Source organism: Gallinula chloropus (assembly GCF_964237585.1).
Source record: "Gallinula chloropus genome assembly, chromosome: 12".
Taxonomy (NCBI): domain Eukaryota; kingdom Metazoa; phylum Chordata; class Aves; order Gruiformes; family Rallidae; genus Gallinula; species Gallinula chloropus.
In genome coordinates this window covers 7877259-8021437 of record NC_140097.1, presented here as the reverse complement: position 1 = coordinate 8021437, position 144179 = coordinate 7877259, and the positions used below count along the sequence as shown (strand labels likewise).

Here is a 144179-nt window from a genome sequence, read left to right as displayed (position 1 = left end):
AAACCATTTTTATTCCTATATGCATGCATTGTCTGCAAATCAAAGTATCATGACAGGCTGGAGCTCTTTGTTTTATGATCAGGATTAAGGAGTAAAGGTTGTACCAGATAATCTTTTGAGGTGCTGCTCAATCTTGGCTGTTCTGTGGTTCTTTGAAAAGAACTTACAAAGCCACTGTAAAACTAGAAATCAGTAAGATAGATTTCTAGTTCATCTATTCCTATTAGCCTGAAAGGTATGTGCAACGAAAGTTTGTTTTTATACAATATAATTTTAAACCAAATTGTCATTTTAAGATGCAGTAATTAAGAACATAATCACTACTGATTGGTGCAGCAGCAGCCTGGGTTAGGTACCATGAGGATGAAGAGAACATTAGGGAATGCCACAACAAACTGGCCCAGAATGACATGAAGCTGCTAAAAATATAAAGCTTTAATTATTAGCTCATCAGGCCAAGTGAGAAAAGAAAATGCTGCCATAGTGACAAGGTGTAACACCAGCACATCTGCACTTTGTAATCATATTTGTTAATTGTGCTGGCACCAGATGATGAGGGGTAATTGGCTGGAGACTACTGGTCCTGCATCCAGAAGGGCACTCACAGGCAGGGAGCTGCAGTGAGGCAAACAGGAGGCCCCAGCAGAGGCAGGGAGAAGGTAACCTTCCCTCCCAGGGCTGGTGCACAGGCAGGACAGGGGTGTGCAGCCCCCCCAGTCACAGCCAGTGTGTGGGGGGTGCTTCACTCCCTCCTGTCCAGCTTTGGGGTGTACAGGTGTGACCTGGTTTTGCTCCAGTCCTCACCCAGTCTTATCTATGTGCAAGCTGGTCTGTCCTCAGTGATCAGAGGAGGCTGCAGTACCCAACAGAGGAACACGCCCAAGTGTGTCCCTGCTCCTCACCCCCAGAAGAAGCAGGAGAAGCCTGCTGCATATCACATCCTGGGTGCCTTCTGAGGAGCATTCTGCAAGTATTCGGGATGGGTATTAGGCAGGATGGTGCCTAATATATACCTGGCGTCTTCCACATTTGCATTTCACACTCCTCCATACACTCAGATGGACGTTTTCCCAATTAGCTTCACTTCTGTTAGAGCTGGCAGAACCAAGGCAGCAGGAAATATTATCTTGAATGTCAGGGACTTAAAATATAACCTTTTCAGAGCACGGTCAGGCTCTGACCACAGCTGAGGCCTCTAAATGATACTTTAAAGGAGATAAATAATATAATAATAGATAATAACAAATGTCAAGTTTGTCATAACTTGAAAATGCAATTTACCTTCTCAGCCAGAGGGAATATAAGCTTGTATGTTGTTCTTTGCCATTAATGTTCTGGCAGTTAATGTACTAGGTTCCTATAATTATCAACCCTCCTTTCATTATATTGGTGGTTGATTGAATGTTTGGAGATAGGAGCTTGCACCTCAGCCCACATCTTGGCCCCTGATTTATCAAATCTCAGCAGCCAAGGCTCTGCCTGTTTAATAAAGATGGAATGACTCAAGGGAGCTCTGGAGATTGTTGCTGTTTGCAACAGAAAAAACAAATTGCTACAGCTTTGATCTGAGCTGTTACCTCTGTCCACAGCACACTCGTTAATTACATCTAATGATGGGAGGCTGCAGATGGATTTTAAGAAACTTCTTAATAAAGTTTGGGAGACAAGCACTTGCCATCGTGTTAGCTGTGCACAGGGCCCAGCAAGTCAGGGAAACACTTTGCACGCTCCTTGGCACTGCTGAAATATCCAGCAGGTCCTGGCTCAGCTGTGTGCTGGGATGGGAGAGGAGGGAGGTGTGAGCTGTGCTGCAGGCAGGGCTATGCGCTGCCTGCCCACACACCTCATCCCACCGGCTGCACTGTGGAGCTGCCTGGCTTTTCCTGTGAGCATCTGCTGATGCTTAACAGGGCAGGAGCCTCATCCCTGATGGACTCATTGAATGTGGATGTGCAGGTCAGGGCAGTTTGATCTGCTGGGGCAAAAATAGGAACAAAGACCCTTTAACTGAAGTCTCCAACATACCCCCTTTTCACAGTATGTTTTGTGCATGGGTTACAGAAATGAAGACCTGAAGCTAGTCATTTAGAGAAGTATAGTGTCTAAGTGCAAATATTTGGTGTCTTGCACATTTTCCCATGTTTTCTTGATGTTTTTTTCTGATGTATATGTTTTTTGGGGATGGAAATCATGCTCTTTCCAAAATAGATGCCACTCCTCCTCAAATATATTTTAAAACTAGAGATCACCTTAAAATAACCTCTAATTTCTGAAGCAGGTTATCATTGGCCATGTTAACATCTTCTGCTATCGTGGCTCTTTTTTTTTTTTCCTCTTTAACCTCCCTACCCTGAAGACCTTTGGTATTCCCAAGCCCAAGAAAATGTTGTGAAGCATGTTTAGATATGGCTGCTTGATTCTGCTTTGAGTAGATCAGCAAATCCACCTGCATGTACCAGCTCCTGCAGAGCCAAAGCCAGATCTGGCAGCTGCTTTGGGGCCACCAGTACAGCAGTGACAGGGATGGCACGATGGGCTTTATTCACAGAGCATCACGTGTGCTTGCATTCTTATCTTCAGCATTGCCAAGAAATACTGTTGGAATGGGGACCTCAATTATCAGAAGAGCTCCTAAGATAATTAACTGCACAGATAAAACCTGCAAACAGATTGATACAAAGTGAAAAAAATAAAAAGAGGGGAGATGTCAACTGTCAATTAGGAAAATATCCTGTTATCTGCAGGCTTGCAGCAGTGCAGCCGCTGCTGTTTTGGAGGCAGGGCAAAGAGAGACAGGAAGCCACAGGAGCAACATTAAGGTAGTTCAGGTGTTAACGGCAGCATTAATAGCTGTGGGAGTAGCAGAATTTAGATCAGATGCTTTAAGTGCTGTAATCCGTGAAGTGAAATGTAAAGGCACTTCTGAAAGCTGGGAGAAGTGATGGTTCCGGAAAAAGAAGTTCCTAACAAAAAAGACCCAACAAAGGGGCTGCATGTTTGGAGGGCAGAGCTCTGCTTCACAGTTTTTACAAGTGATTTGAAAGCATCTCTGCTGATAGCTACTGATAAAATAGTTTTCAAAACTGTACATCTAAACAGAAATTAAGGCCAAGCATTTCACAAAGCTGAGCGTGACAACAAAGAGGTTTTCATTTGAATCCAGCGTGCTGCCAGAGCATCTCTTGTTCACAAGTGCTGTCTAGAAGATTAAAGGGAATGAAGTTTGCATGTTAGAAGGCGCAGATAACCTTACATTTCTCCTGAAATTCAGATGATGCGAGATTTCCCCATCTGCTTGTATTTGCCCTGCTGTGAGACTTGCTGTAGTGCCTTGAATAGACAGAGGCACGTGGTCCATCAGATGGGCAGCTTTGTCTGGGAGACAGGCTGCCTGCTGGGCTCAGGGCATGGACACAGAGCAGGGTCCCACAGTCTGGCCCTCATGCCATGCTACCTGCTCTCACACACCCTCCTTGCTTGCTTTTCTCCTTCAGATAAATAAAAGATGAATCAGATCAGAGAGGGTCTGAATCACATGCAAAATGTGGTTCTAGAATGAAAATCTGCATTTTTCACTAATTATTGTACTCGAAGACCCATCCAAAGGCTACTGCCAGTAAAGGCAGTGTCTGCATGGACTTCAGCAGCCAGCAGCCTGGGTGTTTGCTGCTGGAAAGCATCTGCTGCATCTCCCTGGTTCTCTTGTGTCTCTGAGATAATACCCAGTGCAGCCAGTTGGTCTGAGCAAGTGGCTTCGATGGGAAGCTGGGGTTGGCGCTGGGAACTGTCTGTGTGCATGGATATTAATAATGCCTCTAATGTCACAGGGTGATTAAGGCAGAGATGATAAGCAGCCAGAATCACTGCTTTTGGGGATGTGGCAGCCACTGGTAGGGAGATGCAGACTACACAAACCTGAAAGCATCACCAGAGTAGCAGCCTCATACCTGCCCCCTTCAGGGACCCAAATTCTGTCATCTCAGAAGATGCAAACTTGGGCTGAGCTGAGCAGCAAAAATCAGCCTCTGGAAAACATTTAATCTTCTCCTGCAGATTATGAGGCATCTGCTGTATTCTGGTTTTCTGAAACGCTGCTAATAGTGGCTATCTCAGCTTGCAAAATGAGGGTGAGCCTTCCATTAGCCTGGGCCTTATCCAGGGCCGAGGTCGTGCCCAGGCTCTCAGATGAAATCATCTCACTTTCACCTGCAGACTTGCGAAGGGACTGCATGGTCCTTCTACAGGCATCACATCTTGGCTCTTTTTTTATAGGCTGTGGGAAAACAGAGCACAGAGCAAGTCTAAGGAGAGGCCCATGTGTTTTTAAACACCTGATGTAAATGCTGAGTTCTTAAAATGCCACGAACTAAATGGTGATTTTTTAAAACCTAATTTGGCGCACTGGTCATTCATAAAACAGCAGCTACCTCCCCCCCCCCCATTGTAATTTCTAGGAATGTGAAGTGTGAAAAAATGCACTTAGAGGGAAAAAATCAGAGAGATGCAAGAAAAAAACCAAAACAAAGTAGAGTGTTCTTTATGGTACAGTGCAGCTGAGTTGATCATGTACATCTGACGATGGCTGCTCACCAAGCTGACAAGCAGTCACTAGCACAACCTCCTGTGTAGCCTCTGGGGTGATGCAGAAGATGACTGTGCAGCGTGTCTCTGTGCACAATGCTTCTTGTGGGTATCCTCACACAGCCACAGTGCCCCAGCAACCTACAGCATCATCACGTCCCCCTTTGGTTCTCAGACTTTAGAAACAGCTGGTGTGAGGAAACAACCCCCTCAGCCCGTCTCTGTGTGCTGATGGGTGAGACCAGGGGAGCAGAGTGCTTGGAGTCTGGGCCATGTCTGAGCTGATGCTCGTGGGGATTTTGCATAAAGCATCCCCACAGAACCCACATCTCTCAACTGACTTGAGATGCCAGAAAGGCCTCAAGCACAGCTCTGCTGTCTAACGCTGGCTGAGACAAACTTTCTCCACCCTGGGAAGGTAAGAAGGATTCAGCTTTATATGCAAAAATGTTACCTGGAATCAAACAGGAGACTCATGACTGCAGTGAATCTTCCTCTGCTGTGGGGATGCACCCAGCACCTCGGGGGTGCTGGGCTTCCTCACCCCACCACCACGGCCATTCCCCCTCAACTCAGCACCCAGTACCCACCATGCAAAGGTGATTAAAGCCAGCATCCTTTTACAAGAAGCCTTTGCTTGCCCAGAGCATCTGCTGCCTGCTCTTGCTGTGCTCCCACTCCTGCCAGTGCTTTTGGTTTCTCAGATTTCAGCAGCACACTACACCTCCCAGCAGCAGCAGGACTGGTGGCTGTGTCCCACAGCTCCTGCCACCCAGATCCTGTCTGTTGGCCATGGAAAGCATATCACTAGGACTGGGTCTGCACCTAGCCAGCTGCATGCAAATACAGGAGAGAGATGTGCAATTCATTATAGCTTTTCACTATTCCCCCCACCCTTCTGTTTCTATGACAAAGACCACCCATTCCTACCCTGATTCCCTATTAATTTTGCAGGGCTGGGCTGCCTCCTCCCAAAGACCCTGCAAGAGCGAGGAGGGGAAGCAGGAGCAAATTGCACATCTGTGCTGGCAGCGGCTGTGTGTGTGCAGGGATGGGAGGGCACAGCCTAATCACAGCCTGCTCCCAGCATCACTCACATCTCTCCAGAACTGCTTTCTGGTCAAACTCGCAATTTTCATGAGCTAAATCCCTCCCCTGCACCTCTTAACACATCCTGGGCTCTAAGAGGCTTCCTACACCGCTAAAGCATTGCTAGAACAGGAACTCCTCCCCTGTTGTCATATTTGATTCGTCCTAAGGCATTTCTAGAGATGAACTGCAAACGTGTAAAAGCAGAAACCCTCTATGTTTGCGAAGTGTAAGACACCAAGGTGACTTAATAACACAATTATCTTTTCTCCTTTTCTGCTCAGACACGATCTAAGCTGCACCCATTGTATCAGCCTTCCAGATTCAGCTAAGCTGGTGCTATTGCACATGTGAAGCTGTCACATCCACATCACGTCAAACACAATCATCCAGTTAAAGGGGAACGTTTCTCCTAGACGCCGATGACAAGCGCCCAAGTCCCCTTAGGTTTGAAAATTGAGGCTGTGTGTTCCTGTATTACATAAACTTCTGCCCTGATCTGCCCTTAGTCGTCAGTTTGTGAAAGTGCCCAAGCGTCACAGGAGCCTGGGAACACAAGTCTCGGTCTTCTCACGTGGTGTAGCAGTGCCAGCAGTGGTGGGTAAACTGCTCCTCTTGTCCATCTTTTATTATCATATATTTTTCCTTTATTTTTTTTTCCTTTCTAAGAGACTCACTCTCTCAGACATCCCAGTCACTTTTCAGAGTATTTTTAATGCAACTACCCAATTTTCTCTTCAGTTGTCTTTCACGTGTCAAAGCTCATACGGCTGGGACTCACTGTAATGCCACGTGTCCCTGCCCATTTGTCTTCCTAAATCCCCACAGGTCTTAGGGGTGGTATTTCAGCATTTCTGAGTTGTCTTCTCTTTGTACTGTAACAGTCCATGAGAAAACTTGCTGGTGTTGAGATCCTTCGAGTGAGAGAGAGACAGCAATGAGTTAAACAGCTTCATGTACTTGGGAGAGCGATGACAGCATATGAAGAACCAAGTGTTCAGAGAGCCTTGGGATATGAAAAGCCACAGAGGCATAGAAATCACAGGTCAAAAGTGGAGTCCCTCCTCCCCTTGCCATGTGGGCTTTTGTAACATTATATATCGCTCTGCAGCATTGCAGAGCCTGATTGTGCCTGAACACAGGATATTGGGTAACAGCTATTTCCCGGTGAAATTCCCCACTGATGCTTGTCAACCATCTGTAAACATCAATAAATACATGAAAAGTAAAATAAATGAAAGTTCCACAAAGAAGTTGGGCGCTGAGAGGAGTAAATGGTGTTCTTGGGTAAGCAAAGCCCAAAGCATATTCTGTTTTTTGCCTCAAAGTTTGCAAGCATTGTCTGAGCAGGACTCCTTCCAGATGAAGACATCTTCCTGATCAGGCCTTGGCAGTTCTTCTATTCCCTCTCCTCTCCAGCTGCTCTCCTGCAAATAAAACACAAGGATTTCTCTGATGGCCCCTCACTAATACATCATGGCTTGGATTAGTCTCTTTGCCAATATTAATGGCAGCAGCAGTTGCTCTCAGGCTGAGCAAGGTAGTCAAGTGATACCTCTTGCATAATGCTGATCTAATGAAGGATCATCACTTACTAGATGGAAGGAAGAGAGCGGAAGAGAGCCAGAAAAGTCTCCTAAGCAAAAAGGGTTTTAATTAGCTTTCCAAGCCTCTAAGCCAAAGGAGAGCTTTCAAATCAGATGCTGCATGCTGTTCCTCTGAAGTATGCTGGACCCTGTTTCAGGCCCGTAGCAGCAGAGGGCATAATTGAACCAATTCTGAATTTTCTGATTCTTTCTACTGCATTTTCTTTCTGTCTATTAAAAAAAAAAAAAAGAATAATAATTTTTTTAAAATTAGTTTGCAGATGTAAGACACAGAGAGATCCTATCACTTCCCAACTTCAGACTCTTTCTACTTCCCATTAACAAATCAGTGTATTTAAAATCAATGCAGTCTCCTGTGGCCAAAGACTTTCCCCTTCGTTTCAATCTTTACTCCCCTTCAGAGAGAGAAATCACATCAACCCTTCAGAAGTCCCATGCTCCTCATTTCTCTGTAGCAGCTAGAGAGAGCTGTTAAAATGCCTTTTTAAAGGGAGTTTGTGCAAAGGGAATCCCTTTTTAGAGGGATTTTAGCCTGTTTGTGAAGTGGGCATGAGAAGCTGGTTGGCAGCAACATTCTCCATGAAGGCAGCAAGCCCCTACAAGAAGCTCAGAAGAAGTGGAGAACCAGCTTTGCCAAGTACTTGGCCAGGGCAGACCTCTGCGGTGCTCTGACATGGAGCCATTCCTGCATCCCTGTTTTGGGCAGCATCCCTGACTAGAAGCACAGGAGCATGCACTCCTTCAACGAGGACAAATTAAACACGCTGTCTTGAAACCAAGCTGCTTTCTCTGAACAGAGACATGAGCCTGCCCCAGATAAGAGTTTTCTAGGAAATTTTGGCAGGTTTCCAGGCGAAAAGGGCTTGGTTTTTTTTGCAGGTAGGATCTCACTGCATCATACTATATAAACACAGAGAGCAAGAAGGGACCGAATCTGAAGAGCTGGCAAGTATCAAGAGATGGTTCCTGACAGATGAGGGAGCAAGAGGAAATGCAAACCAAAAAGGAGTGGGGAAATAAATCATGCTGTTGCTATTTTTGTAAACCTGCTATTGATTAACTCAAGCAAAGCTTAAACTAGGCATGTGCTCATGTTCCCTTCACTTTTGAGTGATGCTTAAGTTAAAAAAATTACATTCCTGTGTGAAACTCCCAAAGCCCTGAAAGCACAGCCATGCTGAAGGAAAGTTTGTGCAAACTGCCCATGCACTAGTGCACAAGCCTCTCATTTTCTTAATCTAAGCACATTACTACTCACAGTTGGACAATGTGCAGGTATTTGAATGGCATTTGTACAGAAAGTTCTAATAGTATCCCCCTGTTCTTTCATGTTCAGCCGCTGTTGAATTCAAGGGGGTGTTACTGTAGGTAACAGGGGACTTGACAACTATCCAGCCGTTATGTTACGGTGAGCGTGCTTCCAAATACATGCTACAGTGTTCAAACACTCAGCACGGGCACATCAAGAGAGGAGCCCCTCCTCAAGCTGACAACAACCCCCCGACTGGCATCAGCCACACAGGGCTGCTCTGTGGTGGTTGGCACAACGCCTCACCCATAGCTTGGCACAGGCAAGTGGCACTGCCCATAATTAATATCTCCTTGAGCGTGGCACCAAGTCTTCCAAAGCCAGGTTGGATGCCATGCCAGGCACTTGGGAGCATGCTCTCTTGTGCTGGCATTTTCTGTCCTTACAGGCCACACGACAAAATGATACATCCTTCTCCTGGGCAAGAAAGGTATTCTCCAGCTCTGTGTTAGCTTGCTGTGAGCAGGACAGGCTGCCCTGAGAGCTGTAACCTACCAAGACCCTCGGAGAAACAGCCAACCTTGGTGCTCTTTTCTTTTGCTTTCCTGTCCTGTTTTTGAGTGCTTCTCTCTGACATTTCTTGACCTTTCTGAAACATAGCACCCAATGGACATTTTAGGAACATATTAAAGGAAGATATGTAGTTGCAGGCAACTAAGGGAGCCCACCAGCACTGGCAGAGTAGATGACAGGGGTGCAGGGAGGCTCACAGAAGCTTCCATGAAGATGACATATGGTTTTGAGGTTTTTATATATATATTTAATTAAGATAGAGATGATACTACAGCCTTTTATTTATCATTACGCACTCTGGAAGCCCTATATGTTCCCTTGATGGAAGGTGCTTAAGATTTTCTCCCATTCAAGCCTCCCCCTGCCCTTTCCCTCACCCTCCCTGGTAGCCCATCAGTCCGGGTGTGCTGCCCCATAAGCCATGACCAGGCATCCAGCAGCCCTTCCCTGGAATAATGAGGCAGACTCAGAAATGGTACCAAGCAGATCACTGTATCTATAAAATATCTGAGAAAATTCTTTGTTTCTGGAGCAATTTTGAAAGAGGACATGGAAAAAAAATAGGATTAAGTCTTTCTTTCAAAGGGGAATCCTCTGCTAGGTCTCTCAAACCCAAAGAAAATCAAAATGACTGGGTATGAAATGAATATGGATGGCTGGGTGCTGTGTTGCACTGATAAGAGCTTCTCCAGTTCTGCTGGCAACACCATCCATCCTTGCTCTTGGGCTCCCTGCATCCCTCTGCTCCTGGAGGCAGCGCCCAGCCAATGAGAGCTGCTTGTGCAGAGAGGAGGAGGACTGTGAGGAGGACGGAACAGAGCCAGCAGCACCATTACAGGGATTTGCTTTCCTAGCCCCCCCCACGCTGCTCTTGTAGCTGGATGCAAACAGACAGTATCACCACAGCAGTGCTCACCCTTCTGTGGAGGCTTTCCTCTCTCAGACCCACTCTTTGAAGGGAGGGGAGGCTTGGGGGGACCAGCAAAGCAAAGCAACGGGCTCAGCTGCAAACACAATAGTTGTCTGCAGGCCCAACAGCGTCCCCATCACTTGGGAGTGGAGATGAGGGGTCTGGAAGAGGCACTCACTTGGCCCCTTCAGCTGCAGCAATCTCGCTGTCCCAGAAAGTTAATCAACCAAATGCTGTTCTTTTGTACTTAATCTACAATTGCCCTCTTTTTTTTTTTTTTTCCAATTTTATTAATTTCCCACTCTTCCCTGTACCCCAGTGCTGGAAAACTGCCAGGAGCCTCCCTGCTGGACATGCAGCCCTGTGGCCTTCAGGTCTCCGCATCACTCAGAGGTGTGCTCGGTGGGGCAAAGAGAAGGGACATGCCACTGCTGTTCAGTGCTGTGACACACTGCCTGTCATCACCTACATCACCTCCTGAGGTAAGAACCCCTGCTCTGAGCTGAGCAGATCCCACAGACACCGTTGCTGCTTCTGGATGGGGCTGCTGGGTGAGGTACGTTGCTCAAGCAGCACAACAGCCTTGGCTTTGCTTATGTAAAGAGCCCAGCTCTCACAGACTCCTCTCTTACCCCCCCAGTACACTAATACTCCCACCCAGCACCTCTTTGTTCAAGAGGAGGGCTCACCGGTGCCCAGTTAGATCCATGTTCGCATTAGAAGCAGCTTTCTGCTGCTACATCCTTCAATCCCATTTCCTGGATCCATACTTCACATCTCTCTCTGTTAGCAACAGATACATGGAGAGCAATCATTTCCAAATAATAAGCCCTCGACTTACAGCAGAAGTGCTCATTAAGAGCATTACCTGGTGCTTTGATTCTACTAAATTACATCCCATATTTATTCCCCAGTGGTCAGATCTCTGTGGTGAAAATGCCTCCAGCTTTCTTTCCTTGCTAAACTTCATTAGCACACACTGTTTGCAAAGGCTGTTACTACATGAAACAGGCTCAAGCCTGGGCTACTCTTTGAGGAACAAACCCCTTTACAATCTCTTTAGCCTGATGTTCTGCTAAAAAGATGGTGGTATCTCACTTTTATCCAACTTTTTAAAATCATCACCTGGTTTTCAGCCCCTTTACTGTCATAACCAAGTATCTCCCCTGGGGATACCATCAGCAAGCAATTGGTGTTTGTCCAAGCCTGTTAAACCTGCCACACTTCTCACTTGGTTTACCAATCAGCCATTGGATTTGACTGAGAGAGATGACAACCTCTTTAATGCCTCTTTTCCCCAGATCCTTGGAGACTTCAGTGCAATTCACTGTTGAGTATTTTGAGGAACTAAACTTCAGTGGAAGCAATTAGAAACACTTGGCTGCAAGTAGCTGTGATCATGTAAGGGAGGAAGAGGCCCATGTTTAGCCCATCCCTAGGAATTCGTGGTCCGTGGGCCCAGCCTCATTCCTCCCCTGGGCTGGTAATGAGCTCCATTCTCCGTGTTCATCACACGAAGACAGTTATGGTGTTATAAAAAGAGTTCTATGTTTAAGCTCATATTCAGAGTTGATGCAATTTAGCACCACTCCTTTGCCTGCCAGCATACAGCATGTTTGCACAATATAAGGGAGTTTCTTTACAGACAGGGAAACTATTAAGATAGCAACGTTGGCCCAGTTGGGTGGTTGTCTCCAAAAGCGATGCCAAGTAATCAGGGAGAAGTTTGAAGCCCTCAGCCTCAACCAGAGCATGGATGCTGGACAGCACGGTAGCTCAGGAGCATGGAAATGCTGAAATAGCACCCAAAATCAGTCCTTCTCCCAAGTCTGTACCCCCAACTTGTGTGCAGACACTAGTCAAATTTCTCTTTTCCTTCAAGTCCTCAGATGATTATTCTTCATTCACATAATTTATGACTTTTATATACTTGCCAGTTAAGCCAAGGAGACACTAGGTTGAAATACTGGCTTTTTATTGAGTATGCCTGAGCTTCAGTCATGGCCACCAGCTCAGACAGAGGTACTTCCAAGTGCCAGTGTACCTTTTCTGCACCTTGTTCATCTCCTGCAGCAGAAAATCAAGGACTGAAAGATCTTCTGATACTTGCAGGTTGGTTCTGAAATGGCAGGAAAACAGCCCAGAGGGGGTCATCTCAAATCTCAACTCAAGGTGGGAAAACTGTGGCTCTGCTGTGAATAACAAGAGCAGAAGTGAAGCCACATTCCCTGAGTATGTGGCTTTCCTGGGCGACCCAAGTACAGCTGTACAAGGCCTGGGGTTGGATGCTCTCCTCCTCCTTCACCCGTGGCACTCAGAGATGTGCTTACATTGGTTCTAGCAAGCAGAAGGCCATAAAAACGGATGGCTTGTGGTCAGCCCAGCTGATGTTTTGTGACTCCACAGCTGTTTGATCCATCAAGAAGGAAACAGAGTACAATAGCTCCTTTCAGGAACAGCCCTGAGGCATATGTTTACAAGCTATGATGTTGTGATACTGTGCCCCTCACCACGTGCCCTAGTCCCCAGCCATCTGAGCAGCTTCCCACAAATGCCTCTCCTTTTTCCCTACATCCCTTTTCAACTGGAGGACCCAAAACTGGATGGTTTACTGCAGGTACATTGAGGGGAGTGGGAAAATAACTTCCTTTGATCTGCTGGGCGGCTTTCATGAAGCTTTAAGAGATAGTTAGCCACACCTTATGTAGCAAACAAAGTTAGGAAAACGAATTCCCTGGCTCCTCTGGGGAAGTCAGCTCCATGCACCTACATTTTGTGATGCCACCTGACCTGTCCAAAAGAGCCAGATGCTCCATGCCAGCCCTTTGTCTTCACGATGGGTACCACTGTCTTTTCCCTTGGGGTTTGGAGAGCAATTTCGTGTGCGACCATGAATTAGTGCAGGGAGAGGCAAAGCAAGCACAGGGAGATTTGGCAAGGAATGACCCATTCGGGGCAAAAGAATAAGAGGTGGGTGAGCTCTTACCCCTGCCCCACCCCCGGCGAAGGGCTCCATCTGCTCCCCCATCCCTGCACCCGCCCTGGGAAAGCCAAGCTGCTCTGGCAAAAGGAGACATTCGGCCCCATCCAGTGGCAACTCAGCAAACTGCAGGAAAACGCGACTGAATTGCTTGCACTTGAGGAGTCAATATTTACATCTTTCATCTTCCTATTGCCCTGACACAATCAGAGTTACCGGCGTTATCCTCTTTGGCGAATAACGAGGGGGATGGCCATTTTTAGCAGCACCGATTTAAATGGGTTACACTTGCTAATGGGGAAGCTTAGGAACGGTCTCCTTCTTCGCAACAATAAGCTCAGTTAATTTAAGAAGTACTAATTGGTGTTTTTCCAAGTACCACTATTTATAGTAGCTGTTCTGCGCTGAAAGTGTTATCAGGTCTGTAAGGTTCTAGGATAATGTATGTGCAATTATTTAGTGTAACGCTCAGAAATGTAACTGAGATTGCTGTGCCTGTGCCTCATGCACAGGGGTGTACAACTGCCCTGTGTGCTGCATGAGAGTGCACATATAGGGGTGTACAACTGCCCTGTGTGCTGCGTAGGAGTGCACATACAGGGGTGTACAACTGCCCTGTGTGCTGCATGGGACCATACACATAGGGGTGTACAACTGCCCTGTGTGCTGCATGGGAGCATACATATAGGTGTGTACAGCTGCCCCATGTGCTGCATAGGAGTGCACACATAGGGGTGTGCAACTGCCCCGTGTGCTGCATGAGCGGGTTATTATTAACTGTATCATTACTGAATGATACAGCAGCGGGGTTGGTTTTAGCTCCAGCTGAGGCTGCAAACCACCCCATTCCTTGACCCTTACCCCCACATGGGACAGGCAGGAGTACAAGTGACTCTTCTAAATAGTTTCCCACCGTTGGAAGCTTAGTACAAAAAGAACTGGGAATTCTTAGATGCTGCCCATGGCATGAACTACAGGCTTAGAGACCGCAAGCGCGTATTTCAGCACTTGAACGTTGTCACAGCAGTAAATGGATATGAAACGATGCTGTTACTGGCATTGAAGTGTTGTCCAGGGTTACGGATCTCAGGGCTTGTAATGAATGAACAAATAGTTGAGGTCTTTCATGTCCTGATCTCTAATGCTGCCTGTGTGGGTAGGGAAGAGCAGAGAACAGGTTCTGCTGTTAGCAAGCCTCTGCATCCCAGCTCTGCTCCATTTCAAGTACACTCAAGAAATGTTCAGAGGACAGAAAGTCTATGAGACTCTTGCACAGGAGAAAAGTTTCCAGCAACCCTTGCTGTGGTCACAAGCTCTGCTCCCTCCTCCACGCGCTGATCTGTCAGCAATCGAATGGCTCCATGGCATCACTAGAAGGGGCCTGTCCAGCTGGGAAAGCAGGTTCATTTCCACCTAGAGATCCCCAGTTTAAACCTCACCAACCTGAGACCATATGTGATTAGTATCAGCGTACTCAAAATCTGCCCATCAGTTAGGTACTTTCCTTCTGAAATACCTGTGAAGAGCTTTGAAAACAAATTTATGATTGATTATTTTCTCTCCTCCTCACCTTCTGTTATGTTCATTTAGGGAAATACCAATCTAAAACCTACTACTCCTGTGCAAATGAATGTAGACACCTAAAGAAAAGACCGGCTGATTTGCCTCTACCTCAGCACGAAATATCTCACAAGTTAAAAAGCCTGCACCTCTACTACCAAAAAATCAATAATCCCACTTTTGTTGAATATTGATCACCAAGAGCTGTGCTGCTTTTGGATTCAGAGCACAGCTTTTCTGATGGATCATACACATGGAAAGCTACCACGCCAGCCACCCAGCTAGAAGGACTCATCCTATTGCCTTGGCTCCAGCAGCTCAGTGATTTAACTGAGGGCAGGGAGAGCCCTGATGTGATGCAGGCTCCAACCACCCCCACTGAAATTCAATATAATTCCAATAATCTGCTAAAAGGTCACTGAATAGTGAGTAATTCAGCACGCAGCCGATAGCGAGATGATAGCATTACTGGCACACAACAGACACGCTCTCACAGATAACTTGCTAAGTGAGGCCATTTTCCCTGAAAGACAAAGCTTGGGCTAGAAGCACAGCCCTCTCACTGAGAGCTGGGATTTTTGGTATAATTTCGTGTTAGAGGATTTCTAACACCCCCAAGGCACCCAGCTGGATCCTGGAAAGAGAAAACAAGCGGATGCACACGCCTAACCGCTGCGCCAGTAAGTTGCCACGTGTCTGCAACAGCAGCCAAAAAGCAGTAGCATCGCTGGGGAATGTGCTTGCCTGGAGGGAGAAAGCAGGGCCACCTATTTTTGGGTGCATTTGGGTAAATAGGGAAGGTGCCCTGAGGGTGCTGTGGCAGGGTGCCTCCCCTCTGCACTGCCACATTCCCTGAAAAGTGCCTGCTGGCTGCTCCAGCACCAGATCGTGGCTCTAGCAGGTGCCTGATGTTCACGGCATAACCTGTCCATCCAGGGGGTCTCCAGGCAACCCATGATGTTCCCCACTGTCCTCACTGCTGGAGAGCCTGGTGCTGGCATCAGATACTGCCTCTTCCGGCACCTGGGGTGATGCATCCTCCAGCACAGAGTGCTGGAGTGGATGGTCTCCAGCCCAGCCCCAGCTGACTGGTGTGTGTGTGTGTGTGTGTGTGTGTGTGTGTGTGTGTGTGTGTGTGTGTGTGTGTAAGGGTTTTGGGGTCAAATTCTCAGCTAGTGTCAGGGACCTTCAATCCTGAGGTCAGTTTTTGAACAAGGACCCAGCTCAGTCTGAGAAAACAGCAGAGTTTTGTGTTGAGGCAGGAGAAAATATGCAACCGCTGCACTGCTCTAACAAACTCACTGTTCTTTACATTCCCAAGGATCTCAGACAAAACCTCTGATCTACTGTAATAAATAGAGCGTGAAAATCAGGTTTGGGCTTCAATTTTATCCATGACGTTAGCTCTGCCTTACTTTTTTTTCCTCCTGCGGGGTGAAGTCCTAATGAAAAAGGCAAAAGTCAATGTTAATAATCTGGGTATTATTTTTCCCTTCCTTTCTCTCAGAGCTGAGCAAGGTGGATTTCAGGAAGAATGGATGTATGGTTCAGAACTCTCCCACAAGCACTTACCATGCTGCTGCCTAAGTCTCTGCAACATTGGCATCTCCTGATGGCAGGGTCTTCCCAGTCCCCAGCAATAGCAAGGATCTGCCTAACCCCCAACTTCTCACCTCTTTCTGCAGAGAAAGGGTTGATAAAAAAGTAGAATAAATAACAAGCCCATTGATCTATTTCTTTTCCACCCAACCGCCCCATTTTTTTAAAATGTGTGGGAATTATCCACTCCCTCTAGTTTTTACAATGTTTGTGGAGCCTGTGAGAGCACTAACATTAAAGGCTCCAGGTTTGCATCACTTACCCATCATGCAGGACACATCTCCTGCCCCTTTCCTATCATCACCAGGCAACGATTTTATAGTCTTTTACATCCAGGCTGATAACCGCCCTGGGCGCCCAAGGTGAGAGGCAGTTTGCCAGAGAACTCCTGGCTTTGGGACACATTGGGAACATCCCTAAACATTCTCAGCTGCTCAGAAGCGAAGTTGGGATAAAGTCATCATCAGGCTTGTCCAAAGCTGTAAAAAGCCTGATGGACTCTCGCTGCATGTTTTGCTGTACTCGCTCATCAAAAGCAAAGCACGGCATAGAGGCGTCTCGCTCTTGAAAGGGACTGGCAGCGAGCGTGGGTGGAAACGCAGTCGTGGCTCTGATCGGGTTATCAATCATCCCTTCGTGACGTGGCCGTTGGTGCCACTCAAGTCGCAGCTTGACTGAGCATCCCGCAGTTGCCAGCAAACCACATGGCCCAAGCAGCTGCTGAGCAGTCAGCAAAGCAAATGCCGTGGACAGCAAGGGGAGAAGCAAAGCCTTCAGCCACTTTTCCTGATTAACAACCAATTTTAAATTCGATGATAGCCGTGGTTATTACCCTCAGTTTGAGGGTTTCATCTGAGTCAGATGGTTGCTGAATTCAACCCCAGCGGGAAGCTGTGCTGAACTCTGCTGAGGCAGAGGAGATGGTTTCCTGTGCAAACCCAGGCAAGGTCCTGGCTTTGCAAAGTGATTTGTTGTAGACATCAGGCTCATCTTCTAATTCAGGAGCTGAGAATCAGTAGCATTAAATAATATTGCATGGTGAGGAATTAATAGTGCCTGGGTAGTGAAACACTCTCTGGCTTGGCAAAAGTCTCCCTTTTAATGCTCATCTGGAGAAAGAAAGATTACCTTCCAGAAATTCATAAGCAGCAGTTCCTTTGCATCACAAAAGTCTCCTATTGCTCCGATAACATTTTCCAGAGGATTATTTTGGAACAACTTGCAGGATCAAGGCCTCTGTGTGACTGCACGGTCCATTTGTTAGCTACAGTCCTATTAGCGCTCTTTTCAGCTCTGCTTTCTGTGGGAAACCTTGCCTGTTGCTAATGCTGCTGACCTCCTGAAAGGCTTTGAGGTCCGGCGATGGCAAACAGTGTATAAGAGCAAGATGTTATTGCAATTAGCTGGAGTCATTAAGCGCATCCCGGCAGGTAATGAGTGCACGACATATGCCTGTACAATAATTCAGCTGCTCAAGAGTGTTGAAAAAGAGTTTGTGTTGTCTAAATGCCTTGGGTTTTGAAGAAGGGAATGAGGCCGCAGCTGCTTTTCACAGAGGAGCCACGTGAGGGTGAGACTGAGAGACACTGAGGCTGTGGGAAAGGACAGACCCAGCCCAGCATCCCTCTTCATCCCCATCGTTTAATGCCCTTTATGCTCAGAACACCCAAGTGAAGGCCGCAGGGTGTGAGCTTGTGCCCTGGAGGGAGCCTTTAGGCGGTGAAGCCAGCCACCCTGGGCAAGGTAGGAAGCCTCCACTGCAGGGTGGCAGCAGCCCCATGTCCTGAGCATGCCCCCGGGGCTGTTCCCAGCCACCTCCACAAACCAAGTCTCCATGTGTCTCCTAAGAGTTCCGGGTCTGAACCGTGAGGTGAAGCATCCTCAGCTGCCACTGCCAGCGCAGAGGTCCCTGCTGGCTTCTCCCGCGCGGCACGGTGCTTCTCGCGTCAGCGGCAGGAAACCCTCCTCTCTTTAGCTTTTCTGTCCGGGTTGATCCAAGCAGTAAACGTACAGCTTGAGTGTGAATCAACATCATGATTCATCCTTCCTGCAATGTATCCTTTCACTGTGATTAAACAGCTATTCTGTAAGACATGAACTTCACTTAAGACTACATGGTTTATTTGGGTTTGGGAATACAGATGCGGCCCTGTTCAAACTGCCATGCCCGGGAGCCAATGACAGGATATAAAAATAGCTTATGCTGTCAGCATGGCTTTTTCTTATTTGTATTCCGAGTATCATCACTTTGGCAGGCACAGGAAGCTCTTCTTGTTTGCATTTTATTTTGCCTGAAGAAAATTTACAGTTCAAATGACTTCTCTATGCTTCATCAGACTAATCGGATGACAAATTGCTTGAGCTACAGAGAAGAGACCTCAGACAACAGAAAATTGTAATGGGGAAAAAAATTAAATGCCTGCTTTTGGTAGGAGCAAAGATTTTGCTTCGTACCAAGCTCAGTTTTCATTTTTTCCTTCTATGCTAGTGCCGAGCTTTGTGAAATGGAAATCAGATTATTTAATCTGATTACAAGGATCTACAGGCTTGACATCATCATTTTCTCCCGCGACACAAAGCCTCAGAAATGCCTCCCCTCCTTAAGTGAAAGAAACAGCTATGTGCTGAATTTATGCTGCACTCCCTGCTTCCACCGAAGCCTCATAAAGCATCCAGAGAGAGGCTTATTTAGCCCTCATCTTATTTATTGGTTTTGATGGCTTGCTCCTACCCAGAAAGAGCATTTTAACAAATACCCAAGGATTTCTCCCTTTTTCAGAGGGGAACAGGGAGATGGGATGGGTTTTTCTCTTCCTTGTTGTGCTGGCTGACCTTGCCTGGAGTGACAGAGCAAAAGCAATAAAGATACATTGCCCTAGTTTTCAATAAGAGCCTTAACACAAACTAAATGTCAGGGTTTGAGCTCTGAACTGCCCTTGAAAATAAGTTTGCTCTTAAATTTCTATGAAGTATTATTTTCCATGCAAGGACTCTCTTCTGGGCTGGCATTTTACAGGCAGAACTGTGGCACCATCTTCTGGATGACTCTTTAGACAATAAAAAATAACCCACCTAAAGAGAAGATGTTACTTTATCATCCCTAACAATGAGAACAGCTTGAATATTCATCAACTGTGCACTTCTGATTACAGCAGGCTTTAAATCATTTAATTATGCCATCCGTTTTGGAAACGCTAAGAGCTAGTCAGACTCTTGATTGCTGAGCATCGTTGCGAGGGAATACAGATTTGGCTTCTGAAGGGATATTTCTACTCACGGAGTGGCAACAAGAAATGACACCAGGATTAAACACAGGGGCCTAACTCTCCCTGTCTCCCTGTCGTGACTTTATGAGCTTGGGCTATTCTGTAATGAAATGAGGGTGAGTTATTCTGCCTCAGAGTTAGTCGTGAAAAGTTGGCATTTTGTGAGAGGACAGTTGAAGAGGTACAAAAGGGGCCTTGAAAAGCAGCCTGGGAATGAGCAGCCCAAGCTACCTGCTACCACCTAAGGAATTAGGAAAGTTTCCAGACTTCCTATAATCACAGCTTTCCTGAACTCAGCTTTTAGACCAGTAATTACAGTTAAACCCCATAAGGCATACAACTTTCTAAGGATAGCAAGGAGCTTTTTGGCAGCAGGGATTTTTAGGAGGAAGATGCTGATGCACAGTGGCTCTGCTGCCCCTCAGCTGCCAGGCTGCCAGTTCTGTGCACCCTCCCAGCACAAGTGATTTTCAAAAACCATTTTTTACTCATATACTTGTGTTTCGGGTGTTTTACTAGATGGTGACCACTGAAGACTCTGTAACCTGCTGGATTCCAACATTGTTCCAATTATTTACTGTGGGTGATCCATCAAGTTAATTTTTCTTCACATCTTATGTCACTCTGACACACTTTTTTGATTCTTTGTGACTAAACTTGGAAGCCCTTTGGATTGTGTTTTGGCTGAAGACATGGGACTGAAGGCTGCAGAGGCTTCTCGCCTGCCAGTTACATACTGAGAAAGATGAAGTAGGTGGGCTGCAGCTTTCTGCCCTTTGGCCTCCCCCAGGCACCACATCCCTGAGCCCTCACTGCACCCCCTGGGATCCAGGTAGCTTATAAATCTGGTGTGAAAGGCAAACCCAATACCCAAACCACACTTGGGGCTGACAGTGAATTCTCCTCAGCCTCCAGCAACATGAGGTGGCAGGCAGAGCTCTTCCCTCCTGCCTCAGGTGAGCGTCAATGCTGCTTTCACTTGCAAACCAAGTGTTTCAGGGTATATTCACTTGTGCTATCAGTCCTCATTCTAAATCCAGAGAATAAAAGCATCATCCCATCTAAAGGATCCTTTTTCCTTGAAGCCACACTTTGTACAGTTGGAAACACAAACAACATAGGTAGCTCCCAGTCCAAATGAAGTTGGAGAGCCTTAACTGTGTGCGCCGTATTGCACTCTGCCTTTTGATAGCTCTCATATGTTATATGTGATCACTATAATCATGCCATTAGTCTTGGATGAGTGATAACTGGGTTGCTTTTCATAGTTCTATATCATGATGTACAAAATCATTCCCAAGGAGAGCCACGCCTGCCATCGCCTGACATTTATGCTGTGCGACTGAGCTGCTCATTTACGTATGGAGACCTGCTGCGGTTCCCAGAGCCAACAGCATATTATCACATCAGATGAGATTTCTGGGGGCCATACAGCTGTATCTGTAAGCACAAGAGACAACTTAGGTTGTCTTCTTCAGTGGCAGCTTGAAGAGGCAATGTTTTACTTGAAATACTGCAGGGGATCAGAGCCCTGACCTTGTTCCCAGGAAATTCGTGGGACTTGTATTAGCACCAGCACTTCTGGGCTTGCTCTTGCCCATCCTAGATGCAACATGTGGGCACACAGCTGCTACTGAAGCGTGCAATGCTCCATCCCTGCTGAAAATCAGCACCTGCAACTGCCCAGGTCACCTTGGTAGGATGAGCAGGATACCTGCCACCCACTGCACATCCTGATCCTGCTGTGGAAATCAGGTCCTGGAATCATCCCGAGGTCCCCACGGGTCACTGTGTGCCACTTACCTTGCACCACTCTTAATCCCATCAGCAGCAGTTTCTTCACTCAGGTGTCCAGTAATTGAAAGCACTGGGAATTTGGGTTTGCATGCTGGGTTATAGCAAAATATTATGGCTGGGCATTACACTCCCACTGTGATATGCAGCACATGCCAGAGGAGAATATCTGATATTTCTGTGCCTTTCCCTTTGAGGTTATACATGGTCAAGGTACAGCAGGGTTTGGAAGAACATGGCAAAAGTGGCCTCTCAGCTGGCATGATAGGCACGATCTTCCAGGGGGAAAAAAGCATGGCTTAGACCTCTGTTCTCTCTCCCTGAAATTAAACTCTAGCTATATATTGAAGCACAGACCTCTGCCCTTTTTCTGTCTCCTCAAAATTAAACTCAGGCTACGTAATGGAGCGCAGATGTCTGATCCACTTCTCTCTCCCCCACAATATAGTTCCAAAGAGAGCTTTTCACACCACAGCTATAATATGCATTACAGAAAGCATATGCATTGTGTCATTAGGACATCTATACAATGAAAAACAACGTATACGTCAGCCACTTATTATCTCTGGTGTTACTTTGATGTCTTTCTATGTCTGAAACTGAAGCAAAAGGGAAATTCATTTGACATACAAGTGTTTTGCTCTTCAAAGCCTCCAAAGAACACAGGTTCAGAAACTACACTGATTATTAGAGTGGAACCAAGAGTGTGCAAATGGCATGCAAATATACTAGCAGTCTCTAAGTCTTGATGATGTCTAGCCTTGTTTGGATCACCTTCTCTCTTTCGCTTTCCTCATGCAAACGTGTGTGGCAGTGTCTGACTGCACAGATGTTTAGGGAGAATCTTTTATCTGTGCAAATTCAAGGGCTCCTTCAGGAGCCAGTGTATCTGTGCCAGAAGCTCTTCTGGAACCATCTTTGCTCCCTCAGCAAGCACACAGTTGCCGATGGCAAATGCAACTGAAGAAAATCAAATATCAAAGCTGCTAAACATCCAGTATGTACTCTTCTTTCTTGGCAAAGCTTTCAAACAAGGCATTTTTGTTCTCCATTCCTACAGCTCCTAGCACATGACCAAGACTGTAAATTACTCCCCAATACAAGCAATAAATCCCATCTCTGTTTTGCTCAGAGTTAAACACAGCCAGCTTTGAAACTCATATGCTCACATAGAGCCAGGCAAGGTTCTTCTTTACTCAAGAAGAAAAGACAAATCGTCCATATAGTGACTTTGGGCAGTACGAGGAGTCCTTAGCTCATGTCCTCTGGGAGAGGCAGAACGATGCTCCTGTAAGGAAGCTGGGACCCCAAGGTGCTCTACTGCTGTTGCAGGGTCTGTTCAACAGGAGATAATATTTTTTTGTGTGGCTGGGCTTTGGACAGCACCAAATGCAATGATCCTTCCTAGCCCAGAGACCAAAAGGGGCTGTTCTGCACACTCTGGTGGTGGTAGATTAAATCTCATGATTTAATCACAAGCCTTAGGGATTTTCCTCGCGTTGTGGTGGCTTGAGGAAAAAATTCAGGCTTTTGTTGGATGTTTGAAGTATTCAGCACTCGAGATTGTAAAAAAATGGTGATCCCTGTGAATCCTAAAACTGCCTGTAAAGAATCCTAACTTTATTTTAGCAAAACACATTTTAAGGGGCCAGGTCTGTAGTTAAGAACAATGAAAGCGAAAAAAGGTGGATCAAGAAGAAATGACAGCATGTTCTCCTGGATCCTCATGCTGAAGCCCAGGTAAGGGCGAGAGACACATAAAAGCTGAGAAAGGTGCAGAGAGTCATACCCAGACCGTGCAGGAGCCAGCAGCGGCTGCAGAAAGTGACATCTGGTCTGGGATAATCTGCCTTCCCGTGCAGTGGCTTTATGTGAGGGAAACGCCACTGATCTCGGCGGACTTGTTCCAGATTTAGCTCCGTGTGGGATCAGAATGAGCCTGGCTGCAGCTGCTCCAGGCTGCCAGCCCCGGAGCACTGAGCAGCCCCAGGGTGGGTGCTGCAGCATCCTCAGAGCCAGTGGTTCCCCTGGAGAGCCTGGATGCCATGGGCACGGTGGGAGCTGGGTGGTTGAAAGGCTTCAGCGCCGCACTCTGCACTGGGATGGATGTGGCCTGGGGAGGATTTTTTTGGTGCTTAAATGAACTGTCCCCATCCCAGGGCAGAAATTTGGCTCACCCCAACTTCTTGATGTGCATCCCATCCCTGTGGCAGCAAATCACACGGGAAATGGGCTGTGGGAAGGGTGGTGAGTTTGCTGCCTGGTGCCGGTGCTCGATTCGAAACCAGCAGCCTGAAAATCATTCTCTCCAGCTCACGTCACTCATTTAAAGCATTTGCATGACAGCCTTCTCCCCCTCCCTCCCCTTTACCCCCGCTCCTTTCATTAGTGTCTGGGCACTGATCTTTCTATTTGCTCTTTGCCATCCCAAACCCACTAAGAATTTCAAAACCAGAGGTGGAAAAAAGCTCCTCCTCTGCCCTGATGGGCATGGCCACGCAGCAGGGAATCAGAGAGGATAACTAGGCTGTGTTGCCAGGCGTGTCAAGGCAGTTTGATGGCAACGCAGAGGAAGTTTGACTAAAAATATCCACCGTGACAAGCTGCACAATAAAACAAAACCCAAATTAATATTTATAAAACATTTAGGCTTCCCTGATTTTCACTTTGAACATTACCATTTTTTGCAAGCACAGATTAACGTGGAAATATGCATATAATCAGCCCATTATTTTTCAAAATAATTCCTGTCATCCCAGAATACAAGCAGGATTTTCTCTTTGATGCCTTTTAGGTAAGGGGTCTGATTCATGCCCCTATCTTATGCTGTGCCAGCAAATTGCTCTTATTTTTTAGGCCCAAAAAGGTGCAAAAAGGCTTTTGCACAGATGAGGGTTGTGAATGAACTGTTGATTTGTGAAATGCAATTATATTTCATCTGAATTATGAAAGGTATAAAAACCCAGCTCAAACATTGGGGAACTAACACATTAAAATACCAAAGTCATTATCTTTAGCATGTATTGCTGAAATATTTATAGTTTATCAGTAGTCCTCAATTTGTTTTCTCCCCATGATCTAGATATTTTGCTTTTATAAAAGAAAAATGATGACACTGATTCTGATTCGGATTCTAATGGGTGTCCTTACAAGGAAGTTGGTCTGAAAGAATTAGATAAAAGACAATTAAACCACTTCAAATCCCACTGCTTTCATGTTTGCACTGAACAGCACAGAGCAGATTGCACACGAGATGTCCTGCTTGAGAAATGTGGAAAATCTTGTTTCCTCTCGTTATATGCACATAATTTTCATTACTGGTAAAGTTTCTATCAAAAAAAACCCAATCCAAACCTTTAAAACAATGAAGAATGTTCTATTTTTTATTCATTCAGTGACTAAATTGCTTTCTTCATTTAATGGCATGGTGGGTTATAGCAACAGAGATTTTATTGTAAAACAAAGGTCTCCTGTTTTTACACCAAAGAAAAGTGTTATGAAATATTTTTTGAAAAGCATTTTAATCATCTGACCTGTATCTTTTTTTAATTAATCCAACTATTTGAATTAATAGAGTGTTTAATGCAGCCCTGTAAAGATAATGGCCTGGATTTTAAACCATTACGTCAAAATAAGGCTTTTAATATCAACATCAGTTGCCATGATGTTACTTCTGAAATGTAGCAGCTTCTTGTGGTCCTGCCCTGCATGCTCGGACAGTGAAGAGTGGATGCTGGGGAGACTGGATCTTCATCTGGAGGAGTCCTTTGTTCGCTCCTTCAATCCATCACCTGCTCACGATGGGTTTCCTTAAACCCTTTCCTCCAGCACAACAGGAGTGGACCAGGTCCTTGAACACACATGTACACTCATCTGTTTTGCTTAAGAACTTGATAATATTTTAAGATTAAAAATTAGCTGATTTAACAAAGTATTCTTCAGGTTTTATGCTAACTTCCATTTCCCCCTCCACCCCCCCATTTCACTCATGTGATGGAGACAAAAAGAGCCCGCTCACATCAATCATCACTGTCCCTACTCTGAGCCCTGCTTTCCCCAGGGCAGCAGCAGGAAGGGGAGCAGAGCTGGATACAACACTCCTCACATACACATCCAGATTTCAGACTTGCAGGTATTCCACATGAAACTCGGGAGGAGAGGAAGGAGAGCGTCTCAAGGAGACTCGTGAGCCTTTTGCTTTATTTATAGAGCACCCAACCCCAGATTATTAAGTACTGCTGAGACGCAAGCCCGAGTAAAACAGATTTTGGGATATGCTCTTCTCCATCACACCAGGAAAGGCTGTTGTCAAAACACAATTGAGCTCTCAGTCTAAACACTACCGGCGCTGTCAGATCCGCCCTCTGAGAGAAACCGTGAGACAGAGAAGTTCAGAAGATGATTTTGTTGTGTTCCCAGGGCACCCCTCTGTCAGGAACCAACCCAGACAGACTGGGGGTTTGAACCAAAACCCCAGCACCAAATTCTCACCCCACAGCTGGTGTTTCACGAGGCTCACTCCCACATTGGTGATGGCTCCCAGAGAGTCAGGAGAAAAGGAGTGGAGAAGAACCATGCGGCAAGTTCCCCAGCCAGGAATTACCAAAATTTGCCCACTGAAGCCTTGATTTGCTGTTTTTTTTTCCTAGATTGACAGCTCCCATGCCATGGCATCCATTCAGAGAGGTGCAGGGATGCACTTACACAGTCAAGGGCTGCTTTTGAGCCTCTTGCCCAAGAGGGCAGCAGTAGGTGTGTGGGAACTGCTCTGCCTGACTAGAGAGTTGGAGCTTGAGACCTGAGGCTTCATGCATTTGTGTGCTCAGGACACTCAGATAGGGGAGATGCTTTCTTGCAGGTCTTGTTTTGCTCAGATAACAGCTAAGCTCTTTTCACCCTCCTCTCTGCACCTTCCCCTGTGATTACATTCTTGGGTGGTCATAACATCACACATCATTCCAAACTGTACAGGGGTACAAACACTCCTCTATCCCTGCTGAAAATACCACCCCTGGGAGGGTCCATACTGTGTCTGCCTTCTCACAGCCACACTGCACTGCTGGCTCACAACTATCCTCCGACACATGAATAGCCAGATCCTGTCCTAGCCACGCTGGCTGAGCTCCCTGCTTAAGGACTGGTCCTTTGGTCACACGTGTTCCCAATAGCTTTCACACCTATGGGATGACATTGCCAGTGGAGTCACTATTCCCTGTAAGCACTAGGACTGCCACCCACTAAGATATGTGTATGGATATATATGTATACACACACGTTGGGACTCAAATCTCCAGCCTCACCAGTAAGTTCTGGTGTGTACAGGTCATTGAACCAAACAGTATGGCCTTGTAAAGATCAGGCTGCTTGAGAAGCTGCTTCTGCCAAGGCAGATTTAGAGAAAAGCAGTAGAATGTCACTACACCACCTTTTGTTGACAACAGCCTGGGGGTGGGAAGAAGCTTCTTTATTTTCTTCTCCAGCCTCCCATTCTTCCTCAGGCCTACCAAATACTCTCGGACAGCCTGAGCTTATCATTCCTCCCAGATAAGTTGTTTCAGAGGCTGAAGCCGTTGTTTTCCATCTCCCAGAGTCTGTGAGATCTGCCATAGCCCCCAGCTCCTTCTGCACCTGAAGAGATGTCCTTGAAGGACTTCAAATGTTTCTGAACTGCAGCAGGAAGTATAGTCAAAAGCCAAAATTTGAGGAAAAGAGACAAGATATAATAAAAATCAAGGGGAACAGAAAGAAAGATGTTACAGAAATCCCTTCTGTTGCTTGGTTGGGTTTTGAAGGTCTGAAAATTTGAAATTTTTCTTATTCTGAGAAAAAATAGTCTTCAACAAGAAAAGGAAATTTATTTATCTTAGGAAGCACATTGCTATAAAGACAAAACCAAGGGATGCTCAGCACATAACCCACTGCTACCTCACGCCAAGCATTACCTGCCTATCTCATCTTCCCCTGCAAAAAAAAAAAAAGCCAATGCTCCTCCTCAGTCACTATATATAGCCTTCTGCACCTCTTGCTAATTAACTTAATGATGCCTCTGGGAGGAGCTAACTCAATATAATCCCTCCCTCCAGCAGAGTCCCTCCTATCTTCTGCTCAACAGTAGTTTCTTGAGGTCCTTGTGCTGGGCTGTGTCAGTTTTCTCTTTAATTGCTCATGTGGCTACATCTGGGGGCAGTGGGGGCTTTTCATTTTTTCTATCCTACTTTCCTGCTTCAGTTTCCATGCTGTGTCTTGTGTTTGGGAATGTCCTTTCACCATGGCTTTTGTGTTTTAGTGGTCTCTGCCTGTTCTACGTCCCACAGGGTGCCCTGATGTTTCATCTTTCAGCAAAGAAGGGGTGCTTGTGGGTGCACATCTAATGTCTTTAAAGTAAAAGACAGTAACTTTCTCTGTAATTTCAGGGGCTGTGTGTGTTTGGACAACTCCAAAAGGTGTTCCTAACCAGATGAGAAGGCTAAATTATTCTTATGAAAACTGGATGTTGTTTGGTAAGCAGGAATAATATACTGGCTTGTTTTCTGTGTTTGCAGTGCCTAAATAATAGCTGTAAGGTAACTAGCTAGATCCCTCAGAAACAAATGAAATGAGGGGCTTTCCTTGGGGCAGAGGAAGGCCTGGTCATAGCAAGGATGTGACTAGTTCTGAGGATCCAGGTTCTCCACCTCTGTGAGCAGCTTTCCCTTTGGCTACCCGCACTCTCATTTCACATGAGGGTGCAGCAGCACCTGGAAGCCTGTGGTGAGGCAGGGAGACCTTGGTGCTGCCCATCTTGGGCTGGGGAGAGCTGGTGCTGTGCTGGGGGAGCTGCACCCCTCCCTCTGAGTGTCTTGCAAGGGAAAATGAACTCAACAGGCTGCTGGAAGGGGCAGTGAAATTTGGTTGGTGGGGTTTTTAAGATTTTAACCCTTCTACCAAATCTCAAAACACCTTGATTTTTTTTTTTACTAATTTCAATTTGATGAAGCACAGATTTAACCCTCCAGCTGTTTTCTGATGATTATCTGTTGCTTTACACAGATCTCTTTATAATGGGTAATAAATCTTTTGCTTTGAGTTGCTATTGATAATCCGAATTCAGCACACCCTGGCAAGCTATTCATATGGCTAACAAAATTTCCAGTAAAACCCAGCAAAATTCCTTATTAGGAGCAGAAAGCTTATAGCACTGCTTCCTTTTCAACTCACAAAGCTTGGGAAATCATTTGGAAAAGCTATGGTCAGTGGGAGGAAAGCAAAGATAACATGTGGATTGCCTGCTGGGAGAACAAGGGGTGCTGCTGCTCAGGGGTGTGTTATAGGCAGTCACTTTTGGAGAGGTTGTTTTCCAATAGTTTACACTTGACTAATCCATTTTCTGGTTCTGATCTCAGAGATGTGGAGAGTAACTGGTTTCCTAACAGCTTCTTGAAATCCTGTTGCAGGTTACAGGAGCTGGTGCCACACTCAGTTCTTCACCCATCAGGTAATAATTAAATGCTTTTCACAAGAACATCCAAGTGGGTGACTGTCTCTAATGCCTGGCATGGCTAGGCTTCACCAGTGAAACCTGCTGACTCTTTTGATACTACCTGGAGCATCTCCCTTGCTGTGGTGTCCTTGCCTAGGCTGCAGAGCAGGTGATGGTTTGCCTCTCATCCTGGCCTCATCTGCAGCCCTGTGCTTATGGAACCCTCTGGAAAAGATGGGGTGAGTTTGAACTTCCCCTGGCTGGAGAAGAGACTGAATTCTCCTCCCATGCTTTGCATAAGAGCTCAGACTAGCAGGTGGCAGTGTAAAAGGCAAGTAGCAGTTTTTAAGAGTCCTCTTGCAGCTCTCTGGAGTGATGGGGCACCAGCTCCAGGCTGAGGGTGCATGTGGAGTTACGTGAGTCTGCCTTGGAGACTGATGGTGTTTGGGATGTTCCTGGCCTTTGCATTTTTATTAGCTATCCTAGAGCCAGCTGTGGAAAATGCCTTCCAGCTTGCAGAGGTGTGCTGGTGTGAATTTGGGGATTTTTTTTAGCAAGTTTGGCTTTTCCACAGTGTGTTTTAGAATACTGGCACCTGCTGCACTGCCAAATTCTAAAGCTTTCACCCAGGCTGAGGAGGCAAGTAGGTGCTCCCTTAGAAAGGGAAGGATGGGGGGAAATGCCTTTTGGCACGCAGTAGACCTACCTCATCCCTTTCAAAGGATGCAAGAGGTGCTCATGACCTTCAGACTGGTACTCAGGGACAAAATTTGGGTTTGTGGTATTTGCCATTCAATCCTGAAGCTGGGAAGGTGAATCCTCTCCACCAATGGGTAGCCCTCACCCTCTAATCCTTTATCCTGAAAAAACTTTTCATGTGAAACAGCAGCAAGGGAAGGGTAGGGCTGTGTGATCTCCCCAAAGAGGCATCGGGCCAGGACACAGCAAGGGTATGCAAATGTGTCCCTCCTGGAGCTGGGGTACAAACACCTCCCTCCCTGGTTACCCCAAGGAAGCTCTGGTGCCTGCAGCTCTCCCTTGAAGCTGGTACACTGACATTTCCCTCTCCCTTTAAGGAAAAAAAAGTAAATCTAGCATTTAAACATTTGCTTTGGGAAGGGATGAAATGGAAAAGTAGGTCGAATTTGAAGGATCCCAGCCCTGACAGTGTCCCTTCTAGAGCTCCAGACCCAGGTTTTTGGAGAGAGACAAAATACGACTGCGGTGGTGCTTCTCAGGCTCGTTTGTGTGTTGTGTGTACAAATCCACCCTCAAAATGCCCAGGATAAATTATATCCCACGCTTTTAAGGGAAGGATTGCCTTGCCAGCAATATGTTTGTGAAATAAAGTGGCTCCTGTTTGCTCCTTTGTAACTTATCTGGGTTTTACCAGGAAGGAAGGGTATTTTTTTTTGCTTTTAAATAGTCTAAGCTAAATTAGCTGGAACCTAATTACAGAACGCCTTTGATTAAAGCCAGACAATGTGCTCTGGAGGCTAGGATCAAAAATGACAAGGCTTGATGTTGGTAAAGGATTAAGAAGGAGAAGAAAAATGGCTGATTAATTTTTAAAAATCAGATCAGGATTGCTCTTTGTACCCAGCACAAAGGTTGCAGTGAAGTCAGGCAAACCTTTTGGGTTCAGGAGAACTTGACTTTCATTTCATGGATGTAAGTCAAATCCAAGAAGTATTTCCACAGCTATTCTTAGAGACCAGGAGAGACCTAATTGTGAGTGTTGTGTGAGCTCTGAAATCTTATTAAGATAGTTTGACTTGTAGACATGATATATCTTGGTCAGTGCCAGCTGTGCAGCCAAACAGCTGGCTGCTTGCCTTAATCACTGAACCTTTAGAAAGTGCTCTGTAATTATTTTCATACTGTACTCAGAAAATAACCCTGCTTAAAGGAATTGTGCACGTTGCTAGAAAAACAAATGCTGATTCAACAAAGCTCCTTTTAAAAATACTTCTGTACCTTTAGCTTCATAATGAGCGATGGGCTTATTGCTCTACTAATTTGAATCCTGGTGATTTTCTTGTTGTTTATCTGGCAACATACTGAGGCATGTCTCTCTTCCCAGGCTGTTGTGCTCTGAAACAAGCACATGTGGGCTTCTGTATACAGACTTTTTTTGGCTTCTGAAGGGGGCATATTCTGCAGTGCCATGGCTTTTTTGTTTATTGGCCTTAACATGTGGCAGAGGGGGCTGACATCCTCGTTTGTCCCTGTTGTCTGGGCAGAAGGAAATTTAGGAAATGTGGATCCTTGGGAAGTGAGGGTTCTTGAGGACTGTTTATAGGTGGGGGTGCAAACCTAGAATTTGAAAACAGAGCAAGGAGTGGAGGCCTGTGGGTGCTGGAAAGTGATACAGGAGCTGGCTGGCATGTCATGGCAGATACTGGTCTCCCCAAGGATCCCTGTGTTCCTGGCCACATGGAAAGCAATTTGTGGCCATCCTAAGGCCTCCTATTTTTGCTGCTTATCTGTTAAATGTTAGAGTGAAGACCTCAAGCAAATGAAGCTAGGACATGGAATGACTGGCAATTGGCACTAGGATGGGAAAGTGAATTCCCCTGTGCCAGAGAAGGTTAAAAGCTCCCTGGTGCAGAATACAGCCCCAGGGAAAAACATTGTACCCTAATCAAAATGTGTGGTAGCTTTAAAAGCAACAGCAAGATGCAAGAGATGGCACCAAACTCTTCCTTTCTGGGGGATAATGTATTGCGAACAAATTTGATGGAGACCCTGAGAGGATGAAATGACCCTCGACAGTGTGGCTCTTGAGAAGAGTGACAGGTAGAGTGTGAGACTGAGGCCTGGCTGGAGCTGGGAAATCTGGTGTGCTAAGTGCCATATGGTCCTCCCAGCGCGTGTGCGAGACCTCCTTTCCACACCCAACTGCTCAAAAAAACACAGCGCTGGTGCTATCCCCAGTTGCCTTCAACTTGCTTCAAACTGGGTAACCCCACCGTCTGGTCCTCGCTGCTGCAGCCTGGATGACCCATGGGTCACAGGCTCTGTGCTCTGCTGCGTGCAAGGAGGATGCTTTTCCAGCCACTCCCATAGGTGTGTGTGCAGGGGTACCTGACTCACGCTTAATGTCTGGTCCAGCAGAATGGGAGGTCGTTCCTTAATGCTTCCCTGTTAGATGGAAGTAAGATTAAAATCCCTGCTGTCCTTTCAGCCCCTCAGGGTTGGTGTGGCTCTGCCTGCCGTGGCTGGGCAGGGACAGCATCACTACGGTCCTGAAGTGTGTCCCTGCCCTGCGATGATTGCTTCTCCCCTCCCTCAGGGACAATTTGATCCTGAGCCACATGCTCTGCTCAGGAGTGGCCTTGGCACAGCTGTACTTGTTTGCATTGATCTGAGGCTTTCCAGGGCAGTGGGGTCTGCAGTCCACAGGTGTGGAGCAAAAGGCTGTGTTTAGTTGACCTGGTGCTTGTAGGATGCGGTAAGAAATTATTTGCCAGAATCCAGGTTCAGGAAGATTGGAAAGGTAACATCTGTCTGTCAGGAAAGGCCTAGGAGAAAACTTTTCCAAGGTAAGAGTGAGAGACCCTTCCCTTTGGGTTTCCTGCTGATATATAACCTCTAACAGATGCAGTCCTTACTCTTGCTGTTAATCAGGGAAGGTTCCCACCCTCCACACCCAAATGCAGAACTGGGATGCATGCTTCCTAGAAACAGGGAAGAAATTGTAGCTGAATGAGATGCTAATCCTGAAATGATGACTTCAGCCTTTAAAGTTGCAATATCAGGATTTATTTTTCCAAAGGGATGAGGGAAGCCATCCCTAGCCATAGTGTCCTGGGCCCTCTCCAGCCATCTGGAGGACTTAAATGGCTAGAAGAGGCACCAAGTACTGACAAAAATCAGGTTGCTGCCATGGTACTGCAAGGATTTCAAGTCCGAGGGGAGTGGAGCTGAGCTGGGGATGACTGAGTGCTGAAGAACATCAAGCCAAAACACAACTGATACGGTTGAAAGGGAATGGAAAGTGCAGCATGAGGGAGCTCCTGTACCCGCTGCAAGCCCAGGTATGCTGAGCTAGAGAGCTGTGGGGAAACAATCCCAGCCTTCAAGAGGACCTAACCTGCCCATCATGAGGATTTTAAGAGTATTTGCTGTTTTTTCTTCCCTTGACAGTTTATGAAAAAGCTCAAGTGCTGGTAAAAATCTCAAGATTATAATAGGAGGTAATTAATGATGGGGTGGGAGAATTAGGCTTCCAGTTCTCCATGGCAGTCAATGGACATTGGGCACATTTTTTCCAGAATATACTACCAGTAAAACCAAGGAAAAATAATTCCCCACATCTCCCTGGTCTACTGCTCATTACTAACTGTTTCAGTATTTTTTTAAAAGTCTTTCAGAAAGCTTCTGAACTGCTTCAATGCATCCACAGCTGTAAGTCTCTCCATGAAAGAAGCCTATTAAAGGAAAAAGCACATGAAAATCATGGGAAAAATGCAAGCAGTGAAACTTCACACAGCCAGGGATTGTGGTGGTTCTTGTGCTGGTGCAAACCGTGGTTGACATCAGATGCCAGAGGTGGAAATTTCTGCAGGAGGGAGTGTGGTTACTCTGCTCTCTGGGGCTCAGCTAATTTCAAGGGGTGAGAGCTGAAGGCAAATGGCTCCAAGTGACCTGGCCCTACATCTCTGCACCAGCGGGGGAGGCTCTGGCTGGAAGGCAGAGGGCAAGTTTTGTTTGGCTACCTGCTTGTGCCCTTCGGAGACTTCGGGATGCTCTGTCCCTATGCATTTGTGATGGGACTCTGCCTCCCATGGCACTGGGCCACCAGCAGGCAGTTACTAGAACTGCTGAGAAGTGGTTTGCATTTCCTGGAGGTTATTTCAATGTACTCAGTATTTTGTAAGAAAAAGTTTTCCATTTTCTTTCCTTTTTATTTTTTTTTCTTCTTCTAGGCTGGAAAGGAAGGCACAAAATAAACTGAGTGTGGGGTTTTTTTTTTCCTTGAAAAAAATGAAATGTAAGTGTAATTCTGACCTCAAAAGTGGCTTTGATAGGGTAAAAATAAATAAATAACTGGACCTAGAACTACCTCTGACTTCAGCTGGCTTTGCTGTGCATCCATGACTGATTTAAAATCTTCAGCTACACATTCCAATGAAACCTTCAAAACTTCATCTCCCTACATACTTGTTTAAAATACATTTAGATTATTTAGGTTGTTTTAGAGTAAATTTGTTTTAGTTTAGAATGCACTTAGACTATTTAGTATTTAGAATACATTTGTTTTTTTTTTTTTAAATAGAGCTCTAGTGTGAGCAAAACTAATTGATGACTTAAACTTTTGCAGAAGGCTGATTCCTTACAGGGTGTAAAGCCTCAGGTAGTTTTTAGGCAGATATTGTAGTCTCTGACCTACTTAAGGCCCAAATCCTCTTTAAGCACTGGTGTCCTTCTGGTGGCACAACTGGTTGTCAGTGTGGTGGTTAAATGAATATGCAAATGTTTGCAGAATTGGGGCCTAAATCCAGCTGCTGGGTATGTGCTGCTAAATGAGGTGATGGCTTTGCACCCTTAGCACTTTCCTGAGCAGAACTTGCCTCCATCACTAAACCCTCACAGTGATGCTTTCATCCCATGAGGAACTGGAAACGCTGTCATGGAGCAAGAGTGTGTCTGGACACAGGGACCTGCTGCTCCTGCCAGCCTGTGCCACCCAGGATAGAATCATTATGGCTATGTTGGGAAACGGGGCCAGAACGACAGCATCGCCAGGCAGAAAGCGCTGCTCTGCTGTCAAGGAAATGCTCCAAAAGCAGGAGGGAGCGAGCGCGGAGGGAACAGCCTGGCAGAGCTGCGCGGGTCCGGGGGCGGCAGGCGAGTCCGCCCCGAGGGGGCGAGAGGGGATCGAAGGACACGGTGCAGCGTGCTGGCATCCAGGGAAATAGCCCCAGTTTCTTTGCAGGCGGTGGGAGAAGCGGTTTGTTTACTCCCCCGTGGGTTGTGTGCCCCCCCCCCCCCCCGCGATGTCCTTCTTCCCATCCCTCCCTGCCCCGGAATAAAGCCGGGTTTTTTTTTCTTCAAAAATGGGAAATAATTTAGGAAGTGGCGGAGCGGCGCGGGGGGAGCAGCGCTGAGGCGGCGGGCGGAGGCCGAAGCGGTGCCCGGGCGCGGGGCGGCTCCGCGGGGCGGTGCGGGGGGCGCGGGGCCCCGCCCGGCTGCTCCGCCCGGCGTGCGCGGGGGCAGCGCCGCGCATCCCCGGCTGGCGGGCGGCTCCGCTCCGCTCGGCTCCGCGGGGCTGCGGCGCCATGGAGGCGGTGGACCAGGTACGCGGAGCCCCGCGGGGAGGGAGGCAGAGTGGGGTTGTGTGGCGGGGGGGGGGAGAAGCGCGGAGCGGGCGCGGTGCTGACTGCCTGTCTCTGCTCGCAGCTCGCCTCCGCGGGCACTTTCCGCGTAGTGAAGGAGCCGCTGGCCTTCCTCAGGGTGCTCGAGTGGGTGAGTCCCGGGGGGGCGTCGGTTGCGGGTGGGCTGGAAGGAGGTGGTGGTGGGGGGCGGCTGACCCTAAAGTGCGCGCACAGTGCCGCGCACCGCGGAACAGGTGGGAGCTGGGTTGGGACGGTGACCGCGGAAGGGTTGGGACCGGAGGAGGGGGCGGCGAGGAGCAGAGGCTGGGGACTCTCACCCTACAGCGATGTGGCTGGCGGGGCGGGCTGGGGGCTGGCTTTATGGGTGCCCCCCCCGCCCCCCATCCTTCTGGGTATAAACGGTTTTTAAATTATTTTAATTTTTTTTTTTTCTTTAAACGAGGGATGGGGGGAAAAAATCATCCTCATTATGCATTTAGCAAACTTGTCTCTGGGCCGAGCGGGGAAGGGGGCAGATAATTGGTTCGCGGAGCAATGTCACTGTTTGTTGCTCTGATGCTCATTCGTAGTGAAGTCTGCAGGTCAAATGACATTCATCGCCAGTAGGTCTGCGGGAGGAGAGAGCCTCTCTGAACGGAAAGTTCAGAACATGTCATGGAGGATTAATCACATTCCCCTAACGCCGACTGGCTGGGGAATTATGTAAGCCGCGTATTTTGGGGGGTGCATCCGCGTGCGGGTGCTTTTATCCACATGTTCGCACCCGCCGCGCGCAGCCCGGCCGTGGGGAGTTTGTGAAGGGGTGTTCTGGGGTGCTGAGGGTAGCAGCTCGCCCTGACCTGGTTCCTGCCCGTGGTCTGCAGCTCCTCTCCCCTCCTGGGCACCTTGAAGCGCTGTGTCCCGTGGAGCTGGGTGACAGGGATGTGGTTGGTGCTGTGAGCTCGGGACGAGGTGGCCTTGCAGCGGGGTGCCCAGTGTGCAGAGGATGGACAAGGTGCCTTGCGTTCCTCACTCAAAGCTCCTGCAAACCCACCCAGCGCTGCTGCTCGTGGCTCGAGGAGAATTCAGGACATCCAGGGGCTGAACCCCAGACACCGGTCTGGGGGTGCTAGGCACCCTGCAGAGCTTGCCGTGGAGCAGAAGAATGGGGAGCAAAGCTATTGCTGTGGCAAAGAGCTGCTGCGAGTGTGGTCTTTTGCCTAGTGAAGTCTGGTGCTGGTTGGGGAACAAGCTCCTGAGGGAAGGGCTGGGGTGTGCAGGCTGTGCCCTTCGAGGAACCTGTTGTCCCCTGCTCCCCCCTCTGTGTACATTGGCGTCGTCAGGACAGCAAGTGGGAACTCTTTTCTCCTGGCAGTTTCCAAGGTCTGTAACTTCTTCCAACAGCTGAACATAAAAGCTGCCTTTGTCGTGGTTGAAAGCCACACGTAGAAGAACTCTTCTGGCTGCTCTATCTGCACACTGCCTGGTTGTGTACGTGTAAATGCACGTGTGGCTGCACGTAAACAGAGCTCTTCTGACACTCTCCTGACACAGCTGAGGGGCATCACTGCCTGGTGGTGGGGGGGGAAGGACACTGTTAACATTTAAGGTGGTGTGAAAAATTACTTTTTCCTATTTTGACATGTGAGTGGAATGAAGGGCTTCTTGGCATGTGGCATGTCGAAGTGGGGAAGACCTATATTGTGGGATCATTTCATGGTTTTTTTTTTTAATATACTTGAAAAGCCCTTTAGATTGCCCAAATTCCATCTCTATTCACTTCATCTCTTTGCTCCCATTTTCCTTCTCCTCTCCCCATGACTCCCAACTGCTATCCACCTCTGTCTACCATCTCCAGGCTCAACTAAGTGTCCATCCCTCCCTCCAGCTCCTTTTTCCAGCCTGATGATCATTTAAACTTTAAAAAAAGACCAAATGCTCCAGCTGATTCTGCAGCCGCATCCACATTCCCCGGCAGCCTCGCAGCCCTCGGTGCACTTGATCAGAACAGTCAAATTACACTGCTAATTGCTGGATTTACAGCTGTTTCATTTCTGGTGTTAAATGATGTGTGAGTGGGGCTTTTTATGCAAAAAGTGCTGGTGACAGTGGAATTTATTAAACCTGCTCTTGTTAACGCTGATGAGGGGGGTTTTTTTTGAGCTTTACAGTAATCACCTGTCAGAGGGTGTGACCGGTGTGGTGTGAGTGACATGGCAGCTGAATCACAACACCCAGTTTTAGGGAGTTTTAGGGTTTGGGAAAGTGAGAGCATGCAGTTTTTATGTTGCCTTCTTTTGGCTTGTTTGGCACCCAAAAGGGAGGTGTTAACTTCTGCTTTTGGAAAACTTAGGCTTTTTTAATGCTTATTTCCCAGAAAGCCAAGTTTTGACTTTCTAGTGTGAGAAGCAAGCAGGTAGGGCACAGAGGTGGGGAAAGCCCTTTGTGCAAGGCTTGTGCAAGGGGAAAAGTGGTGTTTCTGCCCTGTTGTTTGTATACTATAGCCCATATGCTACTCATGGCATCTCTTAACACCTCCTACTTGAGTCCTAGATTGCATCTGCAAAGAAACAAAGTTCGTAGCCCAGCTGGTGATGCACCAGTTCTGGGTGGGTCTCGTGCTTGGGGGAGGCTTTGTAGTGTTACAGCACAGATGGCAGAGGGGTGTGTGTGTGGGTCCTCAGAAGGGCTGGTAGGCTGGAGATGGTGTAGGTCCTCAGATGGTCCAGGAAGTCCAGCCCTGCATTTGCAACTCTTGCGCTTGGGCAGCTCAGGTAGGCTCACATAGCTTGGGGGTCAGCATGTTAATTATAATTAATTAACCTCTTGTACAATAGTGATGCTGAAACTTGTGTATTAATGAATGTGAACATTTACAAGCTTGGAGACGCCTGAGATGGCCATAGGTTTCTCAAATGTGAAACTGCAACTGATGCAGAAGCAGTTTCTAGGTGTGCAAATTTCAGTGTACTTGCAGCCTGCCTTGGACACGTGGGCCTCTGTCTTGAGGAGCACGGACTTTATCTGACCTTCTTCAGTCTTCTGTTTTGGCTATCACCTAACACCCAGAGAGAAGATGCTGAGATGAGATTCTTCTGAATATTCACATCACCATAATATGTTTTAATTTGTATTTCCCATGTACTTTGTAATCTCATTTTCATCCAAGAAATTGCATTTCGAAGCCATTAAGAGACGACATCGGCTCAGATCCAGGAAAAGTACAGAGAAAAAAAGAAGTGACTTACAGCAATTAAGCAAGAGTTGCAGTTTTTGAACTCCACCTTGGTGTAACACATTGTGTACCTGGAGTATGTGTATCACCGGTCTGGGCTTGGAAAGCTGCACACAGCTGTAGGAGAGAGGCCCTGTGAGTTTCTAGCTGTGAGTCAAGGCTTGCTTCATGGCTTGTGCTGGGGGGCAGGGAAAAGCTGTTTAAAAGCCTTGTTTGTTCTTGTTCTGCTTTATTCCCCTGGCTCTTTGCATGAGAAGGGGGTGTCCTTCTGAAGCTTCTCTCTCATGGTAATCCGCTGTGGCACTACAACCCCTTGCAATGTCACAAACCCTATTACAACTTTGCTTGAGCAGTGACTCTCCTATATGCTCACCTGACATTAATGAGTGAGGAAACATGAAAGAGAAGAAATGACTTAATTTGTCTCCCTGGATTAATTTCAGTCCTGTGGATCTCCAGACTGCTTTTACTGGGCTCTGAAAGAACTTGGCAAGACAAGCAAGTCGTGGTCTCTCTGTTTCACAGTCGTCACCCCTCTGGAACCCTCCGAAAGCAAGCCAGGGGGCTTTGTGTGGGGCAGGGTGATGTGTGGATGAGCTGCTGTGAGCAGCATCAGGTGCAGGAAACAGTTCTATTAACTTTGTATCACTGGGTTGAGGTTTGTAATTACTTTGGCCACAAACAACTTGCCTCCTGCAGACCCAAAGCAACCTGACATTTGCCCAGTTTTGGGGTAAAATAACAGGAGCTGCTGTGTTCCTGCCCCTGTAATCCTGGATAAAGAGCAGAGTTGCAGAGACTCTGTCGTTGTGCAGGTTGGGAGGTGGTGTGATTGCCTTGCTGATGATCTGCAGGTGGTTAGTTTGGAATACCATCCAATGTGCTCCCTGCTCCACCAGCTTGCAGCCCTGACCAGGCTGGCACAGGTACAGCAGAGAGGGGATGCTTTGGGTACCAGGACTGTACAAGTATCTTTGTCTGTCTGTACCAGGGCAGATGTGTGTCACATATTGCAGGACAAATCTTGGGGCTTTTCTTGATGGGGCAGCTTGAAGTGGGCATTAGAATGTTTGAGGAACCCAAATGTGCCTGAGGAGTAGTTTGAATTCTTGCCTTTGTGTGGAAAAAATGCATTCCAGGCTGTGTATGACTGCAGATCATCACTGCTCATGAGCGTTGTCATGGGATGTGCCAGAGATTTCCAAAACAGCTCAGAGCTTTTGGAGAACAGATCCCCATTCATCTGTGGTGGAAACTGGACAAAGGAATTTCAAGGCAGTTTCAAAACCCTGTGTGTACATGGACCAAGCTAACCTCCTTTGCTTTCATGGTGTGATCCCTTGATGGGAGAGCCAGGAGACAGGCCAGGCTGTTGCAAGAGTCAAGCTTGCTTTGATTATGTAGCTTCTGAAAGGGTTAGTACCCCTTGCCTTGCACACAGATGTGTATTTGGAAGACAAAGGGAATCTGAATCTTGAAAGACTGATAATAACTCTTGTCTTTTGTCCTAATGCTGATTGCTCATCTGGCCATGGAGCCTTTTGTTGGATTATATTTGCATGCATATGAATGGACATGAGTAGCTGGATGCTTTCAAGTGTGTCCTAGAAAAGCCTACATAGCTCGAGATGCTGAAAATAAATGAAAAAAGTTAAGATGATATTGCTTGTATGAGGCATGTGTGATTAGTAGTTTGCTCTGTATAATGTACTATGGGCCTGAGATATTTTATAGTTGCTTGAGACTCCTCAGTATGTTTGCTTGCTCTTGTTTGTCTTTTGCTTAACCAGAAGGCTGCTGTCTAATCTGGCCCAGGCAGAGACTTTAGGTGATGGAGCAGGGTAATCTTGCTGAAGTTTAACACTCCTCATGGATGCAGGGCTGGAAAAGCTCAGTGTTTGATCTTCTCTACCCTCATATAGAAGGAAAAACCTTAATAAAAAGAATATTTCTCTCTGCCTGCTGATGTTGCTTATGCAATTCCAGGATCAGATGCTGCAGTCAGTGCTGGGTCCATCCATCCTGATGTGCAAGACACACAAACAGATGTAGGAGAAGTGTATTGTCAAGATGTTTGATGCCTGCCTTGGGATGTAGGTGCCCAGCTGTTCTTGAAAACCTGGTCCCTGTTACTACCTCAGAGGTCTTGTATGTGTAGTGTCAGGTCAATAAAACATGTGCCACTTAATCAAAAAATGTAAATCCATTTCTATGGTATTTCAATATTAGAAAGGTAATTACCATGTAACTAACCCTTCTCTGTAAGCTGTCATTAATTGGATGATTTTTTGTAGGCAGCTTAGCATAATGCATGCAAAATGCACTGCAGCTTTGCAGAGACAGGAACTGCCTCTGTGAAGTGGTGAGATGTGAGCATCCAAGAGACCTGAGCCCTGTGAACAGGCTTGATCAGTCCTTCTCATTGGGCATACGACTTCCAAACACATATCGGGGCATCAGTAATCTGCAGGCAGGGAACTTGTGGTGAAGAATTCCTTTTCATTAGGAAGAACTGGGAGGTGGGTTTTGCTGTTAGATATCAGGCTCTGTTGTGTGCGACAGGAAAGATCCAAAAAGTTTTTGTAGTCTCTCTGAAGCCAGATGTGGGAGCCAGATGTCAGTCTGTCAGTGGGACTGGGATAAAGGCAGCAGAAGCAGTAGTGGTGCCTTGTGGTCTTAAAAGTCTCAGCATCTGCAGGCTGTGTGATCCTGCAACCATTTGCTTTTAGATCAGGGTAGCAGAAAGAGGATGGAAACCCTGAAGACTGAAAGCCCAGAACACAAGTGGAAGAACAGGCAGCCTGTGTTGTGATCCCATGGATTACATAGACTGCTGAGAGCTGGGTGCTCTGCAGGCTGCTCACACGTGTGTTTATCCGTGTGCATTTCTGGTGGGAACCTGAGAACTCTGCTGACCTTCTCCCATTAAAAGTTGCTCTTAAAATGGTACAAATGCTGGTGAGAAAAGGTCAGCGATGCCCGACCGCGCTGCAAATAAATGGCATCTTCCATGTGTAAAGTGCCTACCTTTTTCCAGGTAGGGTCACACTGTGGTCGTGGAGGAATTGATTTTTAAAAGGTCACCTAACAATGAATTTAAATCCTGATGATTCTCAAGCAGCCCAGAGTGGGACCTGGTATAAAAAAGTGATAGAGAATTAGCCCACGTGGTTGGCATACAGTGCTTCAGGAGGTGGGAGTCTTTGGAGTTGTGTGCTGCTTCCGTGGCAATCCCTGGGTGAAACTGGTGAAATCTCCTCATGGGTAAGGCACCTTCTTGATGGCAGCATCTGCTAGTGTTATCCAAATGTGGCTGTTCGAAGCCTTAGGAATAGAAGATGACGGGAGAGATTCATTAATGCTAAATTTGATTATATATGCAAACCAGGTTTCTATGAAGGGAAGAACAAAAATGATCTGACTTTCAAACTAGCTGGAAGATGCATAGAGATAGAGGGTTCTGCTATTAGACATACACAGTTAAAGTCTCCTTGCCAATTTTTATGAGGGAGATGTTTGTCATCACTCCTGTAAATCAGCATCTGCATAATTGGAGCCCCGGGTAAAAGCCCTGCATGTTGACATCTCTGGATTCCAATATTGCAGTCGGGAGAGGACGGGCTTGGAGGTGCTTGTGATAATGCTCTCTCATCATTTGGATCCTCTGGTCTCTGAGTTGACCTGGACGTGTGGTGATCCCAATGGGCAGGAGACCTCTCTGCTCTGGGAGAGAGGATCTCCTCCTGGAGAGGTGGAAAGCAGGTAACGCTGGGCTCTGCGCAGGGCTGGCGATGGAAGGCAAAGTGCCCACACCGCACCTCTGCTTTCCCCTCTGGCACCAAGTAAAGGCGGTTACTTAGGGTCCTAGGGTGCCATGTGGAAAACAGCACTTGGCTGGCTGTCCCTCCAGCATGGCAGCTGGCCAAAGGGTCTTAATGGCTTTTATTTTCAGGAATAAAAAGGGGGATCGCCAAAGTGCTGTAAAGAACATGATGAAGAGGAACATACAGTGTGGAGGTGCTGCTGTTAAGGTGTTTGTTCAAAGTGGCATATGTACTGCAAAGTGTGACATAGTTGCTAAGGTGACAGCTTGCTTTTGGGCAAGAATACTGAATATAGACAAACTGTAAAGCTCTTCTTTGTTTAATTTGCACAGTTTCATCTTCTGGCCATTGTAAGGACTTCCTGGGTCTGTCTTTGGGACCAGTGTTTTCCTACTCAGAATACTTCACTTGGTTAGAAAAGCTAATACTGTTCCCTATTATTAAGGAAATGCTTAAATAACATAAAATGATGATGGTTTCACTTATTGTAGTTGTAAATATCAATTATGGCATTGGAAGGGTTTGGTAGTGGCATTCAGTCAAGTAAAGAAGTATTTTCTAAGATGTTATGTTTAATAAAGTGAAATAGCAGCCTATGGACATGGGGACATCCACGAGCACACAGGCTGGATTTCTGCATGCAGTGTTTGCATGCATTTGCAAACTGAATTGCATGGTGAGGTGAGAGCTCCCATAGGTCAGGCTCAGCTTGGTTGTGATGAAAGGGGTGAGGTCCAGGCCATGAGTCTTGCATCAGATGGCTCAGTTACTGCTGCAGTTGAGTGTTGTAATGCTGCCGGGGGAAGAGGGATCAGCAGAGGATTAGACTGAGGAGGGCCCTCGAGAGAGAGGGGGGAGGTTCCAGATGAGCAGCCTCCTGCGGCAGTGAAACAACCTTATGGTCCTCAGTGTGGAGAGGAAAGGTCTCACAAGCCTGATGCAGACTTTGGTCCTTAAAGCGCTGTGATACGCGTGCAATCCAAGAAGAATGTCCAGGAAAGGCTGAAGTAACGTGCCATTGCCCTTTATTGGTTTGCCTTTCCTTTCCTCATGATGTTCTAATGGGCAGATAAATGTGTTTCCCTGAACAGGCTGTTCTGGCTGTGCCTTTCCCAAAATGCTTTAGCATCTGGGCAGAAGGCTGCATTAGAGGCAGAGCCTGTGGCAGCTGCTGGGTTGATGCTGTGGGGAGAGAAACTGCAGCAGCCTGGAGCGTGGGATAAAGGCTGGGGGGGACCTCTGTGGGCTCCTGTTCCCAGAGAAGTGCTGGTGCAGATGTCCCAGCCCCAGCTGGGCAGTGCCATTGCAAGGTTCAAGTTAGCATGGGTATTTTCAGTGGTCAGAGATCATAAGACCCTGCACAGGGGGCTTTTGTTGGGAATTGGGGATGTCTTCTGGCTAAGAAGACCCCAACAAGGATCCTGGGCCCTGAGATATGCGGGGGATGGGTGGTTTCTCTCTGTGTTAAGGAAGCAGGAGAAAAGCAGGATGATTTCAATGAAGTGTTATACATTCTCAGATGAGAGGTGTACAGTACCCACTGTCAGAAATAAATCTGATTTGGCTGTCTTGCAAAGCTCCCGACCTGTCAACTTGATCTTTATTCCATGAGAAATACCAGAGCCTGCTGCAAACAGCCTGACTGAATGTTTACTGGAAGTGCTCAAGAACCTGAAGTATTGAGGGTGAAATTCTGCCCAGAAGATGTTGGAGAGAAATGCTACCTAACATAGGCAAGATCATTGATACAACAGGAAGCAATTTATAGCAACAGCTCTTCAGTAGCTCTTTGAATTTCAAAAAGAAGTCTATTGTGCCTGTCCTCAGCCTTCACTTTTACTGATGTTAATACTCTGCCCTCCTGTATTACTTCTCAGGTGATGCAAATCCACAGTATCTTTGGCCTGAGGCAATAGGATCCTTTGGGTAGTTGCATTGGGGTCCCATGTTTGACACCGCATTTGTCAATCTTTGGAATGTTGGGTGAAAAGTCTCTGTGGCACCCCAAATAATACTGTAGGAGAAGCAAAATCTTCCTTGCCAGGTTCCCAAAAAACAAGGAGACATACAGCTTGTTGGTACAGCCTCCTGATGTGGGTTGTATTATGGTCTATGGCTGCCTTCAGCATCCAAGTCAAAACACCCCAGGGTGCCAGGAAATATCTTACAGTTATTTAACAAGCAAATTTGAACTGTTTTCAGAATAATCATCTTCCTGGCTGTGTGCTGGAGGTATGCTTGAAGCAAAACAAAACAAGTCCCCCATCTGTGTGCAAGTTTAAAACCATGTAGCTGCTTCCCCCCCCCACCCCCCCCCGCTACTCCACACAAAATAAGTGCTGTTCTGCACCCATTTTTTAGCCCATTTACAACAACCTTGGCATGGAGAGTGTTGTGGCTGGGAGTGACATGGCAAGGTCACAGCTCCTTTTTGGACTCCGTGGGGGGAAGGATGCCCATGGGTGTGTGTTGTGCCCAGCCCAATGGGGTTAGGTTTGATCCTGGGAATTGGCTTGTTACTGCAGAATACGTACGCTGCAATAATTATCCCTTGGAGCTGAGCGTTTTCTCCGAGTGCTTGTTTAGAGGCTGTGCTTGAAAATTTCTCCTTGAAAAACTGAAGCAAGTGTTGGGATTCCCCCACCGCCAAATCCAGCAGCCGATAAATCCGGCAGAGCTCTCCTGATTGCCATCTCCAAGGGCAGTCAGCGTGCTGGAGAGGAATTAAGTCCCAGTTTGAAAGAACACGCCTGCCAAAACATTAAACAATGGATGCCTTCCTGTTTAATTTTAACATTTTAATTAAATTCTTCGCTGCTGTGTGCCTTTGATCTCAGTAAGCTGATAGACACGGTGTCTGCCGTTGCGCCGTAGCAGCGTTTTGTTCTCCTCTTGCACGAGGATGCGGTTGGGTATGGATTAGAAGTGCGGGAGCTGCACCCTGCCAAGCGCTGAGCGCGTCGCAAACTGGCTGTTCCAATTGGTGGCCAAAAGCATGTGGACAGGGAGATTATGCTTGAGTACAGCCTGAGAGAGCTTCTTTCAGAACGTGTTCTCTCCCTGTTTTTAATCTCCTCCTCTGAATGGTGCTGTAGGAAGAGTTTCCTTGATGGAATTACTCGTGGAGAGGGCTGGGGCCAGGAGCTGAGATTATTTTTTTTTATTGCAAAACAGAATAATTTCCAAGTGGAATAATTCATGGAGTTTGATCCCTCAGAGAGCAGAACGCCGCTGTATGGCTTTGGCTGGGCACACCTATTGATTAGTCCCAGCCAAGTGCTCCGTTTGAGGGGGTTTGGCAGGCTGATGGCTTTGTGGGCAACAGTGCAAAAGGGGGGTCCTGCATGGCATGTAGCCAAGCAGTCCCTCTGCAACTGATTTCTAAATGTGTGGAAAAGTCTTCAAATAAAGACATGGTTACATGTTTCCTCAGTGCTGGCCCCTGGCCAGGATTTGTTGGTGATAGGAGGCAATAAGCAAACTGGGAGTGTGCGGTAATATTATAGCAAAGAAAGGTATGAGAGTGAGGTCCCTTGTGTTTTATAGCGTGGGACAGGGGACTTGGGAGACATATGAAGTATTTGTCCCTTGCACTTTGGGCTGTACCTAAATGTCAGGTGCATCAAAGAGTCATGGGTAGAGTCAATTGGGAAGAAGGAATTTAATTTCCTTGAGACAAGAATAAGTTTTCATCTAAATTTCCATTGGAAGCTTTGGCATTCTGGTTTGACTGTGAACGGAGAAACATTTTTGCCAGAAACTATAATATTTCATCTCAAAATGTTTCTCTAAAGAAACGGTTTTCTCCTGCTCTCTGCAGCCCAGAGCATCCCCTTGTGATGTCTCAGGCTTTCTCCTCCTGGAGGAGTTGGTGACAGTCACATCAAGCGTGATGCACATTGCGGGGGTGGTTGTAGTCCAGCTGTGATTTACAGAGTGGGGGCAGCACAACTGGCCAACCCAAACTCCTTGGAGGCTGAGTGGTGGTGTTCCCAGGGTAGATATTGCAAGCCCTGAACACTGGGACTTGCAAAAAGAAGAGTCAGTGGTTTTAGAGGGAAGATGACAACTTCTTTTTCTTTTATTTTAAGAAGATGAACAAGTCTGAAATGCAGAGAATGTCCCAGTGGGAAGCGTTCCCCTGACTTGCGTGTGTCGGTGTTGCAGTCCATGCTCCTATCCTGTGCCTAGCCCTTTCTTTGCTCTAAGTGGAGTCTTTCAGAGCTCCACAGAGACCACACAGTCCCCGCAGAGACTCAGTGAACCGCGTTCCCGTGCCTCCTTGTTCTGCTGTGTTGGCTCCGTGGGCTGCGCGCGCTCCCGCGCTGCCATTGCAGCCTGTCACTTGTGGCAGGCGGCTCTGCGGAGAGGGCGTCCGTTCCAGCACAAATCTGTGCCTGGCCAGATTGCGAGGCCCTGGCAGGCAGCAGGAGCTGGCTTCACGGCGGGCCGACATATGCGGGGGACGCCGGGTGTGCCACGCAGCAGAGCCTCCTGCCGCCGTCACCGAGCACGTTACGGCCCTTCCCGGGGATGGAACATGAACGCCTTGCCTCTGGTCCTCCATGGCCTGGCAGCAGTCTCTGCTTCAGGGACGAAGTGCTCTCACAGCTATTTTTTTGTTGAGGTTTGGGGGTTTTTTTGTCCTTATTTTTTAATTTTTTCCCATCCTCTCCGTTGTGTTTTCAGAGCAGAATGACAGCAACAGGAGACAAAGATGGGGCTCAGGGCAGATCTGATCCAGCACAGCTTGCCTTGCTGTGCAGTGACATAGAGAAGCTTTTTCTGCTGCGTAGCTCATCATAGCACAGTGAACTCATTTTTAAAAATAGTTTTCCATCTTTCTGTGTGCCTGCTCCTTTGCAGTGGCCACCCATGGGTGCAGCGTTGGTTGGTAACGCAGCTGTAGAGGCTCTGGCAGAGCTAATAAATGGGTTTTTGTACAGCTTAGTCCCTAAAAAGTAGTGACTCAGCAATGATCAAACATCTCTCATGGGACAAACAGTTCCCAGCTATTCCCGACTTGCAGTAAAACCTGTGTGTCACTGGACTGCCGGGAGGCAGGGCTCGAGTACCCCACATCTGTATTTCCTCTGCACAGAGAGATTGCTAAGCATGTCCTGGGTGTTAGGACAAGAGTACTCTTGCTTGGTTTGAAAGAGATTTTTTTTTTTTCTGGGGATTTTTATGCTCCACCCCGTGATGTGCTTTGGGATGCATTCAGCTTTCTTTTCTGAATAGGGCTCCAGATGATGGAAATAAATTATCATAAATTAGAATAGATTGCACTCTTCAGCATCTCTACATCTGTCATTATGTTTCTTTAACAGTTCAGTTTAACATTTATACACACTCTGACAGCAGCTACTGGTGTGTATGCTATAAATATTGGCTTGGAGAAGACATTAATGGAGTTTAGGTAAACGTTTGATGCCGCTGAGATTCTGTTCCATATGGTGGTACGCAGCGAAATCAGATTCAACGTGCCACGTATAGTGCTTATCTGCTCCCTATAGACTGGCCTCCTGGCATTTCAGCAGCTCGCCACCTTACCAAGAAAGCACAGGTGCCTTCAAAGAAGAAAATGGGCTTCTTGCAGTCTGTTCCAGTTTTTACCACTGGTATTGTCTGCTGTGTTTAAAGCCAACACGTAGTGTGTGTGGATGGGAAGGGCCCAGGGAAAAGAGATGCCTTGCAGGAGCAGCAGTCAGGAATGAGGTGAGGAAATCACGCAGAATCGCGAGGTTGGAAAAGACCTTTAAGATCATCAACTCCATCTACCCTTTTTTTAAACAGATCCAGGGATGGTGACTCAACCCCCTCCCTGGGCAGCCTGTTCCAGGCCCTGACAACTCTTTCAGTGATTTTTTTTCCTAACATCTAATCTGCACACAGCTTTGTGCCATTCCCTCTTGTCCTATCACCTGTCACCTGGATGAAGAGACCATCTCCCACCTCTCTACACCCTCCTGTCAGGTAGTTGTAGGCAGTGATAAGGTCTCCCCTCAGTTGAGCTGTGGGAGCGCTCTGCTTTGAGCGTGTGTGAAGAACCCCCCTGGGATCTTCTGGTCAAGATGCCATTTCATTGCACAGCAACCAAGTACATCGTGGAAAGCTTTGCATGCTTGGTTGGTCAGGGTTGCTAAACTTTGTGACTCTTAACACTTGATGAAACTGCCAAACTGTTTGAGGAGTCTGGCTTGCATCCCACTGACTTGCAGGCGGACAAATAGCTGGCAAGAGGTGGGAAGAAATATCTTCTGGTTCCTCTGGTGTTCCTTGCCATCATTCAACAGAACTTGGATGTATCCCACAGGTCTTTTTTTTTTTTTTTTGCTTGTTTAATTTGTTTTTAGGGTGATTTGGGGTTGTTTGGTTAGTTTTTTTGATAATTGCACCTCAAATACTGTAGCGTGATGATGTGGCTGCCTCCTCTGCAGCATTTCTCTGATTTATCCCAGTTTCAAGCTAGCACAAGGGTAACCAATGTGGTGTTTGGCTCAGCCCTGCGGAGGGGCAGTGGGGGTAGAGCAGCCCCTGGGCACAAGGGGGGCCCTGGGAAACATCTGGCTGCTCCCTTGGTCCTTGTGTAATGCAATGCAAGCGGTGAGGCAACTGTAATGCTCAAAGTGGGGCCCTCTGAAGATAAAGCACTCTTCACACTGGCAATTGCTATAAAGGTCTTTATGATGCCAGTGAATTAAAAATCTGAGAAGAATAAACCCTCCAGTGCTGTAAGTTCAAGATGCATCTTTTAAAAGCGGCTGGCGGGGAAGGAAAGAGATAAGTTATCTGAGTGGAAACGTGTCTTGTGCACTTCTGGGTTACTGCAAAGAAAAGTGTATTCCCTGTCACTTGGAGAACTGGTGAAGTGTTTGTATAGACTGAATGTGTTTCTGTGATATTGCTGCCCCTTTTGATTTGAATTGTTACATTTCCAGACTTTTGCAGGTTATTTCTTCTTTTAAAAGAAGTAGTTACTTCAGATGTCTCAGTGATGTGCTTATGTTTATCCCCACTGGCAGCATGGTGGAGCCTGTCGTTCTCCTGCATCCAGTGAGGGATGCTGCATCCACAGCTTCCCTCCTCCCCAGCTGGGCAGAAAGCCCCCTCTTACCTTTTCTCAAGGTTCCTGTATGGTTCTTCTGCTTCAGCTTCACTCTTCTTTCTGGCTCCTGCAGAAAAAAAAAAAAAAGGTTTTGCAAAACCATCAGCAAAATCCTTCTGCCCAGAGCAAAATCTTGCCCATGATTTTCCTTTGAACAGCTAGTTGTGTCTGTCTGAGCTTGAGGCTTGCATTTATGTCTCTTGAATGATGCTATAAAGGAACTAAACTGTATTTAAAGAAAGGCAGCATTTACATTCACCTGATGCTAAAGACATTTTAGCCCAGCCAACGTGATTTTGTGGCGAGCCTTGCTCTAGCAAGGAGCCCTTCAGCTTCCCCAAGCTGAAAGAGAAGTTGGACTCCGGGGAGCAGTTTCAAAGCATTGAAACTCTCTAACCATTATTTGTGGTGTTTCTTTCCTGCATCTTTTGGCTCTTTGAGGCTGGCTGTAATGCTTGTGCTTTCAGACCTGATGCTGGGTGCAGCCCCCGCCATGTAGACATGACTGGGACAGGTTTCTCTGTGCTGCTCTTCTGTGACTGTGCTGAATTTGAGAAGGGATGTGCAGCAGGAGGAAATGAATGGAGACAATCTGCATTGGATTACTTGTCATGAGACTGTTTTTTTTGATTTTTCTTTTTCCCTTTCTCTTTAGATCTGATCTAGACTGTAAAGATACTCTTGAATAGAGGAGAGAAGAAAGAGCCCTTATTCTGTGTGGGTCTTTCTGTTTGTTTTCATAGAATCATAGAATGGTCTGAGTTGGAAGGGACCCCAAGGATCACAGACTTCCAACCCCCCTGCCACAGGCAGGGCCACCAACCTCCAGGCCTGGATCTACACAAGGTAGCCCAGGGCCACATCCAACCTGTTCTTGAACACCTCCAGGGATGGGACATCCAACAACTCTCTGGGCAGCCTGTTCCAGCACCTCACCACTCTCTGTAAAAAAACTTCCCCCTAATCCAAGTATGCACAATGTTCCAATAGGAAATGGCCCTAAGCACATCTTGTAATTAAGTCTTACGGGTTTTAAATTTAACATATAACCTATGTTCATAAATCCCTATTTCTTTTCAGTTTTCTGTCCCCCCAGTAAACATGGAGATGACCCATTCCCAGTTACTACCGTCTCCTGTACCTGGCTAAAAGGCCCTTTGGTGTAGGATGGGGAAAAAAGTCATGCTTTTTGTACTCCAGTACAGTTGGATCTCAGATTTTAAAAATATCCCAAGTGAAAAAAACATGGATGTGAGTCATACAGAGAACACCCTTCAATTCCAAGGGAATATAAATATTAGAGAAACACATTCTTCAGATGTTTTCTCCTCCTGAGACGGAGCCACATCTAAGATTTCTGTTTGAAGTGTTCAATCATAAACATTGGTCCCCTGCTGTCAGAGTGACCGCTGGATGCAGGTGATGCCTGTTAAATGTTAATAGCTAATACTGCGCCGGAGCCGCGTCAGTCACGAGGGTCTGAGTGAACACTGCACGAAGGGAAGAGGCAGAGAAGGCTGTGACTTTGCTTCTTGAGTTCAGATGCTCCAGTGATCTCAGTCTGTAGTAAATGCCTCACTTCTGGAAAGTTGGCTGTTTACTTTGGATCTAAATGCTCATCCACATCTAATATCCAGTGTCATATCCTAGGACAGTATATCTGCATGTTTTTTGGGGGGAGTGAAGTAGGTCTTCTCAGTCATCCCCTTTGCCCCTCAGCAGCTGGGCTTAGTGGTATTTTTGAGGCAAGCACATGTTAAAATGCATACTCATTTCCTCGTGTTTATATAAGATTAATATTTTTAAAGGCTATTTAATACGAAAATGCCAGAATTTATTTAAATCTGAGACATGCTGGAGACATCAGAGAACTCTTATCAACTGTTGAAATTAGTAATGTTAAATCAGACATGAGAAAATACTTTTCAATTTGAGTGTCTCTTCTCAGGACGTTTTACACATTTAATATCTTCATTCATCCTTCTAATAATGGTTCCAGCTCTGGCTCTCCCTGAGCATGTGTACAGAAGTACACGCAGTTTGGGCCCTGATACATTCAGCCAAATTGCACATCCTTGAGGACCACCAGGGAGCCCCAAAACCACTTGTCTCAGGGATATGTTTTCCCCCTGTGGATGCAGTGCAAAGATTGAGCCCTTTGTGGATGATTTCATACTGGCATTTGAAAAAACCCCAACAAACCTAACCTGGTTGTGCTGCTGAGCAAGGGAATGGAGATCCTGAGTGCTCTTCAGTGTAGACGCTTCAGCATCATCTTCCAGGAATCTTAAACTTAAAAATCTTGAAATAGCATTTGTATAATATTTTGCAAGAATGCTTCTGGGAGGTTCTGCAAGGGGAATTGCAAACATTAGTTTGCTGGGAATTTTTCTTTGTAAGTCTTGGAGGGGGGTCAGACTCTTTCCCATCGCCCCCTTGATAACAAGCTGCGGTGAGATCTTAGCAGAGCAATGCGTGTCCTGGTCGCACCAGATGGATCTCATTTGTGTTGCTGTTCATAGCAACGATAGGCAGCAAATGGAGTGGAGCCCGAGGCAGCACTTTGCTGCCTGAAGTTGGTGCCTGATGAATTACCGAGGTAAATAAGGCGAGAGTCTGCCTTTGCTTTTCCCTTTGAGTGTGCACCTAAGTGTTAGGTGGCCCATGTTTGAAGAGACAATGTGAAATGAGCTTTCAAATATTTCCTTGAAGTTGTCTTAATTATTTCATTATAATGGTAGGGAACAAAGCAGAAGAATCAATACGCCTAATTATTACATCTAAATGCAAGAGAAATTAGCCAGTGAACTCTCCCTTCTCTGGGGAGGATTAATCTTCCTATGCTCTATTTCAAATGTCTTCCAGAAAAATGAAAGGCTTATCACCTAGGAAACACACGGTCCTAATCACCCAGGTCTGACACTTGGATTTACAGGAGGTGAGGGGACTCTTAGTTGGTCTTCTGAAGCACAAAATTAGATTGTTTTGCTTGTGTTTAACTGTTGTAGGTGGAGTTTTGTAGCTGGGTGATAGGAATGACAAATGTTAGCAGGACATGCAACGCGCGTCATCTGGAGATGTCTTGAGCTGGCTCTGGATGAGCTGGTAGACCTACTCAACTCCAGGCAGTGCCATCTAGAAGAGATGGGTCCTCATGTGGTGCTTGCAGGTGGTTCTGGTGGGTCTTGATTCTTCAACCTTGAATTAGTTACTGCATTGAAATGACAGAAATACTTCTTCCACGCTAGGTTTAGTACAGCAATAAATTCCATATCTATCCCCTCACTGTTGACCTGCACTAAGCAGGTGATGTCTCATGATACTTTTTACTAAGTTGACTATAACAATTTCAAGCTGCAACACAGATGTAAGATGATTTCAGATGGAGTGTTAAGTGGATAAATCTATCTTTATATAAAATGTGTTTAACCCCCACCCCCCCATAAACTCTGACTTTCTTTAGGTTTTGTTATTTGTTGTCACATGTCATTTTGGTGGAAATCCAAGTCTGGAAGTACTAAGATGTGCTTTCCCAGAATATGACCACGTTTTTGGACAGGCAGATCACGCCTGAAAACCCACCTCCCTAAAAAGCTCAGCAGCTAAAATATGAGCTCTAAATAAAGGGGAAAAAGGGCCATTTCTTTGCATAACACTGGGGAAATCAACCTTACAGTTCACAAACTGAGATGACAGCTCGCTGTAGGGAAAACTTCAGTCCATCATTATTTTGCATTTTTGGGTTGCATTACTCATGGCGGTTTATTAATTAGTTTCTGTTTTGCACTCTTTCTTAAACCAAAAAGATTTCAACTCATTATGTATCACCCTTGTACCTTCCTTCCTTCCCAAATTACTCTTTGCATCATGGTCAGTTCCCATCTTTCCTGATTAACTGGGTGATGCTGACTGGAGGGCGTGGGATGGGCTGCTGATGCACCACCTGATTATGTGGTCATGGAAACCCCCCGGAGGTAAGACCTCTGTTATCAGAATAAATTGGGATTTTCTGCCAACTAATGGTTGGCGAAGCTTGCGCTAATGCTAGATTCTGCCGGATGATGCACTATGGAAGCCAATTAGCCTTTGCTGATAAGCTCGGCTTTGATTAAGCTTTTCCAGGGTTTCTCATAGCAAGAAACATGTATTACTCGTTGAACATGCAAATGCATTTGCAGTGTGTAATTACAAAATTTTCTAAAGGAGCAACCTATTTTAAACAGGGCTTTTGTTTCACTCTCGTTCCTTTGTTGCGCTTACCAACTCAGTCACACGGTCTAATTCAGCAAACATAATTGACTGGTTTTAGGAGTTAAAATATCCTGTTGTTGAATGTTTTATGCTTCACATACCGAATATAATGAAGACCACTGTGGTGGGTACGTAAGTGATCGGCAGCCACTCTGAAAGCCTTGCCCTTCGCAGCGAGCCTTTGGGAAGCAGCGGGCTGGCAACGCTGTGATCTGCAGCTTGAGCCAATTTCAAAGTGATCTTGTCCTGATAATGCTGAGAGCGAACTGCTTTTCTGTAGCCATAGGCAGGGATAACTTACCCCTGCTGCATGTGCAGCTCATTGCGCTTGATGGGAATTCATTTATTGATCCAACTAGCTCCTGACCTGTTTATAGGGTGATTGTGAGTAAAACAATGTCATTAAAATTGATTATGGCTGTGTATCATGTCTTTAATCTCTGCCACTCAGGATTTGGATATTATGGCGTGCCTTCCGTAGCAGATGATGGACTGTGAAGAGCATCAAGGAGTTAACGTATTTTCACACTCCTTGGGAATACATTCTCTGTGTTACGTTCTCACGTATGGTATTGTTAACTGAGTGACAGTGTCACGTTTCCTACCCGGTCATACACATTATCATAGCTTCAGTCACTTCATCCTAGAGACTGTGTGAGCTTGTGTATCGGCATCTATATCTGGATGATGGTGCTTTGGTAACAAAGCCTAGGAAGTGGGAAATTTTGTTTTCTGGTCTAATTCCTAGTTACAGTCCTCAAGTGTAACACAGGCATTCCTGTTGCTAGATGTGTATGCTCCCTCTTTGTGCTGCCTTTAGTTTATTGCACGCCTAGTAATGTGAAAATCATTTTTCCTGTTGGGAGTGGTACAGTGATGTGATCTGAGTTTGGCCTACTTGGCATTTTCTGATTGAAACAACTTGCAAAATTCACCCTTGGGAACAGAAGGAAGAAACGCAGAGGTGGACAGTGTAATGCCCTGTCTACGCTTCACATCCCACGTGCTGTGGTGTGGCTGCAGCCCCGGAGCTGAGTAATGGCAGGACCATAGCTGCTCCATCTACTGGGCCTGTATCACCATCTCATGCACTTCCTCCCCCAAACTTGAAGTGCTGCACTAGCACTACTGCAGTGGGGTAGAGGTAATCCTGTGTCAGCAGTTGTCCCTGCTGCAAGGAGACCAAATCTACTGCAATCTACTAGCCTCTGACATGCTTTGCAGAGCCTGTTGGTGATACTGCCTTGGTGCTTTAACCAGTGCCCTTTTGTTTGCTTGTTCATTTTGGGGAAGAAAGGGAACCAAGGGGTTGAATCCTGCAGAAAACTGTGGTTGAGTCATGGCAAGCCCCAATCCTGCAGAAGTCTTGTGTGCCATACAGATTTTGTCCCTGATGCAGGTTATATTATTGATGACTTCAGCTTCTCTTACCTTAGCACAGGGGTTGATGGGTTCAAGAAATGCTTGGTATGAAGGGGTACATAGAGCATGGGCATCCTTCACTTGTGGGGCTTTGCTGTTCCAGCCCACACTCTCTTGATAAGCTGTCTCTCTCTGCATATCACTCAGATACTCCCAGGGTTTCAGCTAATGACCACAGAGCAGGTTTGTCTTCTTGCTCTCAAGTTGTGCATTTCCTCTTCCAAATGAGCAGCTTTTCAAATGTCCCACTGGACATTTGGCCTAAAACAGTCTGAACATTTCTGCTATTTTATTGTCATCACCAGCTTTTATGTGTGCACACAGGCTCCAGTGAGGCCACAGACTGAATGCCTGCATCACTCCAGCCTTTATTTAAATGACATTCCATCTATGGTAGTCATTTTGCAAGGGAAGGTCCCAGGCCTGATGTTTGAGTGTGAATATCTGAATTATAATTGAAATTCAGCAGTGCTTGAGCTTAAACAGATTTTTTTGTAAGTAAAATCTTAAGAATGGTAATTCTTTGCCATTCTATCAATAGTAACTGCAGACTTGAGCATATGCTGCGAAAGGCATGGAGGCGAGGCACTCAGAGAACACAAGTGCCTTTTTCATCTGAGGAAAATTAGTGAAAAGGAGACAACTTCCAGCAAACTCTGGCTTCCGATCCGCAAGATGATAAAATCTGTGCATTAGTCACAAGTTATTTTTCCAGATTTCTAGTTTATTCTGTTTTCTCAAGATGCTGAAATTCTCTTTCAGTGCTTTCAGTCTCCGTTTCATAACTAATATACTTGGACACACACACACACACACACGATACAAGCTCAAAATCATCACCACCGCCATTATTATAGCTCATGTCTGACTGACTGTGATTTGGTTTTGTTTCAACCAACAAAGATACCAAGCTGTTTTTTATTCAGGCTTGAATCTAAGGGAAAATGCATGCCTTAATAGGACCACATTTTGGGGTTTTCTTTCCCCAAAGAGTAGGGTTTATTTTATGATAAAACCCCCACAAGATTAAATTATTAAATCTAAACCCTCCATTGCATGGGGTTTATGCTCAGCATCCAATATTTGCACACTGAAGTTTTTTAACCTGCTGTAGATCTGCATGTTTTATACCAGTGTGAAACCATGTAGCCACTCCAAGGCTTTGCAGCAGTGGATGTGTGTCTGTCCAGGGCTTGCTCCACACTGAACCAGTTGCTGTGAGGTTTGATGGTACTTCACTTGCCTGTCAGTGGGTTTAAGTGCTGTAAGCCTTTCCTAATTATAGGATACATCCCTGGCTTGGGGAAGGAGTAACACAACTTGCCTTGTCTTGTAACTGTGCTGTCAAAAGCTAGGGAAACGTATCCTTGTCAGAAAAGATGCTCCCTTTTGATGTAGCAATAGTGTCATCAGAGAATCAGCATTTTTGCCAGAAGTGGCAACCACTGGCTACAGCATGGGCATTGCTGCCCAGGATAATGTTTAAGAGTATTTTGGCTGCAAAGTTCAGCTTTCAGCACTGCTGTGGTTTAACCTGGCAGGCAGCTGAAACAACTGCACAGCCATTCCCTCAATCACCCTCACCAGCAGGGTGGAGGAGAGTATCAAAAAGGTAAAACAGGTGGGTTGGGATAAAGACAGTTTCCTAGGACAGGAAAGGAGAACAGCAATAACAGTCATAATACACAAACCAGGTGTTGCACAACGCAAATACTCACCACCCAAAGCTGATGCTCAGCCAGTTCCTGAGCCACACCACCTCCCAGCCAACTCCCAGTTACATGTGGAGCATGGTACAGTATGCCATGGTATGGAATATCCCTTTGGGCAGTTTGGGTCAGCTCTCACAGGTGTGTGTGTCCTCCCAGCTCCTTGGGCACCCCCAGCTTCCTCCTTGGCAGGATGAGAAGCTGAGAAGTCCTTGCCTGCTTGGCAGCAACCAAAACATCAGTGTGTTATCCATATTATTCTCATCCAAATCCCAAACACAGCACTATACCAGCTGCTAGGAAGAAAACGAACCCTGTCCCTGCTGAAATCAGGACATACAGTTTTGTAGCATTACAGTGACCGAGGAAATCCCTTGCTCTGTGCTTCACTCTAGAAAGTGGTTCCTGCACTTGTTTGGGCTGTGGTAGTTGATGTTAAAGCTGTTCAGGGGGGGCTGCTGAGCCTGAGTTCCTGCCATGTCATTGCCTCTGGAAAAACATCCGTGTTCCCAAGGTAGTCCATAGAGGAGTAGAGTAGCTGGCACAATCAGAGCAAGTACCATAAAGTCTGTTGGCTCTCATGGTAACAGAGAAATGTAATGATTTTCCAATCCATGCTGAGTGATGTAAGAGTTGAAGTGAATCTGCACATTTTGATACAGCAGTGAAGACTTTGTTTTGTTCCCTATGAAATACTAAATGCCATTAAAACAGAACATTTGTAGTAATGTTATGGGTGTGTATGCATAAAGAGAAGTGAACTTTATTGATTTGATGGCACTCATTATCCTAGAGCCATTTTTTTCACAGGGTCCTTCTACTACATCTCTAGACCTTTTTTCTTTTGTCTTAAAATTTGCTCTGACATGTTTTGTGTTTTGGAGGAACTTTCCTTCTATAAGTTGAAACACCACCCTGCCATCTAATTTACTTCTTTATTTTTGTACATGTGGCAAACTCCTAGAAGTTAATTGTTGAATTTGTGGTGGGCTAGGAGGAGGATGATTATGTCAACCTTTATGTGTTGTTCTGTGCTGAAAGTGTCCTCTGATTATATTCTGTTAAGGCAAACCGATTAATTTGTCCATGCAAGATTTGACCTCCCCAGTGACATGTCATTAATAAAGACAGTGTTTTTTAATAGCTATGGCATTGTGTGGTCTTTTTTTTTATTCAATGTGACCTTCACATTGGTTTTGTCTGTTGTTGGGTTGAGCAAGTAGCAATGTTCTGCTGTGTTATAACACTATAACAACAGTGTTGGGGTATGAATTGTGATTGTTGTTGTTTCATGGTGTGTGGAGGTGATGGATGATTTCCTTATTCCAACATCCTGCTCTTCTGAAGAGGCTGTTAGAAGTAATGCATCTCTTGGCTGAAGGAGGATTTCGGGGAAAAACAAACACAAACAAATGTTTCTCTAAACAGCCTGTGCTGTGTTGGCCTAAACAGACGCCTCAGTGTCTGCTCCTACAGAAATCTGAGTGGAAATGATGCTGGGCTGGGTACTGCTTCTCTCAGTCACTTCTACTGGGTGGCATCACCACAGATTGCCATGGCCATCTTCTTGACTTTGCAGCAAATCTGTCACTGCCAACGGATACGAGTGGATTTCTTTCCAGGTTGCTGTGGTGAGACCTTACAGTCACCTCTCTGGGTGTGTGCAGGAGAGAGAACAAGGGATTGACATGTATGTGCCCAACACAGAGCTGGGCTGGTATCTGTCACCTGAGCAGGGTACGTGCTGCTTTCTGGAGTGGTTGCAGCTGGGATACTTGCTGTGCTGCTGCTCTAGCACATAGATCTCTGGAAAAGATGGTTGGTTGCTCTAGAAGTTGAGCCTCCTATAAAAATAGATCCAAAGTGTTTTGAGTGATGGGAGAAGCTCAAGATGCGATTCACAAGGGAGCAGCAGCTCCTCTGGATCCAAGCAAAGCAGGTGAGACAGCCTGATGTGGTGGTGATTTAGGATAACAAGCCTTTGGCATGTGCCTCTGGGGAGGCAGGGAGGCTTCTGCCCGTGTGCTGGGACACAGAAAAGCCTGCAGGAAGCCTTTCCTGGAAGCTAGGGAAACTACTGTGCCCATTTGAAAAATGAATCTTTATATTCATAACTCAAACTTACCCCTGACATGCTTGAAACTTCCCCCTGTGCAATGTGGGCGATGGAGACCCGTTCTGCAGGGCTCTCTAAAGGTAAAAACCAAATGGATTTCCATGAACACACTGATTTTTGCTTTCTGTAGGCAGAGACTGTGCTTGCAGTCTGTCATGTGTGTGTCCCCCCTCCCCAGGAACTTGTTTAGAGCAGAGATACCCTCTGAAGATGAAGCGATCAGTGGTGTTTTCCTCTTATTTCACTATTAATTATTTTTTTTTAAGTGAAAGCTTGTAAAACATGGGCAAAATGTAAAGCTGAAAGGAAGAGAAGCCAGGAATACTAAAAAGAGAGAGAGAGAGAGAGAGAGAGTGCTTGCTTGAAAGTGTTGGCCAAGCAGCTGTTCATGCCTCCTATTTAGCATGAATGGAAGACATAGCCCTGATTAAAAATGGTAGGTAGCAGCTGCACAGCCTGGGCTAAGGATTACCAGATGGTTAACTGTGATTGACTTGTCTCCATGGAGCTCGGTGGGGAGGGAGGAATGGAATATCTGAAATGTGATGAACATGCTAGGTACACAATTTTTTTTTTTTATAATGAATGTGCCAGATTTGTTTACATGCTTCTTGAATAAAATATGGCTGCTAGTTTGACTTAAGACAGACATCTTTAGTACATGCTATGTTGCAAAACCTTGCTCTTTTGATTGTAGGTGTGATGATTCCCCCTCATCCCTCCCCCCTCCCTCGGTGCTGTGATACAGCATAAAATAATTGGTTGACAGAATGTTGATTCTGCAGCACAAGGAGGATTTGCACAGATGGGAGTCAAAATATGTCTCCTTGCCTTATGCTAATGCCACCGCAAAGGTTAGAGAGAAGTTCAGAACTGAATGTGGAATCCTTGTGCTGCTTTAGCTGTTGCAAAGTGTTTAAAGCCAGTACCTGAAGGAAGATCTGGATCCAAATGCTCTGGTTGCCTGCTACCTGGTTTTTTTTACAGCAAGAGTACCAGTACTTCCTACATATTCATGGTATAATGGTGCTTCTGTGTCTTCTTTTCCTTGACACGTGCCCATCGTGGCCACAGTGGGATTTTTTTCTAGCTTGGAAAAGGGTAGAAATCACATATCCCTCTAAAAATACCATGGCAAGAGGATGACACATCGGTGTGATTCCAAACAGCATCTTCTAACAGGGCTTGGCCAGATTTCTTGCAGGTGCCAAACAATTGGCACGTGTCTCAGCAATATGTTCTGCTGAGGCCGTAGCCACGCGTGAGGTGACGTGTTCATCGTGCAACCTGCTCGTGGGGGGGGAAGACAGGCATTGGTGAGGTTGGCAGCCAGAATGCCTCACCCACCCCTTCTCCTGGGCGTTTCATGGCAGCACTGTGACCTGGTTTCCCTTCCCCTCTCATGTAGCATGGGGAGGAACTCTCACGGTGCGTGTCCCAGAGCCGTGGCATCCTGAAGCCCGTGGGGTTCCCAGGCAAACAGTCCCACGTGCTTCCAGCCTGCAGCTCCACGTGATTGCCCCGACTTTCACAGGAAATGGAAATTGCAGGTAACTAAGAATAGAAGCCAGTAATTTGGAAAGTAATACCTTGGCATGTCTTCAGGAGGAAAAAAAAAAAAAGGTAATAACAGTGAATAATTTAGAAACATGAAGATAAATACTGTGTTTGAGGGAACGTGTTGCCTCCAGCTGAGGGGAGTGTGAGACATTGATTGTGTGTTTCTTTATCCTGTATATTGAACAGTTTTACTTCGTGTTTGCATTAATTTTTTCTTAACTAAATTACAAATATGTCAAAAAGAATGAGCTGGCATAATTGACAACTCCATTCCTCGGATTCGAGTATGAATGAAATTGTGATGCTGATTTGTCTTCATTGGTGCTTTGACACCAAGAAAACATTACTTTTGAGTCTGTGACACTTACTACTTTATTATTAATCTGACCTGAATTTTGTCCCTGTATAGAAACACAAATAAATTGCTAATTGAAGCTTCTGATATCGATAAACAAGTGTTTTATTTTGACTTTGTTGGATTTATTTTTTTTCCCATATGTTTTGGCAATACCAGAGCCTCCTTCCTCCTTTCAAAAACATAACCAGACCAAGACCCTGTCTGATTTATTGAAAGTGCCAGAGTCTTTAAAGCAATGATTTACAGGCTCATAACCTTCAAACGATACACATAAGTGCTGAAGGGGGAGAGCTTGGGCTGGGTATGGCAGCTACAACATCTACCTCTACGTGAGAGAATAAGTTTAGCTGTGGGGTTTGTGGTCCCACAGCAATGAGTGTCCTGGCTGCATGTGTTTGGAGTGCAGGAGGAGAAGCCCACGAGGAAAAGCAGCCCATGTTTGCCAGGCTGACCGTGGAGCCTGTGATGTTTGTGGTACTTCGGTAAGGGAGCACCAAGCTTTTTGTCTTCCCGTGAGGATCAAGCTGTTCAGATGCTGGGGTGAGGTGGATACCCACAGCCAGCTCGCTAGAAGAGATAGTGAGGTGCTTGTTGGGATTGCCTGTACCTCCTTTTAATCTGTGTGCTGCTGAAAGTCTGGTTTCTGGGGGAAAACATCCTTGGTGTGGCCTGTTTTTCATTCTACTAGAAACTGAATTAATCTTATCAATGTCATATGCCAGGTAGTAGCTGATGGAGGTGATAAATCTGTTAACAGTCACACCAGAAAGGCTGAAGTACTCCCATTTGTGAAGGTTAGGCACTATTTGTGGAAGGTAAATGTTTATGGTTGGGCCACACCTTGCCAAAATAGCAGAAGAGGTGGCCAAGGAGAGCTTTTCTGTCTGGTGTTTGGTTTTAAATTGTTTTCTGAAAGGTGTGAAAAAGTGCTGGTCTGATGAGAAATGGAGGCTGCTGTGCAAGAGCGAGACAAAAGAGGGCTCAGCTTGTTTTCTCTGATGTAATGTGTATGCTTAAAAATAACTTTGTTCTTTAAACAGATAAAGGGGCAAACAGCTAGTTGAGCTAATGAACCAACTTTGTGTGGCTGTAGGCACACTGTAGATTAGATGAACACTGCAGAAAGGAAGGAAGCAAAGCTAGTTTTGTGAGAAAATTAAGGAAACTGAGAGTGATGATGCAGTGATCCTCAGTAGCAGTAGGCTTGATGACTCTTATGGTTACCTGCATCCCTGCAAGAGCCGGGAGAGTGCAGTGGTTGGGATGCCCTTGGGACAGGACAGGGCAGAGGTTGGCCCTGGTTGCCACAGCTGGGCATTTCGTTCTGTAGCCACTACTGTGCTCTCAAGGGGTTGTCACAGAGTGCAGGGCATGGGAGGAGAAAAATCTGCCCTCTCCCTACATGTGAGGGTAATTTCTTTCTCAATGACACTTGGCAAAGCCATGTGTGAAACAGCCTTCATGTCTCACCGAAAGAAGGCAAGACTGCCAAAATTTTGTCTGTTTTGAGTCAGGAAGAAATGTTGAAATCTTGAAAGTCTGTTTGCCTTGAAAAAGATACCAACACCCCAAAATTCAGATCTGGTCAACTGAAGTATTTTGATCCATTATACTTTCTTTTTTATATGTGTTAAAATTTTGTAACACAATATTTTTCAACCAAAACTGTTCATTTTGAAACAGTTCAGAACGAGAATTTTGACAATGTCAAGAAATTTCTGAACAGAACATGTCAGCTTTCCTGCCTGCAATTATTTGTGGCAAATTGAAGTTTTACAGGGGAAAACACACATGTATGGTAATAGCTCTTTGGGAAGTTCTTTTCCAGCTGCATTGCTTAATACTTTATTCGAATTTTAATGGGAAAAAATGGCTAGTGTAGACCCATAACATATTTTGGGAGTCAATGGTAATTCCTCTTGAAGTTCAGTCAGCTGTTCTCTTTTTGATGGGAAAGGAAGACGGGTCTCCTGTTCTGACAGTGCTTGGGGGACCTCAGGAACTCACCTCCCACCGGTGCTCCTGGTTAGCAGAAGCCAGGTTTCAGAAGGATGTGGCTGATGGCACCGTTGTCACAGTCCCGGTGGGACATGGGGCTTTAGCTGCTGAACAGTGAGGAAATGTTGAAGCATTTGGAAATGGAAAGGTAAAACCAAGGAGCCAGCTGCTCTGCAACCTTGGCTGTGTGTGTGTGACTGAAATGGAAGGTAAGGAGGAACGAAGGCACCTCTTGGGAAGAAATGTGATTCACATGGTCACCTCGGGAGAAATGCCAGGGTTGGGGGGATATGGATTCACATGGTGCCTATGGACATGGGTCTGTCTTTTCCCCTCCAAAAGCATCAGGCACCTCTGTACTGGCTATGGGGGAGAAGAGGTGAGGAGCAAGCGCTCTCTCAAAAAGATGTGGTCCTAAATTGAGAGGAGCCTCCTGTCCCTTGGGGGAAACTACCCCTGTGCAGCACTGTGCCCAGGACTGGTGCTGTAGATGGTATTAGTGAGAAGACGTGCCTGGCCACTGGCAAGTGGAGAAAGTGAGGTGGTTAGGGCTGCACCAGTGAGCTGCCTGCCAGCATTGTTGCAGCTCAGACTTTCTTGTTTGCTTTCAAAATTGTCAACAAATACACATTAATGACACATTGCTGAAGCCAGACTTGAAGGTAAGTGTCTACAGCCATATTTTTATGTGGTGTTTACTGCAGTGTGCTGTAAATACCAATAGATTTGAAGTGTTACCTGTTGCATCCACACAGAATGTTGTTCTGCTGGTACAAGGATGCTCGCTGATGTCTTTGCCATAAAATATTTTCATCTTAGTGAGCTGCACATCAATGAGTGCGTGATGGCAAGCAAAAAATACTTGACTGATGTTTATGACTCCATCACAAAACAGATGCAAGTGTTTTTTCTTGTTAGTGTTGTGTGCTGAGCTTCTGTCTTCAGAAAAAGCAGTGCTGTCCAAGCCTCTTTATGTTCTGTATTTTGCCATTTTACTCTCAGCACGAAACCCATCATCTCCATGTCATTCCGTCACGTATAGCTCATTGCTTGACATTTTCTCAGCAATATTTCTAAGCAGGCTTTTTGTCCCCAGTAGCATAAACACTGTGGATCAGGATTTATACTTTGAAACTCAAGGCTTGGTACCCTGCACTTAGACTAACATCTGGCCCTGAATAAAAAGCTTGGTTCCCACACGTCAGGTGGCTGTAGCATCAACGCTCTGCACCGTGGGATTTGTCTCAGAAAAGGTATGATGAATTAGCTCTTTGGCACTTCCACACGTGCAGTCTGCTTTATGGGTGCTTGGGTGACTCACTAGTACTCACGCAATGCAAATCAAATCTCTCTTTCTATCTGGCTGAATGTGTCTTTGAATGTAGATGATAACTTCAGAAATTATCTTGTTGGGGACTGGGTTGTTTGTGATCTTAAATTAACATTAAAATGAATTATATGAGTGATACTGAAAAATTTGGACGATTGATCCAGTTGTTAAGATAAGTATGCATTGATTTTGTCTAAACTTATTCTGTGTTTTGCAAGCCTAAAGCAATATAGAATTGGCTTAAAAGAGATTGCATCTATGTGTGATTTTTGCCTTAGCCAGATTAACTGCAGAAGTTAAATCTTGCTGTTACCCTACTGCAATATAGAATACATCTGTGCATAGATTATATAAAACATGTCTATGTAGGAAGAAGATACATACATTTACACACATGTGTGTACACACACACACACACTTATAAATATAAATTAAGTAGACACACATAATTTCTACTTAATGTGGCTATAGGAATCTGGATTTGAAGCATCACCTCTGTGTTTGAAATCTGTACCAAACCTTAATGTGGCAAGATGCCACTCTGCTGCAATTTGTATTTTTGATGTGCCAAGGGTAGGCTGCATTCAGTGAGGCTGGATTAAATCTCATCGGTGCTGTACAGGTCGTTAGCAATATAGGCTGGCCCTTGGCACACCTCTTTGCTCCAGTATTCACAGGGTTTTTCAGCTGAATGCTTCCATGTAGCCATCCTTAAGAGTAGTCTGTGGGTGGAACACAAAGACCCTGCAAAAGCAGCGTTCCTTCTGTTACCTTTGTCCCCAATGTAAGGTACTGGGCTCTAATACTGGTCCTGGGGGTGTGTTAAGCCCCACGGCGCGCAGTGCCATCTGCACACGTGGAGCTGCCTCAGGACCTTGCTGCCCAGATACATCATCTCTTCTTGAGGTACCCTCTTTGTTCAAACAGCACAAAAATCTCATCACAGGGGATTAGGGGGTTTAGTTCTGCATTGTGCAGTTGAACCAGTTAAGCTGCACTTGGTTTATCCACGTGCCCAGATATCTTGATGAATCCATCCTGCCCTACAGCATGTGGGTGTTCTGCTGAGAATTAGATTTATGTTTTTTAATTTCTGGGAAAAAAAAATCTTAAATAAACTAACAGAGTTGGGTGATTGATCTGGATTAATGGGCACCAACTCTATTAGCCTAATACAACACTAATCTGATTCCAAACTGTTAACATATTAAAGCTGCTTAATTATATGTTTGTTTGACACAATGTAGTAATCCCGTGTGATTTAGGGTATATTGTCACAGCTCTTGACTTGCAATGCCTCACCATTGATAAAAACACAATTAAAACCCTTCAGCATGGGTTAGGCATTCACTTCACCCTTTGCTGTATTGAAACGTGGCTTGTAGTGAGTGCTGCCAAATATCCTCCCCGCTTTTGTAGGCTGGAGAAACAGTAACCACCTCTGTTTAATGCATGGAAAAGCAAGGGGCAGGAAAAGCTGGTGTTGGCTTATGCAGACAGTGCATGTCTGAGCTGGGAATTTAATCCAGGGCTCCTGGTCCCCCATCACTGATTTAATGATGCGACAACCTTCTTCCCCTACCGATGCTGCTAACAAAGCTAGGTCTCATCATACAGCAAGAAAACCAGAAATACAATAGAGGATGAGGTCTGGAATTACTTCTGAATTAGCCAGTAGGTTAAGGGATAAGAGGATACAGCACTTGGATGTGTTTGAGCAATTGTCTGGTGTCATGCAGCATTTTCTACCCAGTCTGAACACAGCAATGCTCTAAAAAGTGAAAAGCCTCCTCACATCTGCTCACTGTGAAGAGTGGGATAACGAGATGCACAATCAAAGAGGAACACAAGCCCTTTTTCCTTGTTTGAGCCAGGCACTGTCAGAGGAGAAGGTACCTTCACTGAGAAAACTGCTCAGCTGTTTCTGAGTGCTATTCATGCAGAGGACCCAGTCCTGGGCTTGGGAGGAAGATGCTGCCCTGATACACCACAGGAGTAGGCCCAAACTTGGGATGTTTCTGCCTCACTCACTGCACATCTCCATGGTGCAATGTTTTTCACAGCAGAATATGCAGTGTGAAACATGTCACGGGCTCAAAGGCATGATGTACATTTCCTTGTGCAGAATACAGCATCTTTCTGGCTTTGCAGAGAACTAGAGGGCAGTGCAAGATTGGTGACTCTTGCTGACAGCAAGAACAGCATGCTGAGAACATTCACTATTAAAGATCTCCTCAGCACAAGTCAGCTAAGATAGTTAATTAGTTAACATAGCTAACATAGTTAGCACCTCTTTTCAGACTCCCAAAATCTCTGCTGTCCCAGATTACAAGGTTTTTGTGATACCTGGTACAATACCCTTGAGACTTTGAATTGCTATCTGGCAAGGTTGGGAGGCAAATTTTACATGGCACCTTTAAAATCAAGACAGATTGGAGGCATTTTTACTTACAGCTTTGCATTGAATTGATGAAAATTTTCAGATTTTTAAATACAGTTGAAAATCTTGAAGGATTGTCTGCAGTTTAGGTATGAAGATTGCAACTGAAGCTTGATGTACAAGACGTGGTCCTTTGGTGGCCATACAATGAAAATATTCCTGGAATGGATGCCATATAAAGTGATGCCTTTTAAACAAAGTAAAACATTTCTGGTCTTGTGTTTGTCTCCATGGCCTAATGAAGCATCTTCCAAAAATTCAGATTCCAAAGATTTTCTTATATGAAGATATGGCCAACATCCTCCCTGAAGCTCATGGATAGTGTCCACAGTGATGGTATCTTTGGCTCACATGACAGTGACAATCTCAAAGGATATGATGACATGAGGACCTGCCACATGGATGCTGTAAGCTCTGGGGTGTTTTACAAGGCTTTGGCATTGGGATGGATAGTCAGGGGAAAGAGAGAGGAAGAAAAGAAAGTTCTACTTTTTATATGATTTTGAAGGTTTCAAGGCTGCTGTTAAGCTTTGTCACTCTGCAAGGGTTTGTTTCCTTCAACCAAAGGGCCTGGGGGCTTACTGACCAGCAAGGAAGGTCTGTTCCCAGTTAAAGACGTTACTATTCCTGGCAGCTCAAATGAGAATAAAAAGAGAGTTTTGAGTCCCTCTGAGAGTGTCTGTCACATGATGATGTAGTGTCAAGACAATGCAAGAATATTTCCTCATTGATCATCTTCAAAGCATGGCAGTATCTGTGGGCACCCAGTATGTTGGCAGCATTCCCAGAGTTAGTGCTGGGTGCTGCCTTTGTGTGTCACTGCTTCAGTGCTTGGCATCGTGCTGGGGACCTGGGGTATGTTATCTCCTGTGGTAACTTTTTCCCCCCAGGTAGTTTTGTAACTGATGAAAAAGTATTAGTAACTCATGTTTTCTCTCTCTCTTACGTGGTGCTGATGGTAGAAGTGTCATGCATGTGCACAGTGACACCAGGCTGGTTGGAAAGATGATTTCATTGCCCCCATCTGAGCTGGTTTTCTTTCCATCACTCCCACTTTTGTGCTATTTCAGATTCACATAGGAAGCCTCTGTCTCCACACTGTTTACTCCAGACACCAGGATAGGTAATTGTGCTTTTTATCACTCAGCTTTTTCACAGATCCACAGAATTTTTGGGGGTTGGAAAGGACCTCCAAGGATCATCAAGTCCAACCCCCAAAGATGCTCTTTAACTCTTGTCACTTATACTTTGTTTTACACATCTGGGAGCGATCTCCCCCTCAGCTGGAGTTGTGGGAGTGACCTAAACCAGTTCTTCTCTGGAAATACAGACCATAACTGCTCTGGGGGTCAGTTTTTAACAGTAAAACACAGGCTGAAATACTGGCTTTCCCTCACAGGCTGCCAGGCTTCAGTCTGCCTTGTTCAGAGTCCCCACATCCTTTATGGGGATGAGAGTTAAAGCCAACGGTCTGTACGATGTCAGGCTGCAGGAGTGCCTTAGGAGCGATACAGCTATCCGCAGGCGGCTGTACCGGCACCCGTGGTACGGGAACGGGGACAAGCAGCACCCCGCTTCGGAGGGGAAAGTGAGACTGTCTTTACTCATTGGCGGTACGTGTGAAAATCCCCCCTGGAATACCGAAAGGCGGATGGAGCGTTTCGAGATGCGATCGCGTTACCCGAGAGGTTGGTGACACCTGGCGGCGGTCGGGCCGGCTGCGCAAAACCTGCGCAAACCCGGCGCTGCGCTGCCTGCCCGGGACCCCGCGATTGCTGCTGAAGTGATGCAGCTGCAGGGTTCGCTGCCGTTCCCCTGGCAAGGGCAAAGCGCTGCGCATTACAGGGATTGTTTCCCAGGGTTTCGCAGCGGTAAAACCTGGTGGGTAATTGGTGTGCAGCGACGGGAGCATCCCTGATGTGGCTGCTGGATGCGCAGGCGGGATGATGTCCCTGAGACTGTCCGTGCCTTTTTCTAGCTGCTTGAATTCAGCTGATCACCTCTCAAATCATCCGTGTGTGTTTTCTGGAAAGGATGAGTAGTGTGATGATGAACAGGCTGTAGCAGAAGTTAAGCTCAACTGAGTTCTTTTCTAGTATATTTCGGAGTAACTATATATCATTTCCACTTATCAGGATGCATGAAGTTTTGTACCACTTGAGAGTATCTGGTCCATCTTATAAACACGTAGGAAATCCATTAAAAAGAAGATAATAGCATGCTTGTATTTATCCATACCTGCTACATTGTCCAGCTTCTAACTTGAAAGAATATTTTTGCCTGGTTAGGAAGGGTTTGGAGTAACTGGCCCTTTGTGGTGTAAGCACCCTTGCAGCACACATCCGGAGCCTGCTGGGCTGGTGCATGGATGGAGTAGTGCTTTGGGATGAGCAACAGCTGCTGTTTGGGTTGGTGATTGCTACTATAGAGGCAAAGGGAGAGCCTCAGTGAGGTTACAGTCAGGATACTTCTGCATCTCAAAGGGTAAAATGGTTCTGATCCTAAATCCCTATACAACAGAAACCAATTAAAATATTTATGAAGACTTTCTGAAAGTGACTTTTCATCCTTTACAATTGCATCTTCTGGTCGACAGGAGTGTAGCATCATTAGATCAGAGGGGTGACATGAAAGGATTACTCAGAAGGCATTATTACTGATGTCCTTCTCCAGTGGTGGCTTTATTGCACAAGATCAACTGTGAAACATTTGTTGGATGGTCTGATAACCCTGGTGTTTTAAGACCAGACAAATAGAGACTTTTCCAAAATCCCATCAGTTTGGGTGTGCTAAGGTGTCTTTTCAGACATTATTTAATATTTTAGAAGTCTTTTATGCTCTCAGCTTAATTAGTTTCCTTCAGTTGAATTTGGGTTTTGCATGTTGACTAAATGATTCTTCCCCAAACTGCCTGAGGCATCAAATTGATCTCGACAGAAATGCTGAGGTAAACATTATTATTTGGTAGCTGTGACCATTCAGAGCTGCATCACTGGTGCCGAACTGTTCCTTGCTCTGACAGCTCATTATCTCCCTGCTTTCCCAGGCACGGTAATATCACAATCACTCTATCAGTGTTCTTATCTTTTTGTTTATTCTGGTGGGCTGAAAATAGATTTGTGTCCGTTTTTGCGTGTGATGCTGTTTTCTGGACAGTTGTGTAGCCATGCTTGTTAAGTGTGCAACCTCTTGTGTAGTTTTATTGTCCAGAGGCCTATACTGGTGTAAGCTTGTTTTATGAAGTCTAGGGTATTTTTTATATAGGTATAGTACATACTATTTTGTTAGATATGTACATGTTTATAATAGTGTGTGAGCAGCTCAGCCCATGCATGGGCTATTTCCCATCAAGGTCAAGTCTGTGTGTAACTCTCAGAAACAGCCAGTAAAGAACTTTCCTGGTCTAAAATCTTAAGAGATGTCTTTTGAGCTCAGCTGGCTTCTGTGATGGACAAATACAGCAATGTTGTCCAATCTAGGTGATGTTTTAAATAATACACCATCCCAGTGTATCTGTTGTGATCCATCGGATGTTTGTTGGAATCGCTGAAAGCTTTTGGAACTGTTCTGAACCCCTATTAGTTTGCAGAGGGCTGTCAGCAAGAGACTTACCTACTTCTCCTTAATTGTATTTTCTTTTCCTTCATTTGCAATAAATTCCACCAGTGAAGGAAACAGTGAATAATTTCAGGAAGACGCTGACAGTCATTCCAGACCAGAGTATTTTTTTTTCTTTAAATCTTTCTATTTTTCTCAGAAATGCTTGCCTTTCTCTTCAGCAGGATGGATTCATTGCATTATGCATGTAACCCTTGTCATAAAAATGCTGACAAAAGAATTTGCCAAAATAGCATTTGTTTGCATAAGTTCAGTGTGTAAGAACTACTTGTGATGAAGTTGAAGACAGGGGAAAAACTTTGGTATGAAGAGCAGCGCTGCCCATTTGCTGTGCCATTGGTTACAGTGTTGGTGTCAGAGATGTCTGGAGGTGTTCCTGTGCGTGGGTTAGTGCATGTTTGTGTGTGGAAAGAACGGTATCTCAGTGGTAGCTGAAATAGTGTGGAAGGACCTTGTGTTGCTGGGGTGAGAGAGACCGTGAGATGCTGAGGATGAAGGTTTGCACACAGCCCATCTCTGCTCTGGGGTGAGCTCCTGTTCCCCACGCTGTGATCAAGCCCCTATGCTTGGCAGCAGCTGTAGGGTTGTAGTGATTTGAGAAACCCAGAGTTTCCCATCTTCTTCTCCTGTAATGTCCAAAATGTGGTAAATCCTGGCTCCCTTGCCTGTTCACCTACCTCCACAGTTTATCTCCCCATCCCCAATGCTGTCTATGGCATAAGAATATGGAAAGAAAAACCCAAACCAACCCAACAAACCAACAAAAAACCCAAACCAAAATAAAAACTGGAAAAAGGGCATGGGGTGGTTTGAAGGCTCAGGCTTATATTGACAGTACAGAGCTCTCAGCCACGTTTAAACCCTCTTCCTCCTGTCACGACTGAATTATGGGGGATAATTCCATATGAGCACAATCTGTGTTTATCTGGGGAATCACAACCACCCCAATATTAAAGGCAAGTACAAGGATGCTCTGTGCATAGGGCTCAATGCAAAAGCTCGGAGGTGAGAAAGGATGCAGCCTGACATTCTCTAGCAGCCAGGACTGATGACAAGCAAGTGACTGTGTGTAAAAGGCAGGGATCACCTCCAGTTATTCCTCAACAGATGTGTGTGTGTTATATTTGGAGCGGTCATGCTGTAAGCCTGGCCCAGAGGCGACTGTCTGTGTGGATGGAGAATACAAAAAGAACAAATATGTCTTTCCCTGCCCAGATATCCAATGCTGCTTTCTCAGGAAAATGCTAACAGACTGAGCTCGGGTGCTGGAATCGGATGCTGCTGCTTGTGAAGCAGGGATGGGTTAGAGGAAAATTTCTGAATATATATATACCTCTTAATATATATTAAAAATACTCTTCTAAATGGGCTCTACCCCAGTACCATTTGCTGCATTGAGGTTTTCTATGTGCAGGGCACGGCCCTTCTCCTGGCTAGAGCAGGGAGGCAGTGCCTTGTCCTGAGAGCTGCTCATCTGCAACGCAGCCCAGAGGACCAGGTATAGAGCCAGCATAGATGGAGGCTGGAGGATAACTCCACAGTGGAAGTGACATGAGAAATGTTTGCTGAGAGCTCCTTAGTGAACTTCAGTGTCTGTCCTTCATGGGACCTGTGGTGACTGCAGCTTTCCCTGACAGCATTAGCACTGCAACTCACTTAGGAGTCTTCCCTTGATTGCTTTTTTTTTCTTTACATGACTTTCTGTGCTTCTTGGTGCTCTGAGCTATTAAATTAGCCAATTGTCTGCAGTGCCAGAGGGATGATGCAAAAGAAGGCTGCCTCATGGAGATGTGGATATAGCAAATTATCCCACACCGAGTGCTCTGTGTGTGCCAAAAGTGCCTTGCTCTGGGTGCAGCTGGAGAGTCAGAAAAGTTAGAAATAAGTGGAAGAAGCTACTTTAGAAGTCCATGGCAAGGAAGGCATCACTGCAGCTGTTCCTTGCTTGCCACTGCTTTTCCTGGCAGGTAGAAGGTGGGTGCAAGCAGGACCGTCCCCAGCCATGGACCAGCGATCTGTGGGGTGCATCTCCTGCCAGCAGCAGTGCAGGACATCCATGGTCTGGTGGGTGGCATGGCTTCCCCTCCGATGGCACTGCCTGCATCCCAGCCCTGCAAAAACTCTCTGCCGTCATTTCCTCAATTCCAAGGGCTTTTTTTAGGGTAAGTGCCTCTCCACATTGCCAGCTTTTCATGGCTGTTGAGCACCTGGGGAGATGCTCCCTGAAGTCAGGCTGGCACTGCAGAAGTCCCATGGGTAATCGCACACTCACACCTTGGGAAACTTGCCTCTGGATATTACATATTGATTCAGGTTAAGGCAGTGATAATTGAAAATATTTTTCCCTGGGCCCCCCTGTACTGCATAGTTTCATTTCAGTAGTCTCTATAGTTATTACAAGCATCTTAGTGTGTCTTTTTTCAGTGAGTGCATAAATGATGCTCCCTTGCAGGAGAATTTAGAACAAAGCATCTGTTTTCTGTTCCCTGTTTGTTTAGGCAACTGTGACAAACTCCCTGGCTTTACAGGCACACTCCCTGCTGCCCTGTGGTATGTCAAACATGTTTCCTTCTCATTGCTGATGATCAGAAAATTCCTGTTCCTCTCCCGAGTGCTGCACCCCTTCCCTTGCCCGTGAATCTTGCAGGGAGACTGATGTCAGGCACCTCTGTGAGGTGTGGGCTGGGCAGTACTGAGCCCAGCAGCCACCCCAGAGGTGAGGCACAGCTCTGCCACACGCTTCAGCCTTCAGGTTCATACATCATCACCCAGATAGATACACACAGCGATGTGTTTGACAGCAAGTTCTTGCTGGGGAAAGCAGAACAAAACTGCAGACTGATAAATGGGCGAAAGCAGCATGGTGACTGTAAAGGGGGGTTTGTTCAGCATCTCAAGTAACCTTCAGTTCTCCCCTTTAGGTCAAGCTGGAGTCTCCCTCCATTAGTTTAAGGTGAGGTGTCTTTCTTACATTTTCTTGAGGTCGCAGCTGTATCTTCCTTATCCGTGTGGAGAAGGGAATGACCTGGGCAGGAAACAAAAGCTGAGTCCCGCTCTGTCCCAGGCAAGAGCACAGCATTTGTTGCTCTTTCAGGGCATTTCCTGCAACTCAATATTGAACCAACCTGGCACACTGGGGAAGTGGTTTTCCTCCACCCCCACCTCTAAGGGTTTGGAGGGTTTTTTCCTTAATTAACATGCTGTTTGAACTTAGTAACTGGCCCATTTCTGGTTTCTGGGCCACATTATTCTTCCACAGCCATCTGAGGACACACTGGATGTTGTATCATGATAGGTACTAAGTGAATCATTTTCCTAGCAGGTTTGTAACTGCTCTTCCTCTGTGAACATTACGTAAGAGTAGGGATGTGACACAGACTGAATTTGGGAATAGGATCCTTCATATGGGCAGTTCTTTCCACAGCAACATGACCACACTTGGCTTTATAGGATCTCCTCTCATTTAGAGGAATACAGAGATAATAAATTGCTCAATTTTGTCCATCCAGTGAATAATCACTTTTCCATATAATTCATCTGTTTCACATACTTTTTGATCTCAAGAGTTCATTTCACTCATTCTCCTGGCCCAAGATAGGTTCAGCTTAAACTATTCCTGGCAGGGCTTTATCCAGCCTACCTGTTCCCAGTGTGTCCCATGATGGAGAACCATTACCCTCTTAAAAGGACCCTAACTACCTACTTACACTTGTTTCACAGGAGTAACATGCTATGAAGGAGATAGATGTTTGAAGTGGATGACTATCATGATAGCCTGCTTTGACATTAATTAAGCTGAATAGCTTTGTGTATTATATGTAAAAGGTGTGCAATACAGTCTGTCAGAGAGATTAAAAGTATTTGGTGACAGCCATAACCACACAATGGTGCTGCTGCACCTGTGGCAGGAATGGTACAGAAAACTAATGCTCCAGTTTCTGAACTCGGATGTGTGACTTGGGTACAGCCAGGTATCTAATAGCAGACAGTGGGTGAACAGTCTTAAACAGCTGAGTCTGAAGTAAATGAGTAGCTCTTTATTCAAGGGAACTTGAGTGAAGTGGTAGGATTTATTCCATGATAATGGCATGAAAGTGAAAAGCAAAAAGGAGCAGGGAGATTGAATGAAGAGAAAAAAATACATGTTTTTTTTAAGCAGATGGTTTCCAGCTTGTCAGGTCTTTAACCCACTCCTGGATAGAAGTGGGGAAAGTGAGAACTGGTTTGTGCATGCCCTGCTTCTCCCACTCCCCCCCCACCTTTTTCCAAAGGCATTAGCTGGCACTGGTTGTCTCAGCTGTACATTGAGCTAGGTGGACCTGTGGGCTGACCCCGGATGCCCGTTCCTCTTTGCCCCATGGAGGATGCCCTGGGGTGACTGCTTGGCACCATACTGTGACAGCCGTATTTCCACACCCCCTTTCAACCTCTGCCAATGCATTGCTGAGGAATGTAAGGCACAGATGACATTTGTGAGGCAACGAGACAAATTCCTCTTGACCTGTAGTAATAGATTTCATAGGCATGGAGGAATATTTTCTTAATTAGTTAGGCTTAATTTTCTTGTATTGATTTGTACTTCCAGGGCATTTCTTCCAGCCTTCTTTGATAGGAAGGATGTGTTCATGATGCTGATCTGCCATTGAAAATCTGGACTTGGTTCTTGGCTGGGTCACAGTCTTCAGGACACACTGGCAAGCAGGTCCTTCCTGTGCCCAGCTGTAAATGAGGAGCTCTTCTCCTCCTTTATGAGGAGCTCAAGGCTCTTCCTTTTAATAATGCACCAGCCTTGTTGCCATGATATAATCAGGCTTTCTTTTGCATATTTCTGTACAGCAGTTTGGAGGCAACTTTGAAGTGAAGAATCAGATTTTTCATTATTCCTTTATTGAGCAGTATTACCCCATCTCACGTTTTTATTTGCCTTTGCCTAACACTGATGTAGAAGAGATACACATGGTGATAAAGTACAGCTACTGGTGTTCGCCTTACTCAGGGGGCTAAGGTGAAGAGCTTATCCATTGCAAGCCTCCTCTTGTAATCCTGACATAGCAGTTGGAGGAAAAAAAGGTCTCTCTGAATGATGCTGGAGGCAGCGTTCAGCTCATAAATATTTGTGTTTCATCACCGCATCGATCAACAAAGATCTGGAAGGTTGTTACACCCAGTCAGTTCTGTCTTCAATGAGAGTCAAATTTTAATTTCTTTTACTTGTGGTGCTTGTTAACCCATATGTAATATCTGCTTTCAGGTTGAGTTCAAGGGGAAGTGAAATCCATGAAATTTTGAAGGAAATTGTTTAAATAGAAGCCTGGCTTTGTGATTAGGTTTTTTTTAAAGACAAAGTGTTTTCTGCTCTTGCAGAGGAAAAACCTCCCACTGCCTTTATCTGTATCCTTTGTCTGTACCTTTAGCCAGCTTGTTTACAAGGATTGAGCTTTAAAATCAAAGCACCATAAGGTCTCAGCTGTGACTTTGCTGGGATTATAGCAACAACAAGGTCACTAAATACCCACGTTAGGTTATGACTTGCTGTGAGCTCTGTACAGGATGCAACCTGTGCTCTTTTTATTTGTATCCCATCTCCTTCAAACCATGCTGGCCTGTGCCCCAGGTGCCACATCCACCCTGACCTTCCCCCAGGAAGCTCTGGTCCGACAATATCTCTGTAGGCACCGAGCTGGGACCAGGGTTAATGGAACTGCTGTGCTACTTGAGGTGAAACCTGGGGAGAATGAGGTGGGTGTGCGGAAGAGAAGACTGATGAGCAGGCTCTGGAGGAGCCCCTTCCTTACCACTGGCTCAGTGTCATCTCTGTTGCTGGAGTTGGATCTCCTTCGATGAACAACTGTGCACATGACTGGATGCAGCCCAGGTTTAGGGAGCCCCTGCAGCACAGCCAGCCCTGGCGTGTTGCCTGGGGGCATCTGCCAGGTTAGGGGGTAGCCAAATACCTGGCGGGGGATGGAGAGCTGGAGAACGAACAAGGTTTTGGGGGGGTTTAAATGCAAAACCTCTTCAAAGAGAGATTGAGAACTGCAAGCTTTCATAGCATGTGAGATTTCTGCACAACCCCCTCTGCAGGAAGCATCTCTAGGAAGGCTTTCCCAAGGAGCAGTGAGCTTTGGCCGTGCCTCTGTCCAACCCCACAGAGCACTCCTGGGGGGAGCTCTCACACTGGAGTGGGCTGGCACCAAAATAAACCCCACCAGTAGCAAAGCCAGCTTTCCCAGGAGTCCTGCATAGGGCAGTTTGAATGCCTCTGGGCCTTTCCTGGCTCCAAACCTCAGTGATGGGGAGAGAGTAAAATTCCTTTGCTCTGTTTCATTAATAGGTACTGTCAGGCTGACTCCTGTTCTTACCTCTGCCGTCAGAGTGGTTCCAAAGAATGTTTATCAATATGGTGATAGGTGCTTTAGAAATATAGATATAAATATATGTATCTTGAAGACCACAGCCACACCAGCTTGGTGTGGGTAGTGACTGAACTCTGCCCTTCCAGAATAATCAAGCTCCAGAGATAACAAGGAAAACCAGTGCTGAAGCAGCCAGATCTTTTTCCCAGTGTGTGGATACGTGGCCCCAGGTTGGGCCACACGCAGCATCATCCCCTGTGGGAACTGCATTTCCCTCCCCTGCATTAATGTGGGAACGTGCTGGCAGCAGAGCTCCTTGGCCGTGGGCTGGGAGAACATGATAGGCCGTTTTCAGGGAGGGTTTTGCGGGTGTTTTTGATGATGGTTTTAAAAAAGAAATCACTATAATTAATTTTGCAGTGCTGTGGTTATTTCAGTGGGCTGCCTGAAAATATATGCTGTATGAGTAATGGCCTGTTTCCCCCATCACGTCCCAGTGCTTAATGGATGTAAAAGGGAGGGTAGAGTCTGACTTTTGGTTGGCTTTGATGCCACCAGTTTTAGTCACGGTGTCAACTCCCCTGAAGCTGAACGGATCACTCATTGTGACACCCCTGAGCATCAGGGTCTACAAAACCTTGTTTAAGCCTGTGTATGTCTGAAGTCGTGTGCTGCAGGATGTTACTGAATTCTGTTGCTTACACAGAGGAGCCCAGCAAACTCTAGTTAGAAACAAGAAAATTGAGTAAAATAGTTTAATGCTGCATGACTGGCTGAAATAATAGGCCTAAAGGGGTTTTTTCCCTTATTTCCCACACTTACCTTCTCGGGGTGCAGTGAAATACTTACAGATTGAGTTAATAAAAAACAGGAGCCCTGGTGTCATCTGCTGTAAGTGACCTGGCTGATACAAACGTTCCTAAGCCTGCCTCAAATTGCCCAGTACGAACAAGAAGATGTCGCCTCCAAACTGGGTGTCCAAGTCATGGTTCAGGTAAGAACTCGTCTTGACTTCATTCTTGACTGAAGCTGGCAGGCTGGAAACATAAAGATCTTTCCTGCATTAAAGCATCTTCAGACGATGGTAGAACTTTTCAGAGCTCTATAAAACCCATCCTCTCTGGTGAAATCAGTCCCTTTGATCTCCATTTTCGGCTTCTACAAAATTAAACGCAACCATGCAAATATTTGAGAAGAGAATCAAATAGTTACATTACAAATAAAGTGACTCTTTTTTTTTTTCTTTCTTTCATATGGAACATGTTTTTATTAAAGCTGGTGTTCCTGAATTTAACAATGCTTACATGATAGAAATGGAGGAAATGGGTTTGGTAATTATATGGATTTGCAGCTACAAGGTGATTCTCAGTTTTTAAATGTCACATCCAATACTCTTTAATCCTTTCCTTTTCCCCCTAACTGATGAGGTAAGTCTTCAAGAAGACTTGGCAGCCATGAGAGAGAAGAATTAGTGAACTGCAGGTGTGAGGCAAAGAGATGACAGAGGCAGCTTCGATGGCTCATACTCCCGAGATGTTAATTTGTATGTGTTTTATTTATAATCCCATGGCAGGCCACAGTTTTGCAGTGACAAAAAGGGTGCTTTACACTTAGCATGGGTATATTGTCAAACAGCTTCTGAGCACACACTGAAAAATTGTCTAAGGTAATTGTGTATTCATGATTTTAATGAGAATTTGCATGTGCAAATCAGAGAGCATGTTGCACAAGCACCACGTGGGTTGCCACAAATGCATACAAGCAGGTTTGGCAGGTACACTTGGGCTACAGTCAAGAACTGCTATGTGCTAAAAACCTGGAGGGTGGCTGGAACCGGGCTCAATCTCGGTCATTAACATTAGAGGAATGGAATGTCATCTTGGGAATGATGTTGCACCTTGTCTGGATTAATTTCGTGTTATGCAGCAGTGCTAGTGTTCTGTGTTCTCCTTGGGAGGGAGAAGTCTTTTTATCTTGGCTCTTGTTACTCATATCCATATACAGTTTATGACTTTTGATTTTTCATGAGCTTTTTTTTTCCCTGAGTGATCTGTAATTCAGGGTCAGCTTCTGTGAATAAATGAAGTCATCTTTTCAGACTGGTCATGAGACTTTGCAGCAGACCTGGAGATAAGGTGTAAGTTAAATGAGCCCAGCACAGTGCTCCGACACCACCGTACGTGACAACCACAGCCACAGTCAGAGGGATAACCGTGCAGCTGGTGAAAGAAATGTGTCTAATATTAGTATACTACTGCTGCTTTCCAGGAGTAATTTGCTGGTAATTTATTGTGGAACAGGGACAGTATCCATCTCGGTGCTCTGCCCAGCTCCATTTAAAGATAACTACATAGCAAACTGTTCAGTGCACAGAAAGGAGTGAAGGAAGTTTGTCTGCACATCTAGATGTTGCTCGAGGTTTGCAGGAACCTAAAGCTGCCTGTGCTGTGCACAGCCTCTCAGGGGAGCTGGTGGTAAGGGAGAGGTGAGCAGCGAGTGATGAGCTCAGGAGCCCCGTCACACCTCTGGTGCATTTTGTGATTTGTGAGCATGAAATAAACGCTGAATACCTAAGTCAGTGCAGGTGAGCTCAAGACAGCCAGACTGAAAGTTTGAGACCATCGTTAGTCACATCTGCTGAGTCTCCTTCAGCCATTGCTTTTAAGGGAGGTGGGGGAGAGCATGCTGCAGGTTTGGATGGTGCAGTTGTGAGCTGAAAGGTGATGTGCTTGTGCAAATCAGCCCTGCTTGGTCCTTGCACTTGGATTCCTCTGCAGCATGTGAGCAAGCAACTCCTGCGCAGAGATGTGTGGGGTGGGAGGAAATGTGCATGAGGGAAGCTGAAGTGACCAGTGAGCAAGGGGATCAAGAGATTTTAGGGTAACTAAATTGTGCTCTGCAGTCTGGCAGCTTTTTTACGTAGCTAGTGGAAAGGGATAAGCTTGTCTTTAACAGAATTTATGGGATGACTTTGTTGCTGATAAAAAACCTGGAGCCATCTGACTTTGTGGGAGCATCCTTCAGGGAGGTGAGTTTTGAGGAAAGTGTTTGGTTGTGATGTGATGCTTCACAGACTGGCAGTAACAGGTATGCTGTTGCAAAGCAGCCAACTAGGCACGGGGTTATAGCAAACTGGGAGGGCTAATGAGGAGGTGCTGCTTTACTCTGTGCAGATTAGACCTTGGGAAAGCATCCTGCTTCAGGCTTCATCCTCAAAGGAAGAGATGATTGAGGAAACAGAGACAAGAAAGGTACTGCAAAAATGAGCTGAGAGTACAGGCTGTGGGAAGAAAAGTTGTGGGACTAAGGCTGCTTACTCTCAAGAACAGAAAACTGCAAGGAGGTGAGATGGCTCTGTTTGAGTTGTCCTGGTGCTGCAGAAGGGAAGGGAATGGGCGTTTCTCTATGTCTGTGGTGGCTGGAATGAAAAGAAGTGATATTAAGGGTGGGTAATTTTAAGATGAGGATGGATGAGCACTGAAATAGTTTTGCTGTGGGAACTTGTGGAGTTGCAGTCACTGAGGGTCAGAAGTTAGACAAACATCTGCCAGAAAGGACAGAACTGACCCTGCCTCGGGCAAGATGATGGGCTGTGTGGCCTCTGCTTGGAGGCTTCTTCCAACCCTCTTTGCTGTGATGACACAGAAAGCAGATTCTGCTTGAAAATAAGTCAACATGTTGACTTTCATCTGCAAGGAAGGAGATGCAGGGTGTACCCAGGAGGAAGAGATGTGGAATGAACTAGCTGTGGTAAGGGGCAAAATGTGACTAAGACCTGAAACCAATATAATTATTATTTCCTTCCTTCTCTTTAGATAGTAACAGTAGACTTTTTTTTTTCTCATGCTGTTAAGACAGCCAGCACTATTCTGTGCTGTTGCCTAAGCCATTAATGCTCTATACTCTGAGTTATATTTTTCAGGCCTTTTCCTTCCCCTCTCAGGAGAGATTTTCTTATGAAGTGTCATTGTAGGCAGTGGAGCCGGGTGCTCAGCTACATCGTGGTGTGGTACTTTATGAACAAGTTCCTTGGGTCTTGGAACAAACAGTGACTTTCTGACACCAGACTCCTTTGCTTCCCTACCCAGCAGTAGGCAGCCCTGCAGCATGACTTATTTTGCTAATAATAAAGAAAAGCACACGAGGGGCACAGGGGAAATAAGAAGAGAAGGATTTGTGAGTGGTTTGGAGTGGGTTTCTCAGCGCCAGCATCCTTGTGCAAGGGAGCTGTCGGTACTGGGATCCCTGCAGCTAAGTGCAATATGAAGTTAGCAAGTGTAAACCATCCAAAAACCTCTGCATGTAACAGCTCAAGCGTGTCAGGTTTGGAAATCATGGCTCCTCCCAGCCCTCCTGAGCAAGGTGCAGCAAGCTAAGATCTGGCAGCCATGGTGGTGGCTGGTGATGTTGAACACAGATGCTGCTGTAGGCGTAGTGGTGTAGTCCTGCTTGTCCAGCTTCAGGGGCTCCTGTGGGCTATGGTCATCTGCTCAAAGCCAAAGCTGAACAAAGCCTGGAAGGGTTTGTCTGTTTGGAAGGTTTTTTATTTGTTTGTTTGCTTTATCCATAATCTCTTGAGGTCCTTCACAGTGAGCTGGAGCACCCATGCAGCCCATAATTCCATGTCTCTATGATCAAAGCTTCTTAATGAGGACAGCCTTTTTATCAAGGCTTTATCAGATTTCCTGTGATGGGAAGAAGACAAGCTTCCTTCTCTCCCTGCTGTGGAGGTTACTCCTATTGCCCTCTGCACTCCGGGTTGCAAGAGGCTGGGGCTGGACCTGGCTGGCAGTGCTGCTGCTGCCTTGGCAGGAGGCTGTCCCACACCTGGGGGTCTTCCAATCTTAAAGACACTCAAAACAAGGAAGTGCAGGCTCTCAGTTAGCTCGTTAATGCCTGGGCTTGTCGCTTCTAAGTGGAAATACGCTGGGTGACTTTTGAATATTAACAGGCATTTGATATTGGATGGGGTTGTGGAGAATTCAGAAGCTGCTTCGAAGTCATGGGTTTGGTTTTTTGTCTTGTCTCGGATATGCTGAGGGTAACCAGCTCTGCCCTCTAGTGCCGTTTGCCAAATCTGTTAAAACCGAACAAATCTGAGATTCTGGGATCCTGCCTCACCCCGAGCATCCCTTGGAACTCGCTGCTCTGTGCCAGGCTGTGGCTGATCTGGGCATTGTGCCAGGGGAACTGGGAATGACTGGGACCTGGCAGCGACCAGGTAGGAGGACTTTAGCCCTGTGGGTGGCAGGGAAGTGTGGCACATGTTGGCATACATTCTGCACAGCATCTGCAAGTTCATTGCTGTATTTTCACTCGAGCAACCCCATCGGGTCTGACTTTTGCTTTCCCATAACATTTGTTATGCCTGCAAGAGACATGTAGAAGAGCTAAATGATGAACACCCATTTCAGCAGCTTTGCTCTTTCATCCCCATAAATAACGACTTCATCGGGGTGAAGCAAACACATGCCCAGATACAAACCCATGTAGAGCCTTATGGAGGAAAGAGAATAAGCACAGAAGCCTGAGCTCCAAATGCAGAGCCCTGTGCCAGTAAAACGGGTAGCACTTTTTGGAGTGAGAGAGTGTCAGAGGGTGGGTATGGAGTTAATTGCCTCAAGAGGAAACAAAAAGCAATTAGGAATGCAGATGAGTGCTAGCTGAGGTTTGAAGTGATAGGTTGCTACCTGCTTGGCTTTGGAGGGGGTGGTTGGTTCAAAGGGGTTGTTTGTTTTATTGTCTATAAGTCCTCTCTTTAAGCATCAGCTGAAATAATTTGGCTGTGAGTCAGCTTGTGTGGGGGCTGCCTCCCTGCAGCCCGATGAGGTGTACAAGTATATTTTGAACCTGCTGGCCAGCTTCACCATCCCCTGATGGGGTGGTGTGGTGTGGCTTCAAAGAGTCTGCATTTCTGGAAGTTTTGTAAAAGTAAATAAACCCCCTTCCCCCCAGTTTCCCCGCTGCCCCCGCTGAGGGGACTTGCAGAGGTAGCGTATGTGTGCACAGATCTTACAGAACCTGGGGAAGCCTCAGTGGTGAGGGCTGGAAAGGCAGTTCTGTGGGGCTTCCCTAGTGCTCACTAATGAGTCGCTGCATCCAGAGAAGTGAGGGTTGCACGGCGGGGTGTTGCACGGGGCATGCCATGTCCGGGGATAATCCAAGAGGAAGGGAAGAGCTGGTTTCCTTCCGCTTGGTTGGCAATTAGAGCGGGCAAGCACAGAGGGGCCAGGCCTGGTGTGTGCTGGCAGAGTGTGTCAGAGGAGCCCTGCAGACCAGAATCTGATCAGCTGAAATGCCGAGCTGCCGGTGCTAGCCAGGGGCAGCGGAGACTGCTGGGATTTAATGCTTCATGCTCTGCTCTGCTCTGTTGTGCTTTACTCCAATTTCATAGCACTGCCAGCCCCTGCCTTCAAAAAAGCACCTGCCTGCTCTTTCGATCAACAAATGGCACGTGACTTGACAGCACCACCTCTGTCAGAGGCCATGTCTCCTCTTTGGCTGTGGGAGCATGCATGAAGCATCCAAGCCTGCTGAATGTGTGAGGTGCCACGCTGGTTGCTGGCACTGCTGAGTCCTCAGTGGTGGAGCTGCAAGGCAGCTGCACTGGACACCGTCACACCTATCCCTTGCTAGGCTGGTTGTGGAGCTCTGGGGTTGGCAAGGACTCTCCTTGCTGATGTTCTTGGGTGCCTTTCTGAGGGGAAGCAATGTGTGGTGGGAGATCTGAGCCCAGAAAGGTGGTGGTGGGACGCAGGGCAGCATGTGGGATGAGCTGCTGGTATCTGCAGAACTGTCCCAAACCCGGGTGTCTGCAAACCTGGGCTGCATTGGGAAGGTAAATGAAATGCAGGTAGTTCACCTGGGCAATGTTAGCCATGCTTTTCTGGCTGGAGAGTAGCATTGTTGTGATAATTCTGTTAAGTTCTCTTCTGGAAAAATAACAAGGGAAAACATACTGGTTTGCAATTAGCCCTTCAAATGCAAGTGCTCCTGGATAGCCAGCAGAGCACATAGGCAGCTCTTTGATTTATGGAATGCTGAGACTTCAATTTTCTTAGCTTGATTTGTCCTGATAAGAGCTAGAGCATTTTCATAAAGTTTGATCATCTGCTTACAGCCTTATCTAAAGCGTTTCACAAGCTAGCTCCCAAGATGATATTATCTTTTGTGGAGCTGGAAATTTGTTTGGGGAGGGCAGGACAATTCAATTTGGAGGCACTTTACCACTCAGCAGTGGTGATGGGGAGGCGAAATTCATGCAGAGTTTAAAGATGCAGAATTTCTGAGCTTAACTGGGGTTTTCAGCTCTTATGTTGGCATCAAAACTAAAACTACTTGACTATTGCATAAATAGCCCACCAATCTGCATGCCCCGATTATTTTTTTTATTTCTTTTTATCCTTGAAACTCGGGCCATCCATGACAACTCTGTATTTTTCTCACTGACCTCTGAAGCAAATGAAGCCTTTGAGATCACACTGTCTGAGCTCTTTTCTTCTCCCCATAGATTTTGAGCTTCCTTAGCCTGTCTTACCCAAATTTGTCTGGGGGTAAATATTGCTGTCAGTGTGGGTTTTGTGACCCTAGGTGGTTGGGCTGAGCAGAGACCTTCTAGTGCCTGCACCTTTTCATTTGCACCAAAGATGACAAATGGAAGTGGGGGAGAAGGGAAATAGAGACATGAGTAATTCCAGAGTTCAGGAGAAGTTCAGCCAGAGCTTCCCTGGGTAACTGTCAGTTCCCTTCTCACCCCCATTTGTATATCTAGGCGATGTAATGATGAAAGCTCAAATGCAAATACAAGGTAATTTTGCAGAGCATCGTTCCTACGAGTGCTACAGTCATTACAGGGTGAAATAATATAATTAGCGAGATAATAGCAAAGAGAGAGGAAAGTATAGAGGCATGAGCTAAAGAGAAAAGTTTTCAGCCAGGTTTTGGAAAGAAACAGAGAGCTAATGAGTTGGAGCTCATCTAGATGGCAGCAGCAGGCATTGCTTTCCTACCAAGAGAGGTGATGTGTGTCTGGAGAACAAAAGAGAATTAAAAAGTTGCCTGATGAGTGCATCGGGGTAGAAAGAGCTATAAAGAACTAGTAGACTGAAACAACTGAGGTATCGTGGATTTATATGTACTTTGGTTTATTGAGAATGAATGCCTGATGCTGGGCAGTTCATAAAACCAGGTTGCTTTATCTGCCTAATCCCTGTCTGCCTGCATTTTAAAAATCATGTTTGAGTTGAGCGGTTCTGACCCTGTTGCTGCTACAGAATGGCTGGCAAGGGAGAACAAAGGTGATGGCAGAGGGTCTGCACCAGCCTGGAGACCAGCACCGAGACGCATCAGGGTCTGGGAGCATCAGCATGCCCACCCTGACCCTGGTCAAGGAGGCTAACAGTGCCAGCACCTGTGTGAGTAGTGTGGGGCAGGTTCCCATGTTTGCACAGGGTGTTTGTTGGTGAGTCCATCGCAGGCTGAGTGTGCAGGGATGCTCACTTAGCTCACTCTGCCCTCTGTGCCAGGTGGAGACGTCGGTGAGGATGGACACAGGTGGGCTGCTTAGTGCGGCGGAAAATAATTAGGAGAGCATTAGTTTTAGGTTGAAATAAATGGGTTTGTCCAGCTGTAGCTGCTGTAGAGAGGAAGTTGAATGTTAATTAGATGCCACCAGTAATTATGGTGATTATGTATTTTTTGAGTGGCTGTTGGGAATAGCTCAATTCACATCCAGAGGGTAACGTGAATGACATTTCTAATCACTTTAAGGAAGAGGGAAGGTAATTTTTTTCCAGGGAAGAAAAAAAAAAAAAAACCCACCTGAGGACTATGTCAGTAAAACAAAGCTACAGCAGGATGTGAAGAACTGTAAGTGGCTTGATGTAACTGCTCAGGAAAAATGAGTGCTGGTTAAAGTAAGAGAAAATGCTTTGTGCCTGGTGCACGAGATGCATCCTGCCTTTCTACAAAGGAAAAATCAACTGTGGCAGAGATGGAGCCTACACCTGTTGTTCCATCTCCTGGTGCATTTTCTTAACTGTGAGAAAACAGTCTTGAAAATAACTAAGTATTTATTTTGCTGGCTTTCAGGCCTGTTTGGATGCTTTTCCACCCATCCATCCCCCATGTTACATGGATAAACAAAGACGATGCCAGTAAAATGAATAGAAATGGTGATTTTGCAGGAGGCTATTACCTTGTATTATTTACAGTTATTTTTAATATCTAGACCAGAAAATTATTGTACAGACTTGTCCATACACAGGGCTACTCTGAAACAGCAGCTCCATGCATATTTATGTAGGCATTGTGATAAAACAAGTGCCCGCATGCAAATCTATTCAGGAATAGCTGTTGTGCTCTAAATTCAATTTTTCTTTCAGTTTTTTCTTTCAGTTGTAGATCAAGCCTCTCACTTATACCCACTAGTTAAGAAGTGAACTCATTAACATGCCACCCACTGTGTCTGATAACCCAACTAACACCTTCGATCTCAGACAGTCTCAGCTCAAATTTGCTCTTAGCACTATTTGTCAAGATTATTTGTAGAATAAATTTGCATAAATTCCCAGTCAGTATGTACTGGACACCCAGGCTTTTGTGCAGCACTTTATTGGAAGTGACTGATTCAGACCAATAGATGAGAGCTCGCATGCACCGGGCAGGAGCGTTGTCTTCCATGCAAACCTGCCAAGTGCTCCTGGGGGTTCCTCACTTCAAGAAATAATAACAAACACTTGGGTCTTATACACATGCAAAAGGACAATAGGCTGATTTGCACAGAAACCCTCTGATGGCTGGAGAAGGACAGCTTTCTGCGATCCACAGGGAAGGTCCACCTAAAGCACTTGTGTGGCTGCCTAACTCAGAACTTAGAACCATAGGGTCATTTAGGTTGGAAAAGACCCTTAGGATCATAGAGTCCAATCATTAAGCTAACTGCCAAGTCCACCCCTAAACCGTGTCCCTAAGCACCACATCTACACTGTCTTCTAAATACCTCCAGGGCCTCAACCGCTTCCCTGGGCAGCCTGTTCCAGTCCTTGATAACCCTTTCAGTGAAGATGCACCATTCCCCTTCGTTCACAGGGGAAACGCAGTACCTCAGCACCTGACCTTCCTGAAGCTGATGTTTGGAAGACCTCTGATGATGACGATTCAGGTAAGATACTACCATTTTTTTTGCATCAGCTATGTTACTTGCTGTCAGGGACAAGTCTGATTTTTCTGAGCATTGAGACCATACAAGATACTGGTAACATTCAGTGATCGGTGTCTCTCAGAACTAAATAGATACCCAGCACAGTGGCACAGCCACCCTCATGATCTTGCCCTGCCCTATCTGCCTGGGCATCAACTGGAGAGGTGTGATCTTTCACCAAATGGCCAAACCCTTGCCTTCCTCCAGGTTCTTTTTTTCATGTGGAGGTTCTTCAGTGGTCCCTGGTCTTGTCACATGGGACCACCTGCTCCTCCGGGTGTGACTAGAAGTGCAGTTATCACAGGACCAAAACACAAGTGTCCTACATCATGAGATGGGTGTGTGCAGACAGCTCTACTCCCCTACGCCCAGGCACACGGGCATGTTGGTTGCATGGTGTGTGCTCACCAGAAGCAGTTGTCTTTTGCTCCCGTAATGGGTGTAGTCATGTGGCAGGGGAAGGATTGCAGATCTCAGGGAGCTGGAGCAGTGGGGTGCCTCACATCTGGAAACAAGCCTGGGGCTAACAGCTGCCTGGAAACTTTTGGTGGGCTCAGTGCGTCCAGTGGCGTAAGATTTGCCAAAGGAAAAGCTCCACTCTCAAATGCAAACACAACAGCCCTTGCAGTCCTTAATTACTTCCATTTAGGCAGGTTGATGGCCTCTTTGATTGAACTATATTAAATGAAAAGTAGGTGGCAAGATGAATGCTTTGCTTTTGCATCTAAAATCCCACTGCTTATTAGATGTTACAGAAGCAGGAATGCACATGTTTTTCTTTTCACCTGGCCAACAAGTCAATTTGAAATACATTTTCACCCTTTTATCTATAGTACCTTATTTGGGGCAACAGTACAGTTTTTTGCAGGCTCAGACCACTGTGTAATTTGAAAGTTGGACTGACCTTGATTTACCCAGTGCTTATGCAGCCTGTGCTCTCTTCCAGATTCCTCCTGAAGGATCTACTGCTGGTTGACAGGAAGTTGTCAAGAGGCATTGTGGCCCATCAGGAGGAGCACAGGATAGCCTGGGACTCTCATTCCTCTTCTTTGAGGATGAAGATCTGACAAGTTGAAACACACCACAAGCAGCGGTGGCTGGGGGAGATGGAGGAAGATCAGGAGCCCCCAGAAGTTTTTGAAGATTCAGACCCCAAGGACATTGATCTAGATATTAAGGCTTGTGCTTGTAAGAGTGATTGCTTTGCCATGTTCTCCTTGGGGACCTGGCTGAGCATCCAAAGAGTGGAGGCGAGCTGGCTCCTGCCACCCTCTCTGTGCTGGTGCTCCGAGCTTCTCTGCCTGCTGTGCCATCACCAGCACTTGCTCCTGTGGGAGTTTTTGCTGCTCCTGTGCCCAGCAGCTCCAGTTTCTCTCTTTGCTCTTTACTCTTTTCCTGTCATCCTGTACTTGGACACAGAGATAGTTCTCGGTCTCACTAATGGGTTTACTTCAGCCCTGATAGGTTGGTGCTCCTCTCCTTCATCCTTTCTGTGTCTGGCACAGATGTGGAGGCTGTGGGTTCTGCTTAGTGACAGAGCCATTGCCAGGGGTAACTTTGCCTGTAACACAGTTTTTCTAGGTCTCTGGAGTTTTCTGGGTGAGGAGTTCCATCAGCCTGGGGCTGCATTTGCACAAACACCACGGGTGAGAAAATGAGGGCTGCATCAGGCTGTGTTTATTTCATGTCTGAAGGGCTGCTGAGAGCTGTGTCAGCCAAGGCAGTCTTGTGGGGTGTCCTCTTGTAGCCTTGCTGTCTGCAAGCTGTGAGGACTGCCTCCTGGGAGGCAGCTATACAGAGTTGAGGCTCCTGCCCCCCGCTACAAGCTCCAGCCCCTGGGAACACTGGAGCTCTCCAGGCTGGGCTTGCTGGGAGCTCTCTTGGTTTCCCTGAGAGTACCGTGGTGCCAGCATGAGCAATGGCATCAAAGTACATCCATCCTCTTGTCTCAGCCAGTAAAGCAAAGTGATGGAGGGAGGGAGGAAGGAGTGAAGAAGAGAGGAGCTGTGTTCCTGCAGGGCATGGCACTGGGATCACTTCTGCTCTCTCAGCACACACAGAGCGGTTCTGTAACCCTGGGATGCCTCTCAAGTGCTTGTACACGATGTGGTGTCGAGCCATGAGCCTCAGGTGAAGCAAAGCAAGGGCTGCCCAGCAGTTGCTGAACAGGGTAGAGGATCCCTGGCACCGGCTCCTTCCTGGCGTGGGCACTCCAGGCCCTTACTTTGGGATATGGCTTTGGGAAACGTGTTGTTTCCCATCTGTTCCTCACCAGCTCTCAGCAGTTTCTGTGTGTGCCCACCAGAGAGCAACCCCGGCACAGGGTTGTTGTCTCCAGAGAGACGGAGACACGGATGATAGGTCTGGGTACCAGGCTAAATGCATCTCCCCTCACCCCTTCCAGCCCTAATCACCTCGTCCGAAACCTGAGCTGAACAGTGGTTATGACCCCACCATGCACACTGTGTCCAGGGCAAGGGGAGCGTCCCACCAGACAAGGAGGATGTTCTGCTATGTGAAGCTCTGGCAGGACACCCTGCCTGGGTCTTCTGCAGTAAATCCATCGCTGTCTCCAGGGGAGGCTCATGCCAGGAGTTAATGAGGAGCATCAGTCCAATGCACAGGGAGAAAGCAGGGGTTCAGGCAGAAAACTTGGATGGGTAAAAGTCTGGTGCTTTGTGTAGTCTCCTAAATGCATAAATTGTGCTCGTTTTGGGGGTGTCTTTGATGTTTGAATGCGTAGTTGGGTATTTCAGTGTGGTTTTGTACGTGAGATGCCTGTCTTAGTGGTTGGTGTCCAGGGGAGGAGGAAACCCATGCTCTTCATGCATCTGTAAATGTCACGAGTGTCAGTTGAACTCTGGTGGTGGCAGGTCCCAGGGTAGGCAGTCACACCTGGGCTTGGAGATGGGGCTGGGCAACCTCACGTACTGTACCTGACCTGTGTGTGTTGGGAGGGAGAGGCAGAGAGGGCTTATCTTATCCAGGATGGACAGGAAAGTGGGGGATGAGCTGCCCAGCGTAGGACCCATCCTTCTCCTGGGCCCTGTGTGAGCAGGGGGAGCGGTGTTCACGTGTTGGCAGTGGGTGCAACAGCCTGTGGCACCGCAGAGCTGCCTCCCGGTACTTGCAGAAACGGGCTTTGGAAAAAAAACCTGAGGGAAGGAACAACTCTCAGCTATTTTTATCCTCACACCAACCCCCGGGGATTTCGATTGACAGGATTAGTTATGAAGCCAATATTATGAGTTTAACTATGAGTGAAATAACACAACTTCTGTGGGAAGCAGAGTAAAAGAGGCAATTATACAGTAGTTTAATAACAGCGCTCTGCTGGCTGGGTAGCTGGAAACTTACAGTTGACAGTAATTAGATTTTTTTCATGCTTCCTGTTAAATAGCTATAAAATTACAATAGGAATTAATCTGATTCTCTTTTATTCCTTGCTGTTTTCATCATTCAGTCTGTGCCCATTTGGCCTTCAGGTTATTATTTTATATGTTTTTGGCGTCTGGTGTTTAAGACATGCAGAAACAGGACTTGATGTTGGAAAATGCAGGAATCACTAAGAATAAAGGGGTGGCAGCAACACTCTACTGAGCATCAGAAATCCAGGGGATGCTTGGATGGACAGGGAGGGCTTTCCAGATTGACTCACGCTGAATAACAGCTGGACTTCAAACCACAGGAGTTATTCCAAATCATTTAAAATCACAGTGAAAATGAGAAGTTAGAAATTAAGCATTCTTGTGCCTGTGTGGACAAACAGTCCTTCAGTGGTGTGGTGCATCAGCCTGTGTGCCAGGTGCTTGCTGCCCTCACCTCCCTTGGGGGGTGGGATAGGATGGGATGGGGTGGGAGTTGATGCAGTGATCTGGCTTTGGGCTTTGCACCCACCTCAGGCTCCATGCTGGGATGGCGACAGAGGGGCGGGAGGGGGGAATTCGGCTGGCAGAGCTGTGCTTGTACTAGTTCAGGTGAGACCCTGCACAGTCCCTCAGGTCTGCGGGGTGTCTCCTCTTCCCAACCTTTGCTGCTCCTCTGCAGCCCCGCCATGCTGCGATGTGCGCCGGCGTGACGGCAGGCTGGGGCTGTACAGGCGTTTCATCTCCCTGATGTTAACATCCCAAGCGATGCTCGCTCATCAGCTGCCCTCCTTTCAAGCACTTTCCCCTTTTTTTTTGCGTCTAGACAGCAGGAAGTTTTCTCTGATGCCATAAAAACTTGAATTACTTCAGCAACTGTGTATTTCCAAACTTACAGGGTAAAACCTGATGAGCCAGCAAATGTGTGGCATTTCAGCTGCTTGTGATCATGGCTTGAAAGCACTACACAGCGCAAAGGAAAGAGCTCTCAGGTTTGCTCTCATCAGTGAACACTCAGGGTGGGATATATGCTTGGAGGCTAAAAGTATTCTTCCTCTTGCTTTCCTTTATGATGTAAAAGAGCCAGGTATGATTAACGATACCCTGATGTGGTGAAGGAGATTGAGTGCGAGGTTGTGATTTGCAGCTCGGGTGTTGGTGGGACCTCTGACACGTGCAATAAATAGGCTCTGCAGCAGCACACCTGACCTCACAGCAGAGCATGTCTCTCATTTCCTCTGCCATGGCAGGAGCATCACAGTTCAACTTCACACTTGTGAAGTTTTAGATTTTGAATGCTCTGAAGATGCCCAGAGCCATTAGCAGGACAAAGGCCACCTCCAGGTATGCTGCTGCCCCATTTGCTTCTACTTGTCGACAGAAATACGCTGTGCTTTTGGCAGATGCAAATGTTCCAGATGGCACTGGGAGAAGTGCAAATGAAAGATTTGATTCCAGCCCTTCCTCACTTTAATAAATCCTGTTCATCTCTCTGGTAGATTTTTATCCGTTTTGAGTGGTCTGTGAAATGCATCCCTTCTCCTTTCTGCTACCCTTACCTCTGAGCTTGCGACCTTCAGCTTGTCCCTGTGCTGCTGGAAGGTGCACTGCTGGTCATTGCAGCCTGCCATCCAACAGATGTGCTTTTTGACGTGTTGTTCAGGTACTCAGATCATAGCCTGTCAAAACTGGATATAAGCCATTAATCAGGGTGTCCAAGTGTCTTGGTGGTAGGGACAGTTTGGGGCCAGAAGGACAAGGTAATGTGTGGTTTGTGGGATCTTGGCACCTGGCCGTGCACTGGTGTTGGGCAGACCTTCAGTGCCTGCTAAGACAGCTACTCCCTCATGCTCTGGGTTCCCACCACCCCCAAAGTAACTGGAACAGGAACAGTTTGTGGCTCGAAATGCCTGGTGCTGCTGTTGGCCTTTGCCTGCTGCCCAGGTAGGGGACATCCTTCTCTTGCAAAGCCACGATGGAAGAGCAGGGAGGCTGAAAGGAGTCACCCTCTAGGTGCCACGGGGCACTACCTGGAACTAAATTTGGCTTGGGAGGATGAGGGAGAGGAGAGCTGTCCTCTCCCTTGTTAGGTCCATCTGTAATGGCATGCGTGCTCCCCATCGTGTGCTGTGCTGATGCTCATACAGTGCCCGAGTCACCACCTTGCATTAGCTTATTCCAGCACATTTCCGTGTTAGAAAATTAGATCTGTTTTGCAGATTGCTGCTGCTGCACTAGTAATTGAATTGAATTGAAGGGCTTTGGTTGGTTTTCTTCTTTCTTTTTCTTTTTTTTTTTTTTGTTTTTAATATTTTTTCACTGGAGTAAATCAGGAATAAGTCAACAGAATCAAGCCCTTCATGCTTTCAGCAACATGCTCATTTAAATTGGATGCAAGAGGGTGTCTGTGTTTACATTTGGCCTGCCAAGAATCTCTGTTTCAGAAACTGGCTTACATAATATGTCAAAATTGGTTTACTCATTAGCATTGCAAACTGCGTGAAACAAGCCGCAGATTGATAAACTCGCAGCAATATTTGCATCCAGAGCCGAACGGCACAGGGGGAGGGGAGGTTCATTAGGAAACATTCCATTTCCACCAGAAAAAACAAATGGTTTTCGGTTCTGTATCTCAGACGTCGTTAATTTTCTGTCCTCACAAATTTAAATAAAGATTGAGAGGGAAATGTGAAAATCTCTGTTGGCAAACAGGCAGCCCGGCTTGGTATTTCTTGGGCTGGAGAGTTGTTTGCAGCAGCAGCTCCAGGTTGGTTGATTCCCCTCTCCCTAAGTCAGGGATGTAGCCCCTCTACCAGGCTCCAGCCTGCTCACACAGCCACTGCTGCTGTGATGTTTGCTTCACAGCATGGGTGGGATGGATGCTCCACTGCTATTAAATACGAAGTGGGTGTGGATGCAGCCTCGGGCAGAGCGCAGGACCACAATGCTGGAAGGACACCAGTTGGGTCCTCCATGGCAGGACCAATACAACTTCATCTCCACCATGCAGTGTGTGCTATGGGAAGTGACACGTGCATGCAGATGGGAACAGGGTAATGTGAGTGAATAGGCGAAGAGTACAGCGACACAGGAACAAGAGGGTCTAAGTGTGACCGGTGCTTTCGGGCTCCCCTTACATGGGCTTTAAGGACCCTGTGGTGGGCTGGGGGAAGGGACAGCAAAGCACGGTGGGGAGCCTGGAGAGCAGCCCCATCTCAAGCTGTCCTCATGCAGATGCATCCTGTGACTACTGCCATACCCAGGGAGGAGAGGTCTCTGCCCAGGCTGCAGACCTTGCCGTTACAGGTGTCCCTGCATCCCTTTTAGCTACACTGGCCGTGAACAAACAGGGATTAAATCTCTTCAGGCCCTTCAGCAATGTGGCAAAGCTGGTGGAAATCTGCTGGATGTGTACAGCTTTTCAGCAGTATCTAGAGGAGATTGGGGTTTAAATCCCATGAAGTTTTTCAGTCAGCTTTGAAACTACCAACTTAAAAGTCAGAAGTGGAAAGCTGTGGTACAGCACAGAGAGGGATGTGGCATTGTTGGCAGCTGCGTTTATACTTGGTGATGCTGACTGCCCTGTCAAGTGTTTTCAGACAATTTTTTTGCAAAGGAATCTAATAAAGCTGAGGAAAGCACCAGGCTGCAGCGCTGTGGGGTCTCTGCCACAGCCCGAGAAGTGTTTTGCCTCATCAGCAAACACCAGCACATCCTCTTTCAGCAATGTTAGACCTGACCTACAGAATTCATGGCATGTCTCTGGTTTGGAAAAAGGCAGGCTTTGATCTCCTTATGCTGTGGAGTCTGTGTTGCAGAGCTGTCTGAAGGACAGGTCATCACCGGCTGCAACCCATCGTGCTCTGGCTAAAACTGCATCCTGCACCCCCATGTACCATGCCAGTGCCCAAGTGGGCACACGTTTTGGGGGGGGCTGAGACACAGCAGCTCCAAAGGGCACCTCTGCAAAACTGTATGAGTGAATGTTTTTCAAAGTTTTCAGAAGATTTTAATGAGTTTAAGTAACAGCAGTTGTGTAGCTGTGGGAAGGGAGAAAAATAAGATTATCTCACTGGAAAATGAAAATGAGAGGTGTTTGCATTTCACTTGCTGTCACACCTTGCAGCAAGAGGCTGGTCACCATGAGATACATTGAGTTTCAGTGCCAGCTGGAGAGCTGCATGCAATGAAAAAGGCCATGAGTGATAAGATGTCTCAGCTGAGGAGCTCAGGCAGGCTGAGCCTTCTCCTGCCAATGTGTGGGAGCAGCCCAGGTGGAGAAGATCTCTGCCTGGGGTGTGGGAGAGCCAGCATTGCCCCTTGTGCTGATGCAGCAGGTGGTAAGTTTTGTGTGGTCCTCAGTTGCCTTTGCCCATTGCTGGCTTTTGGTTTGTGTTCCTCTTCGGGGCTGCATTATTCCTACAAAACATCCTTTGTGCCTTCTCTGGGCTGCTTTGGCTTTTCCTGAGGTGGCAAGGAAGGAGGAGTGAGATGTGTGAGCCCTGTCCTCGGCGAGGAAGGCGTGTTGGCCGATGCTAACCAGGCAGATGCTGAGACACTCATTGCCTGCGTGGTGTGAGCACAGCTGCGGAGTGCAGTTCCTGCGTGGGTCAGGCACCGAAGGGCTGCTTACTGTGTGGTGGGAGGCAAACGATGCTCAGATCTGCAGACCAGAAGTGCTGAGTTGTCTAATCTTTGTGGCTGGGACTCGCGTAGGTAGCGTGCACAGCAGCAGGCAGCTGCTTTCATGGCTGTTAAAATGCGCCCAGCAGCCGAGCTTCAGCCTCTCTCAGCACCGCGATGCCTCCTCATTGCAGCATCAGCCAGCATCAGGCTGTATCTGTTGGAACTGTGGGGCCACGTTGTCAGCAGTGGCATCTGTCAGCGTGGCAACGTGGTTCCTGCTTGTGGGAAAGGGGCCCAGCGCTTGTAAAGGGCTGTTGGGAGTCTTTTCTGTGCCCAGATTGTGCTAAAAGTGCAAGCCCCAGATGGCTCGATTAAGTTATCAGATGAATTTGGTCTCTTTGGTTTTGTCTTCAGGATTTTCCCTCTGAATTCCAGCTCTCCTTGCACAGCGTAAATCCCAAGCCACCAGGGAAAAGCAATTGTGCTCCAGTTTTGCTGCCCAGGGAACTGTTGTCACCCAGCAGGTGTTTCTGTATACCAGTGTGCAACTTCTGTCTCCAAATAAAAAAGAAAGCTCACCTTGTGTCTCATCTGTGAGGCCGCCCGTATTTGGATGTATTTGATGATGTGGCATGTAGAACAGAGGCCAAACCAGTGATAAACCCAGGACTGATAAATAAATAGTGTAGAGCACAATTCACAGTCTTGGTTACACCAAACAGCGTGGTGGTGGAAGAGGCTCAGGGGTAAGCACAGGGCTGGGCACCTTGCAGAGAGGGATCTGCGGATCTGTTTTGTGATGTGGATGTACCGGAGTCTTGCACACTGCGCGGAGACAGGGACCAGCCTGAAGCCCCTCTTGTGAGGAGGCTTGTGGTGACAGGGAGTGGGGTTTGTGTCTTTGTACAGCTGCCAGGGAGTGGTGGGGGGAGCAAATGTGGCATCTTCCCTGAGAAATGGCATGCATTTGCCACCCGTGTTTCAGAGGCAATGAGCTTACCTCCTGCTACCTTCTCCTCCTTCTCCTTCCAACACACACGGGGGCACAGCAAAGGGCTTTGTTTAGGTGGATTAATAGCACAGAAATTTTTGCTTTTGGTGCAAGGGTACCCATGGGTTTCCTGTTGGCTTTTTGCTGATGCACAAAAAGGGGCAAAAGCTCAAGTTCCAGAAGATGCTTTGGAGGTCTGTGAGCACAGGAGGAGCTCGGCATGCACTAAATTATGGGGGATGTGAGAGGTCTCTTCCCCTTTCTGGATGGGCTTCTTGCTGTGTAGGTGTGGGGCAGATTTCTGAGATGTTCTGAAAGGCATCTGGAAAGACAACAGGCTCCCAAAACCCCCCAAACCCAGTGATGAAGACACGCTGCACTGATGACACTCTCTAAGTGCCAGAGCTTAAGCTTAGTAAAACTTTAGCCCAGAATTGTGAACTGTTTCTTGCCGATGGAGCACGCAGCAGGAACAGAGCGATGCTGCAGCAGCGATGGGGAGGAAGGGGTTGCATCTCCCAGCCTGCTGTGGTGGTACATGCACCACAACAAAGCAATCAGCCTCTCATGGAGGGGAAAGTATTCGCTTTCTCTACTTAGGCTGTGTATAGTCATTGTCTAATAATATGAGCATTTTGCCATCCCTCTGCAAATAAGGCTGAGGCTGCTGCCTGATTGGTATATCATCTCACTTTCTCTCGGCATTGATTTTCTTGCTCTCCTTATTTGCTTCATAAAAAGCGAGGCAAGGAGCTGGTGCTCGCTTGCTCCCTCTCCCTCCCTCCCTTCCTCCCTCCCTCCCTCTCTCTCTCTCTACTGTGAGAAGCTTTTGGGAGCCTTTATTTTTAGTATGAGACAAACCTTGCTTTATTTCAGGAGACGCAAGTTGGATTATAAATCCTTTTGTAAATGTGTATGGTGATATTTGCTCCGGTAAGTTACATGCATCTCTGTCTATTTGTGTAACTGTACTGTTTGGGGGAGAAGTGGGGTTTTACAGGAATCGTGAAGCCCACAAAATTGGTTTTTTAGGTTTGATTTCTTTGTACTCTCGTGCTGAGCCAAACTGTTCCATGGGTTTTTGGATTTTTCAGTTTATGTTTTGCTTTGCAGGAGGGGTGCCTGCTTTGAAAACTTGTTTTGCACTTCATTTTTACAGCAGAAACGTGGACAGTGAGGATTAAAGGGAAGAGGAATTCTGATTTATCATGTTCTTTCTGGCATTTTAAATCAAAGGAGCCTCAAAAATAATGCAGCAATATTTTATATTTAAAAAAAAATAAAAATCACTAAGAGCTATTTAATATTGATCGAGCTGGAGCATGAATATCTGGCTGCATATTACCTTAGAAAGATCAATCTAAAGTATGGCAGGTTGGCAGCAACATGCTCCTCATCAAAATGCGTTAATGGAATAAAGAAAATCTTTAAAGTAATTAAGAAAACAGCTTTTTTTCCGGAGTGTAACATCATTAATACAGGTCAATAGACTGTTGCTCTGACTTTCTGCTCCCTGCATCTGCTTTGTACAGCTCAGCAGCCTGATTCCTCAGCGCTCTTGGCTAACTTGGAGACCTCTTTGTTACCTGTAAATAACAGCGAGGTGCAGTTATTTATCTCTCCCCATCACAGCTCCCGGTGTGCTTTCCAGGCAGTACAAGACAGTGATTGTAATAGTATGGCTGAGGAAAACAACATGTATGGCTGTCACACCTTCAGACTCTGTAATGAGTGTTTGAAATTCCAGCACAATATGAATTTATTTATTGGCACTTTGATTCTTTCGTACTCGAATCGTATCCGTGGGAGTCGATCGCTTTGGTGTTGCAGAAGTCTTTATAAACTCCAGCTGTAGCACAAGCTGGAGCTGCTGTGAGAACACGCTTGAGCACATACCTGCTCAGGAAATCAGCGTATCAGACCCAGAATGATCTGCCTACTCTCCTGACGCTGGGGTATGCTAATAGATATATGAAGTGTACTTTAATAAGATGTTAGAAAACTGTGACTGGGTTTATTAAACCCCCCAGGAGAAGGTAAGGATGTTGTGGATGGCAGTTGAAGCTAAACTCTTCCAGACAGAAATTTCAGATGGGTGATAACTGCTTAGTCATTTGGACTGGTTTAATTGTTCGTTGGGGTTTTTTCCCCACCACGGAACGGTTGTACTAGCCTGAAGAGCAGATGATGAAGTGTTTTGCAGCGTGCCCCTCTGCAGCAGGCTCCTGAGCTCTGCTGGGGTCTTGTGCCGTGGCTGGGCAGGAGCCGGTGCTGGCACGCAGCACCCCGCAGCAGCCAGCTGGGCACAGGACATTACACCGCACCCTGTTCCTGATGTTGCAGCCCATAGGAACTCGGTTCAGGGGCTTCTCTTTTTTTGCTGATGGCTGTTTCATAAGGTCCATATATATTTATACCAGCCTTGAACGTACGTGCTCGGCAGTGGTAGAATACATGTGCTATGTAGCCCTGTGTTAGAGAACAAGGTATGTAGCAATAATTGTCTTTTTCACAGTCACTGAGCTCCTCAGGTGTGGAGGGCATGGGTGTCTGAGCAGTGCACATCTCTCACACCTCCCAAGCATAATCCTGCTTGCCTGAGGACAGCATTAGGTGCTTCTAACTTTGCTGAGCCCCTGGTGTCCAGCTCCGTGCAGTGTCCTCCAGGTGAGCAGAAGGATGATGGTTGAAGAGTTCATTTGAGTGACCCTGGAGGGGAAGGGGCTGGGTACCGTGAACCAAGGAGCAAAATTCCTGCTTCCTACTCCGCAAAACTAAAGGTCTGGGGTTTCTGTGCCACATAACTAAAGATAGTAGGGGTGCCAGGCTGCCCTGAAAGCTGGGATGTGGTTTATTAGGGAAGACAGTTGAGCTCATCTTAAAAGCTTTGGAAAGGAACAGTGGCCAGGGGTTGGTTTGACTGCAGGCAGGGGGAGGTCTCACCCCTGTCCGCAAAGGCAGGTGGCCAGCAGCCAAGGCAGTGTAAGGTACAAAGTGAATAATGTGGTTAAGTCCATCACTGCAAGGCTTTCCCTGGGCAGGGGAGCTTGTGGCTGAGCAGAAATGATCCCTTCAGCCCTACGTGACATCGCTACAGGATAGAGCTGAAACAAACTTGGGGACACAGGAAAGCTTGCCCTGCTACTCAGGTTGTACATACAAGACTCTTCCATGGTCATGGTTTTCCATGTGCTGCCTTTTGACCATCCTAGCACTGCAATGTGTGGTACTCCTTCATCTCCAGCTACCTGGTGGCAGCAGGTCTGCAGGCAACGTCTCCCCAGTCTGATATCCCAAACCACCACTCACCTCTCAGACCTTGGAGCAGCCTCCATCACCCCTTGGGAACGTGACATCCTCTCTGCAAGATGACCTCAGGCTGGTGAGCAAACCAGGGCTTGGTGCAGGGATAAGTTCATGGCACAGTGGGTTCAGGACTAAACACCTAAGATTTGTGCCAGTGGAATGGAGGAGTCACTATCCCTTTTCAGGAGATTCATCAGGGTTTGAAGCATTATTTTAGGGGTGCCTGGATCCTGAGGAGCTTTTTTCCTTTGAGCCCTGTCTCCTTGCCAGATGCTCTGGCAGTTCAAACAGCTCCTAGAGAAATTCCTTAAACTCCTTTTAAAAATTGATTTCTTAAATATCTGGCTCCTCCTGAATGCCTGATACTCTTTTTTTAGCCAAGTCTTTGGAAGACTTAATGAGTACTTTCCTCACCTCTGTTAATCCTGTTCAGATCAATAGGCACTCTACGGGGGGAAAGGTATTCGTGGTGATATTGGATAGCAGCTGCCTGTCACTGCTGGTGATGGCAGGTGGTGTTTTATTCCTAATGTCATTCTTCATTAGGAGTTCCTGTACAATTATACGACTATTTTTTTTCCAGGGAATATTTCCCTGTACTTATGAAGGCAGATGGCAAATTGACCTAGAGTTTGGTCTTCCCTAAATTTTGCCTTTGGGCTCTCTTTCCTGCAGCAAGCAGAGCACAAGTTGTTTCAAGTAGTAGCATGGTACACCCTTGTAAATACAACACATTTGTGTGTGATGGTATGGGGGACCCAACCCAGCTAGCCTGAGCAGGACTGTGGTCCCCAGGTCCTTGCCTGAGCTCTGCCTGCCTGGGTACTGCCATGGGATGCAGGCGTGCAGAACAGTGTGAGGAGAGCCATGGACTGGGGACATCAAGAGCCACAGCCCTGCTCAACATGTCCCTGCTCCTTTGTCTACAGCCAGTGTGGGCAGCCTGATGTCAGATGAAGAGATGAAGCTGCTGCCTGCCAGCACAGCACGTGTGTGTCCGTACGTGGGATGTGGGGTTGTTAAGGAGCCCAGGCAAGCCTGAAGGAGAGATCTAGCCTCTTGCCAGGGCGTGCCGTGGCATAGTGCCAGTCCCAAGGGAGTTGGAAGGGACCCATCGGAGTGTCTGGGCTGGGGGGGGGGGGGCTGATGCTGGGGACACACACTCCTTGCAGGGTCACCAGGAGTAGAACTGTGGAGTGCTTGCTTAGTTTTTATTTAATTCCAGTGCAGACAGAGGGTCCAACTTCACCTGGCCTTGGTTTGCAAAGGTGGCTCTTTGTCCTTCACCCAAAGGGCTGCTCGGAGCCCTTGAAGCTGCAGTGAAACTCTTTGGTAAGTGAGCTCTGGGGCTAGACACATGACAATGCTGTGAAATCAATCAGCTTTCCCCTCCTGTCGTGTGCTACCTCTTATTTTGGAAGAAAAACAAGAAAAAAAGAACAAGGTGGGGGCAGGGAAAGGAAAATGAGAAAGATGCTCCATACCCTTCTGTGGAGACAGAGAAAGAGGCAGATGATCAGCAGGGGTGCCATATCTGCAGTGTTGCACCTTTCCGAACCGCTGGGTGCCAGGACTGTCTGTCTGTCCATCCATGCCACACGCAGGCTGGGTGGGTGGGCTCTGCACCACCTGAATGGCTGCACAGCAGTTGATCTGTCACTGAGCTTCCCCGGCGCCGTGGCAAAGCAAATATGCTGCAGCAGGCTGGAAAGCTGTAAACATATGGGCACTAACAACAGATTAACTGAGTGATTTAGTCTAAGGGGCTCGGTAGATTACCATAAAATGTATCTTAATTAGAAAAGCAATCAAACTTGCACAGAGTCAATGAGGATGAAACGTCCCTGTTGGCAACAGCAAGCGCTCTGTCCACCATGCCAGGGGATGGGCATGGCGATGGATGCATCTCCTGCCCCTTTTGGAGGGTTTGCTGTGGTTTCCCCAATCCAGCTATGGGTAGCGGGTGCCCTCGTGCTGAATTATTTGTTCTTGGACTCATGAAACAACTCCAGGAGCTGCTCAGGATGAGAGTGATGGTGAACTCGGATTCCTTTAACAGCATTAACAAACCAGAAACCGCTGAAGGTGAAAAGAACAGAGCATTTGCACATTCTCCTTAAAACTGTGTGCAATTACCCAAAGATATATTTGAGTGTTTGCCATGTATAGCACAGTTAGTCCCAGATAAAGGATTGGGGCTTCTAAGTGCTACCATAACACAAATAATTAATAAGTCTATCTCCCTCGCTGTGTCCTCATCTTTTTAGTGAGCATGACCATAATTAGCTTTCACCTGATTCTGAATTTATAGCATGTTCAATTGCTTTTTTTTCATTCTGCTTGTGTTTTCTTTGCTTCCTTATTTTATTGGCCATGGTTTTATTCCATAGGCCTGAATCTACAGATAAAAAAAAAAAAGCTGGATAATCCTCTCCAGCAGTGCAGGTATAATGATTGCAACAGCCAAAACCATATTGATGCATTATTGGGTTTGTATGAGGGCATGCTTTCTTCTGAGGTCTGGGAGGATTTTAAGTGCATTGGGAAGCAGCACAGAAGAGGTACAGTAGCTGCTAGCATTTGGGAGAAAGGAAAAGACGCCTGGTTATTTCAGAATTAAGTATTTTGAACTAGGAAGGGAATGAAGAACATTCAGGCAAGATTTTTTGCCAGGGGTTTGGGGTTTTTTATTTCCATTTTTTGTTATCTTTTTGTGTGTTTAGAAGCAGGCATGGCTGCAGATTTCAGGGAATGTGAATGAAAGGGCATGAGGAGAATAAGAGAGAGGCAAGAGGTGTGGAGGAGCACAGTATGGGGGAGGATGTACAGGAAACAGAACAACTTAGGATGCCCACATGAAGTATGTCAAGAGCAAGTGAGATAGGGAATATTTTTTATTTCAATTTAAGGACAGTGTTGCTAGCATTTCCTAAAAATGTTTGTGTTTAGGTGTTGCTTTTTATGATTTAAGTGTGGGGAAGGAGAGCAATGACACCTCTGGGGACAGAGGAGATGAGAGGTGGCGGAAAGGAAGAGGAAAGGGAGGTTTTAGTTTTAAAAATGGTTCTTGCTCAAAATGTTCCCTGTGAATTCCCAGAGCTCAGCAAAGCAAACGTTCATTTATAGCCCATCATTTTAATTATTAGAAAAGAAATTATATTTTACCATGTGGGCTGATAGTTAGCCAGAAGCAAATTCTTCTTCCAGCCTTTTGCACAGAGGCGGGTGCTGAGGTTGGAGCAAGCTCCAGTGGAATTTTCCATCCAAAATTGGTTTGAGATGATCCAACAGGTCCTGCATTTGGGTTCCAACTGCATGAGATACCAGACAGAGCTCTGGTGCAGAGGGCTCCAGCCATCCTCTGTTGTAAAAGGTGCTAGAGCAAGGTTTGGACTGGAGCAAGAAGGGGACATCTGCGATGGTCAAGTTAATGAAGGACACCCCCTAATGAGCCTCAGGGGCCAGGGCTGGCCGGTCCCTGCAAGGCTCTGTAGATGTGTTGCCTAGAAATCCAGCTGTGCTTTTCCAAAAGCCTTGGTTCCCAGTGGTCCCATTCGTGTGGGTGTTGTGGGACAGAAAAAAAAGGGGGGAAGTGACCCAACATCATCTGAAAGAATGCTGCTGGGTGTGTGAGAAGGGTTTGGCCACCCCAATGCTTAGCAACTTAAAAGCACTCCCAAATCCTCACAGGGAAAAACTGTTGTTCCAGATTATTAATCCCAAGGGTTTTCTGGATTTTTTTTTCCCCAAGATAAATAATTTCCACTTATTTCCTTGACTCCACTGGAGAAATAAGACAGAGCAGAAGGCCGGCGTGCACGCCTGTGGGCCAGGCGGGTGGAGAGGCAGCAGATGACACCAAATAGCAGCACACAGCAGCACAGGGAGCTGAGAGGAAGCTACTAATGGCCTCTGATGAGCACAGACGTGATAATAATGAGGTTAATGCCCTTTCATTCACCCAGAAACATCTTAGAACCCGTATAATCCCTGCTAGTCAATCAGCAATCATTAGGTCATAAATAATACAGTGTGATTGAAGGACAGGAGCCTTTCCTGCAATAATCACTTTCAGTTGGTGCTGACCTGGGGAGGGCTTTGTTGGGCCCCCGTGCTGTGCCACGCTGCAGGGATGGAGCTGGCAGAGTGTTTTCTGGTCAGATGAGCGCTCCCACCTCTCGTTTCCGCTGTGTGCATCTCTCATCAGAGCTGGAAAATGCTCCAGCCGAACCCGGGTCTCCCAGGTAGTGCTGGGAAAGGAGCTGAAGCTAATGGAAAGAACAAAGACTGAATTAGATAAGGAATTGATTACAGCAGCCATCAGATGGTGCTGCCAGGGCTCTCAGCCTTCCCAGTGGTGCCTGGGGGATGATGCTGGGAGAACTGTGGATGGGGATGGGCTCCCTGGCTGTGAGAGGTGACTTGTTCCAGCCCCAGCCTGGGGCAGACAGTGTGTGCATCATGTACAATGCTGCATTTTTCGGCTGGGTTTGCAGTCCCTTGTCATCCAGTGCTGCAGCAGAGGAGCTATGGGGCCGTCTTGCCTGTCATTGGGCCCTTGAGGCTGTATCAACTGTTGGGGTTTTAGTGGCGTGAAGTTCAGGGGGCACTTTCCCTTCACAGAGTGCTTCCCATGTGCAGATGTCACTCAGCTGTAACGTATAATCCCTGTGTTTATTAGAGGGAGTAAATCTTACTCATTAATAACTTAGTTCACGCTCTGTGTATGCATTTATGTTATACTGTGGGGCATTTAAAACCCAGATGCTTTTAAACCTACCAAGCAAGCAAGGAAACGAGCAGCTGCCCAACCTTTTTTATTTTATAATTAAATGTTTACACTTCTTACACAATAAATCCCATTTAATCAGCCTGTACAAAACCTGTGTTTTCAAGGGGGACCAGGAACAGAATCACATTTCTGCACGAACCTGAGTGTTTGCTGGATTGCCAAACCTTACCTGTTAGAAAAACTCTCCTTTACTGGACTACGGCTTTTCTTGGTGTTTTGCCTACATGTTCACACTGATTGATGCCAAAGCAGCTCATGAAATGATGTGGGCATGCAGGGGGTCAGCTGGGTGGGCAAGAGGAAGGCTGATATAGCCCAGGGATGCTCTGGGCTTGGTTGCGGTGTGGATGCTGGTGGAGACTCTCCTGGTGGTTGTTTTTTGCTAGCAGTCTGAGACCGGAAGAGTTTTCAGGTCCAAAAAGGAGCCCATGTCTCTGCTGAAGTGATGTATGTCACAGCAGGAGTTATTCAGGGAGCATATATACACAAATCTAAACAAATCTGTCCAACTTGTGCTCCCACGTCCTTAAAAGAAGAGAGTACAAATGTGGAGTTGTGGAGACTGCAGAGAAGAGCTGAAACTTCCAGACTGCTCCACAGCTCAGCAGGGAGAAAGGGCTTCAGGTTGTAAATGCAGCGAAACTATGGCTCTGCCATACATCCTGCATGAAGTAGTGCACACCCAGTAATTAGCCCAGGTACTGCTAAATCTGTCTGCAGCAAGTGTTGGTGCATTTTGCTTCGTGGAAGACTTGTTGCCAGTGTGTCAGTGTCCACGTGCAGAAAGCAATTTTTACAATAAATTAAAAAGACCCCTCAGGCCCTTGTAAATGCCTTCAATTATCTCAAACCTGTGACAAATGGTTAGAGGGGCTGGAAGAGCTTAACATCTCTGCCCCACTTGTGTAAGTAGCTTTGTCCTCTGACAACTTTTCATTTCACTGAGTCCAGGATGCTCTAAATACGTCTTTATTTTCTGCCTGTTAACTCTTCCATGCATGCTGCCAACCTTAGTGTTAGCTTTCAACTTTATGGCTGACCCATTAAACACTGGATGAAGCACATCTCATCAGCTTGCATTACATTTTGAACTTAATAAATAGGAAAGGTATTACACAGATTCTGTCTGGCCATCTGGAGGAACAATGTTCTTTACCTCTACGAATGGCTATCTAATCCTCTCATATACAGTTGGGTTTTATTCTATTAAAATATAATGAGAAAAGACTACTATACCATTATGTGGTGGAGCTAAATGGGATTTTTAGAATAATCAATGAAAGATGAATAAAAAAGATAAAAGTCTTCTTCAAAGAAAAAGAAAGAAAATTGTCTCCTTGGGATTAAAGTATTGTAGAACCAAATTATTATAACATGATCTTTACTCACTAGAAATACCCCAATTTCATTTCCATAAATCTTTCCATTAAGAGTCAAATTAAGTTTTGGGGTTGTTTTTTTTTTCATTTAAAAAATGTGAAGCATTAAATGAAATCCTGTGCTGTAAACAGAGGGTGCTCCAGGGTTCCTGCCCAATACAGGGTCAGGTCTTTTTATCCAGCTGGTGGCATCAAGGGCTGCTCTCTGTGGGGTGTCCTGAAATGCAAAACAGAGGTTTGCTGCTGCAAATGCTCCCGTGAAGACCCCAGCCAAGTGGGGAGGTCTTGGAACAGGTCAGTCTCCTCCAGGTAGGTGGCAGTGGCTGGGAACGTGGCAGTTCATACTGTGTGGGTCCTGCTGGCCTCAGGGTCTAGAGGACATGGTGTTTTCTAGCCTTCCTCACCACACAGCATGCACAAGAAAGGGCCTCATTCACTTAGCTCCATGTAAAGCCATACAAAATTGTTGATGCAAAGGTTTCCCTCCAAGACAACTACAGCTGCATTTCCATCTTCCTTTCAGAAGACCCTGGAAACATTAAGTCTTGATATCCAAGTGGAAGCTCTGAGATGCTTTGCTTGAGATCTGGAGAGGTTGCATGTTCCCAGCTCCAGTGTGGTCGCACCAAGCGCCCTTTCCCAACTGCCACCACGTCCTGGAGTTGCCCATGGTCTGCAAGTGGCTCCTGGTGTGAGACAGTCACTTTAGCACACTCCATGTGCTAAAACAGAGGCTCTGCTGGGATTGATGTTTGGGCAGATGTACAGTGTTCCCCAGATGTGCAGTTCTTCAAGCCCCAAACTCCAAGATGTTCCCTAGTCCCTCGGCTTTCCCCTCCATGCAGCCCCGGTCTGGGCAGGCACAGGATCACTTTGTGGTGCTGCTGTTTATTTGTAACGGGCCACACTAAACTCCAGCAATTAGTGAACAATGGCTTTAGAGTTTATTTCTCAGCAGGAGCAGAATATATTTCATTTTTCTCCCTGTATAGCTGTTGGAGGAAAATGACTCCTGCTAGTCATCGCCTACCCCCCCAGCACTGTGTCAGCTGCGATGCTATCCACCTCCAATTCATCAACTAGTCAAGTTGATATAATTAGGAATCCCAAAGTCAATAATCTGATAATCTCCAGTGCACAAAGGCTTGTATGTAGGAGAAGTGATTCCAGGAAGTCTGCAGCTCAGATCTGTGCAGGAAAAATGCCAGATTTTAAAAAAGAAACAGGCAGAGACCTGGAGGAGAGACTGCTTCCTAATCCTTCACTGGTGACATATTTTGGGTCATCAGCTCTGCAGTAAATGTTTTCCCATACAGTCATTTAGTGCCTTCAAACCTTCCCTTTACAGTCTTAATAATAATGTTCAATTACTGCTCCTGCTCTATAAATAAATAATCTCGGTTTAAGGAGAGACACTCTGCTGGGTGAGCGATGCTGGCTGCGGGGGGATGTCTCCAGGGCCCTCAGAGCAGCACACTCCCTCCCAGCTCTCACATTGCCATTGGCCACGGTGAGCAGGAGAAAGTGTAAAGCAGTATAACATTGGCAGACGTTCTGCAGTCTCTTATTATGGTGATCTGGAGAAGGAGAAGTCTTACATCCAGACACTTTGGATGTGTAAAATGACTAATAAAAGAGTAGGCAGTCCAGGTATTTCATATTGCTCCTTAAGTGTCAGGAGTTCTCCTTGGGTTTAGAGGGTTTTTTTAGGGGGGGAGGGTGGGGGTGTCTAGGGGACCCTCTCCAGGAGAGCATCCAGTAGGCTCCTTCCCATTTTCCCTGCTTGAACCCCAAGTGAAAGCATTGAAAACCAATGTTCCTCACAGCCTGTCTTTGGCCACCACAGCTCCAGGTGAGACCAACACTGTTTCTTTTTAAGACCTCACCATCCTGGAGGAGCAGCCAATGAGCCCTCAGCACAGCAGGGATCTCCTCTTTCAACTGGCAGGGATTTGGGGTGCATCCCCAGGGCAGCTCCACCTCATCTGCCAGTGAGCTGCCAAAGCCTGCTGCTCGGGGCAGACATGCTCCTGGGAAAAGCAAGGGGCTTATATAAAAGTTTCATCAATTTTAAATGACAGTGTTATCTTCCTAACAGGATGTTTTAGCTGTAACATGCTCTACATAAGCCTTTTAACTTGCCTTGTCAGGAGCTGTTCTGCCTTCTCCTGGTGCACACAGCAAGCCTGTCGCTCAGCAGGCATTGAGGGGAGTTGTTGGAAAGCCAAATCCCATTTTTCCTTCCCACGTCGGGATGAGTGATGTCCGGGGTCACGTGCTGAGGCCCTGCCAACTGTCTAATGCACAGCTGGGACTTCAGCTCCCCCAGGGCATCGCACGCCCCGAGCCCCCCGGGCCACCAAGGGTGTCTGGGCTGAGAAACAAGGGGACCAGCCTTGAATCTGAAGTCTGGAAAAATAACAGCTCCTGAATACTGAATTAGAGGATCCATCACCATTGCGTTGAAGCCTGGCAGCAGCAGAAGGAGGGCTTCCAGCTGATCCTGTAAATCAGCTGATGAACCTTTGTCTGCCCTGAGCTGGTGTGAGAAGCATGTGCTCTGCTGGAAATTATACTGCTATTTTTTTTTCTCCATGCGCTAAGGAGCCAACTGATCTTTAAAAAATGCTAATCTGACTTCGCAGTGACAACTGGTAATTATTGTGCTGCACCCTAATAGGTATAGTACTGTTGAATGAGTTAGGACTATGGGATTTACCTGACTTCCTTACAAAAATATACCAATAGTGCAGGCTGAGACTACAAGGTCATAGAGGGAATATCTGGGAACAGGAGCAGGGGATGCATCTGGAACTGTGCAGAAGCAGGGTGATCTTCCAGCCAGGCTGGACTGGACACAGGAGATGTGCATTGCTCTGCTGTGTGCCAGCAAGCACAAATAATGTCTCTTCCTCCTCCTCCTTCCTTCTGTCTGTGGCCTCATCAGATGGGTCGGTAACTGCTTCGATCGTGCACATCAAACAAGTGTGTTGCTTGCTCAGGGTGTTATCCCACATGGACCATCGATCCAGGCTGAGGACAGGCATTTTCCATTTCCCTTGCAAGGGTTTAGGCGGATGTGAAGGCATCAACCTCCCTGCTGCATCATCATCAGGCCAGCACAGGGCAACATCCACTCTTGCAGGAGGTACGGGGTTGCTGAGGGGATGGCTGGTTTTTTTGCCCTGCTCTCATGCAGGAGCAGCTCAGCACAGCCACAGCAGCAAAGATTTGTTGCCTCAAGGGCACAGTGTTTCTCCTGGCAGATGCTTTTTTGGGGAAGGCTGGCGCAGGGCTGGCTGTCGGGGCTGAGCCTTGAGGCAGCAGCCATGTGCTAACCAGAGGTAACTGCGTGCTGTGGAGATTTATCTCATATGAAGGGGGAAAGCAATATGCATGCACACTGCAGATGGGGCTAGTGCTGAGCATGGATTTATATGCAGAGAGTAAATAGGAACATAGGGAAACACTTTCCCTTTCTCCATAAACTTTTCAATTTCGGAGAGGCCAGATTCAATAAAATTATCTCACAGATGGAGGTTTTATTGAATCTGGCCCATAAAGCTCCCATTACGGGGTTTACAACTGCCATTTACACAAATCCTGCTATAATAAAATACAGTGGTGTTTACAGCATTCCTGCAACTGCCACGGAATTACAGCGTGCACAAAACCCAGCAAGTAAATCTTGGTGTAACGCACCAGGCACTCCACTGACAACATAAAGCAGCAAAACTTGGGGGAAGGAAAAGGAAACGGAGGTAGGAGGAGAAGTTTGCCTGGACAAGAAAAGAATTATTCTTGCTACTTAGCCAAGACACCCCAGAGAAATGCCAGAAATTTACAGCCCTCATCCTGCTCTCCCCCAGTGCAAAACATAAATTCAAGGCCAGGTTGGATGGGGCGCTGGGCGACCTTGTGTAGATCCAGCCCTGGAGGTTGGTAACCCTGCCTGTGGCAGGGGGAGGTTGGAACTCAATGATCCTTGGGGTGCCTTCCAACCCAGACCATTCTATGATTCTATGATAAATATGCTTCTGAAAGGTGCTGCGTGGCCTCTGCATGCAGCTGTGGGAGCCATCCCAGTTCTGCTGACAGATGGGTGATCCCAGCCATTAGCATCATCAGATCCAGCTGCAGCAGAGAGCCAAGCCTGGATTGGCTGAGCCCTTGAAGTTTGGTATAAAAATCCCCAGCTGGCTCCTTGTCCCTTTCCCACCTGCCTTGTGGGTGGTGCTTGTAGCAGAGCTGGTGTATGGAGCAAGAATGGAAACTCAAGAGCCAGCCCAGGGGGTTGTGGCTGGGGATGGAAGGATTTGCTGAATGAGTGGAAGCATCTGAGAAGCCCCTGGTTAAGAACTGAGTGTGGGGCTAAAGGGGTGAGTAAAGTCTAGATTCAAACTGTCTGAGGAGTTGGGATTTCAGGTGCTGAGGTGTGTAAAAAATGCTCTTAACAGAAGTGAGGTAAAACTAGGAACTTCTTTCTGAGAAGCAGTAGCCTGAGAAGTGGTTTTGGGTATGGCCCTACAGCCTTGGCAAATAAGCATGTGGCATGCATACATGCTGTTTTCCAGTGCTTGATTAAAGGAGATGCAGCTCAACTGCCTGTCTTTCCTCTGCTTGTCACCACGCAGAGAGCTGCAGCTGAGAGCTGATGGCTCTTCCTTTATGGCAGGTCTGTCTAGCACTCCAGCCCTTCAGTTCCCTCTTTATTTATCACTGCATTAATCTTTGTGACTCCCTGTGCATCTGTAAAACACTTGCATTTGCAACTACATTAATTAGGCCAGAAAGCAGGTCAGCACTAATTCCTCCTGTTCTTCTTAATATATTGTTTTCTGACATTGCCTTACAAATTAAACTGAGATAATTAATACTGATTTTCAGGGCTGTGCTGCGTGTAATGGTAGAAACTTCTTGTATTTACAGAAAGTGTCTCATTTAGGGTGAAGGAACACTATTCAAGTTAGAATAGAAGCATCTATTTTGTGGCATGTATTTAATAAGTCAATTCAAGTCTCCATTTTTCAGTGAGCTCTGCATGAAGAATCGATTCAATCAAAGTTTTTTATCAACTTTCCTTATCATTGGGCACCTAAATGCCTTTTCAAATCTATCCTCAGTGATATGCTATGATCGCACTGGAAGTGAGAACCAGGGTGGGAATTTGCATTATTCTCTCACTGTTCTCTGTGCTCCATCATGTTCAGCTCCCCACCTTGCAGACTGGGATTCTCTCCTCACCCCAGCGCTCAGGACTTGCCCTGCCAGAGTCTGGGGAAAAGATGCATGAGCAAAGCTGAGATCCAGGGAGGCTGCTAGAATGCCTGGCTTTGCTTGTGCTGTGAAGTGGGAGATCTCAGATTAACAGTGTGTTTTGCAGAGCTATGTGCAGGAGGGACATGTCTCTTTTTTTTTTTTTCCCCTATTTATTATGTTCCCATATTGCTTTTACTGAATTGATCAGTCCTCTATTTGCCATTACATCTGCTTGCTGTGTAATTCTCCAGTGTCCAAGAAAACGTGTGCATGGTTTGTTTCCTCTGGGTTGCTGACTTCTCTTGAATTGCCACTGGGATCAGGATCACAAATGATCGCTTGTCATTCTCCCATATCTGCACCGCTGTAGATCTCAGAGTAACTCTGCAAAAGCTGACAGACCCACATGAGATCTATAGTAACAAAATGTCTTTAATTTACATTTCAACAGCATAAATTAGCTGTCCCCACTTATGCTCAGGGTCTTCCAAGGCAGCTTATCTCAGGGATGCTTTAATGCACCTCTGCCCACTTCCAATTCCTCTAGCTGACCCCTTGGTATAACTATAAATGCTCATGTGTCTCTGGCCTCCACGCTTCCTCCTCTTTCTCCTGGAAGATTAAGATATGATATGGGTTTGCATCAGAACACCCAAGCTCTTTGTTCCTGTCTGATTTGCCTGAGCTTATCCTGAGTCTTGATCTTTTTCTGTTTTGCTGAGTGGCAGTTTGCTGCACCTTTCTGTCCATATTGGGTTGTGGGAATGATTTAGGAGAAATAATTTTAAAATGTGGGTTTTTCTCAAAGTCATACATGAAGTGGAAGAGGGGCAGAAAGATTCTGTGTTTCACCCTGTAATGGAGTGGTGTCCATGTGAACTGTCTTGGTCTACTGTTGCTAATCCGAGTTGTTCCTTATAAATACATCTGCCAGTGCTTTATTTGGTTTAAGACTGATTCATTATGGTCAGTCAATATTCACCCTTCTCTTGTCCAAGTTTGCCTGCCAGCGGGATGATTTAAATAGCTGCCTGGGTTGTGAATCCCAAATGGGGTTTGAGACAGGATGGGGAGGGCTGAGATGCCTGGCACAAGAAGAATAGTGATGTTTCTGTGTGTGGCAACAGAGCTTTGTGGTTCTTTGTATTGGCTTTGGGAAGGGTGCAGGAGTGACGTCTGGCAATGCTTTGAATGCACAGAGTGGTGGATAACCTGATGAGGGGCCCATGGATCTGCTTGTGGTGGTTGCTGAAAGGGAATAAAACTAAACTGTTGTTTGTTTTTTGACAGCTTTTTGCAATCTTTGCATTTGCAACATGCGGTGGGTACTCTGGAGGACTGCGCCTCAGTGTGGACTGTGCAAACAAGTCAGAGAGTGACCTCAACATTGACATAGCCTTTGCCTACCCCTTCAGGTAACCCGGCTTGCTTCGTGGCTGTTTGTTTGCAGGAGGCTGCTGTGAAGCCCCTGTTCAGTGGGGCTTTCCATCACCTCTAGCAGCTTTTGATTAAGCCCCAGTCTGGGGTCCCTGAATTCTCCTCACAGTGTTGTTTAGGCTCTGGGTGTGGGGGAGAAATGAATTTGGCTATACGTGGTGTGGGTGGGGTTGTGGGAACTGCTGGGGAATGGGAGCTTGGTGAAGAGGAGCAAAGTTGTGGGCATGAAGAGCTGGTAAAGGGCAGGACAGCTCAGGGGTGGAAGGTGGTAGGCAAGGAAAAAGAACAAAAACACATTGGCCCAAGAGAGGAAACAGGGATAAAGTAACTGCTAACTATGGTTTAACTGTTAACTAAGCTGGAAATGAAGGCAGATTCTCAGCCTTCAAGAGCAAGGGCCGCTGCAAGAGCCACTCCCTGGGGAAGGGGAAGTGAAAGACAAACCAACTTTGAATAGAGTTTTTAAATCCTTTTGAAAATTCTACTAATTGCCTGTCTGCATCTCTTGGTGCTAGAATATTAAACCTTGGGACCTAGTGACTTGGGAAAACAGATTTTAAGTACGTCTGAAATCTGTAGCTAAATTAAATATATGTATATGTTCATGTCACTTAGGATCCTGCTTCAAAAGAACATCCAGTCTTCTGTTTTTAAAGATGTCAGGTCCACTCTAGAAACCTTTCACTTCTGTATAAGTGATTTCTTTAAGGAATAGAGATGATTAGGAAAAGAATGCTTAATCCAATCTCAAGCCCAGTACATTATGACTCAAATAATTTTGCTTCCTTGGGAAATCACATGCTGTTTTGCTTATGATTGCTATGCACAGGCCAGGGGTAATAGCATCTCTTTCTTTAACGTGTTCTAAACCACAGCATCTTCCAAATAATGGAAACTGAATTTGATTCCTCGAACTGTTGTTCTTCCTTGACACACACTTATTACCCCAAAGAGGCATGCTCTTTGGTATTGCAAATGTTTTGGGTTTTTGTCTTGAACTTGTCTGCATTTTCTTTCATTTCTGGTTAGTATGTGTGAGAGGGATCCTGCAAACAGAGTTATGTGGATTTGTAATGTGATTTACTTCCAAATAGGTCATTTTTCTGTCATTCATTATAGATTGCAACCTACAACAAAGTGCTTTTAATTTGCATGATTATAAAATAGTACTTTGTAACAAGTTAAAACAGATGTAGCCAGCAAGTATCTCCCAGTATTTTGCCAGGTGTGTCAACTATTGCTCTTAGGTTGTGGCTGGATCTGCAGTTTCCCACAGTCTTGTTTATTAGAAAACTGGAAGTATTGCTTGGGAACTGTAGCATTCCAGCATCTTGGGGAAAATGTTACAAAATAGGGTTTATTTGCAGAAATGGTCCAACTGAGGCTGCAGCTGGCCATTGAGCTGTCTGTGTGGCTCCCAGCTATGTCTGGGAGTGTGTGGAATAGCGTGGGACATATGAGGAGCCTGCACCTGAAGGTTGGGTGTATGGCACACACAGTGGAACAGTTGGCCACATAAATGGTTTGGGTTGGAAAAGACTTTAAAGATCACCTAGTCCCAACCCCTCTGCCATGGGCAGGGACACCTTCCACTAGCCCAGGGTGCCCAAAGCCCTGTCTAACCTGGCCTTGAACCCTGCCAGGGATCCAGGGATTCTCTGGGCACCCTGTGCCAGGGCCTCCCTGCCCTCACAGAGAAGATTTTCGTCCTATATGTAGTCAATTTACATCTCCCCACCTTCAGCTTAAAGCCATAATACTTGTCCTATCACTCCCTGGCCTTGCAAGCAGTCCCTCCCCTGTGTTGCTGTAGCCCCTTTAGGTGCTGGAAGGCTGCTGTTAGGACTCCCCAGAGCCTTCTCTTCTCCGGGCTGAACAAGCCCAACTCTCTCAGCCTGTCTTAATAGGAGAGGTGTTCTGGCTCTTGGATCATCTTTGTGGCCTACTCTGGACTCACTTCTACTCCAAGAAAGACTCCTAGTCTATCCTGTACTGAAGACTCCAGAGCTCTGCAGGTGGGGTCTCAGAGCTGAGTAGAGGGGGAGTATCCCCTCCTTCAACCTGCTGGTCACACCAGTTTTGATGCAGCCCAGGATACAGTTAGCTTTCTGGGTTGCAAGTGCACATTGGTGGGTCATGTTGAACCTATTAACCAACACGAAGTCCTTCTGGCTGCTCTCAATCCATTCTCTGCCCAGCCTGTAGCTGTGCTTGGGACTGCCCTCACCCATGTGTACATGTAATTACCCAGTTGGTGTTTTAGGAGAAGCATGAGGCTGCTCAGCTTTATGCAGCTTGGAACTTTGCATGCAAAGCTGGGGCACCTACAGAAAGTTTCCAAAGATGTACAGGCTATGTGGGGTAGAAGATGTGTGCCTGGAAAATCTGGTCTGGTGCTACCTGTGGAACTTGGTGTCATTTTACTGCTTTAACTAAATATTCCTGTGGCTTACTCATGAATTTGCTCTTTTCAGCTTTTCTTCAGTGTTCCTTCCACAGAATGGAGAGGGGAATACTCTAAAACCACAGGTGGGATTAGTTGGGAAAGTTAGTATCTCATATTTGAGCAGTTGATACCCTTGGGGGGAAAAAGCAGACACATTGTAAGTTCAGGCTTCCTCATCAAGTCTGATTCTGAAGCTTATCTGCCTGCATGGACATGTAGGCTTTGTGTAGGTGGGATGAGTTTCCCACCAGTTGTCTCGTATCCAGGTCTGAATAAGTCCATATTCACACAGCTTTTTTTCAAATGCCTTCAGTGTTCTGATTATTGGCTGACAACTGGGGGAGGTGTAGGTGGAAGGAGAGCTCTGCAGAGCATCTGACATAGCAGTGCTGTTGTGGCTGTCAGCAGTGGCACTTTAAGCAGTCGAATACCTGAGTGCTGCTTTTTGAGCTGTTTCTTCCCGCATGACTTGAAATGAAGGAAGCCATGCAGCTGTCTGTCAGCTGCTTTCATTCCTGTTGCTGTGAGTTTGAGGTTTTATTTTCTCCTGGAAGCCAAACTGCTAGAGCTTGGCTACTTGATTGCAAAGTGTCAAGAACTTTAAGCAAGTAAACAAAATTGTGAGGCTCAATAGGATGGCTTGGCAATGTGAGAGGACTTGGTTGTTTTGGAAATGAAGTTGAAGGAACTTGAAAATGTTCCTATTCAAGTGAGATCAGAATGGGGAGGGGGTTTTCCAGAATGAAAGGGGGAGCGTCACACTTGTGACCATGTGCTTCTGAGCTATCACCTTAGATAAAGGGAAGATGGAGGGCAAAACCAGTGCTGATGGGGCCTGAGGATGTGTGATTAAAACATACTGACTTCAAATAAGTGACTTATGGAGACTCATGTGAGTCCTGAATGTATTGAAGAAGCATTGCACTCCACAGCAGGTAGCTCCAGATGTTCCTGCAAACCAAGGAGCATCTCCATACCCTCTTACTGAATTTTTTTTTCTGAGCCCCAACCTACAAGTTGCAAAAGTCTGCAACAAACAATGGAAATGAATTAAAAGAAATCATTAGTTCTAGCAGGCAGGGAGTTTTGGAGGGTGCAGCTTAAAAATATCAAGAAAGAATTAATATTAGTGTGAAGTTATGGTCAGATCATAGTTGTTCTTGGCTCCTGCATTATCTTACTGCTGTTGTCACTCTGGCAGCAGGAACACAGAGCACAAAAAACCCCAATACAGAAACCCCCAGCACAAAGGGGTTGCTTCTTCTGCTGGAATTGCATTCTCTTCCCAGTTTACTTCTGGACCTGAATGAATTTGCCCTTCAAAAAGGGAGAAGTGAGGAAGTACAGATCAGTGCATTAATCACTCATGTTCAAATACAAAGACTTCTCTGGATCCACACAAGCAGTTTTTCTTAGTATTAGCATCTGTGCTTGGTACAGTATCTATTGCAAATTTGGCACAGAGTAGGGTGTTCATCAACTTGACCCTCACCCCAGTAATGATTCTTTCAGTGGTGGTGGGGAATCAGCGTCTTGGAATTATTTGTTACTCTTGCAGTCCATCACCCTTTCAGATTGGATTTGTCACTCATCCAAGTGCCCTGAAGCAATATATTTTTTTCTGTAGTAAGGGTCCTGGTGAAGGTCCTATTTGTTTATTTTTATTATTTTCTTCTGATCCCAGCAGCATTTTTATCATGTACTTTGCTATTTGTTGGCTTTACTTCGATGGCAGGTGGTTGAATAGACAGCCACTGTGCACATTTGTTGCTGGTATTCATTGTTTTAAGGTAGTTTTTGACCAATCTTCCTAAAAGCAATTTTTTTATGCTACTAGCTCAGTTGTCAGGCTTGATTTACCGAGTCTGGTTTTTGGTACCAAGTTTTGTTACTGAGATTTTTGCTATATAATTGTGTGTGTCACAAACTTAATGTTTTTCTTGTAAATGGGGGAGTTGTACTGAAAGGTTTGGGCTGCTTCAGCTCCTGATTTACCTGAAACTTTGCATAGTGGAAGTGCTTTCATGGTGTACTCTATGCACAGGCAGCACACAGCCAGTGAGATTATCTGCTAGTATCATCACCTGCTGCTTTGTGGTTTTCTCACAAATCCCTGCCCTGGGGAGGAATGCCTGGCTCTGAGCCTGGCTCTGGGCTGATGCTGCACAGGGACTGTGGCTGGGGTGAGCACCAGGAGTGGGTTGGGCTGCACAGGTCTGCAGTGCCGTGGGAAGGGAGGATTGTTTTGGTGCAATCCCAGAAGTGTGCTGGCTGAGTCTTGAGGCAGATCCTGAACTAAAATCTCCTTGCCTTTAGCTTTTGGAGGTGCTTTAGCCCAGCCAGCATACACAGGGTACCTAAGATATACTGCATAGGAGTTCAGTTGGAGTATGCCATTCACCCTGCAAGCTACTTGGAAAATATTGGCCCAGAGGATCACACAATGAAACTTTAAACACCATTTCACTTAAGCCAATGGTTTGGGTAAGTATGTGCATAGGTGTTAGGATCGAGGCACAGCTGCCAGTGGGACAGGCTGGGGATGCCTGGTGATGGGTGCCCAATGAAAGGCACATCTATGCTCAGCTTTGTGTCACAGCAGTGAGCAAAACAAACATGGTTTTCTGCTTTGTTTTAAATTGCCTACCAGTATCTTTCTGGTGTGCTAGTAAAGCTGTCTGGAAGTAATCCTTGCTTCTGATAGAAAAAGAATTGTATTTTATGGGAGCTTTTCATTCACTTTCTAAGCATCTCATTTGAATGAAGACATTCCCATTGAGCACCCTTTAAATTGTGTGCCTCATCTGCATGCCAGGGGTAGCCTGGCCTTTCCTTTCAATGTGACAGCCGGATCTAAATTGCCTACTTAGAAGCTACAGATGATAATTAAGAAGAAAGTATCTAACTCTTTGTGCTTTGCAACTATCTTTCTTTGGAAAAAGCCTCTTAATATTAACATATTTCTGTGCCAGAGTGTACTAGCCTTCTTTTATTATCCATTTGTGGTAAATCTTGCTTTAGAATTCAGTGGAAAACATTTTGGCCAGAAGATGAGAAATGCCTGTTAGGGCTGGGAGAGCAGGAGCAGCTGATAACTTGGAAGTCTTTAAATGAAGCGGTTCTCTGCGGTGCTGACTTCCAGGTAATGATGGCAGGCTCTCCTCCAAGCTGTCTTGGACTGCCAGACAGGTTGAGGGTGGGAGATAAAGAAATAAAGTCATCCAGTTAAACTCCCCAAGGCTCCTGTTTTATGTTGTGCTGGTTCATCACACAGATGTCCCTCTTGCAAAGGCAAATTATGGCCTCGTAACACTTCTGTGGGTAGATGGAAGCAAAAGCAAACCTGCAGAAGTTGCACTAGTTCAGATTCACACTGTGCCAAAATGTAGATGTCCCAATCCCCAGGTGGATTTAGCAGAGCTCCTGAGGAGGTGAGAGGCACCAGTTAAACCCTGTGTGACCCATTCCAGCTTAATGAATGGAGAAATCTCCATCTGGGAAATCCTTAGATCAGAACTTGGTGCCTTTTGAAAAGCTGTGCTTCTGCACAAAGACCAGTTGCATGCATGATTGGGTGAACTTCAACAGTGAAGAGCACAAGCTGCATGGTTACAATGGTCTTTTCTGATTCTGTTGATTGCTCTACGAAAGATACATCAGTTTAGTCCCTTTTGCCAAACTCTGCCTCATCTAGCACTGGACTGATGGGGGAAGGTGTTCAGTAACACATCAGTAAAGCTGGAGATTTTCATCAATACCCCAACTATATAAACTATGTAGAAACCCCAACTATATAAACTAATATAAACTGTTTATATAAACTATATAAACTGTCTCTTTGTGGGTGCTAAGGGCTTGGTCATGGCTTTATCTCCCATGACAGTTTCAAACCCTGATCTCAGCAGTGCTTTTGATATTTTATTTTGGCCTCATGCTAGGCAAACCTATTCAACAAGGACTACCAGGTTTTACCTACTGTTACTGGGAACTGGAAATTACATGAGTGAGGAGCCTAATGGTGCATCCTGCTGGGAAACTCTGGAAAGAAATCCTCCAGGTTACTGATACCTGTAATTGTGACACCTCAACAAAATTCTCTTCATAATTAATGTGACATAATGATGCAAAGCAGACTGAAGCATTAACATAGGTTTTTAACTAGGAAATACAGATTTTTAAGCTGTGATTTGTATGTTCTGGTAACTTATAGGACTGTTCAGAAAATTACAGCTCTTTTTTTTTCTTTTTTTTCCAATGGAAACACACTAAAACTTTATTCCATAGTGGCATGAACACAAGACCTTTCAGAGCTATTTAAAGTTTGGTACCAACATGTGGCTTCCCTGTCAGTGGAAGCATTGGAGACCTTGGTCAAGTCCCTGTACTGAAGCAAGTCCATAAGCAACCTGAATGTGGAGCTTGTATAACCAAGATGAGCACTATAATCAATGAGCTATTGGCTTGGAGCTGTTTACTCTCACATTGTCTCCTGGGTCAAGAAAAAGGTGATCCAGATCTGCAGAAGAAATATTTTCTTTTCAGCTTTGAATGAACATAGTTTTTAATAAGGAAATAAGCTTTTATAACCAGCTCTAGTTATTACTAGAGACTGAAAGCCTTAATTCAGAGCCCTGATACCACTTTTGTTTCCTCATGCATGGCTACAAAACTACTGAAGTAAAACTTGCAAATCTGCATTCTCTAGTGTCCATGGGCCTTCAAAGACCACACTGACTCTGGGAATACTGCCTTTGGTTTTTCTCTCTGCTTCTGCAAGTCCTGCAGGATTTTATTTTTAATTAGACCAAGAGGATAGTAGAATGGGAGAAATGTCTGTGCTGTTGTACTTGGACAGCTGTGGTCTGCAGTAGTGTCTGTCTGAGCACAATGTACAATTTAATTTCTATTGTCAGGGAGTTTGATGAAATCATTGCTGGTCTGATTAGAACAGATAAAAATAAGGATGACTCTGTGGCTTTTCTAGTTTTGAGTGCTTTTGCCTGACCCCAATTAGTCTTCAAAACCCACTTTGTAGAAATCTTCAACACTGGCAACTTGGCCAAAGAATGGTTATTACTGCCAGTTTGTACTTTTGTCTGAACCATGGATAAACTCAAGTACCCTTTTCCCAGCATTGAGCAGCTGGGAGGTGCTTCCAGTCATGTTATGCTTTGTTCCTGCATGAGATTTATAGAAAGCCACCAGAAATCTGCAAACAGCCACATCTTCAACTTTTCTTTGAGGCTGACCTGGTGTCATGTGGTCCTTGGTATAGTTGATGCACTGTATCATATGCAGAAAGAGACCACTGGTGTCCCAACAACTTGGTAGCTCATCTGAATGGCTTATCTTCTGTGCCAAACTATTTTGTACACAGCCAAAAAGCTCTAGCCCAGCAGTGGCTAGACCAGTGGCAAAGCCTTTGCTTGTTCATGATGGTGTGTTGGGCTGGGCACAATGATACACTGCTTGAGTAGGTCAGAGGAGGAAACCTGGTTTCCAATTTTTATAAAACAAGCCTCAGTGTTGCTCAGCTGGGGAGATGCTGACTGCCCCAGTCACAGGGCATCAGCTCAGTAGGCAAAATGACTTTTCCAGGTGTTGAGGTCCTCTCAGTTGCTTCTATACTCAGTATTCTCCAGCTTCTCTGTGGTTTTTAATACCTTAATTTTAAGCAAACATACCCTTGAGTGCTGAACTGCAGCCATAGAGGAGGCTTGTCTTGCTTTGGAGCTCTTTTAGCTGTTGTCTTCTGGTAGGAATGTCCATGCACAGATGTTGCAGGAACACAGAGTTCATGGGCATGCAGCTGGCTGGGGAGTTAATCAGGAAGGAAAGTGGCAGCAAGTTTCTGAAGATGGTATCTGCTGCAGAGAAGGGAGAATGCTGCTGCTTAAGTCTTTGTTATATTGTAGAAGCTATTATTTTGGAACTCAAAACTTACTGGATTCTTGCTGAATTTGAATGGCATTGATCCGTATTGGTTTATTTTGCTTCATGGTGTCTTTATTTTATGCTTATCATTGCTCTGGTGCCAGAAGAATTCTTCATTAATACTTTAGCCAGAATTTGTTCTTGAAGTAGAAGTTGCTTTTGGATTTGTTAATATATGCAGGATTTTCACAGTTTGAATTTTTAATATATATTCATTAATAGTCTCTGTGGTATTGTGCAGTGAGGGTGTTTTATCTGTGCCTGCCACAAAGGCTTTTTCTAAAAGTCAGGCTTTTCACCACTTCCCTTGCAATTTTCCTTTCCAGTGCTGCTAGGACAGAAGCAACCAAAGAAGAAACCCTTTGGCTTTGCTTTGTTTGGCATTTGATCCCATACCCCAGACAGCATGTGAGGAGAGAGCAATCAAACACACATCCTTCCCCCTTTCCCTGCTCCCAAACGTGTGTTTGCTGTGCAGCAGCAGCACTGAAGGGTTCCCTGGGACTGCAGGAACTGGATATACATGGGGTGTCTTTGGTGTCCCCTCACATCTGGCTTCTATGTGAATTTATTTTCCAAGAGCTCAATACAGTATTTCTTGTTCAATAGGCTCTGGACAGGGTGGAAACTCAGCTCCATCCAGCATAGCCTGCTCAGTGATGTAAGACTATGTCCTGTCTGGATTGCCAGCAGTGATGCTTCATGGGTCACACAGTGTCCATGGGTCAGTCAGTAGACCTTGGCACCTTCCCTGTGTGCTGCTCAACCTGTGATTGAGCCCACAGGCTCCAAAAAACATCAGCTGACATGTGCTGGATGAAACTATTTTAACTGGTAGTTTTATTAGAGCTGTGCTGTAAAACTCCACAGAGCACTTAATCTGATTGCCTTAACTACCTTAGGAGAATATACTCAGGAAAACTATAGTTAAAATACAAAGTTAATGTTAAAATACAGTGCAAAGGAGTAAACATTGCTGTCTCTGCTGTAATTGCTTGTGTGCTTATCTCAGCTGGTTCCGGAGGTGAAATTGCTGCTTTCAGGGTTTATAGATCTAGACTAAAATGTATGTGAACCCTGCTTCTCACAGGGCAAAAGATTTATGCTGTCAGGTGGTTCTGGCTGAATATCAGGCGATGCCCTAGAATTGGGATTGATTTTGTGGCGTTCATAGTGCATTTGATTGTGGAAGGCAGGGTGGATGAGTGGTGGTGTTGGTGTTACAGACTGATGGGAGCTGCAGCGGAGACTGTTGGGGTGCAGGAAGAGGGGCTCAGCCCTCCCATATCAGTTCATACAAAAGCACTGCCCAGGGTTTTGCTACACCCACTTCCCAGAAATGCTCCTGTTAGACTCAATGACTGTTTTCTTAGGGCTTTGCTGTCTGCTTTCAATTGCTGATGTTCTGTCTCTAGAAATTCAGACTTCCAAGGATTTTTCTCCAAATGAAAGCTTTTGCTCTGCTCTGACAGAGGCTTGTTCCTTTGGAAGCTGGTATTTGTGCCTGCCCAGGGGAAAGGGCAGTGGGAGGGCTATCAAAGCTGTGGTTCAGTCAGGATCTCATGGTGGGACCAGGTAACGTTGGATGGCTGTGTATGTGGCAACATGAATACGTTCTTCTGGTATGTTCAGGCCTCCTAATGTGCACTGTTCATGGACACAATGACTTTAAGATAATCGAGGGTTGCCTTCTTTCGACCTGGGACTGGAAAGCAGTTCACCCAAGAAGATAGCTCAGTGAAGGCTAATCAGAGAGCAGTGCCACCAGTCTGTACCACAAAGAATGCAAGGACCCAATCTGAGAAGGTATTTGGGTTTGTAAAGCCCAGTGGAGCATGTCTGAGTGCTGTGCTCTGCTTGCACAGCAAGGAAAAGTGTGTGCCTCTGAAGAGCCGTGAATATATCTTGGGAGATAAATCTGGGTCTGGATGTAGGCTTGGAAGTGGGGTTGGGATCACCCACTCAGCATTCCGAGCGCTCACGGCAGTGTGTGTTCTATAATGAGCCATTTCATTTCCTTTTTGGTGCTACGGTGGAGTACTAGAGTTTGCATTACTGCTACGTGCAGTCTGGGGAGGCTCACTGCTACGGCTGGCACATGTCTGGGGCGCTTCTTCCTCTGGGAGAGTGATGAAGCTGTTGCACAGGCTGCTTTCCAAGAGCTTTGTGAGCACAATCACTGTGAGCCGATCCTACAAGAGGGATCCTAAGCTGAAGATGTGGCACTGGTGCCTTCTCCCCATTGCCACTGGTGTTGACCCTACTCCAGTGTCTTTAGACTCCATCCTCAAAAGTGTTTTGTAGCTTCCCTTTTGGGAGACCTGAGCACCTTGACAGGTCTCTGACTCGCTATTTTAGCAGGAGAATAGATGTGAGGTGGAGAGGGATGGAGCCAAGGGTGTGCATGTTGGGATGCTCTGGGTAGGCATCATGGTGTGCCTGCTCCCATCCCACAGCGCTGGGGGAATTACCACCTCTCCCCACACAGCACATGCAATGTGGTGTGTTGAGACAGCAACTGTGGCTGACAGCTTGTCCTATTAAAAACAGTACTGTAGGAAAATAGTACTGGCCAAATGTTTGCACAACAGCTATGTGCAAGTGAAGTCTAGGAACCTGACAAGTTAAGAAACTGAAAATATGGAGGGGGGGAATATTTTCTGTTATTTTGACTGGATTAAAAACCATAAGAGAATATAGGTTGCTACAGCTTTCCTGGTCAGTTTCCCAGCTGTGTCTTCTGGGTTTTCTTTGGTGATACTGCTCTTGGTATGCATTTGGACAGGTGTAAGATACTGAAGACAGCTGTGACAAAGGGGTATTTTTAGGATGTTCAGTTGTCCAGTGCAGGAGTTAGGAATCAATGTTTGCATGGTAAGTATGTATTTGTGTGAAACTGCTGGTAGTGTGGAATAATTCTACTTAGATATTGGCTTTGGGGTGGGTTTTTTGGAAGAAATTGGGAGGTTTCATTGAGAAGGCAGGAGTTCAAAGTAAAATACTTTCAAATACTCTTTGCTCAGCGAACTGTGTTCTTTCATGATGTAGAAAGCAAAGAAACAAAAGGCTGAGCTTGGATTGCTGAGTCAGCTGGAGAACTTTATTTTTGTTTCCTATCTCCAGAGAGAAATGAACTGATTTCCTAGGGTTGTGTATGTGGAAAACTCTAGTTTTGGTAGAACATCACAGGTGCAGGAGGGCCAGGGAGCAGCTGCCTGAACCCATTGCATTGCCACAGCCATATAGGACTCTATTAACACTTTAGATAATGGACTTTAAGGTCTGGAGAGAACTTCAGCATTAATGACTTCAAACAGATCAGATGTGGTATTAACAGGCTGCCTCAAAGAGACTGACTTCAACAGCTCCAGGATGTGTGGGTGTGAAGATTTACATCCTATGGAAGTTACTGGATAACAGTTATAATTGGCAAAAAATGTGGACTGAGGGCAACTGCTTAGCAGTGGCTCCATCTGCAAGAGTTCACAGTATGTGAGAGCTTACAGAGTGGCTCCATTGCTGCGGGGTTCTGTCCTCACAGAGCAGATCTGGGGGGAGGAAGAGAAAGCTCAACTCCATCCAAGCATCTGAAGGCTGGAAGGAGGCTTGTGCTTTGCTTGTGGGCAGCCTCTCAGCCAGGATTTAGTACCAAGTGTGTGGAGATGCCTGGTGCCAGGAGAAATGTCCTTTGCAGTGAGGAGCACTGCTTACATTGCTTCCTCCTTTAGAACAGACTGTGAAGAGCATTGGAAGAGTCACTGGACCTCAATTTCATTAAAGAAAAGACCTCTTCTCAGACAGATTTCTTACTTGCAGTTGAGTATTAAAGGTCACACTTAAAGTGTTTTTCTTCAAGCAGTTAATATCTCTGGGGAAGTCTTATGGGAATGATGAGCTCTGCTGTGAGAGGAAAGGCTCGTTTATTATTGTTCTTCCACTAAACTTGTAGAAAATCCATATTTGGCACCTCGAGAAGAGGCGCTTGCCCAAAGGCTGGCCAGCTGGAGGCATGGGTTTGAGATCACCTCAGCACAGCCCTCTGAAATGAGGGAGCCACAGTGTTTCTATGGCTAACTAAAAGAAATACCTTTACTTTTATCCTAGAGAAAATTCTGTTATTGTGCTGGAGCAGTTTGACTCACTAAGGGGCCCTGGGCGATTCAGTGTTTCACTATTGTATTTTAAAATTTAATTTTTCCCTCATTTTGGAGATTTATCAGCCAAGATAAACATTTCACAACAAATTCCTCCATGAGCGCTACCTGCAGTAACAAATTTCCAGTGTCTTGTTTCTCTCATTGCTTTGCAAACAGTAAATAGAATTGACAGTTTGACTACCAGGAACAAGTGAGGGGGAAATAAAGCCCAATGAAAGGATAATGGATCTGCGGCTGCTTGCAAGCACGTGTGTGGGTGTTGCAGATTTTGCTCAAGCATGTCATAGACAGGTGGGGGGGTGGACTACAAGATGCTATTTTCAGAAAATAGGACAACCTGCCAAAACAGATAGCTTGTTTTGCCTGTTTTTCCCCACATCCTAGTAAAGGAATGGAGAAACGCTAACTCCCATTGAGAATTTTTGGAGGCAGGACTTTATCTGCTATTTATTAATCCAGGTACTGATCAAAGCCTGGGGAGAGGAAGTCTCTGCTGGTTCATCAATAATACTTGAGCACATACTTGCCTTTTAATTGCATGTTCTCTTGGTTTCAAGTCCTAGCCCTGTGTGCGTTGCTGAAGGGGGGAGGTTTTGTGAGTCAGATGAGATTAAATCACTCTGTGCACACTCTCCTGCTTGGGCTCTTCTGTGTCTGCTGGTAGCATGTGATGTGGGGCAAGATGGGTCTGAGGCGGTTGGCTCGGACCATTTTTGTGCTCAAGGGCCATTGGGTGGACTAGGTTGCTTGAAAAAAAAGAGTGGCTATGATTAGAAGTGAGTTGTGGCTTGAATATTGTGCTAAGGAAGTTCAGGGAAGAAAGGCAACTTCACATTTACATGGCAGGAGCAGAGCTGCTACTCCCCCACGCACATGTAACAGCTGTAGCTTTGTTCAGCGTGCCTGGCTCCGTGCATTGTTTTCAGAGCAGGGGTAATTAGTGTCTGGAACTGTAGCTGCTCTTTGCTATTGTGGAACAATGTAAAAATCTCTTTTTTTTCCACTGTAAAACATTTCTGCCCTCTTTTGATCTTGTCAAGCTAGACAATACAGCTGTCTTGTCATCGTATTTCCCACAGCAACGGCAAGTTTGCCAAATAGTAGGAGAAACCTCAAAAGCCCTTAATTACTGTGACTTCATCAGTGAAACTTGACTGGCTTTGGTGGACTCGCTTCAGATTCAAGTGAATTTGAGGGAATTCAGACCTGGATGGCTGGGCATTGGCAGCTGCTGTTAGCAAACAGACCCAGCAGGCAAAGGGGATGGTGTTAGCAGTGATGAGCAGCAAGGCTGACCTCCGTGCTGCTCTGCTGGTGTGGGGTGCCAGGTCACCTTCCAGAGTCATTAACTTCTGAATTAATAACAATACTCAGTGCAATACAAGGCAAAAAGCACTGTCCAGCTCATTTTTGGAGGAACTTAGAAGGGAAAGGTTTTTTCATTATTCCCCCCCCCCTAATTAGGTGCATTATAGCTGAAGTGTTCCTTATTTGCATTATCCATCAGTTGATGAAGCTCACTTCTGCCAATGCAGCACAATGGCATCACTCTGATGTTGAAGTACAAAGGGTCACTCCCAGAGCTCCTGGTTTGGTTTAGGAAATGGAGAGGCAAAGGTGAAATGCAGGGGTGGTGCTGGAGACAGAAAAGCAGCAGAAGGAACACACCAGTCAAGGATGAATTGAAGGAAAATGTGGAGTATAAAGAATGAGAGATAAGAGAAGATGAAAGAACAAGTCAGAGAAAGTCAGAGGCAGAACATGTAGAATTACATCAAAAGTGGGAGGCAGAGGCAATTTTTTTGTGAGTCATCAGCAAGCCATCCTGCCCCCAGAAAGGCTGACTCAGCACCATCAGTGGAAAAAATGTACTTCCTCTGAGATGCCATTCCAGATCAAAGAGGTTTTGATTAGTAAACCTGGATTTTGTCACTGATCCTCCCCTGCCCTAAAGAAACTTTCCAAATGCATCTTGCAAAGTCAGCATCCACCCAAACTACCCTGGGGCTGGGCTCACTCACCTTTCTTCCCTGCCACCCTTCTCTTCTTCCCAGGTCTGAGTCACGGTCTATTTTGGGGCCCTTTGCACAACTGAGATCTCTGTTCTTTGAGCATAGGTGAGGTGGCCACAAGAGGCACCAATTACTGCATGTCCTCTTAGAGGCTAGGGAAATCTAAAGAGAAGAGCAAGTGAATAACAATAACTTGATGGAAGAAGGCTCCTGTGATCTGGTATCACTGACAGATGCTTGGCCACAAAAGCTCTGCTGGGAAGATATGTTAATATAATACATGAATGGGTTTTTTTCTGGCTTATTGTGACTTTAAAGTAAGGAATAACAGTGAACAGAACAGGAAAGTGGTCTTGGCTACTTTACCATGTTCCAGAAAGGCTGGTGGGTTGTTGGTGGTTAGATCAGATGGGGCTGTGGTCAGTTGGAGGTGCAAGGGGTGGGCAGCAAGACCTGGTCTAAGTCTTGATAGAAACATCACTTAAGTTACTTCATCTTTAAGTGCAGGAACTGCTATTTGTAATACTGTGTGTTGTCTGGTGTGCTATTTTAGGTCTCCAGGGGAGGAAAAAAGTAACCACCTTAAAGATGTGTTTTACGCCATAAAATGTGTGCAGAATTGCCTTGGTTTGGGTGGGTTTTTTCCCCCAAAGCAATTAGATTGCATTTAGTGTAGCTCAGCTCAGTTCTGTAGTGCTTGTGAAAGCCATGTGAGGGCCAGAGCAATTCTCTAAAGCCTGTTTGCAGAGTGAGGTGGTACATAAAACCATGGAGCTCCTACCATCATAGCAAAGCCTGGCTTTCCTGTGAGGGGCTGGAGTCTTGTTGCTGTGCTCTGCTGGAAAAGTGGGTACTGGACCCTGCAGCAGGTCCCTCAAGAAGCAGCTGTGGTACCTGAGTGTGGCTGTTCAAATGCAACAAGTGTGGTAAATTAAGAACCAGAAAGTTCTACTCAGTTTGATGTATTGGGAGGGGTTAACAACAAACCAGCCCACTCAACCTTGAATGCTTTTGTGTTGAGTTGCAAAGTCTGGGCTGAAGGGGGAACCTGAGTCTGCCAGGGATGGGAGCACAGGGCGGTACCCAGCTCTGGCTCTGCACCCCATTGCAGGTGTTCCTGGGTGGAAGGTGAAAGCTGCCTTGAGCCTAGCTCAAGCTTTGAAGGTAGGACCTGAGGAGGATGGTGGGCACAGTTTGTGGCTGCACAGGATGGAATTTCCCTGGGGGAAGGAGGGATGGGGTCAAGTTTCTTCCTGATCCAAAACTCCACAGAGGCTGCTGTTGTGTTCAAGGGGTTTTCAGTGGGGTTCCCAGATGTGTTCTGTGTCAATGCAGTGCCAAATCATCTGTGCCTGAGGAAAGCAGAGCAAGCTTTCTTTTCAGACCATGCAAATCATGCTCTTCAAATCTTTCCATAATCCTGCTGATGGTTAAAACAAAACCCCTTTCCAGGCTGCAAAATTGGCATGACAGGCACTAGGAAATCTTCCTTCCCCTTCTCTCCCCTCTCCCCCACCCTTTAGGAAAGAACAATAAGCCCTGACAAAAAGTGTGTGTGCACTGATGCCAGGAAGCTTTGAAACCAAGTCAGGAAACTGTCTGATCATGAGCATTAGAGTATCTCTCATGTTCAGCTTTCATCAGACTTTGCTGGATTTGTGTAGGGGCAGCATCTCAGCTGCTCTTCATCTCCCTGATCTAGGCAGATGAGTTTCTTGTCTTCATCCCACCACTGCTATAGCTACAGAAGCTCAGGGAAGAAAATGCCTGAGGTAAATAACCAGCATCACATATCAACTGCTGATGAAAAGTTTCTGCCTACATGTTTGGGTACACTTAGTTTGGACCAGGAAAAGAAAAAAAGTCGTGCAATCCTCCAATGTCCATTAATCCATCTTCTGTGATTTCTACTGCGGGCTCTTTGTTTTCCTCTGGGGACCTAACTTTTTATTTAGCCATATATTCATGGCTGCTGCTGCCATCGCCTTGCTGTTGCACACATTAATTGCCCTTGAGCAGAGGAATGTCTCCCAGAAGGCCTCCTCCTTTCTCTGCACCAGATCATAACTTCTTTAATTGCTGCTGTTAACTTGCTGCTGCCTTTGTCCCCTCCGTGCTCCCTGTGCAGAGTAGAACAGTGTGATTCCTCATCGGGGCCTCATGTCCCCACTGACACTAATCTGGGTCATACAGCAGGACATGTGAAAATACCCCCTCCAAGGATCCCCTTTCTCTTTCTGAATCAGAAATTAAAATTATTAGAGCAGAGAAGGGTCTGTCAGGAGCTGCCAGATTGAACCACAGATCTATTAGCTCGGTCACTGATTGCAAATGGTGTGGGAGTGCAAGGTTAAGGCTTTGATTGCTCAAACCAGGACATGCAGACTCCTCCTTTGACCCAAGTTGTGTATTTCTGCTGCAACCTGGTTTTAAAAGCTTTTAATGTAGGGGCCCTACATGACTCACAGCCCAGTGGGTGAACAGCCACAGGTAGCCGGGCACTAAGCTATTTTATGTAAGAAAGTTGTGAGCTTCCCGACACAGGTATCCCATGGCCTTAATATCAAAGATAAGACCAGTTTTCTGCCACCTTGATTGTAAGAATTCAAAAATCAAATCATTTCACATGTTACCCTTTTCAGTTGTTGCCATGGCAAAACCCCAGAAAGGAATTTGGGTGGGGAGGGGTATTGTACCAAACCTCTGGGTCATCAATTCATCTTTTTTTTTTTTTCTGAGATGGATTAAAGTATGTTTTTGGTACCTCAGTCTCACCTGGATGCTCGCATGGAATTAACCTCAAGTTAATTCTGTATGAGCAGCTCTGAAGAGCCCATCCAGCAAGACTGCTTCTAGGGCCAGGTATTCATGCAGGGAGATCAATGCGCATCAGGAATGAGATGGAGAGACAGAGCAAATGTGGTATGTCTTTATTCCAACAACAGTTGCCTTGTTCTGTACTTCACCTGCCACTCTTTGGGATGTTTTCCAGGTTGCATGAAGTGAATTTCGATGCTCCTACTTGTGAAGGCAAGCGCCGAGAAACGCTCTCCTTGATAGGGGACTTCTCCTCTTCGGCGGAGTTCTTCGTCACCATCGCAGTCTTCGCCTTCCTCTACTCGCTGGCTGCCACCGTGGTTTATATCTTCTTCCAGAACAAGTACCGTGAAAACAACAGAGGGCCTCTAATTGTAAGTGTCCATCTGCTGTGTTTTCAGGTCTGAGCCTGTGGCTTTTTTGGTGGTTGGGACATCCAGCTGGCCCAATGTGCAAAGCATCTCTGTATTCACCTGTTTAAGACAAAATCTTGGTGGTGGTTTAAATGTTTTCTGTCAAGGGTAACAGCCTGCAGGCCAGTGGAGTTTAGCCCCATTCCTGTTTGTACTTGTGGGATTCCATGCTTCTCTCCCACTGGCTGCAGTTGTGATGTTCACTCAATTAACGTGTTGCAGGGTTGGGGTCCAAGCTGTACATCTGTGACAGCAGAGCTGCATCGGTGGTAGAGGCAGGGGCAGGGAAGGAGGCGATCTTGGGCATCATCCTAGAAGATAAATGTAACCATGTCCCTGACCAAGCCCTAGCCAGAGGGATTGCTAGTTACTGCTGGGTTTGGACTAATTATTTTGCCAGATTATTGGAGTGTTACATGGCTGGATTTTCAGCATTACTGTGAGGTCCCAGTATGCTCATGTGTCTGCTGGCTTCTGAGGCTCCTCACTTTCCATTTATCATTCAGTGCACCCATCAAGCTGTGTCCATCCATGCCTTTATTTTTCTTTTTACTGAAGGCTTGTGATAAAAAGCAAGTGCTGCTGTGCATTTGTTTTCTTACAAATGAAGACTGTAAAGCCAGCAAGAGCTATTTTGCTCTAGGTGTCGGTTACCTGTCAGCGCATCACGGCCCATGATACACCCCTTGGTCTTGTGACGCAGCTGTGTGATGATCCCTGGCTGGACTGCAGTCAAGTCAGGTGTCTTCATTGGCAAGGTTGCCTCACACTCTCCCTTCCATGGGTGATCCTCTCCTCCATGACTGTAAGGAGGAGGTTATGCTAAGGTAGAGGAAATGCTTCTCTGAAGTGTGAAGAGCAACTGAAAGGGAAGGCAGTGGGAGTTTGGTGAGGACCGATGTAAGGGAAGAGTTCTGGCTCCCAGAAAAGTCTAAAGTTTGACTGTCAGAAACCAGACATTTAGTTCAGACTTGTGCCTTAAATGACCTGAAAGCCACCAATGAAGAAAAATGTAAGCCACTACTGTCAGAAAAATATAATAGAAAAGAAAATAAATCAGCAGTGCAGAAAGGCTGTGCCTGTTAAAGGAAATAACTGCAGTAACTGTAAGTGGAAGATTAAACTGTAGGAAGGTAATCATAGCATCATGGGGTTTTGAGGGAAAGCTCGTCCTGCTGCAAGGAGATGGGAGCTTTTTTTATTTAAGTTTGCATAATTCAAAACTGATGAATTGATACAGAAGGAAAAATTCTCTATCCCCAAGAAAGGAAATGAATCTGTTTCAAAATGGTTGGGACCTTCTCTCTCTCCTTAGAAAATGGTAAAGGAAAGGGGGGGAAATCTTCACAGAGGAGAGGTGGGACAGGCAAGATTAAGAGGTCCCTACAGAAACAGTAAATAAAGTGCCTTTCTTCTACTGGATTCAGTTGGTATCCAGTAATATTTCACACTGTCTCATTAAAGGATTAGTTGCTATTTTAATATTCTTTTGGAAAATAATTCTTTCTTCTGACCAACGCTGTTACCCCATGTAGTGATAGAAAAGGAAAAAGAAAAGAAAATATGAATGTCAGACTGTGACCTGGCCTTTTGCACTATCTGGAACTTTCCTGATACAGCTGCTGCAGTTGTGTTTGTCCCAGGATGCACAGTGCAACCCACTGCAGTATTAATGTGGCATTGATTTAATTTGTTCTGTGTAATGGATTGTAATTGAATCTACAGGTTAAATTTAACCAGTGACTTACTAAAGCTGCTGTTTGGGATTTCCCAGTCTTTAAACCAAGTCTAAATGACCATATTTGTTCAGAATATAAAGATGCCTCTGTCGTACATCAAAGGCAGCTCTTGTTGGGGAGCAGCTCGGGGACATCCTCAGTTTATTCCTGCCCAGCCACGTGCTCCAGCAGCTCCTCTGCACTGCCAGTTCTGTCATGCTGGGTACTTTTTGGGGAAAAAAGACCACTTTCCACACAGACAACGCCCCTGCTGGTTTCTGCCCAGTGCAGTGATTGCAGCATCACAGTGTGATTGGGATGGGTGTGAGTCCTACTGTGCAGTGGAAATGTAAGGAAAATGCAGAGCAGAGAACAAGCAAGTAGCTGTAGGCAGGAGAAGTTCAAGAGTCAAAGGAAAGTCAGAGTGATAAACCAGCTTCCCACAACAGCAGGACTCATCTAAGGGATGTAACGTGTTGTGTGTGGGAGGCAGGTGATGCATCCTCTAGTTCCAGGCACTGAGCTGACATTACCCAGCAAGATCACATGTATATCATATCAGATGTGTGAGTATATTGTGTCCCTGAGATTCTTCCTCCCAAAGAAAAGTGCTGCAGAAACCTGGGGTGCTTTGTGTGTGCTTGAGTCCAGCCAGCAGTCACTCAGCGTGTAGTGGTGCAGGTGGCAGGGCAGTGCTTGCTCCTTCTTTGTCACTGTGTTGAGCAGTTTCCAGACTACCTGGGTTTTGCCTCTTAGTGAATAGTTAGAAGATGATAGTTTCATCTGTCCTTGCTTCTGCTGCAGTGCCTGAGCAGTCTCGTATTTAAAACCATTCCCATTTTAAGCCTTGTGCTTCCTCTTGGCTTGGTATCTGCTCAGTCTGGGATGACATCTGCCTTTAAGCAGCACCCTCTGAGCTGGCTGCCTTTTCTCCTGACGAATTTTCAGGGTTTGAAAAAGGAATATGACAGTAGAAGTGGAGAGGGGGGGGAAAAAAACCCTATACACTTGAAATTTTAAAATATTTTTTAAAAATAACCCTTGTGCAGGCTGTACAGGCAGTCAGAGCACCATCAAGGTGTTACTGACTTGCGGTGGCCTGGCTGGATGCAGGATATATGTGCTCATAAGGAATTTAATGACCACTACGTCGTGAGAAACTTGCAGAGGAAATTCCACACTCAAATGCTTCACTTACCTTGTTGATACAAATACAGGGAAACCCGACTGCATGTGCTGAGATCTCAGCAAAGCATCACTTTAACTGTGGAGAAATATTTCAATGTTCAGTGTGAAGTAAGACATCACGGCAAGGAAATATTTCCAGTCGAAGCTGTTAACTCCTTCCATGGCTGCTTTGGATGTTTTATTCACTTTGCAGTAAGCCATGTCTGTTGCTATCATTGCCTACCAGGTTTTGGGGATACAAGTCTTCCTTTTGGTCCTTTTGGTGAGCCACCCCTCCCATCAGGACTGTCAGCAGCAAGCCCTCACCACACATACCCTCCTCTTGCCTTGATGGCTCCATGGAGAGATTTGGGGGGTTTTATGCTAGAGAGAGAAACCCAAGAGAGGACCTTGGATTCCCAGTTCCCAAAGGAACAAGGATCATTTTGCCAGAGATTAAATACCTAATAAGTATGTGCAATGTGCTTCTGAGCTCTGCAGCTGTGACTTTAATTTCGCTGCAGAGTCCTGCCTGGTGCATGTGTGCAGTGAGGAGCTGGGGACTTGCCTCAGTGGCTACATGTGCAAGGAGTTTCTCCAATGACTAAATAGTGCTAAAGAGCCAAACAGATTTTAAAGAACTTAATTGGAGGTGGTGACTTTGATTAATTTTATGAATGTAGCGCTCAAAATCTCACCAGTTTTCAGTGTATCTACGTCTCTATCCCTAATCTGAGCTGACTCCCACTTGTGTAACACCACTTACTCTGGGGAGGCATTGCTGGTTTGCAGTGACAGCAGAGATGAGCTGGATGCTGGCACTGCCACACAAAATGCCTTTGTCTCGATGCCCCATTTCAGATCTCTGTCTGCAGCTCCTTGCTGCAGTTTGCCCTGGGCTGAAGTTTCAGGGCATCAGGGGTAGATGTTCCTCTGTCTCTGGGTTGGGGAAAATAAGGAAAGAGCAGTCACAGCCTGTATGATCAGTACCCACTGCTCAAACTTCTCACTCTCTTCATAGTTTCCATACCCCATGTACTCCATTGAAAACCCACACTCTGACAACTCTCTGTGCCTTCAGGATTGTCTCTGGGAAGTCATAGATTTGCCATGAAAAATACAGGCATTCATGTACAAACATAAATCTCCTTATTAGTATTCCAATCAATTAGTATAAAAGCATAAAATTACTTAGCTGAGAAGTGACTGATACAGCCCTGAAGAGAGATACTTCATTTTTATGGTGATTACTAGATAATCTCATTCTTACATTGCATAAAGATGCTTACGTGTAAGAGGAGATCTTTGCTTTGCATCGGGAGTCCTGTGAATAATCACATTAAACAGAAAGACATTTTCTGCTTTTCATATGTTGCAGACCAAGTGAGTTAAGTACACTTCTGGTCTGCTCATTGGAGATACCTTTGATTAAGTGTTTTATTTCTTCCCCTTTGTCCTGTTTTCTTGAGTATAGGAAAAGAATAAAAGACCCATCTGTAAAAACAAAAATTGAATCCTGCAGATAAGAAATGTGAAATTGTGAATAACCTGAATAAGTCTTTGCATTTCAAAGAGCTGTTTCAGGTCACTTTTGTCATCTCCTTTTTGAACCCGAAGCCCCAGTGACCTCGCTGTACACACTGGTACCTCCCAAAGGGTTCCGCACATCCCTGCCAGAAGCAAGCTCACGAGGCCAGTACACCATTGTGAGAAGTGTGTAATTCCTTCAGAGCTTCATTCTGCAGAAAATCTGGGGTGGGACCTTGTTCAAACCAAAAAAAGAGCTAAACTGCCACTGTAGGAAGGTGTTTGCTGCCTGCAGCAACCTGCTGTTGGCCGCTTTCCCGGGCTGGGGCTGGGGATATGGCTCTTGCTGGGGTGGGTCTTGGATTTTTGGGTCCGGTGTGACTGTGAGAGAGAATCCTCTGAGCAGTTCACCCTTGCTAGGGTAAAAAAATCTCCCTCTGCTTCTCTGTGGTTGTGAAACCTGCTGGCAGTACTGCTGACCTTGGTGGGCTCTGGCTGGGAGGTTTGAAGGCTTTGGCATTTGAGGAGGTGCTCCCTTGCTGTACACTGTACAGGAAGGCTTTGTCAAATGAAAAGATTTTATAGCATGAGCATTAGCAGATGGAAATGCTTGCAGAGAGGTGCTGAAAGCCCTGCATGGAAGCCAGTTACAGGGCCAGCAGCTGCGGTTCGGTGAGACAGGAAGGAGCAGGGGCAAAGCAGGGATGCCAGGCATCCTCCAGCCACGCCAGAGCTGAGGTTTTGCATGTTTTCAAATGTAACAGCCTAGGGCTGTTGTGCCAGACTCAGACCATGCTGGCTGGGAGGGAGAGCTGGGCATGGGGAGTGTGCTGGGATGTTCATGTTACCCTGTGGGCTGCTGAAGCCACTGTCCATCTCAGAGCAGGTGAAATACAGCCCCTTTCCCAGCAAACAAGCACTTCCTGAAGATGCTTTTGGCTGGATGGAATTGTGTGGGACACTGAGGGATTCGAAACTCTGCTCAGGGGACTTAAGTGACTACCCCCTCCAAAGATGGGTATTTTGCAACTGCCAGTAGCTTGGTAGCAAGGAGAAAGGTTTCAGTTGCCATGAAAAGAAAAGGCACATTCACAGTTCTATTCTAAAACATATAACATATAAATTTGTTCCAAGCAGGCATTTTTGGCAAACTGGGTAATAGCAAGTTTCAACTTGAAAAAGGCAGCAAGAATATCTTTTTTTGTTACACAGACTTAAAGCTCTTAAAAACTCCCTCCTTGGATATTCAGCATATTTTAAATCTTGTTTTCTGCTTTCTCCTACACATTCCTATTTTGCCTCCTTCCCAAAGGCACCTGTAGGCAGACCAAAGTATCTCAGCTGAGATCTGAGAAAGAAACTTTGCAATTAGGAGTATAACGTAACCATACAATGGTACACACTGAAAAGATCTGTAGACACCATTTCAAGAGAGCAACTACAAAAAAATTACTTTGTTCCAAAGGAGGGGAAAAAATATCACCCATGCTATAGGGATATTAAACATTCAAATGTAAGATTTGTTTTAGTATGCAGGCACTCTGGCTTTAATTACCAAAGAGTAATTCCCCAGATAGACATTAAGACACAGAACAGCTTAGCTTGAAATTCACTTTTATTTTCAGCATGTCATTATCTTGTAACTCTGTTCCACCCAGAGCTGTGAAAATGTTCAGCCAGAAATCCAAACCCACTTGAAAACAAGAGAAGTTCAAGTTCCAGCCAAAACTGAAGGTTAGAGAAGATTCAAAATAAATAGGAAGACACAAGTTTGCTCTGTTCACATGTTTTCTTCATTGCTCGGTGCAGGGGAGATGAGACAAATCCTCCAAGAGCCCAAGTCCAGCCAGGTAGCCTTGGTGAGAGCACTCACTGCAAAATTCCTGATGTTTCATCAGCCTGTTCTCCTAGCAAGCTGTTGGTCTTGTAACATGCATCTGGGAGCAGTTGTGTCCCTTGGCTGGCAGAGGGGCTGGGTCGGTTGTTCTCTGAGTCCTGGCTGCATGATCTCTCCCTTTTGACTTGGTATGTTCCCTGTGCCCAGTCAGACTTTATGGTTTTGGGGGACTTCCTGTATAAAAGGGCTGTGAATGCTGGTCCTAGGTTCCCCAGGAGCAGGGACCTTTTCTGTGGATTCCCCCAAAACTCTGATCTACTCATACATGGAGTACTTGGGGGCAGAGAGGGCAGGATCAGGCTGGGCTAGCCTTGTATGGACACCCCAGTGTGAAGGGAGCAGAGCAAGTCCACAGAAGAATGGAGTATGGGGTGAGATGGAGAAGATAAGACCTGAGAAATAACAAGAAATACTTAGTCCTTTTAGGACCAGCATCTCAACCACACAGTGCTCTTGGGTGTTCCTAGCAGTACTTTATAGCCCATGGCATGAGTTACTAGAAGTCTGAGTGAGGGACTCATGGCATGTTGTGGTCATTTGTGCAACGAGTTGTGCAAATGCCCCACCAGCAACAGGACAGGCTCTGCGAGCTCAACAGCAGGTCTGAACTCTTGCTGCTGTCACCTGCTCCAGGAACTTTGTTCACTTTTAAAACTTTCCTCATTTCAGCAAGTTTAAGCTCCTACATTGTTTAGTTTTGGTCGGTTTGTCCCTGTTTCAAATTTCTACCTGCTGTTATGCATTTATTGTTGTTGCCAATGTGCTGATTGCAGAGCTTGATTTAACTTGCAGAGCATAATAGTGAATAGAGAATCGCTTGTCATTTCAAAAATGTATTCCCCAAAACTCTGTTGTGTCCCCATCTATTGTGTCAGTCAGAATCTGTATGGGCACCTGGCATCCAGGTAGGTACCATGTCAACCCTCGTAGCAAATAAAGACCATATCCCATCATAATCCACAGCTTGGTGAATGTCTGGTGTTTGTACCAGCTGGGATTGTTTGGAAACGTTTGAAATTGAACTGTTGCCTCCAGGAGTCCGTTTCTCATTCGGTTACTGCTAGGCTGTACGAGATACCGTGATTTCTTCTGCTGGAAATCTCCCTGAGAAGGAAAACTACTCTGGGCTATATGCCTCTGCCTACCCGGGATCTCTTTGGGTGTTAAGCTGGTTGTCAGCTCCTGGGCTTCACGCTCTTCGAGAAAGCCCATTTGGTCAGAGGAGCTCAAAGCGTGGTGGCAGACACAGGCCTGCAGAAAACAAACTGTGGCACTGTTAAAAGAGGAGGACGTGTCCTTTGGGAAAGCATCCAAGCACAGTTAATTTAATCCCATCTGCGTGAGCGGAGAAATCCTTTGTTCATGGCTCACTTGTGCGGCTGGTTTATTGACTGGTGCCTCTTCCCTCATGACGGAGGCTCACGGCCTCCGTTCCCGTTGTGCCGTGGAGAGCTCCTTCCCCCAATGTCAGGTGTGCTTGCAGAGGAGAATGGGGCTTCCCAGGGATCGCTAATTTCTCTGGATAGCTGCCTGAAATGTTGTGTTCTTAATGAATAGTCTCTCTTCCTTCCATGCACACCTTTACTTTGTAAGGGGGAAGGGGAAGCAGCCCCCATGGGAGGTGGGATATCAAGACGCAGCGATGCAGTTAGTGGTATGTTAGACTTTTTGGCACCTCTACCATCTGTTGTGGGCTGACAGATGGGATGAAATATGACAGCAGAAAGGCTCTTCTGTTTTAGCAAGACACAAGAAAGCTTGAAAAATCACACCTCCTCCCTCCTTTCCCCCCAAACCCACACAACAACAGTGTCACTTGGCCACTTGTTCTGGCTAAGACAAGGAGAAGTTTATGCCTGTGTGTGCTCCTGAGAGTCTTTCGAGGGAAAAGTGAGCAGAGTGGTTCAGAGCAGAGCTGCTCGGAGGTGCTGGATCCTGGAGGGACCACCACGCCTTCTCCCCTCATTTTACGTGGATGGGAATTAGGAGCAAATGCTTTACCAGGACAGAGAGGAGCTGAGGACACTCAGCTTGGCAAGTCTTGTTGTTTATTTGTTCACTCATGATAATTAGCGGCTGCACGGCTTGTGCAGCAGGGACATTTGGCCTTACCTGTAGCTGGTGAGAAAACTCCTCATCTGGTAGCTGAAGATTAGCCAGTTTCAGGTTCTTCCTGAGATGCTGCCATGGATGGAAATGCTTCCTATTGGAAACTGACCCTGGCTGTCTGTAGGAGCACCTGTGGTGAGAGCCAGCCCTCAGGAGGGCCCAGCTTCTTTCCGGACATCTATTTATATTTCACAGAATCACAGAATTGTAGGGGTTGGAAGGGACTTCCAGAGATCATAGAGTCCAACACCCTTGCCAAAGCAGGTTCCCTAGGACAGGTTGCACAGCTCGGTGTCCAGATGGATCTGGAATATCTCCAGAGAAGGAGATTCCACAGCCCCCCTGGGCAGCCTGTCCCAGGGCTCTGTCACCCTCACCATGAAGAAGTTCTTCAGCATATTGGTGCGGAACTTCCTGTGCTCCAACTTGAGGCCATCGCCCCTTGTCCTGTCCCCACAGACCACTGAAAAGAGGTTGGCCATTTCCCCCTGTATCCCACACTTCAGATATTTATAAAAGTTAATCAGATCCCAGATTTTTTTAATTGACCCTAATTCATCAGCCAGGTGTTTTGAGCAGCCAGATTTCCAAGGCAGCTCAGCATCCTGGGTACCAGCCACATGCTTATGGGAATCTGGACACATGGTTGGAGGTGCATATGGGAGCTGGAGGACTCTGCCCCATTAGGGACATCAAACACTTCTGAAAGTTAGCTCTGTAGACAGTAATCACAACCTTCAATGAAATAAGTTCTTGTTTTTTTCCTCTCCTCTGGTGCAAACTTTCAGTTTTTCTGGTGATTTTTAATATTTTTCTTCCCAACGGACACACCAGTATAATGCTTCTAACTAATTTGTCTTTTAGGATTTCATTGTGACAGTGGTCTTCTCATTCTTGTGGCTAGTGGGCTCATCTGCTTGGGCTAAAGGACTCTCAGATGTAAAGATTGCGACCGACCCAGAAGAAGTGCTGTTACTGATGTCTGCCTGCAAACAGCAGTCCAACAAATGCTTGCCCGTTCGCAGCCCTGTTATGTCAAGCCTCAACACTTCGGTTGTAAGTGACTTTGATTACTTCTTTTCACCACTACCTGACAGGTGTATTTTCATCTCTTTTTACCCGTGTATTGACCTAAATGGGCTGGTATAAACCAGTTAGCTGAAATGATTTAATTGGGAGCACAGTCTAGCTGCGGGGAAAGGCAGAACGTGACTCAGGACAGCAGTGGGAGCAGCAGCGGGGATGAGCGTGTGGGGTTGGGATGGGGAGAAAGCGAAGTGTCTGTCCAAGTGCCTGGGTTGGCCTGTCTGCTTTTAACTTGCTCGCTGCAGTGCTTTTGGAAAGGGGTCTGGGCACTCCTTTAGGGAGACAAGGGTTTGTGCCTTGCAGATCCCTTTAAAAATCCTCCAAAAAATATAGGAAATTGGTCTTCAGAATGTTTAAAAAAACCCAAACAAACAAAACTTGAGGCCAGTGAAGCAATTAATTCCTCCCTCTTAAAATATTTTCTTTCAATTTTATTTTTCCGTGGTTTCTTTAAACTGTTTTCAAACAACAAAAAAAAATATTTTTGGCCTAAAATCTCAACTGTTTTTTTAGAAAGAAAAAGGAAAACAGATACCTTGTGAGCTGCAGCTAAAGGGGGTGAATCTGGGGATTTGCTCCAAAGCTGAGAAAATTTTCCAGCAGGTTTTGGGGGAGGAGGATGGACTGGGAGCAGCTTTTGCTTCTCCCAGGACTGTGCAGGGTCCAAAACGTTAAGCAGGGCTGTGAGACCATGGCTGCCAGATGACGAGGTCCTCTTCTCCCCACCTAGGTCTTTGGCTTCTTGAACTTTATCCTCTGGGCAGGCAACATTTGGTTTGTGTTTAAGGAGACGGGCTGGCACTCCTCGGGCCAGCGGCACCCTCCGGACACCATGGAGAAGCAGTCTAGCAGCTACAACCAAGGTGGCTACAACCAAGACAGCTACGGGCCGGCTGGTGGCTACAACCAGCCAGGCTCCTACGGCCAGGTGGGTGAATATGGCCAGTCCCAGAGCTACGGCCAGAGTGGGCCAACCTCCTTTGCTAATCAGATTTAGAGTTCACACAGCACGAGCTCTTGCACCCCTCATATGTAGAGAGTTTAACAGGTCTCAAGTTTCAGTGGCACCAGGTTTTCAAGGGTTTTACATAAATTATTACTACAACATGGTGGGGAATGTTGGTTGAAGATCTAAGCTGACCTCCTGAGGAAGATGGGAGGTGGCCCGTGGGCTGATGTTGGCCTATTTTACCCTGAGTAGCCAGATACAGGGGACGTGCTCATCGCAGGTGGTGACCTGGAGTCAGTGTTGTAGTATGTACTGTAGAGATAACTTTATGGTAGTTTTGTATGTGTTAAGATGGTAGACGCATTTTGTAGCCTCAAGTCTGTAGTATTTAATATGCATACTATAATTGAATTTCCTTCTGCATTTTGGTGAAAAACAAGAGTGTTTTACTATTATTTCTACAGATTATTCTGTATATCCATGCATGTAACTTTGCACCTAAATTTTCAAAACTACCTGTCTGTGACTCTTCAGAGCATTTGATTTGTCTGAACCTTTTTGTTTCAGAAGATTTTACTATTTCAGTTAACAGAGTCATCTGTAATTTAGTGCATGGATAAAGCAGTTTCATACTACCAAATGTCTGGACTGTGTAAATGGAATTTCTCTCGACTTCTGCCACTACATTTTGTTAAATGTATGTTTAAAAGAAGTATGCATCTTTTATATATTTTGCAGAGTTGAATATATGGCTTACCCAAGTTCTGAATGCTTTGTAATGAAAATGTTTTTCCTTGAAATGGCATTCAGTAGTATCTACGGTACCTGACCAATGTTTATTCCATTTAACTCGGCTAAGTATTCATTCTATAAATCACTATTTCTATGGATGTTTTGTGAATCTTTTAACGTGAGCTGTGGAAAATAAGGACCAAGTAACTGTGTTATATGTTTACAAAGGTATTTATTTAACTAAGATAACAGAGGTGCAGATATCAGTATATAAAACCATGTGAAAATGCCCTGCTGCTTAATACAGCAAACCATGAAACCTGCACGTATTGTTGTGACCTTACAAAGCATAAATATTCCTTTACACATCCTCTCATAATAAGAAAACCTTTCCATCCATGCTGTTTCAAGATGATTAGATACCCCTCTGTTTTGTCGCTGCTCTGAGCGCTAGCTTGGTGCTACTGGAGAATGTAACTGGATTGACCAAATATAACCCAGGCTCAGAGGAACCCATCCTAAAATAGCCTGATCCAAACTTGTAGCCTGTTTGGATTTCTCCCTGGGAGATTCAGCCCTTCCTCAACTACACCATCTGGGACGGATCGACCCCAAATGAAAGCCTGAAGCACAACCTACTAATCAAAACTGATCATCTGCATTTCTAAATCAAAGTGTATCAATATATAATCTTATTGTATGAGCTGTAATGTTGAAAGCATCTTAGCTTAAAACAGCTTAGTCTCTTCTATGATTGTTGTAACCAATTTATGGCTACTCGGTGGATGAATCTATATTGTGATATCTATTTGACCCTAATAAAGTTATTGCATACAATTAATGTTTTCAGAGTATGTCAATACTAAAATGTCACTGCAAAATAACTAAGAGAACTATTAAAGATAAATAACCCTTCCTGTGCTTGACCTTATTGGTCATATTCTTACTGTTTTCCTACACTTTAATGAGGATTGTTTTAATGTACAGCGGACTATGACGCTTCTGCAAACACTTGTGATTAAAGGTCAGTATCTCAAGTTTAAAAGAAAATAATTAAAACTGTGCAATTTAATACCTGCCTGCCTCCTTACCTCTCTTTCCACCTGTCAGTAGGGCTAGCCCAGGACTATGCTAACTATCCTGGTTCTGTGGATTGCTGGAAAGCCATGTTGGAGCTGCAGCGAGGACAGACCAGAATATCTCAATGTCCTGGTATTCCAAACAGGAGCAAATTACAATTTTCTGGGCTTTCAGTTCTTCTATTCCTTGGGTTGGTTGTTTTTGAGGTTTTTTTGTTTGGAAAAAGTTAGATAGAGGCAAGCCAGGAGACAGTGAAATCTGTGTATGTGGCAGGGGATGAGATGCATGTTCTTCATACCACCTCTGACACAGTCCTACTTCTTGTTTTGTTTTTTTTTTTTTTTTTTAGTTGTGGCTTTTTTTTTTAAATCCACTTTTTATTAATTTGATCAGGAGTATCCCAAGTTGTCATCTAAACCTCTCCACTAAGAAACATATGTTGACTAGCTTGTGTCAACTAGCTTTCTCCTACTAAATCATCAGGGGCCCGTTTCCAAACTTTTGTATGCAATTTGAGGGTAAAAACCTAGAGTTTTGCTTAGGTTTGTTCTTGCATTTCAAACAAACTGAAATTCTTGTGTAACCATGTGAGCACAGGAACTGCAGCTTTCACACCCTCAGGAGGTGACGTCCCTGGAGAAAGGCCAGTTTCTAATACAAGGCTGGAGACAGAATTGACATGATGCTTTTTGTGGGGTATTATTTGCAGATCTCCAAATACAAGATTTTTTTTTAATGAAGGGCAGAGCTGGTGGAAGAGTTGGCAAAATTAGTGAAGGGGGGTCATATTTTCATTAAATAGTTGCCCTTTGCTTTATCCAGCAGGCCAGACATTCATGGGTATGTTAGCTCCTTGCTGCCACGCAGAAGAGTTGAGGCTGTTGTTATCCTTTGGGCACTGTAGTCTTCACTGCGAATTGGAAGGGCTGAAAAATCTCTTCATTTATAGCTTCTCAGATTAGTTTAGTATGGCAGCAGCCAAAGTGAAAACAAAAATGATGTGTTAGATATGAAAATACATCTGAATGTTTCCTCTCTGTTCCTCTGGATTTGAGTCTTGTCACATCCTTTGGCAATTGTTGAAAAATTGGAGGTTTATTTGAACTGGGAATAGTGACTGTAAGCAAAGTGTTGAGCAGCAAGATGGAAAAGACTGTATTTGATGTGTCCTGGGCTTAAGACAAATAGCTGAGCAAACTTGAGCATCCTCTGTGACACTGCTGCTGGCAGACTGATTGCTTTCCTACTTCTTCATTAGTAAGTATCTCTGCCAGTTAGTTAAATAACTAGGTCAGCCTGGGAAAAAAAAAAACCAACAAACCAAAACATGTTCCTTGATCTTGTGTGCTGTCCCTCCTGTTTTCCCATGTGTTTCTCTTTATAGCCCATTTCTCAGCTACCAGAGACAGGAGTGAATTTGCATTATCAAGTGCAGAGCTGTGAAGGAGAGGCAGGTAGGTCTGTGAGTGTGGCAGGGGAGGTGGGAGCACAGGATTTTCACTGCAGGTGCCTCAGAGGCCAAGGAATAGGGATTCTCACATGCTGGTTTAGGGTTTTCCAGTTGCTCTTGACTGGGCAGAGGAGGCAGTTTGCAAAGCTGCAGTATTATATCCTCTGCAGGGAAGTGCTGGAGAGAGCAGGGAACAGGTCTGGATACCCGGTGGCTCTGCAGCCTGGTTTGTTCGCTGCCCAGCAGATCAGAGAGACGAGGCTGAGCTGAGATGCAAACCCACCCCAGGGGGCTATGCCCTTACTTGACAGGGTATTTTTTCATTGTGAGATACTTTCCCGATCACAGATCAACTCTCCTTCACTGTGGCCATCAGGTTGACCATAACAGAGCATCAGTGACAGCTGGGACTTGGAGAAAGTTTCTGCTCCTGTTGCATGAATTCATATTGCACTTGCCTGACTCGATGAGGTTAATTATTTCCACTCTGTGTATGGTCTCAGTTTGAATGAGCAATTCAGGCTCTAGCCCTGAACAATTCTTGGCTGAAACTCCAGTGTACTGATGTACATGTGTGCAGTACGCACTGCACCTGTCTGTAGGCTGCTCCTGACAGTATCTTCAGAGTTTCCCAGTTAGTATTACAGAGAGAGAAAGAGCTACTGAGTAAAAACTGCTGCGTATTGTTTCATCCTTTTCTGAAAAAAATCATATTATGCCATTTAATGTCATGACCCTCTAGTCCTCTGTCTATTAGTTTTAAGCCCAGATTTGAGTCAAAATCTTTATATATGTGAGCGGATGGATTACTTAGCCTGTGTTCCCCCTCACTTAACTATTCTCTTTCAGGATAACTTCTATTACCTCCTTCTACTAAACCCAAGAGCTTTTCCTTCCAGAATTTTCTAACAGCAGCAATAATCTGTATTTTAGCATTAATACCTGGTGGGCTGATTGCCCCATTGTTTGTCAGTGCCTTACATCCTCAGTATGGAGATCGTAGCATTAACATTTAAC

General features: G+C 46.0%; 1 protein-coding gene across 1 annotated transcript; it reads left to right on the top strand.

Annotated features, from left to right (window-relative positions):
- Window positions 1-34817: 34817 nt before the first annotated feature.
- Window positions 34818-139948, top strand: SYNPR (synaptoporin; the record flags this gene model as incomplete). The annotated part of the gene is made up of 6 exons (XM_084269744.1): window positions 34818-34969; window positions 35073-35138; window positions 111522-111646; window positions 129210-129408; window positions 138730-138921; window positions 139682-139948. The coding sequence occupies exons 1-6, from the start codon at window positions 34952-34954 to the stop codon at window positions 139946-139948; spliced, it is 867 nt and encodes a 288-aa protein (XP_084125870.1). The 5' UTR covers window positions 34818-34951.
- Between the last annotated feature and the right edge of the window lie 4231 nt (window positions 139949-144179).